This window comes from Cetorhinus maximus, chromosome 18 (genome assembly GCF_964194155.1).
Source record: "Cetorhinus maximus chromosome 18, sCetMax3.hap1.1, whole genome shotgun sequence".
In the NCBI taxonomy this organism is placed as follows: domain Eukaryota; kingdom Metazoa; phylum Chordata; class Chondrichthyes; order Lamniformes; family Cetorhinidae; genus Cetorhinus; species Cetorhinus maximus.
The window spans coordinates 2,721,526-2,865,704 of record NC_135896.1 but is presented as its reverse complement, the minus strand read 5'-3'; the positions used below and the strand labels follow the sequence as shown (position 1 = coordinate 2,865,704).

General features: G+C 47.4%; 2 protein-coding genes across 3 annotated transcripts; both read right to left on the bottom strand.

Annotated features, from left to right (window-relative positions):
• Positions 1 to 28,982: 28,982 nt before the first annotated feature.
• Positions 28,983 to 37,254, bottom strand: LOC144693527 (uncharacterized). Its single transcript, XM_078563371.1, has 2 exons — positions 36,827 to 37,254; positions 28,983 to 31,377 (listed from the first exon to the last, which is right to left on the bottom strand). Exon 2 carries the CDS (start codon positions 31,236 to 31,238, stop codon positions 28,983 to 28,985), a length of 2,256 nt encoding a protein of 751 aa, XP_078419497.1. The 5' UTR covers positions 31,239 to 31,377; positions 36,827 to 37,254.
• An 18,844-nt stretch (positions 37,255 to 56,098) lies between these two features.
• On the bottom strand, positions 56,099 to 136,725 carry mthfd1b (methylenetetrahydrofolate dehydrogenase (NADP+ dependent) 1b). Of its 2 annotated transcripts, none has more exons than XM_078561946.1 (28): positions 136,611 to 136,725; positions 121,276 to 121,360; positions 119,778 to 119,837; positions 118,074 to 118,127; positions 116,562 to 116,698; positions 115,177 to 115,277; positions 108,802 to 108,938; positions 107,331 to 107,442; positions 105,770 to 105,897; positions 103,917 to 104,014; positions 99,241 to 99,414; positions 98,995 to 99,131; positions 97,590 to 97,636; positions 96,674 to 96,781; positions 96,512 to 96,586; positions 95,802 to 95,904; positions 94,674 to 94,750; positions 91,759 to 91,899; positions 82,531 to 82,599; positions 80,668 to 80,779; positions 78,854 to 78,993; positions 76,505 to 76,546; positions 76,003 to 76,103; positions 75,462 to 75,639; positions 73,017 to 73,124; positions 72,300 to 72,452; positions 59,960 to 60,070; positions 56,099 to 56,385 (listed from the first exon to the last, which is right to left on the bottom strand). In XM_078561946.1, the coding sequence occupies exons 1-27, from the start codon at positions 136,646 to 136,648 to the stop codon at positions 59,981 to 59,983; spliced, it is 2,805 nt and encodes a 934-aa protein (XP_078418072.1). In that variant the 5' UTR covers positions 136,649 to 136,725; the 3' UTR covers positions 56,099 to 56,385; positions 59,960 to 59,980. The 2 variants fall into 2 exon arrangements, with proteins under 2 accessions (XP_078418072.1, XP_078418071.1); XM_078561945.1 differs by lacking the exon at positions 136,611 to 136,725 and adding an exon at positions 121,476 to 121,758.
• Between the last annotated feature and the right edge of the window lie 7,454 nt (positions 136,726 to 144,179).

Here is a 144,179-nt window from a genome sequence, read left to right as displayed (position 1 = left end):
TGGAGTTGACTCTTAAATGTCCTCCGAACAAAAGCAATTAGGGATGGACAATAAATGCTGGCCTTGTCAGTGACATCCATGAACAAATGATAAAAAAAGATTCCCTTGTTACTCAAGAATCTATCTACCTCTGCCTTAAAAATATTCAAGACTCTGACTCCACTCTGTGGAAGAGAGTTTCAAAAATTTCTTCTCATCTCTGTCTTAAGTGGGAGCCACTTATTTTTAAACTGTCCCCTAGTTCTAGTGTCTCCCAAAGGGGGAATCACCATTTCATCATCCACCCTGTCAAGTCCCCTCAGGATTTTATATATTTCAATAAGATCACCTCTCAATCTTCTAAACTCCAATGGAAACATTCCCAAACTGTCCAACCTTTCCTCGTGAGATAACCCCACACCCCCATCCCAGGAATCAGTTGAGTGAACCTTTTCTGAACTGCTCCTAATGCATTTATATCCTTCAATAAAGAGATCAAAACTGTACACAGTTCTCCAGATGTGGTATTGTGTGGCCCATAGCCATCAAGTGCCTGGGGTAGGACTAAAACCCAGAGTTTCTGGTTCAGAGGCAGGAACACTACCCACCGCACCACAAGAGCTCATAGAAAGGGAACTGGATGTATCCTCCCAACATCCTGGGAGTTACCATTGACCCAAAACTGAACTGGAGCAGCCATATAAATACTGTGGCTACATGATAGGGACAGAAGGTAGGAATCGTGCAGCGAGCAACTCACCTTCTGACTCCCCAAAGCTCGTTCACCATTTACAAGGCACAAGTCAGGAGTGTGATGGAATACTCCCCACTTGCCTGGATGAGTGCAACGCCAACAACACTCAAGAAGCTCAACGCCATCTAGGACAAAACAGCCCACTTGATTAGTACCACATCCACAAACATTCACTCCCTCCACCACCGACGCACAGTAGCAGCAGTGTGTGTACCGTCTACAAGATGCACTGCAGCAACTCATCAAGGTTCCTTAGACAGCACCTTCCAAACCCACGACCACTACCATCTAGAAGGACAAGGGCAGCAGATAGTTGGGAACACCACCAACTGGAAGTTCCCCTCCAAGTCACTCACCATCCTGACTTGGAAATATATCGCCGTTCCTTCACTGTCGCTGGGTCAAAATCCTGGAACTCCCTCCCTAACAGCACTGTGGGTGTACCTACACCACATGGACTGCAGCGGTTCAAGAAGGCAGCTCACCACCACCTTCTCAAGGGCAACTAGGGATGGACAATAAATGCTGGTCCAGCCAGTGACCCCCACACCCCGTGGCGGCCGGGCAGGGGGAGTGGGGCTGACTGGATCGCTCCACAGGGAGATAGCATGGACTCGATGGGCCGAATGTGTTCCTCCTGTACCACAGTGAGGGTCAGTGACGTCACGGGTGTGAGGGGGGGGTCTCCCGGTGACGTCACTGGGAGAGTGTTAGTTTCCCGGTGACGTCACCGCGCGCGGGAGGGGGGATCCCCGCTGACGTCACGGGGAGGACTCAGGTCCCGGGAATCGCGGCGGATCCGGTAAGAGGGCGGGATCCGCGATCGGAGATCCGGGGTGCGGGATCCGGGCTGGAGCCGGGGGCCGTTCCCAGGCCCCGCATCCCCGGCCCACAGACTCCGCCAGCCCGAGGCCCGGGCGCTGCAACCGCGGGGAAAGAGCAACATCGGCCCCGGGACCAGCGGAGCCCGCGGGAGGGGGAGGGGGGAGAGTCTGTGTCTCCCCGGGGGAGGGGGGAGAGTTTGTGTCCCCCAGGGGGAGGGGGAGGGGGAGGGGGGAGAGTCTGTGTCCCCGGGGGAGGGGGAGGGGGGAGAGTCTGTGTCCCCGGGGGAGGGGGAGGGGGGAGAGTCTGTGTCTCCCCGGGGGAGGGGGGAGAGTCTGTGTCCCCGGGGGAGGGGGAGGGGGGAGAGTCTGTGTCTCCCCGGGGGAGGGGGAGGGGGGAGAGTCTGTGTCCCCGGGGGGAGGGGGGAGAATCTGTGTCCCCGGGGGAGGGGGGAGAGTCTGTGTCCCCGGGGGAGGGGGGAGAGTCTGTGTCCCTGGGGGAGGGGGAGGGGGGAGAGTGTGTGTGTCCCCGGGGGAGGGGGGAGAGTCTGTGTCTCCCCGGGGGAGGGGGAGGGGGGAGAGTCTTTGTCTCCCCGGGGGAGGGGGGAGAGTCTGTGTGTCCCCCAGGGGGAGGGGGGAGAGTCTGTGTCCCCGGGGGAGGGGGGAGAGTCTGTGTCCCCGGGGGAGGGGGGAGAGTCTGTGTCCCCGGGGGAGGGGGGAGAGTGTGTGTGTCCCCGGGGTGAGTGGGAGAGGGTCTGTGCCTCTGGGAGTGAGGGGGAGTCTGTGTGGCTTTGCGGGTGGGAGTGGAGAGTGTCTGCGTGTCCTTGGGGGTGAGTGGGCGAGAGGATGTGTGTTTCCCTGGGGGTCAGGGGTAGAGAGGGTCTGTGCGTCCTTGGGACTGGGGGGGTGGTGAGGCTGTGTGTCCCTGCGGGGTAGGGGGAATGTGTCCTGGGTGTGTGGGGGAGTGGAGGGGGTGGAAAGGTGGGTTTTCTGTGTGTCCTGCGGGGTGGGGGTGGGAGGGAATTTGTTTAGTTGAATGGTAACGACCTGATAGTTGACTATTTCTTCATTTTTTGATCAAACTGCCAATAAGAACAAGGTGCATCTGTTCTCATTAATCAGAATGAGAGGAGTACAGAGATCTCAGTGGGTTGTGGGCTTGGAGGGGATCACAGAGATAGGGAGGGATAAGGCCATGGATGGAATTGAAAACAAGGATGAGAATTTCCAAATCGAGGTGGTGTTTCTTTGGGAGCAGGTACAGCTCAGCGAGCACCAGGCTGACAGCGGAACAGAACCTGTGTTTTTAATTTGTTCATGTGGGCATCGCTGGCTGGGCCAACATTTATATTGCCCATCCTTCGTTACCCTTGAGAAGGTGGTGGTGAGCTGCCTTCTTGAGCCGCAGCAGTCCATGTGGTGTAGGTACACCCACAGTGCTGTTAGGGAGGGAGTTCCAGGATTTTGACCCAGTGACAGTGAAGGAACGGCGATATATTTCCAAGTCAGGATGGTGAGTGGCTTGGAGGGGAACTTGCAGGTGGTGGTGTTCCCATGTGTCTGCTACCCTTGTCCTTCTAGATGGTAGTGGTTGTGGGTTTGGAAGGTGCTGTTTAAGGAGTCTTGGTGAATTCCTGCAGTGTATCTTGTAGATGGTACACACTGCTGCTACTGTGCGTTGGTGGTGAGGGGAGTGAATGTTTAATGTAGTGGATGGGATGCCAATCAAACAGGCAGCTTTGTCCTGGATGTTGTCAAGTTTCTTGATAAGGGGTTACCATTGACCAGAAACTGAACTGGACCAGCCAAATAAATACTGTAGCTACAAGAACAGGTCAGAGGCTAGGAATCCTGCAGCAAGTAACTCACCTCCTGACTCCCCAAACCCTGTCCAACTTCTACAAGGCACAAGTCAGGAGTGTGATGGAATATTCTCCACTTGCCTGGATGAGTGCAGCTCCCACAACACTCAAGAAGCTTGACACTGTCCAGGACAAAGCAGCCTGCTTGATTGACACCCCATCCACCCCAGTTCATTCATTAAATGTTCCCTCCCCTCCAGGCAGTGCAGAGTGTATTTTGGTGCAAGTTTGGCAGCAGAGTTTTGGATGACATCAAGTTTACAGAGGGTAGAATGTGGGCACTGGCCAGGAGAATGTTGAAATAGTCAAACTGAGAGGTAGCAAAGGCACGAGGTTATGGATTTCAGCAGCTGGTGAGCTGAGGCAGAGTTGGAGTCTTGTGATGTTATGGAAGTGGAAATAGGTGATCTTAGAGATGGAGGGTATGAGATCAAAAATTCCTCTCAGGGTTAAATGGGCAAGTGGGTGGCAAACCATAAGAACTTGTACTTGTTTTAACAATGTCAAAGCGAGTTTAAGACTGAGGATGGGGGAAGAGTTCCTGTAACAAAAACAGAATTACCTGGAAAAACTCAGCAGGTCTGGCAGCATCGGTGGAGAAGAAAAGAGTTGAAGGGTCATGTGGACTCGAAACGTCAACTCTTTTCTTCTCCACCGATGCTGCCAGACCTGCTGAGTTTTTCCAGGTAATTCTGTTTTTGTTTAGGATTTCCAGCATCCGCAGTAGTTTTTTGTTTTTACCGAAGAGTTCCTGTGTTGTGTTGTGCATTATGTTACAGCCACAGTCACAGGGCTCTGAACCGATGTGTGCTTAGCTGCTGCATTCATACACTTGTAATGTGGTTTCTCAGACCCCCAAGAAATGGGGCTTGTTCATCTCACCACACTGCCTAACATAACCGCAGCAACGACTGATGGAGATTCATGCGTTACAAGGCAGGTGCATTTTATTTTACCTGCAAGGCTGCAACCCTTTGCATGTTTTCCATCTCATGCTTTGAAACTTGTTACAGTGCACTGGTGAATTACAGAGACAGTTTGAGGCTTTTTACATACAGGCTGTGCAAAATATCACTTGAAGTTGAAGGGTCTGATGATGTAGATTTGAGTTTGTTGGCGCTCACTGTTTTCTGGTTTGGGCCCAGTTTATCTCTTTCATCTTAAGGCTTTATCACAAAATGTTCTCCTGTCTGAATGATCTGCAATTTGCACCAAACAGTTTTCCAAGTGGGTTAAACACAGGAGACTCTCATTCTGCTCCCCGTCCCATACAGAGACCAGGACTAACAATCTAGAGGGCATGAGTTCAAATCTCACTGTGGGCAGTTTGAGAATCCGAACTGAGTTTAAATATTCTGGAAATGATGATCTGGTCTCGGGAATAGTAACCACGAGGGCTGTCGGATTGTCGTAAAAATCCAACTCGTTCTTCCTGTCCTTTAGGGAAGGAAATCTGCCGTCCTTACCCGGCTTGGTCTACATGTGACTCCAGACCCACAGCCATGTGGCTGACTCCTAACTGCCCTCTGACATGGCCTGAGCAAGCCCCTCAGTTCAAGAGCACTTAGGGATGGGCAACAAATGCTGGGCTTCCCAGTGACACACTCATCCTGTGAAATAATTCAAAAAATAGAGTCGGAGAATTTAAGGAGATGGTTGTTTTTTTAACTGCCCTCTGAAATGACCCTAGCGAAACACTCAGTTGTATGAAATCGAGGGCAGAGGAGAGTGAACAGTTGATGCTGGTGTTGTTGGTGATGCCACAAGAATGAATTTTACAATATTCAGATTACTAAGTGATTCCTTCATGCCAAACCTCAACTCTTTCCACTGCTCCCCACCAACTTCCCACCTCATCTCTTCCCAAAGCACTGACACCCCCGTGTAGGTCTGACACCGGGGCTGCTGATCCTAGCCAGCTGTCACCCAGCCAGTGAGCCACTCAACAGAGGGACATTTCCCTCTTCCATTGGTTGCTGGCTTGAAAATGACTCCAACTAGGGGACAGAGTTTAAAAATAAGGGGCCTCCCATTTAAGACGGAGCTGAGAAGGATTTTCTTTCTCTGAGGGTCGTGAACCTTTGGAACTCTCTTCCTCAGAGAGCTGTGGAGGCAGGGTCATTGAATATTTTTAAGGCAGAGGGAGGTACGTTCTTGACGAACGAGGGGGGTGAAAGGCAGTGGTAGACGGGAATGTGGAGTTGAGGCTACAATCAGATCGGCCATGATCTTAGTGAATGGTGCAGCAGACTCGAGGGGCCGAATGGCCTAGTCTTGCTCCTGATTTGTACGTTCTTATGTGGGGGCCAGAATTGAACACACTATTCCTGTTCAGAACTTATCTGAGATTTGTAAAGATTTAGCTCGAATGGCCTACTCCTGCTCCTAATTCATATGTTGGTATGTGTGTACGTACGTAATTGTTTACGGGAGTAGGTCAGAACACAGCAATGTCACTCAGTCCGTAGATGTGATTGACTGACCCCATCACTCTGTTTCACCACTTCCTTTTCCTTAATATATGAAAGGCAGACTTGCATTTTTACAGCACCTTTCACAATCTCTGAACGTCTCAAAGCGCTCTCTACAGTCAATGAAGTGCAGTCACCTGATATTGACCAGATAATCAATTATGTTTTAGATTTTGACTGAGGGATAAATATTTACCCCAGGACATTGGGCAGGACACCCCTGCTCCTCTTCAAAGTAGCATATGCGGGATAGTCTCACCAGGATGTGTGCACTGCTGGCAATTCCAGGCCTTAATTGCCTGTCCCTGAGGGAGTTAAGGGTTAATCAGGTAGTGAGGGTGGACGGGAGTCACATGTTGGCCAGGTTGGGTAAGGACATTGATGGAGGTGATTGGCCATCCTCCCTGGTCATTTCTGTTGCTCCCTCACAAAGGATGAGATTTAATGACCTTGGTTTCACATGTTGCTGTGGTGGGATTTGAACCCAGTTGCTTGCCCAGTACCAGAGACACTAAGTTGCAGTATTTGTAAATGATGAGAGTGTTTCCAGTTTTCTGGGAGGGCAGGATGCTGTCACTGGCCTACTCCAGAGGCAGATTGTTCATCAACCTGTTTTATACCTTACAGGGCTGCATCATGGATGTAGCAAACCATGGCCTGGTGCTGCTGCAGCAGTTGAATATCCAGAGGGAGTTTGGTTTCCTGTGTGACTGTACGGTCGCTGTTGGGGACATTCACTTCAAAGCCCATCGAGCAGTGCTGGCTGCATTCTCTAACTACTTCAAAATGATCTTCATTCATCAGTCAAGGTAAGGGGTGTTCCCCCCTGCTCACTGCCCCCCCACTTAGCTGCCCCCCCACTTACCGGCCCCACTCTTCCCCTCCCCCGTTTCTCTCTCTAGTTTCAGTGGGGCTCAGATTTCGCGGGCTGCCTGCCTTGTCCTCACGGAGCCTGATAATCCACCATGGACCACGCGGTAGGTGTGTGGATTATGGATTAAATCATCTTCACAAACCGTGCGTTGCTTTCCCTCCCCCTCCCCCACTCCCCCTGCCCCTCCCCCAGCCCCTCCCCCACTCCCCCTCCCCTCCCCGCCAACCATCTAAACCTGGTGACTCTCACTGGGATACAGGTCCCCTCCTCTCTGATACTGCAGCTCTCCTACAGCACTGCCCGTCTGGTGGTGCAATGCTCCTTCATCCTGCTCCCCCCCACCACCCTGGCCCGCTCCCCCCGGCCCGCTCCCCCCAGCCCACACGCCCCTCCCCCCGGCCCCACTCCCCCCAGCCCGCTCCCCCTCCCCCCGGCCCGCGCGCCCCTCTCCCCGGCCCCACTCCCCCCAGCCCGCTCCCCCTCCCCCCGGCCCGCGCGCCCCTCCCCCCAGCCCTGTGCTGCGAGTGTTAATCCGTGTTATGCGCTCAAGTCCCTGGGGTGGGATTTGAACTCTCAGGTTTGTGGTTGAGGTGAGAGTGCGACCCACTTGACATCTCAGCTCGGGGCAGGTTGTGGGCCTGTCCAGTGAAATCCGATGGAGAAACGCTCTGTGGGAAGTTAATGCCTTGGCCTCTCTTCCTTCCGACAGTGACTACATCAAGGTGCAGCCAGTCGATATTCAGCCGGACATCTTCAGCTACCTGCTGCATCTCATGTACACGGGGAAGGGCCCGAAACAGCCTGTCGATCCAAACAGACTGGAGGAGGGCATCCGCTTCCTGCATGCCTACAACTTAGTCCATGACCCCGGTCACACTGGCCAGGTTTTTGTCCAGCATCCCGACGTGCTGCCTCTGCAGTCGCCCAACCTTTACGGGATCCAGATATCAGGCTCCCAGAAGCTGGGCATGCGGGACCTCCAGCCGTCTAGCGGTCGCAGTGGCTCGTCCAGCCAGGGCTCTGACCCGCTGTGCCAGGTGTCGGTCGGCGTGCCTTCCAACATTCCGGAGCATCGCTACGCCCGCGCCCCGGTGATGGCAGCGAGCGGCCAGGACTCGGCGGGGCAGCTGGTTTCGGAGGACTACAACTCGACCCTCCCGGCCGGCTCCCGCGGAGGCCCCTCGGGGGGTCTGCAGGTCCCCGGCCTCAACTTCAAACGGGGCAAGCACCACAAACTTTACTCGTGCCACTACTGCGGCGAGCGCTTCAGTGTGAGGAGCAGCTTACGAGATCACCTGTACTCCCACGCCAGTGGCACACTCCCCCACCCAGCTCCCTCGGAGAACAGGACCCTCGGAGACTCGCACGAGGCAGGTGAGGAGGCCGAGAAGCCTGAGGGGATCCAGGCAGCGGGCAGCGACCCCCTCCTCCCGCCCCTTGACCAACAGGATGGCAACAGCCTGGACGAGCAGCCCCCCGTTGGCCTAACGCTCACCATCGACGCCAGCGGGGACACGGTTGAGACCAGCAGCAACTTTGGCATTGCCAAGCGGAGGAAGTTTGCCTGCAGTGTTTGTGGCCGTGAGTTTCTGAAGCCCCAAAATGCTGGGATTTTGCGGGGGTGGTGGGGGAGGGGGGGGTGGTGTTTACTGTCACTGTTTGGGGCAGTTTTTGGGGGGGAGCAGGCTGTGGGGTGAGGTGGATTATTGCAAACTGCATCTGTTGGAATTCTATCTCCGTCCTTCTCCACCCAGGCCTCAGCTGTTCCACAACTCCACACCTCACAATGTTCTGCAGTTCCCAATCAGCCCAGCTCACTCTGCCCCTCCTACTCTGCTCTCTCCAATTTCTCTCTCCCTCCATCACCTCGCTCCTCCCTTCCTCTGTAATCTCCTCCAGCCCCTCCGAGATCTCTGCACTCCTCTAATTCTGGCCTCTTGAGCATCCCCGATTTTAATCTGTGATTAGTGCCTTTGATGTCGGTTGCCTAGGTCCCAAGGTCTGGATTTCCCTCCGTAAAGCACTCTGTCTCTCTTTCGCTTTTCCCCTTTAAGACACTCCTTACCTCTTTTGGCCAAGCTTTTTGCCCATCTGTCCTGGGGTGTCAAATTTGGCTTGATAAAGCTCCTGGGATGTTAAAGTGCTATTTTAATGCCTGTTGTCCTTGCTGTTGCCATTGTCTCTGAATGAGGGCAGTCCTTATTCCCAATATTCTCCTGTTTCAGGCCTGCAAATCTGCTGCTCTCCCCTCACCACCTCCATCCCCCCTTTCTGCACAGGCAGCCTTGATTGTTCCCTGGGTGGTCTGTCCCTCAATCGCAGGTTGAGATTTTTGTCAGTGCATCTTCGCTCCCTCCTTCAATCTCCCATTGCCCCTTTCTTCTCTCTTGCTTGAATTTGTTCTTTCTGCCCATCTCTCTTGGAACTCCACATTCGAACCTCTCCATAGAACCGTAGAAAAGTTACCACGCAGAAAGAGGCCATTCAGCCCATCGTGTTTGCGCCTGCCAAAAGAGGAAAAAGAAACTAGCCCCTCATTTTAATCCCACTTTCCAGCCCCTGGTCTGTAGCCTTGCAGGTTACAGCACTTCAGATACAGATCCAGGTAGTTTTTAAATGAGTTGAACATTTCAGCCTCAACCACCACCTTAGCCAGTGAATTACTGACACCCACCACCCTCTGGGTGAAAACATTTTTCCTCATGTCCCCTCTAATCCTTCTACCAATCACCTTAAATCTATGTCCCCTGCTAATTGACTCCTTAACCAAGGGGAAACAGGTCTTTCCTGTCCACCCCATCTAGGTCCCTCATAATTTTGTACACCTCGATTAGCATTCTAAGGAAATCAACCCCAGCCTGTCCAATCTCTCCTCATAGTTGCAATTATTAAGCCCTGGCATTTTTAAGCATTCTTGTAAATCCCCTCTGTACTCTCTCCAGAGTAATTATGTCCATCCTGTAATGCAGTGACCAGAACTGTACACAAAACTCCAGCTGTGGCCTAACCAGTGTTTTATACAGTTCCATCACTACATCCCTGCTTTTTTATTTAACACCTTGTCCAATAAAGGAAAGCATTCCATATGCTTTCTTTACCACCTTGTCAACCTGTCCTGTCACCTTCAGGAACCTGTGGACATGCACTCCAGGGCCTCTCACTTCCTCAACCCCTCTCAATAACTTCCTGTTTATAGAGTATTCCCTTACTTTGTTTGCCCTCCCCAAATGCATTACCTCACACTTTTCCATATTGATTTCCAATCGCCACTTCTGCCTCATCTCGGGGCCCAGACTATCCATGCCTACCTGTACTGTCGGCATGGCAGTTTTCCAAAGATCCACCCTTAGCCCTTTCTCCTTTCTTCCTTCGTAATAGTCTTGGGATCAGCTTCCACATGTACTCTGATCTTTCCCAACTCTGTAGCACCTTTCTCACCTCCTAGGCTGCCTGTCTGTCATCAAGTCGTACAGCATCCTCCACATCAACACTGCAGCCATTGTCTTTAGTTCCTGCCACAAACTCTGTTCTCTAGCCATCGACTCCATCCCCCTCCCTGGCAACTGTCTGAGGCTGAGCCAGACCGTTTGCAACTTTGGTGTCATATTCGATTTGGAGATGAGCTTTTGACTAAACTGACTATTTCCACCTCTGTAACATCACCCGACTGCACCCCTCTCAGCTCATCTGTTGAAACCCTCATTTGTGCCTTTGTTAACTATAGACTTGACTATTCCAGACTCCCCCGGTTGGACTCCCACCATCCACCATCCATAAACTTCAATTGTTCAAAACTCTGCTGCCTATGGCCTAACTCACGCCAAATCCCATCACCTCCTGTGCTCACTGACCTACACTGGCCCCTGATCTGACGACTCCTTGATTTTGGAAGTTCTCAACCTTGTTTTCAAATCCCTCCATGGTCTCACCCCTCCCTATCTCTGTAATCTCCTCCAGCCCCTCAAACCTCCAAGATATCTGCGCTCCTCTAATTCTGGCCTCTTGGGCATTTCCGATTTTAATGACTCCTCCATAGCAGCTATGCTGCAGCTACCTGGGCCCCAGGCTCAGTAATTCCCTCCCTAAACCTCTCCACTTACTTTAAGACGCTTCTTAAAACCTCCCACTCCCCTGTCCTCATATCTCTCCGTGTGGCTCGGTGTCAGATTTTGTTTGACAATTGCTCCTCAGAAACTCCTTGGGATGTTTTATGTTAAATTACAGAGTGTTTACTGCATGGCAACAGGCCATTCAGCCCCTCCGCTCCATGCCGGTGTTTATACTCCACATGAGCCTCCCCACCCCCTCTTCGCTTCACCCTATCAGAATATCCTTCTATTCCTTTCTCCCTCGTGTGTTTATTCAGCTTCCTCTTAAATGCATCAACATTATTCACCTCAACCACTCTTTTTGGTAGTGAGTTCCACGTTCTCACCTGACGAATGCTCTATGGAGGTTTAACAGACTGGCTACGCTTTTGAAACCTAATGGCGAATCCCAATGCTTTGTGGGGTTTTTTTATGGCTTTAACCTGTATTGCCATTTTTAATGATTTCTGAATGCTTATCCCTAAACCCCTTCCACCTCTTCCCCCATTGAAACTCTTATTTTCCAAAGATTACTGTGGCCTTGTTACTTCTCCCAAAATGTACCACCTTGTGTTCATCAGTTTAAAGCTGCAGTATTACCACAAGTTGTTATTGATTGATATTCCCTGTAGTGCACAGTGAGTCCCCCTGTTTGAAGTACTGTGATTTACAATCAAGTATAAAGCCTCCCCTTTTCATTCACACTCAGCTGCTTGGACAAACAGCAAACACACAAAATAACATCTCTTTATTTCAGCCAAGCAGGAGGCAAAGAAACTTGCACTTCCTGTAGTGCCATTTACAACTGCAGGATGTTCCAAATTACTTCACTGCCAATGAAGTACTCTTTGAAGTGTAGTCACTCTTGTGATGTAGGAAACGTGGCAGCCAATTTGCGCACAGCAAGCTCCCACAAACAGCAATGAGATAATGAGCAGATAATTTGTGTTCTGTGTTATTGTTTGAGGGATAAGTATTGGCTAGGACTCTGGGAAGAACCCCACCTGTTCTTTTTTGAGATAGTGGCTGTGTGGAATCTTTTATGCTCACCTGAGAGGGCAGACAGAGCCTCTGTTTAACACCACATCTGAAAGACAGCACCTCTAACAGTGCAGCATTCCCTCAGTACCACACTGGGCGTGTCAGACTAGATTATGAGTTCAAAACTCTGGAGTGGGACCTGAGCCCACAACTTTTTGCGAGAGTGTGACCCACTGAGACATTGAGGGACCATTTTACCAAGTGAGCATGGGTGTTATGATATGGCAGGTGGTAATTGCTGGGCTGACCAATTCCCAAAGGGAAACTTGGCCAAGACATCACAGCGACTTGAAATTTGTATTTTTATTTTGAGATATGTGCACTGAAGTCAGAAGTAAGGAGTTCACTACCATTTTTGGAGATTTTAAATATTAAATTAAAACATTTATTAACAAAAAAGAAAACTTAAACAAGCAAGATTACAGGTACACAGTTAAATTTAGTCTTATAACAATTCCCAAAATATTTCTACCTAGCTAGACTCCCAAATAAACACCCTTTTCCAGGCAACAGTCCAAATAGATTCTTAATCTATAAAACATTCAGTAATATTACCACAAGTCTCACACTGGCTATAAGGGAGTTATTTCACAGCTTCTCTCTTCTCACTCGACAATAGAAAGCCAAGGCTTGCAACAAAACCTTGCTTTCTGGAACAAACAAACACTTCTCTGGGGTGGCTAGAGGCTGCTTTTCACAGGCCTGTCTTCACACAGCCCACCTTTGATGATATCACATGACCACTCCCATACAGCTTTCAATCTTTCCTTGAATATATTTTCTCCTTATTGATCTTTAAACCCATTGTTTTAAACTTTCTTTGGAAGTTACTTTTCCCAGAATATAAAAATCTTTCGTGTTGTCATTATGGCCAGTGCTTTCAGGAAAAATAAACTTAATAACTTGCCTTATTTATTTACAATTTTGCCAGTTGTAAAACTTCCAGTCATGTCTCTTTGAAATTCAAACAACTAACACTTCACTCCCACTTATCTAATGTAAATTCCCATTCATACTGTATCTACTGGGATCTCAGCTTAACTCGCCCATCTGCATTTCAAAATGCCTGCTTTTACACCTAACCCCTTTGATGATTTAAACCTTGCAGTCTGACTGTCCTCAGTTTAATTAAATTAGTCACACACTCACAAACCGCCTCCACAAGCCTGCATCAGTATCCGACAATAATATTAGGAAAAAGATGAAATTCCATTTACATAGGGGATAGGGTGGGGGAACAGTGAAATCATTTTAACTTAAATTGTTAGAAAGGCAAGAATAAAAGAGTTTAGGAGAGACAGTGGTGTGGTGGTAATGCCACTGGACTAGTAATCCAGAGGCCCAGCCTAATGCTAAGGGAACATGGGTTCAAATCCCACCACAGCAACCAGTGGAACTTGAACTCAATTTAATAATCTGGAATTGAAAGCTATTCCCAATAATGGTGACCATGAAACTATCATTGATTGCTGTAAAAACCCATGTTGTTTACCTAATGTCCTTTAGGGAAGGAAATCTGCTGTCCTTATCTGGTCTGGCCTACATGTGAGTCCAGACCCACAGCAATGTGGTTGACTCTTAACTGTCCTCTGAAATGCCAAGTGAGACATTCAGTTCAAGGCCAATTAAGGATGGGCGACAAATGTTGGCCTTGCCAGCGACGCCCACCTCCCATGAAAGAATAGAAAAAATAATTAACCTTTAAAAACAAGAAGAAGAAAGCATCACTTATAAGGACTGGAAGCGCCAGCATCTGCGGAGAGCGAGACAGGTAATGTTTCTGGTCAATACCATATAACAGATTCTATGGCATTATCAGAGTAGCAGGTTCAATGGGTAGTGTGCCTGGGCCTCTGAGCCAGAATTCCGAGTTCAAGCCCCACTCCAGGACTTGTTGGTCACAGAGGGTAGGGTTTGTGATGTGGTTTAGTTTGATAATTGGCCTGCTAATCCTCCCAGCCCTTCCCCATTATTCCCCAAAGGGATAAGGAGTGTGAACAGAAACGAAACAAACATGATCGATCAGAGGAAGAGTGGGGAGGGTTCTTCCCGTGTCTTTGGGCCAATATTTCTCCCCCAATAATCACTGTGAAGAAGGGCCATAGGTTCACCCATTGAACCTGCTACTCTGATGAGGCCATGGGATCTGCTGTATGGCACTGACCAGAAACATTACCGGCCTGGCTCTCCGCAGACGGAGCTTCCTGGCCCGTATAAGTGATTCTTTTTAATAGAAAATAATTTATTTTTAACAATTCTTTCCTGGGAGGTGGGCGTCGCTGGCAAGGCCGACATTTGTTGCCCAACCCTAATTGTCCCGAGTGTCTGGTTTGGGCCATTTCAGAGACATGGACTCCCTCTCTGTCCACAGAGGCTGCCGGACCCCAGGGGGGGGGGGGGGGGGGGTGTTCCAGCTCTTTCTGTTTGTGTTTTGGGGGGGGGGGGGGAGAGGGGGTTCCAGAACTTTCTGTTTATGTTGGGGGTGGGTGGGTGGGTGGAGGGGGTTCCAGAACTTTCTGTTTGTGTGTGTGTGGAGGGGGGTTCCAGAACTTTCTGTTTGTGTTTGGGGGGGGGGGGGGGGGTCCAGAACTTTCTGTTTGTGTTGGGGGGGGGGGGGGGGGTTCCAGAACTTTCTGTTTATGTTTTGGGGGGGGGGGGGTTTCCAGAACTTTCTGTTTGTGTTGGGGGGGGGTTCCAGATCTTTCTGTTTATGTTGGGGGGGGGGGGGGGGGGTGTTCCAGATCTTTCTGTTTATGTTGGGGGGGGGGGGGGTGTTCCAGAACTTTCTGTTTATGTTGGGGGGGGGGGGGGGTCCAGATCTTTCTGTTTATGTTGGGGGGGGGGGGGGGTTCCAGATCTTTCTGTTTATGTTGGGGTGGGGGGGTTGTTCCAGAACTTTCTGTTTGTGTTTGGGGGGGGGGGGGGGGTTTCCAGAACTTTCTGTTTATGTGGGGGTGGGGGGGTTTCCAGAACTTTCTGTTTATGTGGGGGTGGGGGGGGGGGGGGGGGTGTTCCAGAACTTTCTGTTTGTGTTTTGGGGGGGGGGTCCAGATCTTTCTGTTTGTGTTTGGGGGGGGGGGGGGGGGGGGGGGTTCCAGATCTTTCTGTTTATGTTGGGTGGGGGGGGTGTTCCAGAACTTTCTGTTTGTGTTTGGGGGGGGGGGGGTGTTCCAGAACTTTCTGTTTGTGTTGGGGGGGGGGGGGTTCCAGAACTTTCTGTTTGTGTTTGGGGTGGGGGTGTTCCAGATCTTTCTGCTTGTGTTGGGGGGGGGGGGGGGTCCAGATCTTTCTGTTTATGTTGGGTGGGGGGGGTGGGGGTGTTCCAGAACTTTCTGTTTGTGTTGGGGGGGGGGGGGGGGGGGGTTCCAGAACTTTCTGTTTGTGTTTGGGGTGGGGTTCGAGAACTTTCTGTTTCTAACACCCACTGTCTTGTCTTGTCTCCTCCTCCAGATTCTCCGGACAGCGAACCCGCCAGCGCCTCGTCTCCGTCACCTTCGTCCTTACCGCCGGGGGTGGGGGTGGGGAGCGGCCCCCTCGCCGCCGCCGAGGACCGCGAGGGGGGCGGGGGCGTGGCCCGGGAGGTCGGGGGCGGGGCCCAGGGGGGCGTGGCCCGGGAGGCCCAGGGGGGCGGGGCCGCCGCGGCCGAGCTGGAGGCCGCCTTCCGCGAGGTCTTCGCCCAGTACGACGCGGCCCAGTCCCACGCCCACTACAAGTGCCGGCGGCTGGGCTGCGAGCGGGTGCGGCCCGACCCCCGGCGGGGGGACAAGTTCGTCCACAAGTGGCTGTCGGACCGGGACCTGACGTACTGCGAGCGGACCGGGGTCCACTGGCTGCTGTACGAGGAGGCCCAGGGCATGTTCTGCTACCTGTGCCGGCGGCACGACACCCACAACAAGCAGAACAAGACCAAGGTCTTCAACGGGACGCCGGCCGTGCGCTACAAGAAGTCGGCGCTGCAGGTGCACGCCGAGTCCCAGCAGCACGCGGCCGCCGTGCACGCCGAGCTGGCCGGGCGCCTGTCGGAGCGCGAGCTGGCCGAGCGCGAGCGCGAGGAGGGCGGGGCCCTGCGCGCGCTCTTCCTGGCCGCCTATTGGCTGGCGCGCGAGGAGCTGCCCCCCGCCAAGCTGCTGCCCGCCCTCCGCCTGCTGGCCCAGGCCGGCCTGCGCGGGGCCACCCGCTTCCGCCGCTCCGACACCCTGCGCGAGGTCTTCCTGTCGCTGGGCCAGGTGGTCCGCGGCCGCCTGCTGGCCCGGGTCCGCCAGGCCGGCTGCTACGGCCTGCTGGCCGACCGGGTGGCCCAGGCCTCGGGCTCGGGCTGGAGCTCGGCCCAGGAGCCGGCCCCCCTCATGGCCTTCGTCCAGTACGTCGACCCCAAGACGGCCGAGGTGCTGACCAACTTCCTCTTCGTCCAGGCCCCCCGGCCCCGCCCCGAGGCCGAGCTGCCCGAGGAGCTGTCCGGGCTCCTCAGCCGGACCCTGGCCGCGCTGGAGCTGCCGGCCCAGCGCCTGGCCTCGCTGGTGACCGACGGCGGCGAGGTCATGACGGCCGAGCGGGTCGGGGTGGCGGCCCGGCTCCGCCAGCTCAACCCGGCCCTCCTGGCCTTCCACTGCCTGGGCCACCGGCTGATGCTGGCCGGGGCCTCGGCCTGTCCCGGGTGCCGGGAGCTGCTGCGGGTCGAGGCCTACCTGGAGCAGCTGTGGGAGCTGCTGGAGCGGAGCCCGGGCCTGGCCGAGGCCTACCTGGCCGCCCGGCTGGACAGGCCCCTCGCCGCCGCCGGGAGCCGGCTAAGGGCCGAGCTGCTCCGCCGGCTGCGGAGGGCCTGCCGGCGGCGGCGGGGGTCGCTGGAGGCCTCGGTGGAGGGGGCCTACCGCGAGTACCCGGCCCTGCTGCGGGCCCTGGGCCGCCGGCGGGGGGAGGAGGGGGAGGCGGACGACGCCGCCGCCTGCGGCCTCCTGGCCCAGCTCCGCCGTCCCCGCTTCGCCGGGGCCCTGTACATCCTGCGGGAGGTGTCGCCCATCCTGACCGGGCTGGCCAAGGCCTTCCGCCAGGGGGCGGTCAACTACTTCACCCTCGAGCCCTCCATCAAGTACGCGGTCTACAAGCTGAACGAGGCCGCCGCCTCCCGCGAGGCCCTGGCCCGCCTCAGGGCCGACCTGCAGCCGGGGGGCCGCCTGGCCGAGGCCGGGGCCGACCCGCCGCCGCCGCCGGGCCCCGAGCTGGAGGCCGAGCTGGCCGCCCTGCTGGACGCCTACGTGGCCGCGGTCAAGGCCGACCTGCAGCGGCGCTTCGCCGGCTCCCTGCCCCTGGTCTCCGCCTTCTCCATCTTCAACCCGCTGCTGGTGCCGGCGCCCGAGTCGCCCGACTTCGCCGACTACGGCCGGCCCGAGATCCGCAGCCTGGCCGCCCACTTCTACGGCGAGGCCTCCGGGGGCGGGTCCGAGGCCCAGGCCCGGGCCGCCCAGCTCCAGGCCGAGTGGGCCAAGCTCAAGCTGGACCTGCACAGCTGGAAGGACAGCGTCCCGGACTCGGTGCTGACCGACACCCGGGTGACGGTGACCGAGTGGTGCCTGCGCCGCCTGCTCAGCCTCCGGACCGAGCTGCAGCGCTCCTGCTCCGCGCTGCTGCCGCTGGCCGAGGTCTCGCTCTCCATGCCCGTCACCAACGCCTGGCCCGAGCGGGCCCTGGGCTCCGTGCGGCGGCTGACGGCCCGGCTCCGGCCGCGGGGCTGGGGCTGGGGCGGGAGTCCCGCCGGGGGCGGCGGCGGCGGGAGTCCTGGCGGGGGCGGCGGGAGTCCCGCCGGCGGCGGCCTCCTCAACAGCCTCCTCCACATCCGGCTGAACGGCCCCGAGCTGGGGACGGCCGACTGCGGCCAGGTGGTGCAGGAAGCCGCCCTCCTCTTCCTGCAGCAGCGGCGGCGCAGCTTCGGCGCGGGGACGGCGCCCGCCGCCTCCTCCTCCGCCCAGGAGAAGCCGCCGCCGCCGCCGCCTCCCCCCCCGCCCTCCGGCCGCTGGGAGGAGGCGGCCGCCGCCGCCGACTGGGCTTCCCCCGAGCCCGGCGACACCCAGAGCGAGCAGGAGCTGGAGCAGGAGCTGGACGAGACGGTCAGCGCCCTCCAGCTCCCCGCCGACAGCGACTCGGACGACAGCCTCTGCGATTGGGTGTGAGCCCCGCGGCGGGTCTCCCGCCCGTCCCCCCCGTCCCCAAGGAGGGAATTTGGTGCCTCACTCGCTGCCAGCCTCGGCTCCCTGGGTCCCGGGTCCCTGTCCCTGTCCCACTCCGGAATGGGCGGAGGCTGCAGCTCAGGGCAGAGGCTTTGAGGACACAGTCGCTGGGGGTAATTCCTGAACCTTGTGTGGGTCGGATAGCAGAGGTTGCACCTCCCCACACCCCTTCTCCATTCCCCCCATCCCCCCCAATCTCCCCCCAATCCCCATCATCCCCACCCTCCCCATTCCTATCCCCATCCCTATCCCCTCATCCCCATCGCCCCCAATCCCTATCCCCATCCAATCATCATCCCCATCGCCCCATATCCCCATCGCCCCCCGATCATCATCCCCATCACCCCCCCATCCCCATATCCCCCCCCCCCATTCCCATCGCCCCCCCCAATCCCCATCCCCATCTCACCTGGTGCCATCGGCTTGACACAGCCATTCACCCAGAGCCTGGGATCTTCACCACTTATTCTCGATGCTATTTCTAACCTCCAGCCCCAGCTCCCTCTCCCATTGACACGGGGAGGGGACACATGTACATCCTCTCGGACAGAGGGGATGCAATGTGCGTGGGAACAGGAGGGGGATTCAGCTCTGAGCCATCCAATTCTGCAGTGCGATTCTCAAAAATGTAGCCGCACTGAGGGCAGGTTTTACCTTTAGAATGGTATAGATTAGTTAATCAAATTTTTAACTCTGTTTAGTATGAGCTTTTTTTTTACTGTAGATGAATTTTAAAAGTGAAAATAAATTAAACATAATTTTCAGTCTTTCTGCTGTTTTTAATTAATTTTATTTCAGCTTTCTATTCGGTAACCGAAACTGATTAATTATAGATGATCGTAAACACTATCACCCGTCTTTCATCGAGTTTGAAAATAGAGCTTTATTTCTGACCCCTCCCCCACCCCCTCCTGAAGGTGCTGACTCCCACTGGGGTACAGGTCCCCTCCTCTCCTGAAGGTGCTGACTCTCACTGGGATACAGGTCCCCTCCTCTCCTGAAGGTGCTGACTCTCACTGGGGTACAGGTCCCCCTCCTCTCCTGAAGGTGCTGACTCTCACTGGGATACAGGTCCCCTCCTCTCCTGAAGGTGCTGACTCTCACTGGGGTACAGGTCCCCCTCCTCTCCTGAAGGTGCTGACTCTCACTGGGGTAGGGGTCCCCTCCTCTCCTGAAGGTGCTGACGCTCACTGGGGTACAGGTCCCCCTCCTCTCCTGAAGGTGCTGACTCTCACTGGGGTAGGGGTCCCCCTCCTCTCCTGAAGGTGCTGACTCTCACTGGGGTACAGGTCCCCCTCCTCTCCTGAAGGTGCTGACTCTCACTGGGGTAGGGGTCCCCTCCTCTCCTGAAGGTGCTGACTCTCACTGGGGTACGGGTCCCCCTCCTCTCCTGAAGGTGCTGACTCTCACTGGGGTACAGGTCCCCTCCTCTCCTGAAGGTGCTGACTCTCACTGGGGTACAGGTCCCCTCCTCTCCTGACGGTGCTGAATCAGTGGGATACTGTGCCAGTAAGTTTTGCAACACTCTTCATGAGACATTAGCCAGGATTCCAGCTCACTGCTGGCCTTGAGTAAAACTGTCCACAAAGACCTACAATCTCTGGTGAAATTTCCCCTTTCCTGACGCCAGTGTCAATCTGGCACCAATCCTAAGGATTATCTTGGTGAGCAGCTGTGCTGATGTCAGCAAACAAGTGACCAGTCACATTGCAGTATTTATAGACAGCAATCCAGGAAGTTAAATTAATTTAACAGTCTTGATAGTGAGATAAATAGGTTAAAATAGAAGTCAAAATACAGATGAACAAACTTTTAAAAAATAATTTGTCGATTTTTTAAAAACCCTATCATAAATTGAAATTCCACAAAGCTAAACTTTGTTTTTCAGGGCCAGAGAGGCTGTTCAGAAGTAATTATGAACAGTACATTGTTGACCCGGTTACAACAAATTTAATGAGCTGCACTTAAAACAGAAAATGCTGGAAAAACTCAGCAGGCCCGGTAGCAGCAACTGTGGAGAGCGAAACAGAGTTTAACATTTTGAGTCCAATATGACTACTTCAGAACTCCAGGAAAAAGATCTGGCTCCAAGAAGAAGAGTTCTGAAGAGTCACATTGGACTCAAAATGTCAAATCTGTTACTCTCCACAGATGCTCCAAGACCTGTTGAGTTCTGCCAACGTTTTCTGTTTTCATTCCAGATTTCCAGCGTCTGCCGCATTTTGCTTTTGTTTTAATGAGGTGTAAAATTTTGAGTTTTTACGGTGAGACTAAGTGTTAATGACTGTGATGGAGATTGTAGAACCTCTACAGTGGTGGAGATTACACTCACTGACAGTAATTTCTCGATTTCCATGCTTTGCTAAGTATGTGCAGACTCCTGAAGTTGTCATTACCATCACAAAATGTGTGCCACTGTGTGCGATGGGTAATTGGGGATGGGTAATAAATGCTGGCTTAGCCAGTGATGCCCACATCCTATGAATGAATATTTTAAAAAGTGCATATCCGATTTAAAATCCCTCTGTGAAGAAATTTCTCCTTGCCCGTATAGTTCTTTTATTTTAAATCCATGATTGACAGTTACTGACTGACTTGCCAAAGGTAAAAGAGCAAGTAGAGAGAAACTATCAAACTCTTCAATGTTAAACACCTTTATTAAATCCCTCTTTCAACCTTCACATCCAAGAATGAAATGCAAGTTAAATGAGCTAAAGCAGGAGGCATAGCCAATGACTCAAGTAGCATCTGGAAGTCCAAAAGCATTAGCATGATGCTGAAAAAAATATCTAGTCCAGTCCCTAGTGTGGAGTATTAACACTGGATGTGAGAGTTGGACTCTATAGAAAGAGGAAGAGGACAGATTTTGAAATGTGGGCATGGTGGAGGGTGCTCAGAACCAGCTGGATGGACAGAAAGACAAATGAGTCGGTTAGATCAAGAGTAGGCATTCAAGAATCAAAATGGTTGTTAAGTGAAGGCAAAATACTGCGGATTTAAGAGTAAGGCGACTTGATTGAAACATATAAGATCCTGAGGGGTCTTGACAGGGTGAAAATGGAGAGGATATTTCATTTATTGTGAGGGAAATTGATTACAAAAGTAGGGAGGTTATGCTTCAGTTGTACAGGTACATTGGTGAGACCACATCTGGAGTATTGTGTACAGTTGTGGTCTCCTAATTTAAGGAAAGAAGAAAATGTGTTGGAAGCAGTTCAGAGAAGGTTTACTAGACTAATACCTGGAATTGGCAGGTTGTCTTATGAGGAAAGGTTGGACAGGTTAGGCTTGTATCCACTGGAATTTAGAAGAATAAGAGGTGACTTGATTGAAACCTTTAAGATCCTGAGGCGACTTGACAGGGTGGATGTGGAGAGGATGTTTCCTCTTGTGGGAGAATCTAGAACTTGGGGGTCACTTTTTAAAAATAAGGAGTCACCCATTTAGGACAGAGATGAGAATTTTTTTCTCTCAGAGGGTCATGAATATTTGGAACTCTTCATCAAAAGGTGGTGGAAGCAGGGTCTTTGAATATTTTAAAGACAGAGCTAGATAGATTCTTCATAAGCAAGGGGGTGAAAGGTTATCGGGGTAGGCAGGAATGTGGGGTTGAGGTTACAATCAGATCAGCCATGATCTTACTGAATGGTGGAGCAGGCTTGAGGGGCCGAGTGGCCTACTCCTGCTCCTAGTTCATATGTTCATAACCCATTCTTCGATCTCAATCCAATTGATCCACCTTCTCTGTGCTAGGAAGATCTTGCCTCATGGCTGTGTGTTAACTAAATCATGAAATTAGTGACAGGGTTTTCTACAACCGATATCTTTAGAAAAAATGGAGAAGTGTTGGGGTGGAAAATAAAGCTTTAAGCGGGTTTAAGCGTTTTACCAAAGTAGCATGTGTAATCCCACCCCTCAAACATCTCAGTCCCTCAGATTAGAATTCCCAACAGGGATTTGTTAAAGACACATTTGGTGCACCAGATTGAATATTTCTTTTTAAAAAGAATTGACTGATAGAGGAGAAGGCATCAGATGCCATGGATATTGACTTTTCTAAAGCCGTTTGACGTGGTGCCTCAAAGGAGGCTTGTTTAAAAAGTTACTTGGTGGAAAATGGAAGACTGAGCTTTTGGTCATCTGCCCTAATATCTCCTCATGTGGCCAGGTGTCAAGAGGAAAGATTTAAGAAGAGGAGAGCGGTGGAGAGATTTAGAGAGGGAATTCCAGAGCTTAGGGCCCAGGCAGCTGAAGGCACGGCCGCCAGTGGTCAAGTGATTAAAATTGGTGACGCTCACTAGGCCCGAATTAGAGGAGTGCAGAGATTTTGGAAGGTTGTGGGGCTGGAGGAGATTACAGAGATAGGGAGGAGCAAGGCCAGGGAGGGACTTGAAAACAAGGATGAGAATTTTAAACTTGCTTGACCAGGAGCCATTGTAGGTCAGTGAGCACATGGGTGAAAAGTGAACGAGACTTGGTGCGAGTAAAGACATGGGCAGCAGAGTTTTGAATCATCTCAAGTTTACAGAGGGTAGGATATGGGAGATCGGTCAGGAATGTGCTGGGATTATCAAGTTTAGAGGAAACAAAAACATAGATGAGGGTTTCAGCAGCTGATGAGCTGAGACAGGGTGGAGGCAGGCGATGTTATGGAGGTGAAAATAGATAGTTTTAACAAATATAAGGTCTTACACTCATATTGGGGTCAAAAATGATACCAAATTTTGAACAGATTGTTTTAATCTCAGACCAGGGAGAAGGATGTAGTCGTTGGCTGGGAAAGGGAGTTTGTGATGGAGACTACAAACAATGGCTTCAGTCTTCCCAATATTTCATTGGAGGAAATTTCCCCTCATCCATTACTAGATGCAGATAAGCAGCCTAATAATTTAGCCACAGTGGAGGAGTCGAGAGGGGTAGTGGTGAGGTAGAGCTGGGTATTGTCAGTGTACATGTGAAAGCTTACACTGCTTTCGCATGATGTTACCGAGGTTCAGCATGTAGATGGGAAATAGGAGGGGACCAAGGATAGATCCGTGGGGAATACCAGAGGTAACGGTTTGGGAGCAGGAAGAGAAGCCATGGCAAATGATTCTCTGGCTACAATTAGATAGATAAGAATGGAACCGGGTGAGAGCAGTACCACCCTGCTGGACCACAGCGGAGAGGCGTTGGAGGGGGATGGTGTGGCCAACCCTGTCAAAGGCTGCAGACAGGTCGAGGAGGGGAAGTTTACCTTTGTCACGGCCACATAGGATATCATTTGTGACTTTGACAAGAGTTGTTTCAGGACCGTGACAGCAGCGGAAACCTGATTGGAGAGATTCAAACATAGAGTTTGGGGAAAGGTAGGAACAGATTTGGGAGGCGAGAACAGGTTCAGGACTTTAGAGATGAAAGGCTGGTTGGAGATGGGACGATAATTTGCCAGGATGGTGGGGGTGAAGGGTTGGATTTTTGAGGAGAGGCTGATGATGGCAGACTTAAAGAGGAGAGAGGGGCAGTTGCATGATTAAAAAAGTAACGATGACTTTATACAAACTGTACATCAGGCCACGGGTCAAATGTTGTGGGCAGGAGAACATTAAGTCCAGAGAGCATGGAGTTTATTCGAGCTGTCAGTCATGTTGAGTGTGGGGAGAAATCTAACATCAAACATAAAGACACAATGGGTAAGTCCTGAACTCCTGGCCTTGCTCAGTGTTCCGACAGATGCTGAGAACTCTTATTGTCCTCTTTAGATTGAAATAAATCCATTCATTCCAGTGAATTTGATGAATCAGAGTTTATTAAGTGTTGAAAATGTAGCAGGAAGAATTGATTGTGGTTCATTATATCAGACACTGCCATTGGTGAGACTGGAACACTGTGCTAGCTACATTGCTGGAGTATAATAATGCTGAGGTAGCAAACCAGGCTTTCGAGCACTTTGGCTGGTTGCTTTCTCAATCTTGTGTTAGGTCTTGAGGGAGGAAGGATTATTGGCAATGAATTACTCTAAGAACGTAAGAAATAGAAGCAGGAATAGGAGAGACGGACCCTCGAGCTTGCTCCACTATCAATAAGATCATGGCTCATCTTCTACCTCAACTCCACTTTCCCACCTCATCCCCAGATTCCTTAATTCCCAAAAACTTATTAATCTCAGTTTTGAATATAATCAATGACCGAGCATCCACACCTCTCTGGGATAAACAATTCCAAAGATTCACCACCCTCTGAGTGAAGAAATTTCTCCTCACCTCAGTCCCAATGGCCGTCCCCTGAGACTGTGACCCTGTGTTTTTCACCTCCAGCCAGGGGGAACCAACCTCTCAGTATCAACCCTGTCAAATCCTCAAAAGAATGTTGTACATTTCAATGAGATTGCTGTTCATTCTGCTAAACTCTGGAGAATATAGGCCAATTCCAATCAATCTCTCCTGATTGGATAACGCTCTCGTCCCAGGAATCAGTCTGGTGAACCTTCGCTGCACCCCCCCTAAGGCAAGTATATCCTTCCTTAGGTACGGAGACCAAAACTGTACACAACACTCCAGGAGTGGTCTCAACAACGCTCTATACAATTCCAGCAAGACTTTTACTCTTAAACTCCATTCCCTTCATAATAAAGGCCAACATACCATTTGCTTTCTGAATTACATACTGTACCTACATGTTAAATTTCTGTAAGTTGTAGGAGTATAGGAGCAGGAGTAGGCCATCTGGCCCATCGAGCCTGCTCCGTCATTCAGTTAGATCATGGCTGATCACCTATCTCAGTGCCACTTTCCCCACTATCCTCCTATCCCTTGATGTCATTTGTCTCCAGAAATCTATCGATTTCTGTCTTGAACATACTCAAAGACTGAGCTTCCACAGCTCTCTGGGGTAGAGAATTCCAAAGATTCACCACTCTCTGAGTGAAGAAATTCCTTCTCATCCCAGCCTTAAATGGCCTGCCCCTTATTCTGAGACTGTGTCCTCTGGTTCTAGACTCCCCAGCCAGGGAAAACATCCTATCCACATCTACCCTGTCACGCCCTGTGAGAATTTTATAAGTTTCAATGAGATCACCTTTCATTCTTATAAACTCTAGCAAATACAGGCCCAGTCTCTTCAATCTCTCCTCACAAGACAATCGCGCCATCCCAGGAATTAGTCTGGTGAACTTGCGTTGCACTCCCTCTACGGCAAGTACACCCTTCCTTAGATAAGGAGACAAGATTACCAGGGCCCTCTGAAACCAACTGGTCTCTCACCATTTAAAAAGAATCTGCTGTTCCATTCTGAGGAAAGTGGGTGGTTTGATATTTCTCTACAATCGTGTTGTTTGAACACAGGTCAGTCAGGCTGAAGAAGCAGCAGTGCAGATGACAGTCAAATCATCTTCTGGAATGGACATGGGAATATGGAGTTAACAAAAGAATAAAACACACAAACTGCTGTCACCTTAGTGAATGTGTTTAAATGCCACTTATACTGCAACACCTGGGAAGGCTCAAATGTTGCCCATCTCTAATTGCCCTTGAATTGAGCTACTCACTGGGGCCATTTCAGGGGGGCAGTTAAGAGTCAACCACATTGCTGTGGGTCTGGAGTCACATGTAGGCCAGACTGGGTAAAGACAGCAGATTTCTTTTCCCAAAGGGCATTAGTGAACCAGGTGGCGTTTCAATGGCAATAGCTTCTGGTCACCATTACTGAGATTAGCTTTCAATTCCAGATTGGATTTAAATTCCACCAACTACCAGGGTGGGATTTGAACCTGTACCCCCAGAGCATCAGCCTGGGCCTCTGGATTACTAGTCCAGTGATATTACCACTATGCCACCATTGTGCCCTGGTATATATTAGTTATTGACTGAAGTCCAATGGGTGAAATTGCTAAGAAGCAGTATATAATTATTCCAATAGACAATATCTTCGTGGCTATCTTTCTGGGTTACTAATCCAGAGATTGGAAGGTTCACCATCTTATCAGGTCAGTTTGAGCATTTGAATTCAGCTTTTATAAAACCTGATCCCAGTAAAAGTGGCCACGAAGCTGTCAGACTGTTCGAAAAAACCCAACTGATTCACAAATGCTCTTTAGGGAAGGTCACCTGCTGTCCTTACCCAACCTGGGCCTGGATGTTGACTCTAAAGCAAGACATCCAGTTTGTATCAAAGCCGCTGCCCAGGAAGAGGACTCATCGCCACGTTCTCAAGGCTGTTAGAGATCAGCTTCCCAACAACACCCACATTTCCTTCCAAAAATACACAATGGTTTGTTTATTGTCACTGTGTGCTGCAACTCACTTAACATTCCTCAAGATAATTGGCTTAATTAATTAATTAAATAGGTTCCGCAATCATGTGAAGAATTGTAATTAAACATATTAAAACACAAAACAATTTTACAAACAGTGGTCCATGTATAACATAAGTTCACAAAATGACACAAAAATATTGAAAATACAACATTCCAGATTGGCTTGAGCGCATTATCCAGTTTGGAAGTTAGTGATGACGCACTGTGGGACCCGTTTAAAACCAATGCCCTGTACCGGGATGCAATGGGCCTTTGACTGTGTGATATAGGTTGTGGGCTGAGTTTCCGATTTTAGCTGCGTAGCTGAGTGAATTAAACTGGCTCGAGACGGGTCATTTTTGTGCTTCCTATTATTCAGTTCAAGGATCACCAACTCTCCCCACCGTAGATACCGCCGGTGAATGGGTGAATGAGAGGTACACGGAGTGGGGGGGGTTGTGGTAAGGGAAGAATGTTGTGGGGTGTTGGTTCTGGAAGGCCACTGGCCCTAATATCACTGTCAGTGGCCCAGGGTCAAATGTGACTTTCCAACACTCTTGTGAATCAACTTGGGACCTTTTATTACATTTCAGGTGCTCTATAAATACAGGTTGTTGTTATTGGCAGTCCTGATAGGAAAGGGGTCTCATTCTACACTACATCCCACTAGCAGTGGGATAAGATTTGTATTTTGAAATCGCCCTCAAATTATTTAAATTCTGTTTTACTGATCATGGGAACACCACCGCCTGGAAGTTCCCCTCCAAGTCACTCACCATCCTGACCTGGAAATATATCGCCGTTCCTTCACTGTCACTGGGTCAAAACCCTGGAACTCCCTCCCTAACAGCACTGTGGGTGTACCTACACCACATGGACTGCAGCGGCTCAAGAAGGCAGCTCACCACCACCTTCTCAAGGGATGGACGATAAATGCTGGTCCAACCACCGACGTCCACATCCTGAGAATATGTTTGGGAAGCAGCAACTACCATGGTAAACACTGTCAATGTTTTGTATATCTTTGATGTGTAACAGTGACACTGCAAGACTGATGGTATAATCCTTACACTCTAAACCTAGGGACATTGTGGAAGCAGCTGGTGTCAATTCTTACAAATGTCAATTGGACAGATTTCTTTCAGAGAGTAACATTTTGGGGTTCAGTATGTGAGTATTTTGAGACATGATGCGTGGTGACTCCAACTAGACTCAGGAGGAACAGGTGACTTTGGACCCATGGTTCCCAAAGCTGTCCATCATCACTGGGGGATTTCCCCCCCTCGTGTCTGGGTCTGTTATACACTCATTGGCAGAGATTGATCACTGTGATTGGTCAATAATTCCATTCTCATCGAATCATGTGATTATCAGGATGGTAGCAGGTGAATTAAATGGATCTTGGTCTTTTTCTCTCTTGCAAATTCCTCTGTTGCCATGGTTACCATTTTATAGACAGTGGGAACAGTCAGAGGATGGTGTCGGGTGAAAGGTCAGCGAGGGTCATTTTAACTTTGGTTTGTGGTGACAGTTAAAATCTATATGGATTTATATTAGGGGAGGTGGTGGCACAGTGGCATTGGTAATGGGCTAATATTCTACAGACCTAGGGTAATGCTTTGGGGACCTGGGTTTAAATCCTGCCATGGCAGATGGTGAAACTTAAATTCAATTAAAGTCTGATGGTAACCATGAAACTATTGCCGATTGTTGTAAAAACCCATCTAGTTCATGTTCCTTTAGGGAAGGAAATCTGCCGTCCTTACCTGGTCTGGCCTACATGTGACTCCAGACTCCACAGCAACATGGTTGACTACAATTAAAGCTGGGCTGGGCTGGCCTAACTCAGTGATGCCCACATCCCAAGAATTATTTTAAAACTTGGCTGTTCATTATATACCACACCCAGAGGTTATTTAAAAAAAAAAATCATTCATTGGACGTGGGCAGGCAGTAATTTTAATTACCCATCCCTCATTGCCCCTGTTTAATGCACATTAACGAACCCGCTGGGTTTTTACAACAACAGTTTCATAGCCATCGTCAGGCTTTCAATTCCAGATTTTTATTGAATTCAAATTCCACCTTCTGCCAGGATAGGATTCAAAGTATTATATTATATTATATATATTCGGAGTATTACCCTGGGTCTCTGGAACACCAGTCCGGTGACAACACCACCATGTCACCTCCTACCCTGTAAAGACTAAAGTTAAAACTATTCCCAATATTTCACTTTCACCCAGGTCTCTCACCATTTACTCCCAGGTATTAGTCATGTTACAGGGTGTAGGGGGGAGAGTGACACTGTGGTGCTCAGGGACCATCACTAATGTTGTTGGGAGAATCGGGGAGAGAGGCACCTCTGAGGTCATCTTGCTCAGCCTTGCAGAATGGGTCCCACAGAGACGAGAGGGAGCAGGCCTCCCAGGCCAGCTGATCTTTCTAGAGAGTAGGATAGTGACAGCACAAAGACAGTGCAATAGAGAAATGCAGTGCGGGAGCAGAAGCTGCAAAGTTAAAAACCAGAAGTTGAGTTTTGAGTTCCCTCTCCAATCTCATGCTTGCATTGTCTCCTGACTTGCAATTCCTGGTGCATCTACTCTGAGTCCAAAATCTCTGCTGTGGGAGGGTTTTCAGGAACATGCTTCATGGTTGTTTCCCCAGCCACCTGCTCCACAGCTGCCCTCATGGCTGACTGCACGATACAGGACGCTGTCTGAACCAACACTGCCTCCTGCATCTCTGGTCCTCCATAGAGGCCAGGCAACTGAAGGCCAGCGACAACATCACTCAGAGGGTCACCTTCCCACTCGCCATCACATTCACATCTCCTGTCTTCTGACAAGCGATTCCAATTCGCCCATTCACGGACTCGACATTCACAAGAAGCATCTTCCTCAGAGCAGCTTGACCGATGGGTGGAGAAACAGCTGGGATCTGGGGCAGCAGTGCTGTGGAGCTCAACATTCATTCTTTCTGATAAAGCTTCTTGTTCAATAATATCCAACATTGTCCCATTTGTGCTTTCTTGTGAACCTTGTGCTCGCTCAGTGTCGTGCTTTGGGTAGTAGCAGACAGGATTTGCATTCTTACTCTTTAATTCATTGGAACTATCATGTTTGCCTGGCTCCTGGGTTGGTGTCTCTTGAGGTTCCTCAATGGTCAATGGCTCTGGAAGTTTTTCTCCCTTTGGCAATTGGGTCGATTGCACCAAAACTGTGCTTGGTTTTTGCAAATCACCACTTCCCATTAGAGAGGGTTCAGGCTCCTCTGGATTTCCCTTTGCCAGCCCTAACCTCTCAGACTCAGTGATCACTGCTTGAATGAACCTTTTCTGTAGAGTCTCCGGGGTGTGAGATGGGTTCATCCTTTCTGTGCCAATGTCACACTGCTGTCCCTGTGGTGTTGTTTGAAGGGAAAGCATCAACTCTGATGGCATAAGTCCAAAGTCACATGAGTGCTGGTCACTCTCTTTCATGCCATTGACCCACATAGCTTGACCATTGTCCTCAGAAAGTCCCACCTGGTCCTGGAGTGTTGCTGGGAGAATTCCTCCAACGCCTGCTCTTTCTCCGGTCTTCGCATGGATCTCAGGCTGGCAACTTTTCGAGACACCTGGTGATTGAAGAGCTTGGTCTCTGTTCAGTGATGGACCCACGGTTTCTGGATGCAGGATTTCAGAATCTCTGAGAATGCGACTCCCTGGCTCTGCAGTTCTCTCCGGGCCTTTCCTTGGACTCTCAACTTCCTTCTTCTGGCCTCTGATCTGCTCTTTGAGAGGCAGTTTTGAGTTGGACAATGTAGTCACTTCTGATTCCTGGGAATCCTGCAGCATTCCCGTCTCTGCACTTTCACCCTGCTGGGACTGGCTACCTGAGAAATCCATGTTCCTCTCAGCGAAACTTCTCCACTCCTTTTTCGATTTCATTAGATACCTGAAGGATGCCCAGCCGGATGATTTCCTTCTCAGCTTTCCTCGACTGTCAGATCTGCAAACCTCAGGTTCTCCTTCCACGGTGGCTACACTGGACTCATTGGCATCCTCCTCTACCTGGGCACTGAGGCCAGAACTTCTGGACAATGAGAGGTTCCATCCAGGGCCTTCAGTCCTGTTCCCAGACCCAGCAGAGTCTTCACTCTGAGCCTCACTCACCGGAGCAGCAAGGCAGCCATGTCTCTGGCTTTCACCTTTAGTCTCTGGGTGACTCACTAAGCCATAATTTGGAGATCTTTCCTCTACCTCGTTCACTCTGTTTTTTCTGTTTTTTTTGACACAGATCAGAGATCCCCAAGTGACACTTGACCCCTTTGGCTCCTTCCGCTGCCTCTCACTTTTCTGTCTTGCTTCTTTCCTTGGTTTTATTTTGCGTTTCACAGGCACCTTGTTTGACAGGGAGCTTTGTCCTGTGGTCTCAGGCGGTGAGCCATTCAGATTTAGTGAAGAACGAGGCCGCATTTCTTCCTTTTCCTCACCGGCGTACCGACTGTCTCCACTGCCGCTCGCTGTGTTGTCTTCAAAGGCAGCCTCATCAATCCCTGGGGATGTAGCCCATGGTGAGCTACTGGGATTCTCCGAGTAGCTTCTCTTCTTCCAGCCTCCAGCAGCCGTTTCCTCATCTTCTTGAAGAACATCTGAGGCAGCAACTCCAGCCTGATACCTCAAACCTCTGCAACTTCCTGACTGTCTGACTTTGCTTCCCTTTGGATTACTCGCCTTCTTATTTTTCATGAGGAATAACTTGGAAGGACCTCCTTTGGTTAGTTTCCTCACTAAGCCAATTTTGCCCTTGCTCTTGGGGGGAGGGAACAGATCTCCCTCTTCAGTCGAAGCTGATGAGATAGTCACATCCATGGTTTGTATCTTCACCAATTGTACGATAGTTTGGGAGACAGTCACCTTGTTTAGCTTATGGCTACATGGTGGGTTCTGTTATCTTCCCCAGACAACCCAAGTTAACATCTCAATGATTGCTTGCCATTGAATCTAAGATCTGCAAAAAGAAAATGGCAAGTCATTACAAAATCAAGACAAAAACAAAATACTGTGGATGCTGGAAATCTGAAATAAGAGCAGAAAATGCTGGAAATACTCAGCAGGTCTGACAACGTCTGTGGAGAGAGAAACAGAGTCAACGTTTCAGGTTAATGGCCTTTTATCAGAATATCATTAAGACAGTTAGCAGTCTAGCTATATCAACCTATGATGTCATAGAATCTTACAGCACAGAAGGAGGCCGTTTGGCCCATCATGTTGTGCCAGCTCTTTGAAAGAGCTATTCAATTAGTCCCCATTCCCCCCCAGCTCTTCACCCAGACCCCTGCTAATTTCAGCCCTTTCAAGGATTAATTCAATTCCTTTTGAAAGTGATTATTCTGCTTCCTCTGCCCTATCAGGGTGTGGACTGGCATGTGCCACCTCGATGACCAGTGCCTGTAGTGGCTTTGGCAACAGACTCCAATACCAAAAACAACAATTCACAAGGATACTCGGTAGCTTCCTGTGTGGCGCTTGTGGAAGAACCTGCCTCTCGAGGATTGGCCTCTTCAGGCATCAGCAAAGGTGCACCATGTGAGGGCACCCCACCTGAAATGGATTGTTTGCTGCCTGTCCGTCATCTTTCATAGATGGATGTCAGTGATGATCCTTTCAGACAGCTTGTTCCTGATCATAAGAACTCACTGTGTAAAAAAACATTCTCACCTCAGCTCCAACTCAGTTGGTGACCATTGTCGCCCTGTGCACTCTGCTTAGTCCCTGCTGCTCCTAGAAACATTTTCCCCTTATTTTATCAAAACCCTTCATGATTTTCAGCAGCTTCTATTAAATATTTGAAGGCATTAAACTCAATTCTCTGATATTCTTCCCTCAACTCATTCCTTGCTCCCATTTCATACGAACATGTGAATTAAGATCAGGAGTAGGCCACTCGGCCCCTCTAGCCTGCTTCGCCATTCAATAAGATCATGGCTGATCTGAATGTAACCTCAACCCCACATTCCTGCCTAACCTCGATAACCTTTCACCCCCTTGTTAATCAAGAATCTATCTAGCTCTGCCTTAAAAAAAATTCAAAGACTCTGCTCCCACCGCCTTTTGAGGAAGAGAGTTCCAAAGACTCTCAACCCTCTGAGAGGAAAAATTCTCCTCATCTCGGTCTTAAATAGGCGACCCCTTATTTTTAAACTGTGACCCCTAGTTCTACCAACACTGCAGTGTCGCTCTCAATCATCAACTCCTGTTTTCATTAACATCATGTCTCTTATCCCTGTAAAGAGTCTGTACAAGCTGTTGGATTGCTGAAAAACCCATCTGGTTCACCAATGTCCTTTAGGGGAGGGAATCTGCCGTCCTTATCCAGCCTGAGTCTATCTTAGACTCCAGTCTGAGCCAATCTCTCAGCTGCATCAAATCGCTACCTCAGCATAATGAGGGATAGGCAATGGGTGTCAGTGATGTCCACACAGAGTCATTCCGGCACACAAGGAGGCTGTTCGGCCTATTGACTCCATGCTGGCTCTCTGTGGAGCAATCCAGTCAGTCCCATACCCCTGCTTGGTCCCTGTAGTTCTGCAAGTTATTTCACTCAAGTGCCCATCCAATTTCCTTTTGAAATCATTCATCATCTCCACTTCCACCCATCCCGTGGGCAGCGAGTTCCAGGTCATTACCAATCGATGTGTAAAAGATTCTTCCTCAAGTTCCTCTTGAATCTCTTACCCAAAATCTTAAATCTGTGTCTCCCAGTCCTTGTACCATCAGATCATTGAAACAGTTTTTCTTTATCTGCCTTATCTAAACCTGTCATCATCTTGTCCCCCTCGATCAAATCCCCCCTCATTCTCCTTTGTTCCAAGGAGAACAACCCCAGCTTCTCCAACCTAATCTTGTAACTAAAATCCCCCATCCCTGGAGCCAATCTGGTAAATCTCCTCCGCACCCTCTCAAGGACCCTCACATCCTTCCTAAAGTGTGGTGACCAGGACAGGACACAATACTCTAGTTGGGGCCTGACCAGAGCTTCAATCCTGAGAGTGAACAAAATAAAAGTTACAATAATCGTCTTTGCTGAGGTAACTAAACTTAACAATACCAGAGAGAATCAGAGAATTGTTACAGCACAGAAGGTGGCCATTTGGCCCACTGGGTCCATGCTGGCCCTCCTAAGGAGCGATTCACATATTGTCACTCCCCCACGCTCTCCCCACATCCCTGCACATTCCTCCTCTTCAGAAATTTCGAAAGTGCAGAAAAATATATGGCACAGGTGGAGGCCACTCTGCCCATAGTGTCTGCGCCAGTCGGAAAGCGAACCCCCAGCCTAATCCCATTTTCCAGCACTTGGTCTGTAGCCCTGGAAGTTGCCGGACTTCAGGTGAACATCCAGACACCTTTTAAGTGAGTTGAGGGTTTCCGCCTAGATCTACATCCAGCTTCAATGCTCCTGGGTTGCAGGCTTGAGGGGGGGGCTAAGACTGACTAAGGTTTTCCCCTCTCCTCACCGTCCAAGGGCCCAAACACTCCTTTCAAGTGAAGCAGCATTTCACTTGCATTTCCCCTAATTTAGTCTACTGCATTCGTTGCTCCCAATGCGGCCTCCTCTACATTGGAGAGACCAAACGCAAACTGGGTGATCGCTTTGCAGAACACCTGCGGTCTGTCCGCAAGAAAGACCCAAACCTCCCTGTCGCTTGCCATTTTAACACTCCACCCTGCTCTCTTGCCCACATGTCTGTCCTTGGCCTGCTGCATTGTTCCAGTGAAGCCCAACGCAAACTGGAGGAACAGCACCTCATCTTCTGACTAGGCATTTTGCAGCCTTCCGGACTGAATATTGAATTCAACAACTTTAGATCTTAAACTCCCTCCCCCCATCCCCACCCCCTTTCCGTTTCTTCCCCCTCCCTTTTGCTTTTTTCAATAATTTATATAGATTTTTCTTTTCCCACCTATTTCCATTATTTTAAAATCTACAACTAATACCTTGTCAGTCTTTCCACCCCACCCCCACTAGAGCTGTACCTTGAGTGTCCTGTCTTCCATTCTTAATTAGCACTTTTCTTAGATAATATCACCACCTTCAACACCTCTTTGATCCTTTTGTCTGTGACATCTTTTGATTATCTGCTCCTATCACTGCTTGCTTATCCCCACAACCACCCCACCCTCAACTTCTCGCTCCCCCCCGCACCTTAAACCAACTTATATTTCTCCCCTCTCCTAACTATACTCAGTTCTGTTGAAGGGTCATGTGGACCCGAAACGTCGACTCTTTTCTTCTCCGCCGATGCTGCCAGACCTGCTGAGTTTTTCCAGGTAATTCTGTTTTTGTTAAGGTTTTCCATTCCTGGTTGTGATGGCCCAACAGTCAAACAGCCTGTCAACATTTATGGCTCTTCCAGGAATAAAGACTAAATGGGTGAGGAGCTGGTGTCCATGGAGTTGAGGGGAGGGGTTTGAAGGAAGGAGTTTGTTCATGGTCATAGTTTTTGAGGTTTAGTCCTTGGCATCACGAACTGACCAGTAAGAGCGGGCGGAGAGCTGTGTCAATGCTGTGTGGTGTTGAAATCGAATTAATGGGACTGTGGAGATAGAGGGAGTTCAGGGCAGTCAATCAACTCAGTGACAGCCAATATCAGTGCTCATAGCCTACAACTGAAAAGAGCAAACTCCAAATACCACCAGGTTCACACAGGATTATACGGTACAGAACCAGGTCAGCCAGCCTATCCATCTCACACCGCTGTTTATGCTCTACTTGAGTTCCTTCCCATCTCTCATCTAAATCCATCATCATAACCCTCTCTGTTCTGATGAAAACTCACCTTGACCTGAAGTGTTAATGCTGCCTCTCTCCACAGACGCTGCCTGACCTGCTGAGTATTTCCAGCATTTTTTGTTTTTATTTCAGATTTCCAACATCTGCAGTATTTTGCTTTTGTATCATTCCACAATTTTCAGCACCATTCACAACTCCTCAGATACTGAAGCAGTTCATGTCCAAATGCAGCAAGACCTGGACAAAATCCAGGCTTTGGCTGACAAGTGGCAAGTAACATTCGTGCCACACAAATGCCGGACAATGACATTCTCCAACAAGAGAGAATCTAACCATCTCTCCTTGACATTCAATGGCATTACCATCGCTGAATCCCCCACTATCAACATCCTGGGGGTTACCATTGACCAGAAACTGAACTGGAATAGCCATATAAATACTGTGGCTACAAGAGCAGGTCAGAGGCTAGGAATCCTGCGGAGAGTAACTCACCTCCTGACTCCCCAAAGCCTGTCCACTATCTACAAGGCACAAGTCAGGAGTGTGATGAAATACTCCCCACTTGCCTGGATAAGTGCAGCTCCCACATCACTGAAGAAGCTCAACACCATCCAGGACAAAGCAGCCCACTTGATTGGCATCACATCCACAAACATTCACTTCCTCCACCACCGATGCACAGTAGCAGCAGTGTGTGTACCATCTACAAGATGCACTGCAGCAACTCACCAAGGCTCCTTAGACAGCACTTTCCAAACTCACAACCACTACCATCTAGAAGGACAAGGGCAGCAGATAGATGGGAACACCACCACCTGGAAGTTCCCCTCTAAGTCACTCACCACCCTGACTTGGAAATATATCGCCGTTCCTTCACTGTCGCTGGGTCAAAATCCTGGAACTCCCTCCCTAACAGCACTGTGGGTGTACCTACACCACATGGACTGCAGCGTTTCAAGAAGGCAGCTCACCACCACCTTCTCAAGGGCAACTAGGGATGTGTAAAAAAAATTGCTCGCCTAGCCAGTGACACCCACATCCCATGCAAGAATATAAACAATGGTAACCCGCCATTCCCTTCTCCCTCGTTTGCATGTCTAACTTCCCCTTGAATGCATCCCTACTGATTTATTTTATCGTTCACAGGATGTGGGCATCACTGACATTTGTTACCCATCCCTCATTGCCCTTGAGCTGAGTGGCTCGCTGGGGCCATGTCAGAGGGGCAGTTATGAGTCAACCACGTTGCTGTGAGTCTGGAGTCACATGTAGGTCAGACCGGGTAAGGACAGCAGATTTCCTTCCCCAAAGTGAACCAGATGGGTTTTTGTGACAATCGATGATAGTTTCATGGTCACTGTTACTGAGAACAGCTTTAAATTCCAGATTTGTTAATCAATTTTTAAAAATTAATTAATTGGATTGAAATTCTACCAGCTGCCTTCCTGGGATTTGAACCCGAGCCTCCAGGGCATTAGCCTGGAATTTACTAAAACAGAAACAAAGTGCTGGAAAAACGCAGTCAGTCTGTGGAGAGAGAAATAGATCTAACGGTTCGAGTCAAGTATGACTCTTCTTCAGAAACAGGTAGCTGTTTCTCTCCATTACTAGTAGTGTAACATTACCAAACTACATTACTCTGCACCCTCTCCCCACTATTCACCTCAACCACTCGCTGTGGTCGTGAGTTCCACATTCTCACCGCTCTCTGGGTGAAGAAGTTTCTTCCGAATTCCCCGTTGGATTTATCATATTGACGGCCTCTAGTTCTGCTCTTCCGCACCAGAGAAAACATTCTCTCTCTATCTGCTCTATCGAAACCTTTCGTCGTTTAAATACCTCTATTGGGTCCCCTCTTAGGCTTCTCTTTTTCAGGGGTGGAGAGACCAAGCCTGTTCAGCAGAAACAATATAAGCATTGACATCAACTGACCGGAAACACCAACACCTAGCAGGCACGGACACTAGCCTGGTATTAACATCTGGCCCATGCCTGGACAACGCACATCTTGTTGATAGCTTGTGCACGGACAATCTAGTTTACTACAAGCCCCGGCGGCCTCACGAGACAGTGGCTCTCTCTTAGCATCGGATCCTTATGACTCACGTAACAATTGCGACCTCTCTCCTTCCCTTAAGAGGCACCTGTGAGATCTTCAGGCACTTTGTGCCAATGCTGTCGGTTACCCCACTAGGTTAACCCACCCACAAACCCTCTGTAAAATGCTCGGAGCTATTGCGGAGGAGGAGGAGCTGCATGAATATGGATATTTGTCATTTGAGCCTGAATAAACAACTATTAAAACAGCCAAGGAGAAGTCAGAGGGATGGGTTTAAGATATGATGTGAGTCCAGCCTCCCCCTGCTGGTACACTTTGAATTCACTCCAGATACAGGAGCTCATAGCTCACCCCCAGAATCTCAATGTCATTCATTAATGCTGAGGTGCTTAAGTTGCTTTAAATCCATTAACACTGGTCACAGAAAAAGCTGAAATGTTGTCTCTTCCTCCCACTGGGCACTGAGAGTTAATTCAGGGCAACTTTGCAATTGGAATTTGGAAATATTTCTGAGATTTTTAATCGGAGAGGATTACTAAAACAGTCTTGTCCCTGGGTGAGAGACAAGTGAATAGAGCAACATTGACAATAAAAATAACACTAACAGAACAGTTAAGAGGGGGGTTACAATATTCTATTGTTGAATGATAGAGTACAGGAGGCCATTCAGCCCACTGTGCTAGTGCCTGCTGTTTGAAAGAGCGATCCAGTTAGTCCCACTCCTACTCCTTCCTCACAGCCCTGCAAATTTCTCCAATGCTCTTTCCCAATTATCTTACGATATTGTCACTCTGGTTACTGACCACCGCCCCCACTTCAGTGGTAACAATTTCCCTGAAGCAATTTCTGAGACAGTTATCTGGAAAGGAAGAATGTGCAGGGTTACGGGGAGAAGGTGGGTGGGGCGGGGGGAGGCGGAATGGCTTTATTGAAACATATAAGACTCAGAGGGGGCTTGACAGGGTAGATGCTAAAGGAGTTGCTCATTTGGACAGCCAGTACAGACATGATGGGCCAAATGAGCACCTCCTGCACCACACCAATTCTGTGATTTTTACAATCTAAACACTTCTTGATTTTTAAGCCTCTATCAAATCTCCCCTTAACTTTCTCTGCTCTAAGGTGAACAAGCCGGGTACTTACCCACCATGGCCCCCAACCCCAATTTGCTCCCTCTCTCACTGGGACACAGAGGCAAGTTATACTCCAGAATCTCACCTGTGGGACTGTGGATGAGGGTAGGCAGGGCATTCGACCAATGATGGCATCACAGTACGCACTGATCCTGGTACTTCTGTGGACATCCACTATAATCCCCACCCCATTATCCCTGAACACTGGGTGGACACCCACAAGAAATAGGAGCAGGAGTAGGCCATTCGGCCCCTCAAGCCTGCTCTGCCATTCAATAAGGTTATGGCTGATCAGATCGTGATCGCAACTCCACTTTGCCATCTGGCACCCCCTCCCCATAATCCTTGACCCCTTTTTCAATCAAAGATCTAACTCAGCCTTGAACATACTCAATGACCCAACTTCCATGGCTCTCTGTGGAAGAAAATTCCAAAGATTAACACTCTCTGAGGGAAAACATTCCTCATCTGCTTCTTAAATGGGAAACCCCTATTCTGAAACTGTGCCTCCCAGTTCTAGATCCCCCCCACCCCCCCCCAAGGGGAAACATCCTCTCAGCATCCACCCTGTCAAGCCCCCTCAGAATCTTACATGTTTCAATAAGGTCACCTCTCCAGAGGGATTCTTGCCTCTGATGGGATCAATGCCATTCCCAGCCACTCTCACCCTCCCTTAGGCTAACAACCTGGTCACAGAGAAATTAGTATTTGTTACAGAATGGACACAAGAGTATGATCATTCAAAAGTAGACAAAATGGTGTCACTAACGTCTAATGGTTGTTGTGGATGAGGGGGACCCCTGTATGAACTATACAACTAACCCAGTCCATCCAACTGGTCACATTCACACTCTCCTGTGCTTGACTGAGAACTTTCAAATACTCAGAAACTAACAGAATTAACACTGAACAACCCACCATCATAATGCTGATGTAGAGAGTGAGATAAAGACAGGCTGAGATAGTGAAAGGAGAGAGAGAGAGACAGAGAAAAGGTACAGCAAGAGACGAGAGAGAGAGAGAGATAGAAATGCATTTAAAGAGAAGAGACAAGGGTAGAGAAATTACAGCTAGAAATTAGTTATTAGAAATTGGAGTGTGAGAGAGACAAAACGCACATATTCACAGAGAATGAGAGATTACTATAGAGATAGAGACATAAAAAAGACTCAAAGTGACACACACCATTTACAGATAATGCAGATTTTCCATAAGTTACACTTATGTTTTAGTCTGACAGATATAAAAATACTACATATATAAATGTTAACACGAGACAATGTCTATAAGGAGGATGCATAGAAAAAGCATGTATATATCAATCTGTACACACAATGCATATGTTGAGAATTTATAGGCAGTGGATGAAAATACAGAACAAACACAGAAAGTGCACAAGAAATGTATACATAGACTATGTAGAGGTTATAGAGACACTGTATATAATTACCAGACTATGTAATCACATTACTGATTTAAATGAGATATTTGTTACCTTGTTATAACTCACCATCTGATCTGGTCCTCGCAGTGTGCAGCTTGTTCACACACTGATCTCAGTGTGGCTGTGACGGGCACTTTTGATGCCAAGTGGCTCATTTCAATAGAAACTAAACACCCGCCCCTCTCCCCCCTCCCCACCCCACAAACCCCCCACCACTCTGGCAGCGCACAGGCAGCTCAGTATCCTGTGGCAACCGCGTATGACAGACAGCAGCAAACAGCTCACTATCACACCAAAGTGGCTCGAATAATATTAATATTACATGCCCCAGAGTTGGTCGATTTACAATTCACTGATGAACAGCAACCTGTGCCTTCAGAACACAACTCTGACAAATCCACTGCAAATTATCTTGATGCACGTGTTGGCAATTTAGAATTAATAAGAAGCATGATCATGAATAAAAGTTCATTTAGATGTAATTCTGTGATGTAGATGCGTTCAGGACTGTCACGTTGGATTCAATTAATTACTAATTTGCTTTCATACTTTTAACAGGACATTCGTTCTTATGTTGTTCCTTCCCCTCCCTATTTTTTTTATTCATTCACAGGGTGTGGGCTTCGCTGGCTGGGTCAGCATTTATTGCCCATCCCTAGTTGCCCTTGAGAAGGTGGGGGTGAGCTGCCTTCTTGAACCGCTGCAGTCCATGTGGTGTAGGTACATCCACAGTGCTGTTAGGGAGGGAGTTCTAGGATTTTGACCCAGTGACAGTGAAGGAACGGCGATATATTTCCAAGTCAGGATGGTGAGTGGCTTGGAGGGGAACTTCCAGGTGGTGGTGTTCCCATGTGTCTGCTGCCCTTGTCCTTCTAGATGGTAGAGGTCGTGGGTTTGGAAGGTGCTGTCTAAGGAGCCTTGGTGAATCCCCTGAAGGTGCTGACTCTCTCTCTCCCCTGAAGGTGCTGACTCTCTCCCTCCCCTGAAGGTGCTCTCTCATCCCCTCCCCTGAAGGTGCTGACTCTCTCCCCCCTCCCCTGAAGGTGCTGACTCTCTCTCCCCCTCCCCTGAAGGTGCTGACTCTCTCTCCCCCTCCCCTGAAGGTGCTGACTCTCTCTCCCCCTCCCCTGAAGGTGCTGATTCTAACCCCCCCTCCTCTGAAGATGCTGCGATACAGTTCCACAGGCACTGACCAACCCAGGTGATACTTTCTTCAAGTGAATCCAGGCAGTCAATGGTATTGGAAATTCCACTGTGATAGGCATCACAAGCTGTTCTCCAGTTTGACACTGAATTTGGAGTGGGTGCACCAGCTATTACTTTAACCTGCAATTTCCCTGTGCACATTTTGCCGTGCAAATTGATACAAGTTAGGGATGAATCCTGGGACCCTCCTTGTTTCATACCTTGGTACACTGAAACTTACCCAAGCAGCCATTATTGAGAAGGCACTTTACACTCATGAAGTTGTCACTGCTGCAACATAGGAAACATGACAACCAATTTACTCACAGCAAGATCCCCCAAATAGAAATGTGATGTTGATTGAGGGATAAATATTGACCAGGACACCAAGGAAAACTCCCCTGTTCTCCTTCGAAATAGTCCAGCAGAGGTCCACAAGACAGCGCCTCTGACGTTGCAGCACTCCCTCAAGGCCGCACCGGAGAGTGTCAGCCTGCATTTTATTACATTCAAGTTTCTGGAGTAGGGTTTGAACCTACGAACCTCTTGACTCCAGCAGCTACCTACCAGCACTTGGTCAGAGGAGCTGCGCGAAAGCAGAAAGCTCGAGTGAGGTACAGATGTAGCTCTCAGGTCCAGGCCGAAAGGGGAAAAGACAAGTTTGCAAGATACCATCAATTAATTTTAATTTCCAGGAGGAGGAGCAGGGAGTATTAACACTCGGTGGTTAAGCTTTTGTTGTGCATGACACTGTGCCACAGACAGTTAAATAATCCGACTGCTGTTATGTTTGAGGCAGTTGGTCAGATCTTTGTGAGCGGACGGTCACATCTTCAGCAGAGAAGCTCACTTATCAACATTCTGTGAAATATCATCACTTTAACTGGAGCAAATCTGCAAATCCACACACAAATTAAAACCTGTTAATTATGCGCTGTGTAAGTCTTGAATATGGTGGCTGTGTTAAGTAACTTTGTGTTCTGTACCATCAATGTTTATTTAAAAAACAATTCTATTCAGATACTCTGCTGCAAGAAGTTCTTTCCAAAGCACTCAAGAACATCTTGCATTTATATAGGTTCTTACCACATCCCAGAGACAGCCTAAAGCCCCTCCTATACCCAATGAATCTGTCTGAAATTCAGGATCGCTGATGTGACAGCCATCTTCCTACACAGCAAGATCCCAGCGCTAAGATGAATGACCAGCTAATGTTCCTTATGAAGAAACGCAAAGGAAAGAGAGCAAGATAAACCGCACCAAGTCTGCCTCACTCAGTCAATGGAGCAGCAATGCACTCAAGGCCACTGACACAGCTTCTGGGAGAGATGGCAAAAGGTAACTGCACCCAGTTGGGGTAAACTCGGAGTTGGAGAGAGTATCTTGTAAGCTGATGCTGTAAACAGTTTCTCTCTCCTCTTGTACCCCCTCTCTATTTCATAGCTGCTTTCACCCATCCCATCCTCACCAAGCTCATTCTTGGTCCCTCCGTCCTTGCAAACTACCGCCCCCTTTTCTCCAAAGTTCTCAAACATGTTGTCACCTCCAAAGTTTCTTCCTGGATCCCCACGTCTGAATACTTCCAATCAGGTTTCCAGTCCTGTCACATTCTGTGTCAAAGTCACAAACTGAGACTGTTCTCCTTGGAGCAGAGAAGTTTAATGGGAGATTTGATGGAGGGTGTTCAAAATCGTAAAGGGTTTTGATTGAATAAATAGTGGCTAAAGGGTCGGTAACCAGATTAAACGTAATTGGCAGAAGACCCCAAGTGGAAATGAAAGCAAAGAAATTTTAACCCAGCGAGTTGTTGTGATCTGGAAGGCACTGCCTGAAAGGGCGGTGGAAGCAGATTCAACAGGAACTTTCAAAAGAGAATTGGATAAATACTTGAAAAGGGAACATTTACACTGCTTTGGGGAAAGAGCAGGGAGAGTGGGGTTAAATCCACAGCTCTTTCAAAGATCGAGCACAGGCACGATGGGCTGAAAGGCCTGCTACATTGCTGCATGTGTATGATTCTATGATTCACACAGAGGAGAATGGAAATCTGGAACTCTCTCCCTTAAAAAGTGTTGATACTGGAGGTCAATTGGAAATTTCAAAACCAAAGTTTGTTCAATTTTTGTAAGGTCACAATATTAACAGTTACATAACCAAGGCAGGTAAACAAAGTTAGATACAGGTTAACAGTAACAATTAAAAGGTAGAATGAGTCTGATGGACCAAATGGCCTACACCAATCCCTACGTTGCCAATGCTACAAGTTAAAGATGAAGGAGGATTGTTCAAGTGCCTTGGAACTGAATGAACCAGTTATAGAGCCAGGCATTCCGCATCTTAACTCTGCTCCTATGTTATGCTAAACCCCAGAAATCAACCAAAGAAAACTTCCTAATATGGTCTGGTCTGATCATTTAAAACTACAATCATGAGCACCTAAACAATAGCCTCAATTGCCTGGAACCATAGCACAGTAAAAGGTCACAGCGCACAGCCCAGTCTTACAGAGATATGGCCCATGTCTCCAAGGGCCACAGTGCCAATCATTGGACACACTCCTGGGACGCACATGGCCCATGTCTCCCCTCGCCTCAGACTCAGTCGATGATTGGATCAGGCCGTACCTGAGACTTAAGGACAACGCCGAGGCTGACACTCTCAGTGCAGTAGTGAGGGAGTGCGGCACTGTTGGAAGATCTATCTTAAACTGACATCGTGCCTGCCCTCCTGGGTGGACTGCACCATGTGAAAAGGGCAGGGGGGGGTCATTCCCCTTGTCTTAGTCCAATATTTATCCCTCAACCAAGATCACTAAAGCAGATTCTGTGCTCATTGTCATAAGGTTGTTTTTGGGATCTTGCTGTATACAAGTTGGCTGCTGTGTTTCCGAAAACAATGACTGCACTTCAGAGGTACATCAATGACTGAAAATCACCCTGAGACACATCGAGGTTGTGAAAGGCGCCATAGAAATGAAAATTCTCGCTGTTCTAGTCCAGGAACTGAAGCCATGGATTTTATCAAGTCCATTCTCCGGAACAGTCAGTGCTTCATTTTCACCCTCACAAGTTCACACCATCTTTAAATGTCATTAGCAGCCTAAGTGAAGATTACGTAACAAATCCTACACTTAATTAACCACTGTTAATTGGCAATTCGGTTGAGGTGGGGGGGGTAGTTCAGGAATTGGTTGTAGTTAAGTGTTTGATTCTTGCATGTCTCAGCTGTAGATGTTAATGGGCAGTTTTGTGTCGATGGAACAGAATCCAGTGAGTCCATAGACAATGAAATAATGCCGATTCCTGAAGGTGCTGACTCTCACTGGGGTACAGGTCCCCTCCTCTCCTGAAGGTGCTGACTCTCACTGGGGTACAGGTCCCCTCCTCTCCTGAAGGTGCTGACTCTCACTGGGGTACAGGGTCCCCCTCCTCTCCTGAAGGTGCTGACTCTCACTGGGCTACAGGTCCCCCTCCTCTCCTGAAGGTGCTGACTCTCACTGGGGTACAGGTCCCCTCCTCTCCTGAAGTTGTTGACTCACACTGGGGTACAGGTCCCCCTCCTCTCCTGAAGGTGCTGACTCTCACTGGGGTAGGGGTCCCCTCCTCTCCTGAAGGTGCTGACTCTCACTGGGGTACAGGTCCCCTCCTCTCCTGAAGGTGCTGACTCTCACTGGGGTACAGGTCCCCCTCCTCTCCTGAAGGTGCTGACTCTCACTGGGGTATGGTTTCACTGATGCTGGCTCCCCCACCAGATTGGCCATTCTTAATCTCTCTGGGTGGTGATTGTCAGCAACCTGGTTGACCAGGAAGGGCTTCAGATCTGAGTCCACTCCAGCCATTCACTTTGGAACTTTTCTGACAAAAATCAATGGGGAGTGGAAATGCTGGCTGATTTCCCTCAAAGTAGCAAAGGATTCTGAGGAAAATGCAGCAGCCTGACTGCTGTTCTACTTCAGGGATTAAACAAAACTGGCGCATTCTCATCTGCAGTGTACTAAAATCTGTAACGTACCAGCGAAATGTTAAAGGTACAATGGGCTGAATAGCCTTTTATGGTGTTCCATCATTTTATGATTCTATGAATCCTGAGTTAGAGGAAATTACACTCGCAACTCAGAGAGCAAATAAAACTATGTTGGCAGCTCTCTTCAATCTACAGAGTACACTGCCTATAACAATAACTAGACTTCAAACTTACTTAATTGCTGTAAAATGCCTTGGGATGGTGTAAGACATTATTGCAACGGGATCAAGACTTTACTCTGTATATTTTTTATAAAATATATATATAGATATTCTCATCGCTATTTCTAAAATTTTAAAAACTGGGCAAAGGTTTTTTAAAATGGCTGAAGCTATGTCTGCCTGTGACCCCTGAACAAAAGGAGCTATCATGGCAGTATTGAAGAAACTTGCACTCGTTATCTCTGAAGAGATACTATCGACTCCCCTGTGGGCTGCAGTGACCAAATTTAAAGAGAACTATACAAGGGCCATCTGCATTTCAGAACCCTGGTTGGCCAACCAGAGTCTACTAGTGTGATTGGGCAAAGGTTCCTGTAACATCCCCTTACAATTCTTAATATCTGGGACATTTAACCCTCTCGGGAACCCAGATGAGGGGTACACATCCCTTGCCAAAGACAATGTGGAGAAGTGGGAGTCGTGTGACATGGGCCTAGCTTGTAGAACCAGTAATATTGCCTTGTGGAGCGGCAAAGCTCAGTCTGATATTTTACCATCTACGTAGCAGCAGCACCAAGAAAGGGCTCTGTCCAGGTTTGAAAATCTGGCCCCATCTACATTGTTTCTACTGGAACTTCTGTATCCTTGCCTACAAGACTAATTCATCCCTGCGTGCCTATCGCATTGTGGAAGTCAACTCTACTGGAAAAGTGAGTTATACAGCATTAGTTTTCAGCCTGCTGACCTCTGTGAAGGAATACCTCATTGGATTTTGATTCTGGACACACGTGAAACAATAATTCTTTTCTCTGTGGTCTTTGCAGTGTAAATCTTTCTTTTCTGCATCCCTCTTTTACTGTATGAGTGCACAAGAGGCAACATGGTGATCCTCCTCCTGCATTTGAGTGTGTGAAAATAAACTAACCCTTTGAGTTCATCCTATCTTGAGTTTGCTGTGGGGTTATTAATAGAAATTGGATTACACCAAAACTGAGCAGTTGGGAAATATGCCACCGCTTATAAAGGGGGGAGCAAGTCAAAAACACCTTTCTGTTTACGGACTGGTGGCAAGAGGAGAAATCAGGGCTGTTTAAGTTAAAGCCCCTCCTGTCTGTAACACTACATAAAGGCAAATCTTTCTAAATACAGAAAAACTAGAAAATTGCTGAACAGAGACATGTTGCCAAATATTTTCATCTTGTACTCATCAGGACAAACACAAGAATTCCAAATTTCAAACAATCACAACAATTTGTACTGCAGGAGAAAAGGATGTCAATCGGTTGGCAAGTCGATGCTGACTGGCTAAGGAATTGCCATGGAGAAAGCAATGCAGAACTACAGGCCATGGGAATGCCTCAGCCAGTCAGAGTAGATTTGCCAACCTTTACTCCTGTAGTACAATACTGTGGTTGTTTGAAATTTGGCATTCTTGTGTTTGTCCTGATGAGTGCAAGACAAAAAACTTCGACAAAATGTCTCTCTTTTCAGTAATATTCAAGCGAATATTGTTTGTATAACAGATAAACTACTTTCACTGATAGGGGACTCTAGGATGAGGGTCCAAAGTCTTAAAATTAGAGCTGCCCTATTGAGGAGTGAAATTAGGAAACAGAAAGGGTAGGGCAAACCTGGAACTCACTCTCCAAAAGGCTGTGGATGTTGGGGGCAACTTGAATTTTCAGACAGGAATCAGTGATATGGAACACAGATCAATAATTAGAGTTGGGGTACAGATCAGCCATGATTCAGTAGAATGGTGGAACAGGTCCAATGGGCTGAATGGCCTCCTTCTGTTGCTATGGTTTTGAGGTACTGCGGAAATGTACATGTAAGATGAGAATTGAACAGAAAAAACAAAAAGGCTGCATATGGTGGAAAACAAACCATCTGTCGCTTTAACAATAGACAGCACACATCCACCACAAAACCTGTATTATATAACCCTTCTTAGGGTCAGAGCAACAGGAGTAGACCAAAGGCCGAAGATTAATTGCCAATAGTGAATGAAGCAAGTTTAAAATTCATGATCTCAGGTTATAACCCAACGTGTAGTTGAATGCTAAAACTTTAACAAAGAATGGCAGACGTTGCATGTCACAAAATGCATTTGGGAAAGTCTGAGTCCAAATAGGAGCAGAGTCTGAGCTCAGTCACTATCCTGGGTCAGTGGGGGAAGGGGGTGGAATGCCTCACCCTGGCAAGAAGACCCCCGATGTCAGGAGTCAGTAAGTAGGAGGTTATTCACTTTGGTAAGAATAGAAAAACAGAGGCCAGGATTTTACAGTGGGATATTACGGTCCTGCTGAACTTAATGGAGATTTAGATGGCTCGTCACATCTCCCCAGAGGGGGGAAGGGCGGGGGGGGGGAAGAGACATGCCGTGGCAGGACCATAAAAACCTGGCCAGAGTATTTTTTAAAAGACATGACGCTTCTAAATGTTGATGTTCAAAGAGACTTGGGCGTACCTGTAACAAGGAACACGGAAAGTTAACATGCAGGTACAGATAGGCACCTTGGCCTTTATTGTAAAGGGGACTGGAGTACAAGAACAAGGAAGTCTTGCTACAATTGTAAATGGCTTTGCTGAGACTGCCCCTGGATTACCGCACACAGCTCTGGTCTCCAAATCTAAGAAAGGATATGCTTGCATTGGAGGTGGGACAGCGTAGGTTCACTAGATTGGTCCCTGGGATAAGGGGTTTGTCCTATGATGAGAGGCTGAGTAAACTGGGTTTATATTCTCTGGAGTTTAGAAGAACAAGAGGTGATCTCATTGAAACCTACAAGATTCTGAAGGGGTTTGACAGGGTAGATACTGAGAGGCTGTTTCCCCCAGGCTGGGGAATCTCGAACACGGGGACACAGTCTCAGGATAAGGGGGCCGATCATTTAGGACCGAAATGAGGAGAAATTTCTTCACTCAAGAGGGTTGTGAATCTTTGGAATGATCTACCCCAGAGGACAGTGGACGTTCCATCGTTGGGTACATTTAAGGCTGGGATAGACAGGTTTTTGATCTCTCGGGGAATCAAGGGATGGGGGAGCGGACAGGAAAGTGGATTTGAGGCAGATGCGCCATGATCACATTGAATGGGGGGAGCAGGCATGAGTGAGCTACTGTCAACATCACTTTCAAGCGGCTAGATTGAGGCTCAGTGTAGAGAATAACTGCATTTAGATAGTTTAATGGGGGTTAAATGAAAGGCTTTGGTTACTTGGAACAATCAGAACCTGAGACAGCTGTGTTTTCTGGGTGTGACTTGGCAACATTTCACATGGATCCACATGGGAAGCAGGTGTTTAGTGTGAAATGCAAGTTAATGAGTCAGAATTTCCAGAAAACATAATCATTTAATATTTAAAAAGTTGCCACCAAGCAGCCGGTTTGTTAGAACCAAAAGAAAAACTTGTATTTAGAAAGCACCTTCCAGGAGTTCAGGACATCCCAAAGCACTTTTTGGTACTTGATGAAGTGCTGAAACATCAGAAACACAGCAGCCAATTTGCACACAAGGTCCCACAAATAGAAATGGAATAGTGGAATACCGAGGGAGGGCTGCAGCAACAACAACAACTTACATTTATATAGCACCTTTAACATAACAAAACGCCCCAGGGTGCTTCACAGGGGCATTATCAAACAAAATTTGACAGTGAGCCACATAAGGAAATATCATATCAGATGACCAAAAGCTTAGTCAAAGAGGTAGGTTTTAAGGAGTGTCTTAAAGGAAGAGAGTGAGGTAGAGAGGGGCAGAGGTTTAGGGAGGGAATTCCAGAGCCTGGGGCCCAGGCAGCTGAAGGCACGGCCGCCAACTATGGAGCGATTAAAATGGGGGATGTTCAAGAGATCAGAATGAGAGGAGTGCAGGGATCTCAGAGTGCTGTGGGGCTGGGGGTGATTGCAGAGATAGGGAGTGGGAGGGACAAGGCCACAGAGGGATTTGTAAACAAGGATGAGAATTTTAATATCAAGACATTGCTTTACCAAGAGCCAATTTAGGTCAGTGAGCACAGGGGTGTTGGGGAACGGGACTTGGTGTGAGTTAAGACACAGGCAGCAGAGTTTTGGATGACCTCAAGTTTATGGAGAGTAGAATGTGGGAGAGCAGCCAGGAGAGCGTTGGCAGGGTTGAGCCTGGAGGTAACAAGGCGTGAATGAGGGCTTCAGCAGCAGATGAGCTGAGACAGGATTAAAGTCGGGCAGTGTTACAGAGGTGGAAATAGTGAGCATGCGAATATGACGTTAGAAGCTCACTTTGGGGTTGTGTGTGACACCAGGGCTGCAAACAGACTGACTTAATCTCAGACTGTTGCCAGGGAGAAGGATGGAGTTGGCATCTAGGGAACGGAGTTTGGAGCAGGGACCGAAAACAATGGGCAGAATTTTACGAGTGTAAAATGACGCCTGGTGTCATTGGGCGGAACCCCCGACGTCATCCTGCCCCATTTAAATCTTCAGGAAGGCGAGGGTGCAGCAAAATCAGCTGTGGGCCCACCGACCTGTCACTGGCCAATTGAGGCCATTGACAGGATCATTGAAACAATTAAAGGACCTGCCCGTCCAACCTTAAGGTCAGCGGGTCGGCCAGGAGCCCCGGCGGCAACTAGAGAAAATATGAAACCTCATCCAGCGGCGGGATGAGGCTTCATGTAAGGATTTAAAAAATTTTAATAAAGATTTTGTAAAAATTATGGACATGTCCCAACTCATGTGAGGGGACACGTAAGGGAAATTTTTTTTTCTATTTTTAATATTTTTGAAAGTAAAGGCCATCTCCCTTAGCCTCAGGGAGATGAATGCACTCTTTCGTACGCATACGTGAAAGAGCGCACTCTCGATTTTAGGAATCCCCCCATCCCACCCGCACAGGGAGCGCATAGCACTTCTGTGCGGACGTCACGCTGGGCAGGCCTTAATTGGCCCGCCCATGTAAAATGGCGCCGCGCCTCCGATCGGGAGCGCGCCCGCCCATCAACTTCCCCCCCAACGGGGGGGAAATTCAGCCCAATGGCTTCAATCTTCCCAATACTTAACTGGAGGAGACTTCTGCTCATCCAGTACTAGATGCTGGAAAGGCTGTCTGGCAATTCAGCGAGAGTGGGAGTTGAGGGAGGTGGTGGAGAGGTAGCGCTGGGTGTCGTCGGAGTACATGTGAAAATGAAAGCTGTGCTTTTGGGCGATGTCACAGAGGGGCAGCTGCAGACAGGAAATAGGAGGATTCGTTGATAGATCCTTGGCGATACCAGAAATAATGGAGCAGGAAGAGAAGCCATTGCACTTTCTGAGTCGCTGCCTTTCAGATGAGACGTTAACCCATTTTCGTGGAATTAAAACTCTGCAGCACTATTTGAAAAAGAGCAGGAGGCTTCACCCTAGTGTCAGGACCTCATCCCTCAACCAACAGCACTTAAAAAAAAAACTGGCCATTATCTCACGGCTGTCTATGGGAGCTTTCTGTGTGCAAATTGGTTGCCACATTTCCTACATTACAATGCGGACTACAGAGTGACCAATTTGATTGACTAAATCACCTCAGAACTTTCTGAGGTTGTAAAAGGTGCTACAGAAATGCAAGTTTGTTTTTTTTATACAAAAATGCAGAGCATCGCAAACAATGTTCCCTCTATTTTGTTTTGGAGCGTGCTGACCATTTATTTCAGTGAACGGCCCTGTTCCATGTTTTTTGTTGCACTGCACATGTGGGTGAAGAGGCCGGCTTGTACATTGTTTGTGTGGGGGCTTCCGGGCTGCTGCACAGCCACACAGCTTAGAGGGAATATTGATCACGAGGCTATTTGGGAACCTCAACTGCACAGCTTTAGACGGAGTGGCTACAACAGCATGTGGTCAAGTATTGGATTTTATCTACGATGTGCAGTGAGGGAATCAAGGGTTATGGGGAAAAGGCAGGAAAGTGGAGTTGAGGATTATCAGATCAGCCATGATCTCATTGAATGGCAGAGCAGACTCGATGGGCCGAATGGCCTACTTCTGCTCCTAGATCTATGGCTTTATGGTTATGGTAACATCCAGCTGTATAACAGGAGGGGCAGTAGCTGTGGGGAAGGGGAGGTAGTTGCGGGGAAGGGGAGGTAGTTGCGGGGAAGGGGAGGTAGCTGTGGAGAAGGGGAGGTAGTTGCGGGGAAGGGGAGGTAGTTGCGGGGAAGGGGAGGTAGGTGCGGGGAAGGCGAGGTAGTTGCGGGGAAGGGGAGGTAGTTGCGGGGAAGAGGAGGTAGCTGTGGGGAAGGGGAGGTAGCTGCGGGGAAGGGGAGGTAGCTGCGGGGAAGGGGAGGTAGTTGTGGGGAAGGGGAGGTAGTTGCGGGGAAGGGGAGGTAGTTGCGGGGAAGGGGAGGTAGTTGCGGGGAAGGGGAGGTCTTTTTTGAATGTTTGTAAACAGCCTCAATCTGGGCACAGCTCTTTGCCAGAAGACACTCTGGCGAGGATCTGGATAAAGCAGACAATGGTGAGGGCTACGTAGCATTGGACCTTTCAATATCTATGACACGAAGATCCTGGAATGTCACAGACTGTTATTCCCCATATCTTTCCATTGTGTTGAAGACCACCATGAGGACTGTGGCAGCTAGAGTACACATTTAAGGATAAAGAGTGCGAAGGTTCTGAATGGTGGGATAGCTTTTGTTGAACTCTGGGATTGATTAGACAGATTAGTGATCTCTTCCAGCCTTGTACGATCCTGCATCCTGTTGTCATGGGCTCCTTTTGCACCTGTGTTAACCTGTGCTAGCAATTAGAGATGGGTAATAAATACTGGCCATGCCAGCAACACTCACTTCCTACGAACAAATATAAAAACAATTCTATACTTCTTCATTATCTACTCCCTTCATTCTCTTCACACCCAAAACGAGTGTTTCCTCAATGGGTGGGTTCAGCCCACTGAACAGAACCCACCCACCGGGAGGCAGGGAGGGATCGTTAGATAGGCCACAGTTGCTGGGAAGGGTCTAAGAGATACAAATTGCTATGGGAACACAGGAAAAGGAGGAGGCCATTCAGCCCTCAAGCCTATTCCTCCATAACTAGATCATGACTGATCTATATCTTAACTCCATCTACCCACCTTGATTCTGTTAGCCTTAATACCCTTGGCTAACAAAATCTATCAATCTCAGTTTTGAAATCCTCAATTAATCCCCGACCTCAACAGGATTTCTAGGGGAGAGTGTTCTGGATTTCCACTCCCCTTTGTGCTTCCTGACATCACCCCTGAACGGCCTGGCTCGAATTTTAAGACACTCCCCCCACCCAGTCTTGGATTCCTCCACCAGAGGAAAATAGTTTGTGTCGATTCCTCAAACCATCTTAAACACCTCATTTAAATCTAAAGTTGAGGGAATCCAGGCTCAGTCTACACAAACCGTTGTCATAATTCAACCCTTTTAGCCCCGGTTTCATTCTCGTGAATCTGCACTGCACCCTCTCCGTGACCTCTCTGTACTTCCTGAGATGCGGGGATCAGAATCGAACATATTTACTCTACACCACGATTGCCCAATCCTTTTGCTGGGGGGGTGGGAGGTGCACATTTCCATTAATTTCTCAACATAAGCAGATTTCACAAAGATAGATGGATTTCAAAAAAAGGTTGAGTATGAAGGAAAGAAACCCAATGTCAAAGCAACAGATAAAAATAGACTAATTAATAAAAATGACCATTAGAATGGAAGAAGGTGAGTGTGTGTGTGTCCGGTTCACTCCCAGTCACAGGGAGGTTACTCACTAATCCACAGGGACTGGGTGAGAGTGTGTATTGGTGTGTGGGTGAGAGTGTGTATTGGTGTGTGGGTGAGGGTGTGTATTGGTGTGTGGGTGAGGGTGTGTATTGGTGTGTGGGGGAGAGTGTGTATTGGTGTGTGGGGGAGAGTGTGTATTGGTGTGTGGGTGAGAGTGTGTATTGGTGTGTGGGGGAGAGTGTGTATTGGTGTGTGGGTGAGGGTGTGTATTGGTGTGTGGGTGAGGGTGTGTATTGGTGTGTGGGTGAGGGTGTGTATTGGTGTGTGGGTGAGAGTGTGTATTGGTGTGTGGGTGAGGGTGTGTATTGGTGTGTGGGTGAGAGTGTGTATTGGTGTGTGGGTGAGGGTGTGTATTGGTGTGTGGGTGAGGGTGTGTATTGGTGTGTGGGTGAGGGTGTGTATTGGTGTGTGGGTGAGCGTGTGTATTGGTGTGTGGGTGAGGGTGTGTATTGGTGTGTGGGTGAGTGTGTGTATTGGTGTGTGGGTGAGAGTGTGTATTGGTGTGTGGGTGAGGGTGTGTATTGGTGTGTGCGTGAGGGTGTGTATTGGTGTGTGGGTGAGGGTGTGTATTGGTGTGTGGGTGAGAGTGTGTATTGGTGTGTGGGTGAGGGTGTGTATTGGTGTGTGGGTGAGGGTGTGTATTGGTGTGTGGGTGAGAGTGTGTATTGGTGTGTGGGTGAGGGTGTGTATTGGTGTGTGGGTGAGGGTGTGTATTGGTGTGTGGGTGAGGGTGTGTATTGGTGTGTGGGTGAGGGTGTGTATTGGTGTGTGGGTGAGGGTGTGTATTGGTGTGTGGGTGAGAGTGTGTATTGGTGTGTGGGTGAGGGTGTGTATTGGTGTGTGGGTGAGAGTGTGTATTGGTGTGTGGGTGAGGGTGTGTATTGGTGTGTGGGTGAGAGTGTGTATTGGTGTGTGGGTGAGGGTGTGTATTGGTGTGTGGGTGAGAGTGTGTATTGGTGTGTGGGTGAGGGTGTGTATTGGTGTGTGGGTGAGGGTGTGTATTGGTGTGTGGGTGAGAGTGTGTATTGGTGTGTGGGTGAGGGTGTGTATTGGTGTGTGGGGGAGGGTGTGTATTGGTGTGTGGGGAGTGTGTGTATTGGTGTGTGGGTGAGGGTGTGTATTGGTGTGTGGGTGAGGGTGTGTATTGGTGTGTGGGTGAGGGTGTGTATTGGTGTGTGGGTGAGGGTGTGTATTGGTGTGTGGGTGAGAGTGTGTATTGGTGTGTGGGTGAGAGTGTGTATTGGTGTGTGGGTGAGGGTGTGTATTGGTGTGTGGGTGAGAGTGTGTATTGGTGTATGGGTGAGGGTGTGTATTGGTGTGTGGGTGAGGGTGTGTATTGGTGTGTGGGTGAGGGTGTGTATTGGTGTGTGGGTGAGGGTGTGTATTGGTGTGTGGGTGAGGGTGTGTATTGGTGTGTGGGTGAGGGTGTGTATTGGTGTGTGGGGGAGAGTGTGTATTGGTGTGTGGGGGAGAGTGTGTATTGGTGTGTGGGGGAGGGTGTGTATTGGTGTGTGGGGGAGAGTGTGTATTGGTGTGTGGGGGAGAGTGATTGAGAATCCCGAGACGGGGTGAACCAGAGACACACGACCCCGGTAGAGCTTTGCCTCCCATCGCCTGGGCCCCGCAGTGTCTCTCTCCTCGGTCCCCACAGCCTCTCTCTGCCCAAGTGACCCCCCCCACACAGCCCAAGTGCCCCCCCCGCAGCCCCTCTCTGCCCCAGTGACCCCCCCGCAGCCCCTCTCTGCCCCAATGCACCCCCCACCCCCTCTTTGCCCCAGTCCCCACAGCCTCTCTCTGCCCAAGTGACCCCCCCCCCACACAGCCCCAGTGCCCCCCCCGCAGCCTCTCTCTGTCCCAGTGCCCCCCCCCCCCCGCAGCCTCTCTCTGTCCCAGTGCCCCCCCCGCAGCCTCTCTCTGTCCCAGTGCCCCCCCCGCAGTCTCTCTCTGTCCCAGTGCCCCCCCCGCAGTCTCTCTCTGTCCCAGTGCCCCCCCCGCAGTCTCTCTCTGTCCCAGTGCCCCCCCCGCAGCCTCTCTCTGTCCCAGTGCCCCCCCCGCAGCCTCTCTCTGTCCCAGTGCCCCCCCCCGCAGTCTCTCTCTGTCCCAGTGCCCCCCCCGCAGCCTCTCTCTGTCCCAGTGCCCCCCCGCAGCCTCTCTGTCCCAGTGCCCCCCCCCTCCCCCGCAGTCTCTCTCTGTCCCAGTGCCCCCCCCACCACAGCCTCTCTCTGTCCCAGTGCCCCCCCCCGCAGCCTCTCTCTGTCCCAGTCCCCGCAGCCTCTCTGTCCCAGTGCCCCCCCCCGCAGCCTCTCTATGTCCCAGTGGCCCCCCCGCAGTCTCTCTCTGTCCCAGTGCGCCCCCCGCAGCCTCTCTCTGTCCCAGTGCCCCCCCCACCACAGCCTCTCTCTGTCCCAGTGCCCCCCCCTGCAGCCTCTCTCTGTCCCAGTGCCCCCCCCGCAGCCTCTCTATGTCCCAGTGCCCCCCCCGCAGCCCATCTCTCTGTCCCAGTCCCTGCAGCCTCTCTCTGTCCCAGTGCCCCCCCCGCAGCCCCTCTCTCTGTCCCAGTCCCTGCAGCCTCTCTCTGTCCCAGTGCCCCCCCCGCAGCCCCTCTCTCTGTCCCAGTCCCTGCAGCCTCTCTCTGTCCCAGTGCCCCCCCCGCAGCCTCTCTCTGTCCCAGTGCCCCCCCCGCAGCCTCTCTCTGTCCCAGTCCCTGCAGCCTCTCTCTGTCCCAGTGCCCCCCCCGCAGCCCCTCTCTCTGTCCCAGTCCCTGCAGCCTCTCTCTGTCCCAGTGCCCCCCCCGCAGCCTCTCTCTGTCCCAGTGCCCCCCCCGCGCAGCCTCTCTCTGTCCCAGTGCCCCCCCCCGCAGCCTCTCTCTGTCCCAGTGCCCCCCCACCGCAGCCTCTCTCTGTCCCAGTGCCCCCCCTGCAGCCCCCCTCTCTGTCCCAGTCCCCGCAGCACCTTCTCTCTCTCCTTTCCCCTCCGCCCCAGCCAACACCGAAACGCGTCCTCTCCCCCCCCCGAGCACACTTGTCGCCGTTGGTATTCGCTGCTTCAACTTCACTTACCAGTCTTACCGGCATTTTGGATAATTGCCCCAGGAGCCGCGGGTTGGATAAGCCTGCTCTAAACACTATCAGCTTTGAAACAAAAAACAAAACGCAATTATGGGTGGGGGGGTGGAGGCAATGAAACCAATTATTTATTTTGAGTTAGAAAAATTAGAACAGTAACATGAATTTTACTCGCAACATATTGATTGTCAATGTGAGATTTAAAATTTCTGTTCCTGACTCTGTGTAAGATCAGTCAGAAGCAACATGGTAAGGCAGAGAGTCAGGTACCATACGTCTTGTGCTGCAAATATGATCTCAATGCAGATATCTGTCAAAAAAATCACCTGCCCTCTGGTCTTGCTGCAGCCCTTCTCACCACTGGAGGATTATAAACCTTCTGGACACTGTGAGGTAGAGAAAGAGCATGAAAATTACTAGCTACAGCAACAGCTGGCCTATTGAGAGCTTCAGAGTTTCGCTATTTGATTTCTCTTTCATATTATGGAAGGGCCGACACTTAAAATAAAACAGTAGATTAACAAATTGCATTTGTACTCGGTCTCCTTAATATGAAGAAAGTTAAGAGGAGTCTGGATAAAAGGTGTTCAGAATCACAAAGGCCTTTTGTAACAGTAAATAAGGAGAAACTGTTTGCAGGAGCAGAAGGGTCAGTAGCCAGAGGACACAGGCTTAATGTATAAACAAAAGAGCCAGAGGCAGACAGAAGGGAGAGGCTTTTTCTCAAATATCAATTGGAGTTGTCATCTGGAAGTTGATTCAATCGTAACTTTTAAAAAGAATTGCATAAATCTTGAAAAGGTAAAAACTCAAGGGGGCTATGGGGAAAGAGCAGGGGAGTTGGATTAATGAGCTGTCTCTCCCAACAATCCTGTACAGGTACAATGGGCCTCTTTCTGTGCTGTATCATTCCATAAATCCCGGAGTCCCAGGACACTTCATAAACCAATGACTTATTTTTTGAAATGTGGCCTCAAGGTTTCTAGTGATGTTGGTTCAGGAATGAATGGTCGGATAGTGACATGGAATATTAGACATGCACTCCAATTACTGGACAGACAAGATGGGGCCTGAGCTAACGTATCATCTGAAAGACAGTGCCTCTGTCAGTGCAGTGCTCCCTTACCACTCTTCTGAAGTGTTCGCCCAGATGGCAAGTGCATGTCCTTGAGTGGGGCCTGAACCCACAACATTTCAACTGAGGCAAGCTGACCCTTATTGCAACATTCGATACTTAACCCAAAGGATTGGCTTGGTGGCAAAAGGCCCCTGATCAAAGGGCCAGCTGAGGGCATGATGGTCCAACAACTCCCTCCTGCACTGGACCATTCCATCACATGGCCCCAGGATTTCAATTCTCCCAGTCTCCCCATTCCGGCATCTCATTACTCCTCCAGTGAGCTCAGTTTACCAGACAACCGGTCTATAGCCTTCACAATACTTGAATCTGTGCCTTTGTGTTTAGTAGCCTTGTTGAACCTGAAACTATTGCCTTGCTTTCTCTACTATAGATTCCTTTTCAAAGGACAGTGGGGGCCCTGCTTTGGTTGGACTGATGTACGGTATTAGGGTAGGGTAGAGAAGGGGGATGTCTACAGGTTTAATTCCCCTCTCAACTGCACTGTTCCAATGAGGACCCCAGACAGAGGGAAAGAAAAAGTCAGTCAGTCATAATTGGGCATCATCTACAGGCTAACCTGGAAACAGCCTGTGCTATTGGCTGAGGAAGCTGCATATATTGGGGCAAGCAGAGAAGAATGCCAAGTATGGGGAAGGCAGCTCAGTGTGGTTATTAACACATTGCAGGGCACAATTAAGTTTGGTGGAGCCAGTGGCATTGTGGTAACGTCACTGGACTAGTAATCCAGAGGCCCAGGCTAATGCTCTAGGGACATTGGTTCAAATCCCACCATGTTGGAATTAAATTAAATTAATAAATCTGGAATATAAAGCTAGTCTCAGTTATGGTAACCATGTAACTATCATCAACTTGTTGTAAAAACTCATCTGGTTCACTAATGTCCTTTAGGGAAGGAAATCTGCCGTCCTTACCCGGTCAGGCCTACACTTGACTCCAGACCCACAGCTTCTTAACTGCCCTCTGAAACTGCCCAGCAATTAGGGATGGGCAACAAATGCTGGCCTTGCCAGCAACACCCATATCTAAAGAAAGAAGAAAAAGAAATGTTCCTGCTCTTAGTTGGGGAGGAACAGAAAGCAGTGGGTCTGTTGATTTCCCATTGACCTCATGAACTATTACCCTAGAGAGCACAAGACCATATCCCACAGTGACAGAGAGAATCAGAATTCCATTTTGATAAATCTGGAAATGATAAGCTGTTGTGTTGTTGTTAAAAAACCCAACTGGGTCACTACTGCACATCAGGGGAGGAAACTCACTGTCCTTAACCCCATCTGGTTCTCCAGACCCAACATCTGGTTCTCCAGGCCCAACACCATTCTCTACTAGCATTCCTAACCATCCTCAGAGGTGTCCCAGCAAACCACTCCATTTGCATCAAACCTGCTGCCAGTGGTTCAAGCAGGTGACTCACCACCACCTTCTTAATGGCAAGTAGGGATGGGCCAACCCTGACCAGTGACACCCACTTCCCAAAAAGAAAAACTAAAAATACAGGTTTGACAAGAAAGCCAGGAAGTCAAAGGTGGCAACTAAAATGATCTGATCTTAAACCAACCCACTATCACCCTTTTCCAGGTTAGCAGGGTCATTTCAAACTTCAGATAGGGTGGTCATCCCTGTCCACCTGTGAGTCACCCTCGGCCCAGGTAAGGGTCACCCTCGGCCCAGGTTAAGGGTCACCCTCGGCCCAGGTTAAGGGTCACCCTCGGCCCAGGTTAAGGGTCACCCTCGGCCCAGGTTAAGGGTCACCCTCGGCCCAGGTTAAGGGTCACACTCGGCCCAGGTTAAGGGTCACACTCGGCCCAGGTTAAGGGTCACACTCGGCCCAGGTTAAGGGTCACACTCGGCCCAGGTTAAGGGTCACACTCGGCCCAGGTTAAGGGTCACACTCGGCCCAGGTTAAGGGTCACACTCGGCCCAGGTTAAGGGTCACACTCGGTCCAGGTTAAGGGTCACACTCGGCCCAGGTTAAGGGTCACACTCGGCCCAGGTTAAGGGTCACACTCGGCCCAGGTTAAGGGTCACACTCGGCCCAGGTTAAGGGTCACACTCGGCCCAGGTTAAGGGTCACACTCGGCCCAGGTTAAGGGTCACACTCGGCCCAGGTTAAGGGTCACACTTGGCCCAGGTTAAGGGTCACACTCGGCCCAGGTTAAGGGTCACATTCGGCCCAGGTTAAGGGTCACGAGCTACGGCCAACAACAGAACCAGAGAATTTTTGAAGAGCGAGAATTTTGAGAGACAACAAATGTTTCCAGGTGGAGGATTTGTCAGGAAGGAGGCATAGAGACATATGATGTGTCTCCTTTAAGCATAGATAAGGAAACCACCTCGTATTCTTTCTGAGTCATGTCGCTCATTGAAGCTGGAAATGGAAGTTTCGTGTGAGGAACTGAAGAGGAAAAAGCAACGAGTGGAGGACTTGTGCTTGGGCAGATAAAATACCACAACTACCCCTTACACCCACTGGCCTCAATGCTCTCCACAGCATTGCTTCAATCAGATATCTGGATGGTTATCTCTGATATTCTCTGTGGTCACAGTGAAGAATTGCTGAGGAGGCCCCTACAACAGGACAAGTAGAGATTCTTTTGGATCAGGAGAGGTGAATGCAACCTTTATGTTGCCTGCTTGGTTTGGACTTTTGCTTCTGAAGTTTCATGATGTGCCTTTCAAGACCCATTTCAGGGCTTAAGTGAATACTCTTGACCCATGTTTCAGTGTGATTCTCAGGGAGTGCAACATTGTCAAAGGTGCCATCAGGAGCAGGGAGTGGGAGCGGGAGCGGGGGTGGGTTTCAAGGAGTTAACACTTACCTGTCATCGTGGTTTCAGTGGTTAGAAGAGTCCATTCACTTCTTCTGTTTCTGGGTCCAAATCAATGTCATAAAAGCAGGGTCTGGTTGGCAATCCTGGCATGGTGCTCATCTGCATCACACACACACACACTGACTTACTAAATAATTGGGTACAGACATAAAAAACTCAGTGGTTTATCAAAGGGAGGCGGAGGTGTAGTGGTGATGTCACTGGATGAGTAATCCAGAGACCCAGGCTAACGCCCTGGGGACATGGGTTCAAATCCCACTGCAGCTGGTGGAATTTAAAATCTGCTGAGCATGAAATGATCACCATTTGTTGCAAAAACCATCTGGTTCAGCTGCCATGTGACTCTAGATCCACAGCAATGTGGTTGATTTTTAACTGCCCTCTAAGAGTCTGGCAATGGCCTTGTTTAAAGGAGGTAGTTCACCATCGCCTTCTCAAGGGCAATTAGGGGTGGGCAACATGTGGGTGACACCCAAATCTCATGAAAGAATAAAAAACAAAACCCTGCACATACCATAATGGCTGGAGCATCATCACTAGATACTTCTTTACATGTGCTCCTCAACCAATAAGAGGTAACAAAACCAAACATTTTATATCGTCCTGCTTCTCTCCCCTCGTTCCCCTGCTTCTCTCCCCTTGTCCCCCCGCTCCTCTCCCCTCGTCCCCCCGCTCCTCTCCCCTCGTCCCCCCCAACTCCTCTCCCCTCGTCCCCCCCACTCCTCTCCCCTCGTCCCCCCCACTCCTCTCCCCTCGTCCCCCCCAATCCTCTCCCCTCGTCCCCCCCACTCCTCTCCCCTCGTCCCCCCGCTTCATTCCCCTCGTTCACCCCACTCCTCTCCCCTCGTCCCCCCGCTTCACTCCCCTCGTCCCCCCCACTCCTCTCCCCTTGTTCCCCCCACTCCCCCCTGCTTCGCTCCCCTCATGTCCCCCTGCTCCTCTCCCCTCGTTCCCCCCTGCTTCACTCCCCTCATCCCGCTCTGCTTCTCTCCCCTCGTTGCCCCGTTTCTCTCCCCTCGTTCCCCCCCGCTTCTCTCCCCTCGTTCCCCCGCTACTCTCCCCTCGTTCCCCCGTTTCTCTCCCCTTGTTCCCCTGCCTTCATGTATTTTTCTTGATGGAGGCAGAGGTGCTGATTTGACCCCATGTCGAAGTTGGGAGGCCAGAGGCACAGACCAAGGTAAAGGCAGGTAATCCGCCCAGTCAGTCAATACCAGCAGCCAGCAAATGGTGTTCATGTTCAACATTGTCTTGGGGTGATTCTCCCTCCCTTCTTACTGTGGGATTGAGGGGGAGGTACAGGTATAACTCTAGTCTCAATGTAACAAAGGCAGCAGTAAATAGGGAATCAAAAATCCAACGTACACCCCGCATCTTGTAATCTCCGCCTCACCTGTCAAATCATCACTTCAAGTGTTCCACACCTTTGGTTGCGTTGGTATGGGTTAGACACAGGAACAGAACTGGACATTGAAAAGCACTATGCTATGTAATAGAGACACAGCGAGGAGTCCATTATACAATTAGTTCTGCCCATGACTGATGAAAAATTAAAAGGTACAAAGACAGTTCTGAACAGTGGGTCCGGTTTCCCTGGGCTGAGCCTGGGATGAATAGGGAATCTCGTGTGGAATAAGTGGCATCAAGTTTAAGTTACACCTCCACTCTTAAACAGAGAGCATGACATTCCTGATCAAATTGTACGTAAGAGGACACCCAGACTCTAAATGATTTGTGTGGAAGACGTCACTGTCCAGGCAGCTGGCTCGCTCGCGACTCAACAATAGCCATCAATCGCTCGAGCAATGGAATCAGCAAAGTCTTTCAGCATCTCTGCTCGAGCCACTACCTGTCTGTCACTGTGAAACAGGAGCCTCAATTCAGATCTATTTGTGTGGCGACATTTATACTGCAACTTAACCCCATGTTTTGTGTCATTTAATTTGCAGCTCTCTCTCCACCACCTCCCACCCGCCCTGGGGGGTCAGCACTGTGCTAGCCCAATTAACAAGTTTCTGTTCTGTTTTGTGTTCATTATAAAAGTGATAGCCGTGCACAACTCAGCTCCCAAACCGCCCACTCCGATCAGGCTCCATTGAGTCAGCTCATCCCTCACAGTCACTGCTTTCAATAAAAACTCAGTACAACAACCTGCATTTATATAGCATTTTTAAAGGTGTTTCACAGGAGTGTAATTAGGAAATTACACTGAATAACGTAAAGAGATATTAGGACAGATTACCAAAAGATAATTTAAAGTTTTAAGGAGTGTCTTAAAGGAGGAAAGAAGTTTAAGGAAGGACACTAAACAGCTGAAGACATGGCCTCCGATGGGGAGGAGGTTACAAAGGTAGGGAGCAGTGCAGACTTGAAGGGATTCAAAAACAAGGATAAAAATTTTAAACAAAAACAAGAATAGCTGGAAAAACTCAGCAGGTCTGACAGTATCTGTGTAGAGGAAGACAGAGTTAACGTTTCGAGTCTGTATGACTCTTTATCAGAGTTCTGAGTTTTTCCAGCAATTTTTGTTTTTGTTTCAGATTTTCAGCATCCACAGTATTTTGCTTTTATCTAAGAATTTTAAAATTGAGGCATTGCTGGATCAGCAGCCAGTGTACACCAGCGAGCACAGAGGCGGTGGGTGAACAGGACTTGGTGCGAGTTAGAGCACAGACAGCAGAGTTTTGAATAAGCTGAAGTTTACGGAGAGTGGAAAATGGGAGACCATCCAGGAGAGCACTGGAATAGTCCAGTCTGGAGGTTACAAAGTTACGAAGAAGGGTTTGAACAGCAGATGAGTTGAAGCAGGGTTGGAGACAAATGGTATTGGGGATCTTGTAACATGGGTTTTGAAGCCTTAAAAGCAAGGAGAGTCCCACCTATGGTCTCTTGGATTGTACACAGTTTGGAGTAGTGTGGATAAGGAAGGAGAGGTGCAATATTTACAGGTTCTGGCCACCATCCTAACAGGACAGGTTGAGTTACTCTGCCTCCATCATCTATGGATCGAACAGCCAATTGAGCTTCATACCTGAAGCATAAGCCACTGACTTTAGGAGGATAGACAAAGGGGACAGGGCCGTGGGTGAGGGAAACAACCGGGAGAAATGAATAGAAGACAAATCAACTTAATCTGTCTTTCTGGGATCCACCAACAGCAGAGCAGGTGTACCACTCCCCAAGTACAGAGAAGAAAATACAGTTCCCAAGCTACAAGAGAAATGCTTATAAATTAGACTTGTGTGTCATGTACTCCACCAACCCAACAAACCCCACCCCAACCTTCCGGGTTTGGGGAGCTATGCACCAGCCCAAGTTTGCAACCACCCATCCAAATGCACAGAGCCATTGCGAGATCCCAGTGAGCCCCCTTCACAGTCAGGGAAACCCAATGGAACCACGTGTAGAAGGACAGAAACCTCGAAAAGCAAACGGACAAGGTACTCAGAGCGTGGTTCTTCCTAAAAGTTGTCATTATGGCCTCTGATATGCCACAAAAAGCCAAGATTCCATGAAATGGCAGCTCGCTGTTAAACGTAGGGAATCGGAGAACAATGAAACTTAAACAGGCTTCACATTAAAAAAAGACTCTGGGCAAACAATCTAAAAAATGCCCTCAAATAATAATTTCAAATATGAATCAAATTCAATTTAAAAAATGTGGCTCTGTGCACCCCCCTCGCTCAGCTAAACGGAGTTAGAATTTCTCCAGCCATCCTTCACTAATTCACACAAACAACTTTCGTTTTGAATTGGTTGTGGATGTCACTGGCAATGATTGCCCATCCCTTATTGGCATCCTCAGCCACTGCAGAGGGCAGCTAAGAGTCAACCGTGTTGCGGGGACTGGAGTCACATCTAGGCCCAGACTGGGTAGGGACAGCAGTTTCCTTACCAAAAGCACATTAACAAACCAGTTGGGGTTTTGTGATAATCCAGCAGCTTCATGGTCACTTTTACCGACAGCAGATTTCACCTCCAGATCTTCTTTCAAGGCAAATTCAAATTCTCAAATTTCCCACTGGGATTTGAGCTCACATTTTGGGGGATTATTAGTCTAGGAACGGAAACAGTGCACAACCGTATCCTTCACAGGCTATTCCCATGTGAACTGAGACAGCGATGATCAGCAGCATATTCCAACTGTGGGAGATAACATGACCACCAACCCAGAGTTCAGAGCGTTCAGGATCAGGGACTCTGCTCGATTCCCTCCCCACCGGGACAAAGGATTATTCCAACCTTTCCCCAGTACAGACGAGCTGAGATCCCAGTGGGGACCACCGCTCAAGTCTGAGGCCTTCCTGGTGTGCATGCGTCGATGTGTAATGCACATAACCGAGCCATCACGACATTAATTGGTCCCAGTTACTGTCAGTCGCAACTCACAGGAGTCTGTGCCTTCAAGGGGAGAGGGAAGGAATCACAGAACTGTTACAGTGCAGAAAGAGGCCATTCAGCCCATCATGCCTGCACCAGCTCTTCGAATGAATAATTCACCTATTGCCATTTCCCATCTTCTCCTGCACATTTTTCCTTTTCAGGTAACAGTCTAATTCTCTTTTGAATGCTTTGATTGAACTTGCCTCCACTACACTTCAGGCAGTGCATTCCAGGCTTTAACCACTCGCTGTGTGAATAAATTTCTCTTCAAATCACTTTTGCCAATTAATGTAAATCTGTCCCCTCTTGTTCTCGATCCTTTCACCAGTGGGAACAGCTTCTCCCTATCTACTCTGTCCAGACCCCTAATGATTTTGAATACTGTTATCAAATCTCCTCTCAGGGATAAGAAAATAAGTTTTTGGTTGTAGATACAGGGAGAATACCACAGGCTTCTATGTGTATTTGCATAAATCCTACTCATGGACATGCAAAACCTCTACAAAGGACAGTCCTCAGACATACCCATGCATTAAGCCGCAAAACTGCCAGGGACACATTAGAATTAAGAGGGCACTTGTTTGATCAGGTTTTTGTTTAACTCGTTCATGGGATGTGAACTTTGGTGGCAAGGCCAGCACTTGTTGCCTATCCTTAATTGCCCTTGAGAAGGTGGTGGCGAGCTGTGTGACTGCTTCCTCTGCACGCCCATCAGCTGCTATTTCTGACCTTGTGCCACCACATCCATTTTATACATAATTAACAGGAACACATAACAGGCTGCTTGTGTCTCCTTTTTACTCAGCTATCTAGATGTCGAGGACCGTGTTATCAATCAACACCATCAGTTGTCAGGTATTCTGTCTGAGTTGCATGTTTCTCTGCATCGAAAGATGACACAAAAACAAAAGGCCTACCCAGTATAACAACAGCATCTGCAATTCAGCAGCTACTTTTCTTAGACTGCACAGAGTTCAATGGGGTGGGCAGGAGGAGGGTTGTGGTGTGATGAAGAACAATGAGGTGTGTCATGACTGGGATGGGAGGAGTGCACCGTCTGTCTCTAGGTTCACTACTCCATGAATCACAACATATATTTAAGTTATTTTCCAGTTATACGGCCAAATATGTGCCTTACCTATTAATCTCAGAATGACCACTTAATGCCCAGGTTTCATCAATGAACAACTGTCAAGAAGATATAATAATGTGTTGGAAATTATTTTAAACTAGGGTTCTAGTGGGTCTGTGTGTGTGTCTTAACTGGATTAAAACCAGCTAGTCTGGGTGCTTTGATATAAAGTAGTTTTGAGATGTTAATTAGATAAATGTAAGGAGGGTAGAAGGTAAAGTGTAAATTTGCACTTGTTGAAACAAACCATTCAAGACTGCGGGTGAAATCTTACACCTAGCTAGAAGACACAAAGCAATGTGTTTATTTTTTTTCAGCTTACTAATAAATTGGTGGAATGAAAGGATGTTATTGTTAGAAGGGGTAAAGTTAAAAGCCGAGTGATACTATGGAAAATTTACCTTCAAAGAGAGAGGAATGTATAACGGAGAAAGGAGATTGGGTGTAAGGTGGAGGCATTTTAAGATCTAACAAGTGTGAGAAGCCTCCAGCCTGTTAAGCTTCAAGTCTGTCTGCAAGGGCCCAGAGCTGAAAGAAACTCATTTTGAATGTGACTGTCCAGGGTGTGCTTTGCCAGGTGTCTGTTTAAATCTATGGGTTTTACTGTTGCCTTAATGGGGGTAAGTGAAAGTCAGGTTAATTAGGGGATTTTTGTCGTTATTATAGTAGTAAATTTGTAGATGTATGTACGTGTTTACAATCTAGCTTGTATTAATACATGTTTAATTTAGTTTTATAAAAAGCCTCTCGGTGGTTACTACTGAATTCAAAACCCGCATCTCGAAACATTCAAATTTTAAAAATGGGTTATGACAGTTGTTTCAAGTTTCCTCTGGGATTTGAACAGCTCAGCCTTTACCATCAGCTGTGTCATAACACAACATTATTAGCTTATTATAAAGACAGACTTTGTCAAGTAGAAAGGCGAAGGCACCCACACACCCACCCACCCACACACATACCCTCCCACCCTCCACCCCCCCCCACACACACACACACACACCACCCCCACACCCACCCACCCCACACACACACCCACCCACCACCCCCACCCCCCCACACACACACCCCCACCACCCACCCACCCCCCCCCCCCTCCCCAAACACACACACACACACCCCCACCACCCCCACACACCCACCCACCACTCCCACCCACCCACCACCCCCACACACACACCCACCCACCCTACACCAGGGACAAGAGGTTTCCAGTTTCTTTAAAACCGCTTAATTACCTTTGTTTGTAAAATGCTGTCGTTTCCAGGAACAGCAGCAACCAGAGTCCTTGCATTAACCCTTTCAGGGACAGTGTCTCTTAATAAACAAATTCTTCCAGAATGTTCTTAGTCTTTGAAGATGAACCATTTTCCATGATTTAAACATTTATGACAGGTGGTAGAACAAACAAGAGCAGACTGAAGAGAGATGATGCGCTGCTGGTACTATACTCTGTTTCCTGGTACAGTGCATACATAAAGGAGTGAGAATCAGGAGCAGCAGTAGGCCACTCAGCCCCTCGAGGCCGCTTTGCCATTCAACGAGATCATGGCTGATCTTCTCCCTCTACTCCACCCATCTTCACATTCCCGTTTCCCTTAAAATCCCAAAATCTATCGATGCCAGTCTGGAATATTTTCGATGATCGAGCATCCACAGTTCTCTGGGGTGGAGAACTCTGAAGATTCTCACCCCTCTAGTGAAGAAATTTTTCCTCATCTCAGCCTAAATGGTCAACCCCTCATTTTATGACGATGACCACAGTCCAACACTCTCCAACTAGGGGCAACAGGGTAGATGTTAAGAATTTTATATGTTTTGATGAGATCACCTCATTCTTCAAAACTCCAGGAGAATATAGGTCCATTTCTATTCAATCTCTCCTCATAGCACAGCCCTCTCATCCCAAGAATCAATCTAGTGAACCTTTATTGTACCATTTCCAATCTTTCCTTGGGTCAGGAGACCAAAAGCTGTACACAGCATTCATAAGACATAGGAGCAGAAATTAGGCCAATCGGCCCATCAAGTCTGCTCCGCCATTCAATCATGGCTGATAAGTTTCTCAACCCCATTCTCCCGCCTTCTCCCCGTAACCTTTGATCCCCTTACCAATCAAAAACCTATCTATCTCCGTCTTAAATACACTCAATGACCTGGCCTCCACAGCCTTCTGTGGCAATGAATTCCATAGATTCACCACTCTCTGGCTAAAGAAGTTTCTCCTCATCTCTGTTCTAAAAGGTCTTCCCTTTACTCTGAGGCTGTGCCCTCGGGTCCTAGTCTCTCCTACTAATGGAAACATCTTCCCCACGTCCACTCTATCCAGGCCTTTCAGTATTCTGTAAGTTTCAATCAGATCCCCCCTCATCCTTCTAAACTCCATCGAGCAGAGACCCAGAGTCTTCAAACGTTCCTCATATGTTAAGCCTTTCATTCCTGGGATCGTTCTCGTGAACCTCCTCTGGACCCTCTCCAGGGCCAGCACATCCTTCCTAAGATACGGGGCCCAAAATTGCTCACAATATTCTAAATGTGGTCTGACCAGAGCCCTATAAAGCCTCAGCAGCACATCCCTGCTTTTATATTCTAGTCCTCTCGAAGTAAATGCCAACATTGCATTTGGCTTCCTAACTACCGACTCAACCTGCAAGTTAACCTTAAGAGAATCCTGGACTAGGACTCCTAAGTCCCTTTGCACTCCAGATTTCTGAATTCTCTCCCCATTTAGATAATAGTCCATGCCTCTATTCTTCCTACCAAAGTGCATGACCTCACACTTCCCCACATTGTATTCCATCTGCCACTTCTTTGCCCATTCTCCTAACCTGTCCAAATCCTTCTGCAGCCTCCCCGCCTCCTCAATACTACCTGTCCCTCCACCTATCTTTGTATCATCTGCAAACTTAGCCAGGATGCCCTCAGTTCCTTCATCTAGATCATTAATGTATAAAATGAAAAGTTGTGGTCCCAACACTGACCCCTGCATAACTCCACTAGTTACCGGCCGCCATCCCGAGAAGGACCCCCTTATCCCCACTCTCTGCCTCCTGCCAGACAGCCAATCTTCTATCCATGTTAGTACCTTGCCTCTAACACCATGGGCTCTTATCTTACTGAGCAGCCTCCTGTGCGGCACTTTGTCAAAGGCCTTCTGGAAGTCCAAGTAGATAACATCCATTGGCTCTCCTTTGTCTAACCTACTCGTTACCTCTTCAAAGAATTCTAACAGATTTGTCAGGCATGACCTCCCCTTGATGAAACCATGCTGACTTTGCCCGATTTTACCATGCACTTCCAAGTATTCTGAAATCTCATCCTTAATAATGGACTCTAAAATCTTACCAACGACCGAGGTCAGGCTAATCGGCCTGTAATTTCCTGTCTTTTGCCTCACTCCCTTCTTAAACAGGGGGGGTTACACTAGCGATTTTCCAGTCCTCTGGGACCCTCCCTGACTCCAGTGATTCCTGAAAGATCACCACTAACGCCTCCACTATCTCTTCAGCTATCTCCTTCAGAACTCTGGGGTGTAATCCATCTGGCCCAGGTGATTTATCCATCTTCAGACCTTTCAGTTTTCCTAGCACCTTCTCCTTGGTAATTGCCACCATGCTCACCTCTGCCCCCCGATTCTCTTGAACTTTGGGGATGTCACTCGTGTCTTCCACCGTGAAGACTGACGCAAAGTACCTATTCAGTTCCTCCGCCATTTCTTTGTTCCCCACTACTACTTCTCCAGCGTCATTTTCCAGCGGCCCAATGTCCACTTTTGCCTCTCTCTTACCTTTTATATATCTAAAAAAACTCTTGCAATCTTCTTATATATTACTGGCTAGTTTACCCTCATATTTAATCTTCTCCCTTTTTATTTATTTTTTAGTTGTCCTCTGTTGGCCTTTGTAGGCTTCCCAATCCCCTGGTTTCCCAATGCTCTTTGCCGCATTGTATGCTTTCTCTTTAGCTTTTATGCTGTCCCTGACTTCCCTTGTCAGCCATGGTTGCCTCGTCCTCCCTTTAGTATGCTTCTTCTTCCTAGGGATGAATTTTTGCTGTGTCTCCCAAATTACTCCCAGAAACTCCGGCCATTGCTGTTCCACTGTCTTTCCTGCTAGGCTCATCTCCCAGTCAATTCTGGCCAGCTCCTCCCTCATGCCTCTGTAGTTGCCTTTATTCAACTGTAGTACTGTTACATCTGATTCCAGCTTTTTCCTCTCAAATTGCAGGGTAAATTCTATCATATTATGGTCACTTCCTCCCAAGGGTTCTTTCACCTTAAGCTCCCTTATCAAATCTGCCTCATTACACATTACTAAATCTAGAATTGCCTGTTCCCTAGTGGGCTCCACCACAAGCTGCTCCAAAAAGCCATCTCGTAGACATTCCAGAAATTCCTTTTCTTGGGATCCACTACCAACCTGATTTTCCCAGTCTACCTGCATATTGAAATCCCCCATGATCACTGTAACCTTGCCTTTCTTACACGCCTTTTCTATCTCCTGGTGTATCTTGTGCCCCACATCCTGACTACTGTTCGGAGGCCTGTACATAACTCCCATTATGGTTTTTTTACTTTTGCGGTTCCTCAACTCTACCCACACAGATTCTATATCATCTGACCCTACATCATTTCTTGCTATCGATTTAATTTCATTTCTTACTAACAAAGCAATCCCACCCCCTCTGCCAACCTGCCTATCTTTTCGATAGGATGTATATCCTTGGATATTTAGCTCCCAGTCCTGATCCCCTTGCAACCATGTCTCCGTAATGCCCATCACATCATACCTGCCAATTTCAATCTGAGCCACAAGCTCATTTACCTTATTTCGTATACTGCGTGCATTCAGATACAACACCTTCAGTCCTGTATTTCCTGTCCCCTTTCTCATTGTCGACCCTTTATCTGATGTGCTTGAAGTTAGATTCCTAGCCCTTTCCAAACACTCTGTCCTATTTTGTGTTCTGGAGACTTTAATAGCCTCTCCTGGGCTCTCCTTTCTTTTCAGTTTTTTCATAATTTTCCATGAAGTTGAATCCACCCCCCACCACACGCTAACCTGCTGCTTTGTTTCCCATTAGTCATACTTCTTGGAGTTGCAGCAAGACCCATTTGTACTTGCAATAAAGACAAACATACTTTTTACTTTCCTAATTACTTGCTGTATCTACACATTAACTTCCTGCGATTCATGAACAACGACGCCTAAATCCTTCCGCATACCAACATTTACTGGTCTTTTACCTCTTATAGAATATTCTCCTTTTCTATTCTTCCTACCAAAATGAATAATTATGTATAAATTCATAATGATCAGCATACCATCACGCCTAGATATAACCCACATGAAAAATCTGCAGGGTTCCCCAGAACTGAGCAGCTCAGCTCATGGGAAAGATCTCTGTTCATGTCTGAAAGGTCGACAACCATTTATTTGATTTTATTAAGCTAGCTGCTCAAGGCTGTTGCTTTTCCCGGCCTCAACCATCTTCAGCTGCTTCATCAATGACGTGGGAAGCGGGGATGTTCGTTGATGATTGCACCAATCGCAACTCCTCAGATACTGAAGCAGCCCATGTCCAAATGCAGCAAGACCTGGACAATATCCAGGCTTAGGCTGACAAGTGGCAAGTAACACTCGTGCCACACAAGTGCCAGGCAATGGCCATCTCCAACAAGAGAGAATCTAACCATTGTGCCATGACATTCAATGGCATTACCATCACTGAATCCCCCACTATCAACATCCTGAGGGTTACCATTGACCAGAAACCCAACCATATAAATACTGTGGCTACAAGAGCAGGTTAGAGGCTGGGAATTCTGCAGTGAGTAACTCACCTCCTGACTCCCCACAGTCTGTCCACCATCTACAAAGCACAAGTCAGGAGTGTGATGGAATACTCTCCATTTGCAGCTCCCACAACACTGAAGAAGCTTGACACCATCCAGGACAAAGCAGCCCGTTTGATTGGCACCCCATCCACCATCTTCAACATATGAACATGTGAATTAGGAGCAGGAGTAGGCCATTTGGCCCCTCGAGCCTGCTCCGCCATTCAATAAGATCATGGCTGATCTGATTGTAACCTCAGCCCCACATTCCTGCCTACCCCCGATAACCTTTCACCCCCTTGTTAGTCAAGAATCCATCTAGCTCTGCCTTAAAAATAATCAAAGACTCTGCTTCCACCGCCTTTTGAGGCAGAGTGTTCCAAAGACTCTCAACCCTCAGAGAAAACATTTCTCCTCATCTCTGTCTTAAATGAGTGACCCTTTATTTTTAAACATTGGCCCCTAGTTCTAGATTCTTCCACAAGAGGAAACATCTTCTCCACATCTTCCTGTCAAGATCCCTCAGGAACTTAGATGTGTCAATCAAATCGCCTCTTATTCTTCTAGACTCCAGTGAATACGAGCCTAGTCTGTCCAACCTATTTTCATGAGACAACCCGCCCATTCCTGGTATTAGTCTAGTAAACCTTCTCTGAACAGCTTGTAATGTATTTACATTGTTCTTTAAATAAGGAGACTAGTACTGTACACAGTGTGCCAGATGGGGTCTCACCAGTACCCTGTACATTTTTTGCGGACAAAGTGTTTCCTGACATCTCGCTTGAACAGCCTGGCTCTATTTTTAAGGTTGTTCCCCCTGGTTTGAAATAATTCTGCTCTATCCACCCTGTCAAATCCCCTTGCACATTTTCAATATCCCAAATGGATCACCCCTCAAACTCTTAAACTTGAGGGAATAAAAGCCACACATCAGCCACCCGCCCTCATGATTTAACCCTTTAACCCCATTCCACACTCACCGTGCCCACTAGCGGGTACAGGAACCCTGCACCAACACTTGCACGGATGTCCCGGATCGGCAGAACGAATCCTGTTGGCGCTCCTTTCTTCTCTGGCATGTGAGATAAGGACAGATGAGTCTTGGCCATGCAGATCGGCAGATCAGCGAATCCCTGAGTGAGAAGGACAAAAGGCCAGTTAGCAGCAGGAGGGAGGTGGAATTGCTTTCATTCACTCACTCATTGCTGAACTAACTACACCATTTACACTATCCATGTTCACCACAGGCAGCCACCAATTAGGTAAATGGCACTAACCATTTGCCAGAACCATAGGATTCAATTACAACGGTGCCACTTGTAACACGTGAAGCACGTTAGCTATTTCAGGCAGTGTCCATGTCTGTGTTAAAAGAGATGTGCTGCCAATAAACTGCTTAATCGATCGAGCTGTAATCACAGGTGTTGAATTGGAAGCCATTTGGTCCATCCATATCCTTCGCTGTTTCCATTCCCTCCTGATAAACATTACACTGGCTTGGATCAGCTATGGGACAGACAGACTAGAATCAATCACTGGAGACGCAGAATGCTGCTAATTTAGCGCAGGGACTCTTTCCTGGGCTGTAAGGAAATTTCACCGACGGTTGGGTTCTGCAACTGGTCGCATGTTCGACCAGCCTATCACAGTCCGAGTGCGGCTGGTGGCTGTTGGCAATGCATGACCAGCTTTCTTACCTGTTTGGTATAAACCTCCAGTTTGTGCTGTGCCTCAGGGCTGAGCTCGACATCAGCTGCACCATAGATTTTCTGGGCAATGGTTCTGATTTTGTCCACAATGGGGAGCTATATAAAACAAAAGGATCACAGTCAAAGACCCTTTCGATAAAATATACAGATCTTAAAATACTCAAGAGAGACAGAGATGAGTGAACACCTCTGACAACTTCTTTTGCCAGGGTGCTGAACACAAAAACAACATTAAGGATCTATTTGTTGGGGCTGAAGAAACCGGCAGTGGGCCAATCTCTGCTCTCCCTGCTGCAAATCCACTGATCTTCCCCAGTAACTTAAACCGGCATTCCTTTACTTCTGACTGAAAAATTTCCCTATAACTTCGCGTCTTACTCCTAACTTCCTCATTTTAACAACAAACACAACTTTTAATGACGAGAAGCAAAGCCAACGCACTGGCCTTGTCAATATTTAGCGGGATGTTGTCTGAAGAAAGTGAAAATCCAGGCACTTTTTCTTGATCTTCAGCAGTATCGATACCATCACCCAATCCTACCCAGTCGATTTCTTGGAGTTTAACTGGAAAGATCGTGTTAAGAGGCTGGGTACTCTGTGATGAGTGGCCCATCTCCTGAGCGCCTCAAGGTCTCTCCACCCATCTGCAAGGCTCAGGTCAGGAATGCAATGGCACACTCACCTTTTTTTTTGTTTGGGAGAGGTTTGAATCGGGATTGAATCAGAAGAATCATGGATTTGAATCATCGAGGAAGGAGGAGATTATTTAGATGACCTTCCTGCTATTAGAGCTGTTCTGTTCCTTTTGGGCACTGCTGCCTGGTTTTATCACATCACGGATGGAATATTCAACAATTATCAGCATCTCTATTTTTCTTTATCTTCCCATATAATTTAAACTGGTTCTCTTGCTTAGATGGGTGTGGCTGCAACACTGAAGCAGCATAGCACCATCCCAGGCTGAATAGTTAGTACAAGTGCTGCCTCTAAGCTCCCTACTGTCTATATCCAGGGGACAAATAAACATAAAAATTGCTCTCATGCCCACATGTCCGTCCTTGGCTTGCCGCAATGTTCCAGTGAAGCTCAACGCAAACTGGAGGAACAGCACCTCATCTTCCGACTAGGCACTTTACAGACTTCCGGACTGAATATTGAGTTCAACAACTTCAGACCATGAACTCTCTCCTCCATCTCCACCCCTTTTCTGATCCCCCTTTTTCCAATAATATCATTTTTTTAAACAAATATATTTTTTCTTTTCCCACCTATTTTTAAATTTATTTCGATCTATTGTTTCATCTCCACCTTTTAGCCCATTTCAATCCCTTCCCCCCACCCCACCCCCACTAGGGCCATCTGCCACTAGCTTGTCCTGCTTGTTATCCTTAATGTTCCCATTAACACATCCTTTAGATTATATCACCACTGTCAACACCCCTTTGTCCTTTTGTCTATGACATCTTTGGCAGTCTCTTCTTGGCCTCCACCTATCACTGGCCCTCTATCCAGCTCTACCTGTCCCAGCCTCCTCTACCAGCTTATATTTCATCTCATTTCTATATGTTTTAGTTCTGACGAAGGGTCACACGGACTCGAAACGTCAACTGTATCCCTCTCCGCAGATGCTGTCAGACCTGCTGAGTTTTTCCAGGTATTTTTGTTTTTGTTCTAGATTTCCAGCATCCGCAGTATTTTGCTTTTAACATAAAAATAATCTTTCCATGATCAAATCCATGTTAATTGCATATTAATTGTGTTTAATAATCCGCAGGTGGTGGGAATTAACTGGGGATTCACTTGTGCTCTTATAAATATACACAAGCTGTGGTTGTTGGATTAGGAGGTGTGTGCTTGTAATGTGTAACTTCGTAAATAAATATCTATGAAAGTGTGTCAAGACTGGCTCCAGTTCTATCTTTTGCCAACTGGCTTTCTGGAATGGGACAATCAAGGCTAAATATCAACTAAAGGGTTAAGGGGTGATTTAACAGACATTTTTAAAGATGATTAAAGGAGTTGATAGAGAGAAACTACTTCTTCTGATGGGGATTCCAGAACAAGGAGCTTAAACTTAAAACTAGATCTAGGGGCAACCAGGGATGATGTCAGGAAGCACTTCTTCACACAAAGGGTAGTGGAAATCCGGAACTCATTCTCCATCCTCACCCCCACAAAAAAAATGCTTTTGAGGCTGGAGGGCACGGGTTGTGGTGGGGGGCGTCAAATGAAATTTCCAAACTGAGATTGACAGGGTTTGTTGGGTATTAAGAGTTGTAGAACCAAGGCAGGTAGATGCTACAGGCTCAAGGGACTGAATAGCCACTTCTTCCTATATTTGTATATTCCTATTAAAATTCTACCCGGATACTCTTAGTAGCAAGGTGACCTTTGCCCACATAGACAACAAGAGGCAGCAAAATGAATTCTTACCTCCAATGGGTAGAGGAACTTGAAGTCACTCTCCTGCTGAGAAGCTCTCTGTACAGCTTTGGCCAATTCAACAGCTCCCAGACCACCTTCAGCCCAGTGGGTGCACTTCACAGCATCGAACGCACCCATTTCCTTGGCTGTGCTGCACACCAGCTCGAGCTCAGCCTCTGTATCTGTTCTGTAGGACAGAAGGAACAGCTGGTAACACAGGCCAACTCAGGCGACTGAGAACTGGATACTCCAAATACACATCCGACAAGTCTCGTAGTAGCCAAGATACCAATGAACATGACCTACACAGAACAACAGTGCACCCCCCACCATAGTAGAAAACACACAGGTTCACTCCCCAGAGTTACGTACGAGTTCACTGCTCACAGCTTTAAGTTAAACTAGGACAAGCAGACAGGACCACGGTTTAACATATCATTTGAGGGATAGCGCCTCTAGATTACTGCTCAAGTTCTAGAGCAAGTCTCAAACACCCGCCCAATGCCTTGTCTGTGACGTGATATGTGCTGACTAAGGGGTGAGTGCTTACTTGAAGGCATTGACAGCTACCACCACTGCAACTCCGAACAAGTTTGCGTTCTCGATCTGTTTACGGAGGTTACTGCAACCCTTCCCCAACAAATCCAGGTTCTACAAATAAACAGAGGAGAGATCACAGTCTGGGTCAAGTATCAACAAACACACAGAGCAGGCAACTGTAAGGTGCAGCTTAGTCAACCAAAAACCAGCACAACACATTCATCAAGTAATTGTGTTGCTCAGAACATGATTGAGAGTGAATTTATCAGCAGTTCTGTGGCTGTTTGCAATCCTTGATTATTCCAGAGTCTGTTTAAGGTTCAACCCTCTCGTTTATCATAATACAATATACTGATAGTATAACCTCAAGAATGTTTAAACACCTAAACCCATTCCCACTTCAAACTGTCTCAATTCCCTTTGTCTAGCCCAAGAAACTCCAATAAATTCACCCCATCTGCAGAGACATATCAAACACATGACACAGGGAAATATAACCCATCAGAATTTACCTCTTCAATATATTCCTTCGGCAGGGGAACGCCTGCTGTCACCTACAATAAAATCGTGAAAAGGAAATGTTAAAACTTGTTTTGAAATACGGCCATGAAAGAAAGGCTTACATTTCTACTGGCCTTTCATCACCAAAACCCAAAACACCCCAGAGTACAGAGCAGGCAATGAAGAACTCTTTGAAATGTATTCGCTGCTGTAGGAAAAACAGCAGCCAATTTGAGCATTACCAGCTCCCGAAAACAGCAACGAGGCGGTAACCAGGTCACCCGGCTTTTGGTGATGTTCAGGGATAAACTTTGGCCAGAACACTGGCGAGCATTCCCACTGTTTCTTCTTTGAAATAGTGCTTTGGAATCTATGATGTCTCATCTGAAAGTCAGCACCTCTGACAGTACAGCATTCCCTCGGTACTGCACCGAAGCCTAGATTTTGTGCTCAAGTTTCTGGAGTGGAACTCGAACCTATGACTTCCTGACTCTGGGACAAGAGCGCTACCCACTTAGCTAAAACTGATGCCTTCTATAAGCTCCACTAAAATCGCCTATTGGAAAAAGAGGCATTTCAAAGTTATTAATTTTATACCTTCAGCACTGACCTCGCAGGCTGATCACAAGCCAAGTGTTCTATTAAATCCCAAACTGACTATCTGACCTCCATTACAAAGATCACCAACTTTCATCTCAATAATAATCACCTGTCATCTGCCTCTCCCCCAGCTCACCTCCACTGAAATCCTCATTCACATCTTTGTAACCAATGCTTTCCTGGCAACTCTCTCAACTTTAATCCCCCGGTCAACTTCAGTTCATCCAGAACTCTGCTACCCTGCACCATGCCCCACTTACCTATCATCCCAGTGCTCATTGCCCTACGGGCTGCTGGCCTGGCAATGCCTTGATTTTAAAATACTCAATCTCCAGTTTCAATCCCTCCATTGCCTCATCCCTTCCTTCCCCTGTGGACTCCTCCATCCAGCCCTACAATACCCCCAAATTCTCTACTCCTCTGACTTCTGCATCATGAACACCCCAGCATGCTCCCTTCAGCTCACCACTGGCAGCTGTGCCTGGCTCCACACACTGGCATTCCATCTCCTAGTCCCTTCAGCTCCCTTGCTCACTTTTTATTTAAAACACGCCCTCTGTGACCAGGCTTTGTGTGGTTGCCTTAGGTTGCACCCCTGATCTAGGGGTAAAGCCAGTAAACCTATAAAACTGCATGGCCCTGCTCCTGCTGCCGTGTTGAAATTTCTGAATTGGGCTGCTCAACTGTAAAAGGCATCGTGAGCTAGAGTAAGCAGGTTCACATTGCTACCTGGCTGATGTTACAGTGCTCTCAGGTAGAAGCATAGAAAAATAGAGGCAGAAATAGGTCATTCGGCCCTTCAAGCCTGTTCCACCATTCAATATGATCATGGCTAATCCTCTTATCTCGATGTCATACTCCTGCTCTCTCCCCATGCAACCATGATGCCTTTAGAGTCCAGAAATCTATTTCCTTCTTAAATATATCCAGTGACTTGGTCTCCACAGCACACTGTGGTAGAGAATTCCACAGGTTCACCACCCTCTGAGTGAAGAAGCTTCTCCTCATCTCAGTCCTAAATGGTCTACCCCACATCCCGAGACTGTGACCCCTTGTTCTAGACCCCCCCAGCCAGAGGAATCATCATCCCTGCATCCAGTCTGTCCATCCCTGTCAGAATTTTATATGTTTCAATGAGATCCCCTCTCTTCTAAACTCCAGTGAATAAAGGCCTAGTCAGCCCAATCTCCTCATACAACAATCCTGCCATCCCAGGAATTGGTCTGGTGAACCTTCTCTGCACTCCCTCTATGGCAAGTATATCCTTTCTTAGGCAAGGAGACCAAAACTGCACACACTACTCCAGGTGCGGTCTCACCAAGGCCCTGTACAGCTGCAGTAAGACATCCTTGCTCCTGTACTCCAGTCCTCTCACAATGAAGGCCAACATACCATTTGCCTCCTTAACTGCTTGCTGCACCTGCACGCTTGCTTTCAGTGATTGGTGTACAAGAATTATCCAGGCCCCTTTGTACAGCAACATTTCCCAATCTATCACCATTTAAATAATACTCTGCCATTCTGTTTTTCCTCCCAAAGTGAATAACTTCACACTTATCCACATTATACTGTATCTGCCATGTATTTGCCCACTTGTCTAAATTGTCTTGAAGCTGCCTGACAAAACTCTGCCCTGTAAGAGACTGAGCGTCATGGTCAGTATCTCCAGTATCACTGACCATTTCCCTTACACCTCGGTGAAGTTCATTATTCAAATGTTAAAAGGCGCTGCAAAAACGAGTCTCGTTTGTTGTTCTTACCGTGGGGCCACCGCCGTGCATTTTCAGAGCCCTCACAGTGGCAACCAGCACGACCACATGGGGACGCAGGCCTGAGTACCTGCACTTAATGTTGAAGAATTTCTCCATTCCGATGTCTGCTCCAAATCCTGCCTCCGTAACTACATTGAAAACAGGACAGAAAATAAAAGAGGTCCACGGACAGCGAGAAATACACCAAACTGAAACAGAAATGGGGAGGCACATTTGTGGACAGTAGCTCAGGTGTTTATAAACCAATATCATGTGTAAAAGGTTCCTTGTGCTAATTTCACAGGCCTGTGGGGCAGATGGCAATGCTGCAGTTACAGTTTCCTGCCAGCATGTGGAGCTGGTTGAGTGACGAGCTGAGGATTGGGAAATGCTAGTGATTGTGACCTGCAGAGTGAAACTGGCTGTAAAATACATGGGAACTGGCATTGACTGGTTTTCCCCTCTCTAACCCAGTGCCAAGGAGAGGAAAAGTGCAGGGGCCAACTGCTGCCACACTACAAAACTGAATGTTCTCCCCCCCGCCCCGCAGAGGTTTGCTAATCACAGAATCACACAGTGCAGAAGAGGCCCTTCGGCCCATCGAGTCTGCACTGACACGTGAGAAACACCTGACCTACCTACCTAACCCCATTTGCCAGCACTTGGCCCATAGCCTTGAATGTTATGATGTGCCAAGTGCTCATCCAGGTACTTTCTAAAGGATGTGAGGCAACCCGCCTCCACCACCCTCCCAGGCAGTGCATTCCAGACCCTCACCACCCTCTGGGTAAAAAAGTTTTCCCTCACATCCCCCCTAAACCTCCTGCCCCTCACCTTGAACTTATGTCCCCTCAAGACTGAACCTTCAACTAAGGGGAACAGCTGCTCCCTATCCACTCTATCCATGCCCCTCATAATCTTGTACACCTCGATCAGGTCGCCCCTCAGTCTTCTCTGCTCCAACGAAAATAACCCAAGTCTATCCAACCTCTCTTCATAACTTAAATGTTTCATCCCAGGCAACATCCTGGTGAATCTCCTCTGCACCCCCTCCAGTGCAATCACATCTTTCCTATAATGTGGCAACCAGAACTGCACACAGTACATAGGATTTTACAGCACAGAGCCATTCAGCCCATCTTTTCTTTCATGTGACGTGGGCATCACTGGCAAGGCCAGCATTTGTTGCCCAGCCCTAAGTGCCCTTGAACTGAGTGGCTTACTAGGTCATTTCAGAGGGCAGTTAAGAGTCAACCACAATGCTGTGGGTGTGAGATTTCTACATACTAAAAACATCAAGGGATATGGGGGTAGTGCAGGAAAATGGTGTTGAGGTAGATGATCAGCCATGGTCTCACTGAACGGTGGAGCAGGCTCGAAGGGCCAAATGGCCTACTCCTGCTCCTGTTTCTTATTGTCAGAAGCCCGAGGTAACTCAAGGAGAACTTGGTTATTGCAGGAAAAAAAGAGACGTGTCAAAGCTTTTCATCTTACACTCAACAGGACACTCGCTAGAAGACCAATATAAGGGGGAAAACAACAATTTATACTGCATGTGAAGAGAGTGCTGATTGGCTGGCAAGTGACATTGCCATGGTGAATGCATGGCTGATAGTGCCTGACAGTTAACAGCCAAGCACTGTTTGAAATTTAAACCAGGCAGCTTGACCCTGATTGGTCAAGGAGAGCCCTGATTGGTCAAGGAGAGCTCTCGCTGAAGCGTTTGTTCGTTTCGGCAGTCTTGGAGCATTCGACAGGGGACAGGTTTCAAATCAGTTTATAAAGAATCAAAACGTGAGTGCAAAAAATATCCCTTTACCCACCTACAAAACCACCAGGCCCAACAAGTTTTAAAGCTATTTCGTCTGCCAGGATGGAGGAGTTTCCATGCGCGATGTTGGCAAAAGGTCCAGCATGAACAAACACGGGGGTCCCCTGTGAATAACACACACAGACAAACACACAGAAGAAATCAGTCAGTGGTCATGTCTGGACTGAAAGCACAGATAGCCATGTCTACAACATACAAACCACTAGAGGACCAAATGGCCTATTTCTGTGCTATAAATTAGGTGACACATTACTGACCAGTTGAAGGGTTATTTCCACAATTAACCCAGAAATCCAGAACATCGACAACAAACACAGGCAGTGCTGTGAAATGAATGACAACTTATATTTATACATAATAAAATGTCCCAAGGTGCTTCACAGGAGAGTTTATAAAGCAAGGTAGGTCACTTAGCCATGTTAAGGAGATATTAGACAAGATAACCAAAAGCTTGGACAATGAGGAAGGTTTGAAGGAGTGTCTGAAGGGAGGAAAGCTAGGTAGAGAGAGAGATGGAGAGGTGTAGGTAGAGCTTAAAACCGAGGCTACTGAAGGCACGGAGCCACCAATGGTGAACTGATTAAAAATCGGGATGACAAGAGACCAGAAATAAAAGAACATAAAGGTCTTGGGAGGATTGTAGGGCTGGAGGAGGTTACAGAGATAGAGAGGGATGAGGCCATGGAGGGATTTGAAAACAAGAATGACAATTTTAAAATCAACTGGACCAAAACTAGTTAACAAACTACTCTCATCATTAGCAGCTTTTAATTGACCATTTCAAACAGCGATGCAATGAACTATGGAAATGACAGGAAAAGACCCTCTGGTCCATCTACCCTATCCATTAAAGATGCGATGCATGATTAACTTATACAGCGTGCCAAGGGGTTGTGGGTTCAAGTATCCCGGTATTACTTTATGCTCCTGGTGTGAACTGTGGCTCAGGGAGTAACACTCTAACCCGAGTTGGAAGGTTGAGAGTTGAAGTTTCACCGCAGAGACTTGAGCACTAATCTAGGCTGGCACTCCCCCTGCAGTACTGAGGGAGTGCTGCAAGAACAGAGGGGGTGTTAAACCGAGCTCTGTTTGACCTCTTCAGTGTAAGTAAAAGATCCTACAGCCACTATTTTGAAAAAGGGCAGGGGAGTCCCCCCCGATTAATATTTATCCCTCACCTGATCGTTTGCATTGCTGTTTGTGGGAGTTTGCTGTGTGCAATTGGCTGCCACGCTTCCTACATTACAACAGTGACTACACTTCAGAAGTAGTTCATTGGCTGTAAAGCACTTTGGGGCATTCTGAAGTTCTGACAGATAGTATAGAAATGTAGGTTCTTTCTTTTATTAGTAACATTAGTTCAGTCCTGGACCTCCGTCTCAACAAACAATCGTTAAAGGATTATTCCACATTGATCAAAGGTCCCATTTGCGTTTTCTATCCATTTGATATTCACTCTTTAAAAGCAGCTCCAAGCCACTCACCATCCTGACTTGGAAATATATCGCTGTTCCTTCACTGTCACTGGGTCAAAATCCTGAAACTCCCTCCCTAACAGCACTGTGGGTGTACCTACACCACACGGACTGCAGCGGTTCAAGAAGGCAGCTCACCCACCACCTTCTCAAGAGGCAATTAGGGGTGGGCAATAAAAATGCTGGTCCAGCCAGCGACACCCACATCCCCGTGAACAAATAAAAAAATGAGAAAAAAAAGAGAGCTACACTAACAGAGAAAGTCACACATAACTTGGAATATAATTAAATGTTACCCTCATCCTCTCCCCATCAACGTGAAGTTAGCAGGTTTAACAAGACATAAACGTGTTAGCGGATATGAATGAAACAGCACAAACCTCCAGTGTCTGCATGAGGTTGGGTTTAATGGCATCCTTCATCAGCACAGCTAAAGCTCCACTGATGCCCTAGAGAGAAAAACAACTGATCAGGATCTTCATTAGTACCAGACAGGTTCACAACAGGGAGGAAGGCAGTGTGACTAACTTCCACTGCTACTTAGAAAAAAAGATTTACTTCTTCATATGACGGGGCCTCCAATTCCCAAAGCTGTAAGGAACTAACAACAGCCAACTTAACAACTAGAGCCGCAGGTAATGCAAACACAAGCAGGCTGTTTAACTTGGATTGTGAGCGACGAGGTCAGAGTCGTGGTTACGGGGAACGGAAGCAGTCCATTCGCTGGATCAATGTCTCGTTAGGAACGGGATCCCGGGTTACAGGGACACGGACAGGCAGCGATGAACAAATATTTCACAGAAATCAGTACCTCCTGTCAGCACCATGGAAACATTACCCGTGACAGCTGTGACGAACAGGAGGTGGGAAACGTGCAGTTCAGTTTAACCATCTTTCAGGAGCTAGAGAATCCTCGAGCCTCCCCCCGTTTTGAAAACAATAGATTTTTATTAGACCAAAGTACAAATGGTTATGGAGCCAAGATGGGTGGATGGAGTTAAGCTACAGATCAGCCACATCCTCCTGAACGGCAGAACAGGCTCAAAGGAATGAATGGCTGCCTCCTCTCCCTAAACACATCCACCTGTGTAGTATAATGGGTAATAGTTACGGTAATGAGTGAGTGAGGTGAATCATGATGTAACAGTGACATCAGCAGTCATGTGCTCGAGACCCTATTGGGCAGGCAGGATAGTCTGTACCCAAGAGAGATGTGCCTACCTAGTAGCTCGTCATGTGTATAGTGTAAATAAAGTCATTTGAAGTAACCTACCCGAGTCAGGGCAGAGTTACTCAAGATAAGATAGGCCCCGCGACAATCATGTGAGTCATGGTAGCAGTGGCGGTGACACCAATCTAATGACAGGTTGGTGTCATCGACAGGAGACCCACGACGATGAAATGGAAGAAAACCTGCTACAAGCAAGAATTTGGTAACGTACCCAAGAGGGAGGCACACTGGAAAGTGGTGGCGATGTCAGCAGCAGGTGAGCAGTCTCTGCACCTTCCGCAGCTGTTTAACAGTCTCGAGGGCCCACAGAGGGGTCAGCATTGGGAGTTACAGAAGGAAACTTCCTAAGGTGTCGAGCAGCATCGACCAAAGAGCAGGAACACCAGGACAGTTCATCCCTCCAGGCAGTAGGGCCTATCGTTGACAAGGTCACCCTGAGACAGGGGGTAGAAGAGACCTTTGCAGACTTTGAAACTATCCTAAAAGTATTCGTGGCATATTTTAGTACAAGATGAAACCTTGTGGTCAAGCGAGCGCGATTCAGGAATCCTAAAGATCAGGAAAAGCCGTTGAATCTTTTCTTACTGACCTATACAGGTCTGGTCATTGTTGCGAGGATGTGACATTGAAAGACAAACTTATTCGCAACCACATTGACATCAGAGTCTGCGACAAAAAGCTGTCAGATTTTTTCTTTCTTTTATACACACACACAAAAGACAACCTCACACTCAATCCAACCCTTCAGTATACTAGAGGCTGGATAAACGTAGGGGGTGAAATTGGCCTCTAGTCCACAAGTCTGCTCGTCACTTAAGACCGAAGGCGGCAGCCCCGCCCACTCAAAAACCCACTCAAAACGGCCAAAAGAGTGGGAAACCCCACACCAGCCACCTTTGCTGTGGCCCCAAAAAGCAGCACAGATGGCAAGGTTGCCCAGCAGCGGGTGCCGAGTGTGTCCCATGCGGAAAGACAAAAGACTGCAAGCGGTTCTGTAAATTTAAAAATTCCATCAAAAGGGAAGAAAGCAACAGAATATCTATGACATACAGATCACTCAAAATATTGGGCGTAAGCAAAGAAATGACATCACAGGATCATGAACAAGACTTTTGGTCACTTTGGAAGTTAAATACTTTAAAACTGACAACTTGACACAGGAGCTGGTGTTACAATATTGGCTGACCAATTTGCATGGCTCAAAACAATTCTCATCCGGCCATCAAACTTAAACTCTAAGGTCCGGGTGGTACGAGTCTACAAGTGAAAGGGCAGATTACAGCCACCCTTCACCACAAGGGGCAATGAATTACAGAGACCCTCTATCTTTTGCACAATCAAAGCATTTCTTTACTGAACGGAACCGTGTGCAGGCCACTGGCATTCTGCAGAAAGTGGACAAAGTCCTACAACGAGGCAGCAGGAAAAAATTCTGCCAAGAGTTCCCACAGCTCTTTCAGGGGCTCGGTAAGCTCAGGCATGAATACCATTTGATGTTTCTTCAATATGCCAAGCCTGAATGTCTGTATACTCCCAGGAGGGTACCACATACACTGCTGCCAAAGGTTAAAGAGGAACTTGACAGAAAGTTACATAGGAGTTGCTATATCACCTTGTCATGGAACAAACTCAGTGTTTGGAGCTAGTAACAGTCCCCAAACCGAATGGCCAGCTCAGGCTTTGCATAGGCCTAATGCAATTAAACAAAGCAGTCCAGAGGGCAATCCATCCTATGGCTTCAGGTGGATGACAGCTTGGTTAAACTGGCCAACAGCGTCCTCTTCACTAAACTTGATGCAGGTTTTTGCCAAATACACCTCAACCAGGAGTCCAGGCTATTAACAACACTTATTATGCTGTTTGGACAGCTCAGTTTTAAAACCCTTCCCTTCGGGAGATATTCCAGCGAATCATGTCAAATATTCTCGAAGGCAAACAGGGAGTTATTTGTCAGATGGATGATGTGCTTATCCATGGAGCCACACGACAGGAGGATGATTACAGAGTTCGTGAAGTTCTCAAAACACAAGAGGCAGTTTCTCACTTCAGCGAGAAATGTGAGTTTTCCAAAAACTATCAAATTCTTGGGACACATCACACAAAGACAATGCTTAATGGCAAACCCTCAAAAAAACAGAAGGCATCAACAACTTTCCCACAACCGAAGTGTGTTACTGATGTCCAGAGATTCCTCGGAATGGTCAGTCAGGTTGGCAAATTTATCCCAAACTTAGCAACCATTACCGAATCTTCAAGAGATCTTTTACCAAACGGCCAGCAGTGGTTCTGGGGCATTGAGCAAATAAAGGACAAAGGCTCATCTTTTCTGATATGCTGGCACATTCCGATCCCTCACTACCCACAGTGGTGGCTGCCAATGCATCCTCAACAGGCCTTGGAGCTGTATTCAATCAGGTCCAGGAGAATGGCAACAGAAAATCTGCCTCCAGGGCGTTGACAGAAACAGAGCAATGCTACGCAACCATAGGAAAGGAAGCACTGACAGTGAATTGGGCAGCAGAGGGATTCTCAGATTACTTGATGGGTTTGCTTTTCCAAATTGACACTGACCATAGACCGCTGATCACCCTCTTGGATTCCCGAGAGATTGTATAAAATGCCCCAACGTATCCAACGATTCAGGCTTCGGTTGATGCGTTACCGGTATGCAGCTGTGTATGTGTCAGGAAAATTGCAGACCACAGCTGATGCCTTATCCAGAGCTATGGTGGATCAAGGCGTTACCCCAGAACTTCACACTTGTTTTCGAGGTGGAAGTATTCACATTAATCATAACGAGTTCCCCACCAGCCTCTGGCTGAAAGCTACAAGAGGTTCGGAAAGCACAGAAGAAAGATGTGCAGTGTACCCAGGTCAGGAAATTTTGCCAAGCAGGTTGGTCAAAATACAGTCCGACTGACCAGCTCCTGACAATAGTGGATGATCTTCTGGTCTTCAACAAGATGCACTGCAGGAATTCACCAAGGACTCTTCGACAGCACCTTCCAAACCCACGACCACTACCATCTAGGACAAGGGCAGCAGACAGATGGAAACACCACCACCTGGAAGTTCCCCTCCAAGCCACATCCACCCTGACTTTGAAATATATCACCGTTCCTTCACTGTCACTGGGTCAAAATCCTGGAACTCCCTCCCTAACAGCACTGTGGGTGTACCTACACCACATGGACTGCAGCGGTTCAAGCAGGCAGCTCACCACCACCTTCTCAAGGGCAACTAGGGATGGACAATAAATGCTGGCCCAGCCAGTGACATACATATCCCAAGAGTGGAAAAAAACATCACCTGGTCATACCCAAGACTATGAGAGAGGAGATTCTTCATAGAATCCATGCTGGTCACTTGGGAATAGCGAAGTGTAGAGCAAAAACAAAAAGCTAAAAGCTACTGCGGATGCTGGAAATCCAAAACAAAAACAGAATTACCTGGAAAAACTCAGCAAGTTTGGCAGCATCGGCGGAGAAGAAATCAGTTAACGTTTCGAGCCTTCATGGCCCTTCGCAGAACTGGAGCATAGTTAGAAGAAAGGAGAAATATAAACTGGTTTAAGGTGGGTGGGGGGGGGGGGGGTAGAGACACATTGAGGGTGTGGTGTGATGATTGTGGAGATGAGCAGATAATCAAAAGATGTCACAGACAAAAGGGTCAAAGAGGTGTTGAAGGTGGTGGTCTTTGTCTGAGAAAAGTGCTAATTAAGAATGGAAAACAGGATATTCAAAGTACAGCTCTAGTGGGGGTGGGGTGGAAAGACTAGAGGTTTTAGTTTTAGATTTAAAAATAATGGAAATATAGAAGAATCTATATAAATTATTGAAAAAAAAAGCGGGGGGGGGGAGAGAAACGGGGTGGGGATGGGGAGTTTAAGATCTAAAGTTGTTGAATTCAATATTCAGCCCGGAGGGCACTTTACAGCCCTCCGGGCTGAATATTGAATTCAACAACTTTAGATCTTAAACTCCCCATCCCCCCATCCCCACCCCGTTTCTTCCCCCCCACCCCCCGCTTTTTTTTCAATAATTTATATAGATTCTTCTTTCCCTACCTATTTCCATTATTTTTAAATCTAAAACTAAAACCTCTAGTCTTTCCACCCCACCCCCACTAGAGCTGTACTTTGAATATCCTGTCTTCCATTCTTAATTAGCACTTTTCTCAGACAAAGACCACCACCTTCAACACCTCTTTGACCCTTTTGTCTGTGACATCTTTTGATTATCTGCTCATCTCCACAATCATCACACCACACCCTCAATGTGTCTCTTCCCCGCCCCCCCCACCCACCTTAAACCAATTTATATTTCTCCTTTCTTCTAACTATGCTCCAGTTCTGCCGAAGGGCCATGAAGGCTCGAAACGTTAACTGATTTCTTCTCCGCCGATGCTGCCAGACTTGCTGAGTTTTTCCAGGTAATTCTGTTTTTGAAGTGTAGAACATGTGCACATCAATCTGTGTGGTGGCCAGGCATTTCAAACGCAATCCAAGATTTTATCTTGTCCTGCCACATTTGTGCAATCAATAACCAATCACCCACAGAGCCTTTATTATCATCCAGTTCCCAGGTAGACCTTGGAAATGGCTGGGACGAGATCGCTTCGACTTTCGCGGCAAAGCATACCTTATTACCGTTGGTTAGTATTCCAGGTGGAGCTAAGCTACCAGACTCCACATTACGATGGCTGAGGCTATGATATGGGCATTATGGAACATATTCTCCGTGCATGGGTTTCTGGACAAAATCATTTTGGATAATGGGCCACAATTCGTGAATGAACACTTCAAAAAAATTACAGACCACTGTGGGGTCACTCATGTTACTAGTTCTCCTCTCCACTCACAGGCGAATGAAGAGGCTGAAAGAGCTGAGAAAACCATTAAAATGTTAGTGACCATGAATTCTGACTGAGATTCAGCCCTGCTGAATTACAGAGCTGCACCATTAACTAATGGTTTCTCACCAGCAGAATTGCTCATGGGCTAATGGCTGGAGACACAAATTCCTTTGTTGTAACAGAACCTGCAACCCAACATTACAGCAGCCAACCATAAAAGAGTGATGAACTTAGAGAACAGCCTACATGAAAAGCAGAAGAACTGGTAATAACTCAAGGCATAGAGGCAAGACTCTCGCCCCCTTAATACCAGGACAGAAGGTCTGGATTCAAGATTGAAAATCTGAAGGCACAGTCCTTCAATGAGCAGAACAAGCATGTTCTTATCTCATCCAAACACCATTGCGCACTTTCAAAAGATTCAGGAAAGTCCTGATCTTCTTAGTGCCCACATGAAGACATGTGTTTGATTGCCATATGCTTTGGGATGAAGGTCTGAAGAATATATCAATCAACTCACAGAATGTTGACTCATCCAGTGAACCAGTACAAGATCATCACCAGCCATCCCACCTCCCCCCAATTGGGTCACAAGATCAGGGAGGGTTGTGAAGGCACCGTAAAAGCTTAACCTGTGAACTTTGTGGACTCTGGGGGGAGGTAATGGTGGTGCAAATGTAATGTAAATTGGTTTAAGAAATAGTTTTACATTGTTATTAAAGAAGTTGACATTATACTTGGGGAAAGGGTAGTATAATGGGTTAATAGTTATTGTAATGAGTTAGTGATGTGTATCATGATGTAACAGTGATATTGCAGTCATGTGCTAGAGACTCTGTAGAACAGATGAAATAGTCTGTACCTAAGTGAGATGTGCCTACCTTGCAGCTTATGTATATAGTGTATTGAGCTTAAATTAAGTAGTTTGAAATAACCTTCCTGAATCAGACCAGAGTTACTCAAGATGGGCCTTGTGACCAACATACAAAACCATCAAAAGTCCAGGTATGCAACCAGCTTCAATGTGGAGAAACCTATTCTCTACTTTCTCCTCTCATATCCTGTTGGTACACTCACGTGCCTCTCCTCATGGCCTAGTCTTCATGTGTGAACCAAGGACAGTAAACACAAAGTGGCTATTCCTTTGCCAGTGGCATCACAGCCCAGCTCTTATCCATTGGAGCCTTGGTGCCTGTGCAAACCATGAGGTCGGAGCATCTAAGAGGAAAGAAAGGTGGGTATGTGGGGCTCAGCATGACCACACTTTCAAAGAGCCAGCACGGTACAATGGATCGAATGGCCTCCTGTGCTGTAAGTTTCTAATATTTTATAGAAAAAAAATGTTGTAGGATAGAGTGGGGAGCATGGTGCAAAATTTCTGCCATTTCACAATCTATAGGTGCACATGCATATTTAGACAGATAGCTGAGTCAGTTATTTAGCAGCCTTTTTGCACGGGTCTTAGCTGCTGCTTTGTAATGAAGTTTCAACTCTACAAAAAATAAAAAGAACAATTTTCCAATTATATCAGAGAAAGAACCGTGTTAAAAGATATCACTGCATACTGAATACATCGGCTTTCAATTATGTTCACTTTCTGCTCACCGAGAGACGATGTAATTGATTTCCTAAAGCCTGCACAAACCTCACACATCAGTATGTGGCCCGAGATTACATTTTGTCAAAGATAATTGGTTTTGACTGTTTCCTTTCCTCTCTCAACACGAAAAGCTGCAAATGCACACGTCAAATCAGACAATTGAGATGCAGTAACCATATCAATTCTGCTATTGCAGAACAAGTTTGACTGTGTCTTAAATATCCACCCCATCAACAGCAGTGGGTGAACAGACCCGAGATCAAAATAGGGGACCTTAAACCCCACAGCTCCCAATCCCCACGTCCTTCAAATAAGATGCCAGGCAGACAGACCAGAGTTGATGATAATGTGCTATCATTTCTCTCAAAATGTTCCACGCAATCAATTACTCTGGAGTAATTCGCAGGCATAGAACGTCAGATCCTTCACAAAGAGGGTATAGGAGAGTGAATATTTTCAGGGAGGGTGAGAGCAATTGGGGGAGATGGACACAACGTTTGTGCCAATAACAGGCCATTCAACCCATCAATCCCTGTCAGTCTAGAATCTCTGTATTATCTTCTTGCCGTCCCTCTCCCTTCCCCCACATGATTCGCAACACTAACACCTACTCAAGTGACCAGGAGAAGGCAGGCAAGGGTCCTGCTTTCAACTCTTGCACCCCATTCAGCTCTGCTAAATATTAAAGGAAGGCTCAGCTTCCTTTGCTGGGAAGGAAGTGTAAGGCGTTCACACTTGGAGACAATTGCAGTAACATGGAATTAAATGGACCGTTTTAAAACAAGAAAAGAATGGAGTCTAAGGAATAGCTAATCAGCATTTTTTCCATGGTACAAAGCCCATGTGATTCAATTTGCCATGGAGGTGGACGTTGAGGGGAAGGGTTTCTAGGATATCCCTGAAATTCACAGGCACAGGCAATCTGTCAAGGTTCGAGAGAGAGGGAGCAGCTAGAGGCCAAACGTCTCCATGGTTCACCACACAGGATTGTGGGTAGGAGCTCATGCTTGGAGTGAAAAGACCAAATTTGCGAGGGTTTGACACATGGCTGGTAAATTCACCCAGCCTGCTCTAGAGGGATGATCTCCAGGAAGAAAACTCACTGTGAAAGACAGTTCTGGGGTTAAAAGTTACCAGGCTAGGAAAGGAAAGGAATGGAATGGAAGTAAATTCTTGAGAGCCAAGAATGACTTTGGACCAGTTTGGGGAAACCTGAATGTCTATTTAAGGGATAATGTAAAGTGTAACTGTGAATGGGTTTTTCAGTGATGTTAAAAGGGAAATGTTCTGCTTTGTAATTTAAAGTATAAATTACCGACAAAAATAGTATTTAGTCAAAAGTGCTTTTAGTCTGTTTGTTACAGTAAAAGTCTTAAAATGTGAAATCATGTCATGTTAACCTTTCAGTTATTAACTGGAAGTTCAAGTTTATTTTTCAACGTTATTGGTCCCCACAGGGGATTGTCACAGTGGAGATGAATTGGCAGCAACTGTTGGACCCCCATCTCATTTCCGATTTCTCTTCTGTCTTTCCCAAGGATGTGCTCCTCACAGGATGGGGGCTGCCCGGCTCTCCCGGAGCGTGGACTACGAGACTGATGCTTTAATGGAGGTACTGGCCTTTGGATGGGAGATTAATCCAAGATCTCACATCTGGAGGGACATTAAAACTTCCATGGTACTGCTTGAGGAGGACAAACCTCTTCCAGTGTCCTGGCTAACATTCTTCCCTCAACCAACAACTAAACCCGGTTAATTGATCATGTATTGTCTGGCTGTCTGTAATACCTTGTGTGTAAAATGACTTCCCTACATCACAGTTACTCTGCTTCAAAGTAATTTGTTGTATGTAAAATGCTGGAAGATTATTACAGGAGGATGGCCAGTTTCTGATCCAATGAATGGCATCAAGTGTCGACTTACTAAATCGTCCGTGGTGACTGGCTCTCCTTTCTTGTTGGAAGCAACCACCATCTTGCCCAGTCGCTCCCTCATGTCCTTCAAACTATTGGTCAATGCCAGCACCGCCATTATCTCACTGGCCACTGTGATGTCGAACTGTGTCTAAAATTAGCAATATAAATAAACCAATATTTCATTACACACAAGTTCCTTAGGCAGGACAAAAAAAACATTGCACAATAACTTTATCACAATAAGCCTACACCTCCTAATTTTCTTGGAGCAAATTTTTATTTTCAAGTGAACACTTTCTAATTTGTGTCAGGGTCAAGCACCCCCAGGACAGGTACAGCACGGGGTTAGATACAGAGTAAATCTCCCTCTACACCGTCCCCATCAAACACTCCCAGGACAGGTACAGCACGGGGTTAGATACAGAGTAAATCTCCCTCTACACTGTCCCCATCAAACACTCCCAGGGCAGGTACAGCACGGGGTTAGATACAGAGTAAATCTCCCTCTACACTGTCCCCATCAAACACTCCCAGGACAGGTACAGCATGGGGTTAGATACAGAGTAAAGCTCCCTCTACACTGTCCCCATCAAACACTCCCAGGGCAGGTACAGCACGGGGTTAGATACAGAGTAAAGCTCCCTCTACACTGTCCCCATCAAACACTCCCAGGACAGGTACAGCACGGGGTTAGATACAGAGTAAATCTCCCTCTACACTGTCCCCATCAAACACTCCCAGGACAGGTACAGCACGGGGTTAGATACAGAGTAAATCTCCCTCTACACTGTCCCCATCAAACACTCCCAGGGCAGGTACAGCACAGGGTTAGATACAGAGTAAATCTCCCTCTACACTGTCCCCATCAAACACTCCCAGGACAGGTACAGCACGGGGTTAGATACAGAGTAAATCTCCCTCTACACTGTCCCCATCAAACACTCCCAGAGCAGGTACAGCACGGGGTTAGATACAGAGTAAAGCTCCCTCTACACTGTCCCCATCAAACACTCCCAGGGCAGGTACAGCACGGGGTTAGATACAGAGTAAAGCTCCCTCTACACTGTCCCCATCAAACACTCCCAGGACAGGTACAGCACGGGGTTAGATACAGAGTAAAGCTCCCTCTACACCGTCCCATCAAACACTCCCAGGACAGGTACAGCACGGGGTTAGATACAGAGTAAAGCTCCCTCTACACTGTCCCCAACAAACACTCCCAGGACAGGTACAGCACGGGGTTAGATACAGAGTAAAGCTCCCTCTACACTGTCCCCATCAAACATTCCCTGGACAGGTACAGCACGGGGTTAGATTCAGAGTAAAGCTCCCTCTACACTGCCCCAATCAAATACTCCCAGGACAGGTACAGCACAGGGTTAGATACAGAGTAAATCTCCCTCTACACTGTCCCCATCAAACACTCCCAGGAAAGGTATAGCACGGGGTTAGAAACAGAGTAAAGCTCCCTCTACACTGCCCCCATCAAACACTCCCAGGACAGGTACAGGTTAGATACAGAATAAAGCTTCCTATACACTGTCCCAGTGCACCTCAATCCCATTTCTTGGTAAAGCATCATCAAAAGGTCATTTCCACTTTCTGACTGACCTTGTAAAAGCATGTGCTAACAAGATCAATTGCTTTTTTGAAACTAGATTTTTAAAAGGCATGAGGTAGGGATGGGTGCTACCCATGTACTGCAGCCACACTATAATACAACAGTGTTGGGCTACATTACAGGGTACATTCGTACAAGCATTGCTAGTGAGTGGCCAGAGACAATTACTAGTTAACTCCAAATCTGATGTGATGTAATAACCCAGGTATAAACCTAGAGACTAATTAAACCTAGTGGAAGTTCCAATGTTCTTTATCGCCCTCCTAAATGATGCCACAGGCAACTATGCAGATCTCCAACAGCCTGGGAGGGTGGCAGATACAGTTCTACATGGCGAAGGTTATTAGTGCATGTTCTCCTCTCATTATGTCACTTTCACCCATGCTACTGAGAGCTTATACCTTTCAGGGTCTGAACAGGGTGGGAGTTCCTTTCTCTAGGAAAAGGGGTGACCTGATAGCGACCTTTAAGATTATGAAAGGAGCTGATACGGTAGATTTGGAGGAAATATTTTCACTTTTGGAAGAAACCAAAACTAGGGGCCATAATTATAAGATTGTCACTAACAAAATCCAATTCCGAATTCAGGAGAAACTTCTTTACACAGAGAGTGGTGAGAATGTGGAACTCGCTACCACAGAATGTGGTTGAGGCAAATAGCACAAATGTATTTTTAAAAAAAAAATTCATTCCTGGGATGCAGCCTCCGCTGGCAGGGCCAGCATTTGTTGCGGAGAAGAGTTAATAGTTAAGCTGTGGGTCTGGAGTCACGTGTAGGCCACACAAGGCAAGGACGGCAGATTCCCTTCCCTATAGGACGTGACCCAGGTGGGTTTTGATGACAATCAGTTTTTTAAATGAAGTAATCGAATTGAAATTCCACCAGCTGCCATGGTGAGATTTGAACCTGGGCCCATGCATTACTGGTCCAGTGACATTGCCACAATATCACCATCTCCCCAGATTTGAGAGGAAGCTCGATAAACATGAGGGTGAAGGGAATAGAAGAATACTCTGATAGAGTAAGGTGAAGGGGGGGGGCTGCAGGAGGTTCACATGGAATATAAATGCTGACATGCAGCAGCTGGGCTGGATGACCAGACTCTGTGCTGAATGATGCGATTTATAATGGGACTTCACGAAATGCTCCATCCATAACTCAACCAGATAGAAATAAACAATTTGGGTGCCCTGCAGTTAGGGATAAGGCTGCTGACCCAAGGGACAGCTTAGTCTCCCGTCAGCCTGGCTCTAAGAGTGAGGAGGATAAGGAGAAAGAGGCAATGAAATAAAAGGCTTACTGTTCTGGTGTGTCCCTTTTCAGTGCTGGACTGGCCGATCGTTATCTTCCTCAGGAACCTGTCGTTTGTATCCATCACTTTAAAACATAAAATCTGCATGTGAGAGACGCTAACATGGTGAATAAACACGTCTCAGTTCTGACAACAGGTCACTGAACTGAAACATTAACTGTGCTTCTCTCACCACAGGCGCTGCTGGAGCTGATTATTTCCTCTTTTGTATTTGTAAATTAACACCCCTCACTGTCAGACAGAATCAGCAGCCGATTTGTAGCTAAACCAACGCTTAGGACAGCGAAGTCGCAATTTAGGTGGAAGCAGGATTATGTCGGGAACAGGGAAGGAAACTTTACGGGGGAGGGGGAGCGGTGGGTGCGGGCGCTTGCCCGGATCACAGCGGGAGAGTGCGAGGGGGTGGGGGGATCACAGCGGGAGGGGGGGTGGGGAATCACAGCGGGAGGGGTGGGGATCACAGTGGGTGGGGGGGCGCGCGTGAGGTTTACATGGTGCACACAGATTACAGAGCAAACGCACTGAGAACAAAATCCTGGTTAAATTTCTGTGATTAATTCCCAAATCTTAGCTCTGGCATCAACAACAACTTGTATTTTTTTATAGCGCTTTAAATTTAATAAAACATTGAGTCAGATGGCCAAAAGCTTGGTCAAAGAGCGTCTTCAAGGAGGAAAGTGAGGTGGGGAGGTTGAGGGAGGGAATTCCAGACTCGGGTCTAGAATGGTCAGAGCACAGGAGGTCATTTGGCCTGTCGAATCTGCACCCGCTCTCTGCAAGATCCATTTCACTAGTCCCACTTCCCTTACCACTACAGAAAAATAAAGTGATGGACTCTGAATGGGAGCCAAGATACAGGGAATGTTCAAGTTACACAGGCCGAGCGACATTAAAATAGAGAGGAGGCAATAGACAGGAGTGCAGAGTCACAGTCAGAACTCCCATGGCAAAGAGGCAGATAGGGTGGAGTCAGCATGGACTATTGTTAAAATACTGTCCACAGTTAAGGAAGGGTTCAGTAGAGGCTGCCTACCAGGCCATCATATTCATTGTAACATAAACCACATTCATAAGTTTGCACTTTAGCACACTGCAGATTAAAAGCGGTTTTGATACCTCGTTGCCACGTGATAGTATCAGCTTCAATATCCAGCCTCACAAAGTGACTTATTTCTTCATTGGTCAGTGCAGTGGGCTCAGTTTTATTAATTCCAAGTTTCTGGGGAGGAAAAAGAAATTGCAGATTTGAGAACCGCGAGTCATAGATAACCAGCTGAGCTGGACAGGCGGTGAATCTTAGCGAAGGTACAGTTCAAGAAGGGACAACTGCCCGAGCGCAGGAGGCTGTGTCTGGCAGTACCCTGTCTGACTGGACTGAGATGAGGAGAGATTTCTTCTTTGGCATTCTCTATCCCAGAGCTCAGTCAGCGAGAATATGAAGTCAGAGATTGATGTATTTTAGATTAGGGCATTAAGGAATCTGGGGGCACTGTGGGAAAGTGTAGCTGAGGTTGAAGATACAATGGCTGGGGAGTCTACGGCTAGGTCTAGCACGGAGTGACAAAACCGAAACGAAAGACAGGCCTTTCAGGAGTGAAATTAGGAAAAGGTTTTACACAAAAAGAATTGTACAAGTTTGGAACTTGATGCTAAGTCAATTTTTAATTTTAAATCTAAGGTTGATAGATTTTTGTTAAGCAAAAGGTATTAAGGGATATGGGACAAAGATATGCAGTTAGTTCACAGATCAGCCACGATCGCGTTCAATGGCAGAACAAGCTTGAGGGGCTGAATGGCCTCCTCCCGTTCCTCTGTTAGACGCGTACCTGCAATCTCCTCAGTTGAATCGCGCTGAACGTCCTGACTCCTTTATTGGCGGGAACCAGACGGTCAAACAGAGCCTGCAAGAAAAGAAAGGGAGATTGTCAGGCTATTCATTTCCAGCCGCACTGTGGACAGACAGACAGCATCTTCGAAGGCGACGATACCTTGTCAGATTGCGTGGCCTCGTGGAACATACGAGCTTCAATGGCGGCAGCGACCAGGTTGTTGGCTGCAGTGATGGCGTGGATGTCGCCCGTCAGGTGAAGGTTGAACTGCAAGAACAAGAGCACTGTCAGATAGCTTTGGCAGAAAGCGTACACGAGGCAGGGTCAACTCTCCACCCTCCCTCCCTTTAATGGTGTTCCTGATCTCAGTTATACTAGCTGCTGGGGGGGTGGGGGGGTGCAGTGAGCACGACTATTTGGAGTGTTCCTCAACCATAAACGTTTTCCAGCACTTGGCAAGTTAAAAAGCTGAATGCGAGTGGGGTGGGGGAGTGTTAAAAAAGCACAAAATTTGAAGGATGGGATAGCGAAGAGGGAAAACACGGAGACTAATAGCAAGGAGACCATATTTGGGGAGAAAATTCAATGGTGAGGATGAAGAGTCAGGTGACCCCCATAGCAGGGAAAATCAGGAGAGAGAGTTTGGAGGTTACTTCAGGACTGGCACCAGTTACAGGCTTGGGATTAACACAGCAACCTCACACTGGCCACAAGAGGTGCTCAATTCACATCCCCAACCCTCCCCAAAAAAATGAAGGAAGAACAATTCTCCCAGGGGTTATTCGGAGTAAGACCAGGACAACTCCTGCAACCAGGATCGATCATTAAATGTCTGCTGGACTCTGAAATGGGGGATGAAAAGCAAAAAGAAAAGGAGTTACAACTATGCGAGAAACACAGACACAAATTTCGAAAATATGGAGAACATAACAATCGAAAGTCTTTAAATAACAAAAACATTTGGAATAAAATATGAAATTGAATCACGAATTTTGCCAGTTCTAGGCAGGGTGGCTTTACGAGCACAAGATGAGGAAAAGCTCTGAGGCAGCAGCCTAGCACAGGGATATCGTACCTCTTCCATCGGGATAACCTGGGAATAGCCACCACCTGCTGCTCCACCTGTAACATAGCAACAGACAGACTGTAGTCACTGCAAATGGAACCGGGGCTTCGTAGCCCTGAGAATATTAGATTAAAAGGAAAGGATTCGTATTTATAAGATCATAAGAAATGGGAACAGGATGAGACCATACAGCTCTTCTGAGCCTGCTCTGCCATTTAATAACACCATGGCTCATGCATCACAACACCACTATCCCACCCTATACATTAACTCCCTTAGTATACAAAAATATATCATCTATCTTTAATATAATGACTGAGCAGCCATAGCTCTTTGGGGTAGGGAATTTCAAAGATTCACAACCCTGTGAGTGACTCACTTTTTCCTCATCCCAGTCCTAAATGGATGATCCCATATCCTTATTAGATGCAGATTAACCACAAACTCACTGAATGGTGATGCAGACTTGAGGGGCTGTATGGGCTACTCCTGTTCCTATGATCTTGCAGATCCTCTGGAATCCCCTCGTGGGCTGCCTAGGGTTTAGGTGGATCTCCATTTGATAACGTTTGCCAAGTGGAACTTTCCCAGTTAAAACAATGCTGGTCTGAAAGGTCATGTCAAGCACGGAGATTCCGCCCCCACCTCACCCCACCCCCACGCAAACTCTGTAACAATTTCTGTTGAGCCTTTATGGTAGAAAAACATCCCAAAGCGGTTCTCAGAGGTGTAATGAAAACTGGCTCAAAGGGTGAGTGCAAGGCTTGAGTGAGTTTGCAAGTTTTCTTCTTTTAGAATGTCCCAAGACTGGGTCAGGAATCCAGAAGCTGCTTCTGATCACGTTAGCCATTAACAATGTAAGTTACGGGAGTAACACGCACTGCGCTTGGAATAATCTGACAGACGCTCAGCACATTCACATTTAATCGCTGGTCAGAATTGGATTGGAAGCTGAAGAAGCTCCCGTCGGGCAGGACACGTCGTTCGTATGCCTGAGACCAGACTCCTGAAGCAGCTGCTCTACTCCCTAAACCTGGTCGGAGGCTCCCAGGAGGACAATGGAAATACCTTACGGATTTCCCTCAAAGCGTCCCCTGAAGATATCCCCACTGACTCTTGGGAGACCCTGGCTTGTGACTGACCAACATGGGGAATGCTCATTCGGGAAGGCACAAACACAGCGAGAGGCTTTGGCAGGAACGTGCAGAGGTGAAGTCGAGGCAACAGAGGGAGCGCGCAAACCTCCAAAAGACCCATCTACCCCCGGCAGAGTCTGCAGGTCGAGCACTGAACTTAGCAGCCATCTCAGAACCCACTGAAGCACAGTGAAGCCTGTCACCCTCGAACCTGAGGGGCTGCTGAAGAAGAGGAAGAGGAGGAGGAGGTGGTTGAGGAAGATAACAATGGCGGTTACCTTTGATCCCAAAGGTTGGGCCCTGTGATGGCTGCCGAACGCAAGCAAAAACATTGATGTCCAGGTGAGCGCCAATGGCCTGCGCCAGGCCGATCGTGGTGGTGCTTTTGCCTTCACCAAGCGGCGTGGGGGTGATGCTGCAATATAAACCGTTGTTTTAGAAAGGCACTCAACATCTTTCCTCCCCCACCCCACCCTCCACAACAAAGGTTTGACTCAGGGGGATTTTAAGAAAGCTCGGCATACCCTGTGACCACGACATATTTCCCATCCGGTTGGTCCTTCAGCCGTTCGAGTGTGGACAGAAGCACCTTTGCCTTTGACTTGCCGTAGAGTTCCACTTCATCCGATAACAAACCCACCTCCTTAGCCATTCGGCTGATGTGCTTCGGTGTGCAAGACCGGGAAATCGCTATGTCACTGGTGGGAAATAATGTACTTTAGAATTAGAATAAACCCAAACATCTAGTACACAAGGTACCCAGCACCACTGCATTAACCTCCTTCTCAAAACCCTGACATGTGCTGATGTCTGTCCTCCAGCTTATCACCCAAGTGATAGAATTTATAACTAACCACGGTTCAGTGGGTAGCACTCTCCCGCCTCCGAGTCAGAAGGCCATTAAAGACCCACTCTAAAGACTGACACCCCCAGGGCAGTGCTGCTCTGTTGGAGGTGCCAGCTTTCGGGTGAGACGTTAAACCGAGGCTCTGCCTTCCCTCTCAGGTAGACACAAAAGATTCCATGGCTGCTATTGGAAGAGGATGAAAGCTCTCTCTGGTTTCCTGGCCAATAGTTATCTCCATTAACCTCCTTTTAGGAATGTTTATCTGGCAAATATCACACTGCTGTTGTGGGATCTTGCTTTGCACATATCGACTGTCATTTCCCTCATTGTAACAGTGACTTAAATGGCTGTAAAGTGCTTTGGGATATCCTGGGGCTGTGAAAGGAGCAATGTAAGCTTTAAACAGCAAGGCTCATTAGATGGGTCAAACACCCACAGGAGCAGAAGGCCTTTCAGCCCTCTGGGATGGTTCTGCATTCAATGAAATCATGGCTGATTGGCAGACATGCCCACATTTCAGCAGAGGCCTGTATAATTATCAGGAACGAGAACACTAACCTGGAGGTGTAGCTAACTCAGCAGAAATGATGAACCGTACCCAGAATCTGCCATCATCAGTGTGAGTATCACACTGAATGGTGCAGTTATCAAGCACACCATTCAAAAAGCTAGAATAGATGACTGAGTGCCTCTCTTAGACAAATAGAAACAGTGGGCCTTGCATTACTGGGATTTTTTAAATATTCGTTCTTGGGATGTGGGTGTCACTGGCTAGACCTAATTGCCCTTACTTAGAGGGCATTTAAGAGTCAGCCACATTGCTGTGGGTCTGAAATCACATGTAGACCAGACCAGATTTCCTTCCCTAAAGGACATTAGTGAACCAGATGGGTTTTTACGACAATGGCAATGGTTTCATGGTCATCGTCAGACCTTTAATTCCGGATTTAAAATTTTTTTTTAACAATTCAAATTCCACCATCTGCCCTGGTGGGATTGGAACCCAGGTCCCCAGAGTATTACCCTGGGTCTCTGGAATACCAACCCAGTGACAATACCAGTATGCCACCGCCTCCCCATAATGAAGGTCGCTGTAGTCCCAAAGGACCATTGGCTGCTCCTTCATTAGCGAGAGATGACTGGTGGTGAGATTAACCTGAGGGTCACCACATCTCGGGCGAGGGGCGAGGTTGAGGAGGCTGGGCCTTCATGGGTGACCTCAGCTGGTGCGGGAATTGAACCCGTGCCGTTGGCATCACAAACCAGCCGTCCAGTCAACTGAGCTAACCTAACCTAAAATCCACAAACAGGACTGTCCCTGCAATCCGATCATGTCAGCCTGTTCCTGCCCCACGGAACTCATTTCTTGCTATCTTGACTCCGTTTTCTCTCCCCTTGTCCAGTCTCTTCCCACCTACATCTGCGATTCCTCTGACATCCTACATCATATCAACAATTTCCAGTTCCCTGGCCCCAACCGCCTCCTCTTCACCATGGACGTCCAATCCCTCTACACCTCCATCCCCCACCGGGATGGTCTGAGGGCCCTTAGCTTCTTCTTTGAACAGAGGCCCGAACAATCCCCATCCACCACTACTCTCCTCCGTCTGGCTGAACTTGTTCTCTCACTGAACAATTTCTCCTTAAACTCCTCTCACTTCCTCCAAATAAAAGGTGTGGCTATGGGTACCCGCATGGGCCCCAGTTATGCCTGTCTCTTTATGGGGTATGAGGAACATTCCTTGTTCCAGTCCTACTCAGGCCCCCTCCCACAACCCTTTCTCCGGTACATCGATGATTGCTTCGGTGCTGCTTCATGATCTCGTCTGGATTTGGAAAAATTTATTAATTTTGCTTCCAATTTCCACCCCTCCATCATTTTCACATGGTCCATCTCTGACACTTCCCTTCCCTTCCTTGACCTCTCTGTCTCAATTTCTGGTGATAGACTGTCCACCAATATCCATTACAAGCCTACCAACTCCCACAGCTACCTTGACTACAGCTCCTCACACCCCGCTTCCTGTAAGGAATCCATCCCATTCTCTCAGTTCCTTCGCCTCCGTCGCATCTGTTCTGATGATGCCACTTTCAAAAACAGTTCCTCTGACATGTCCTCCTTCTTCCTTAACTGAGGTTTTCCACCCACGGTGGTTGACAGGGCCCTCAACCGTGTCCGGCCCATCTCCCGTGCATCTGCCCTCACACCTTCTTCTCCCTCCCAGAAACATGATAGGGTCCCCCTTGTCCTCACTTGTCACCCAACCAGTCTCCGCATTCAAAGGATCATCCTCCGCCATTTCCGCCAACTCCAGCATGATGCCACCACCAAACACATCCTCCCTTCACCCCTCCGGCGGCATTCCGTAGGAATCGTTCAAAAGATGCAACATCTGCCCCTTTACTTCCCCTCTCCTCACCGTCCAAGAGCCCAAACACTCCTTTCAAGTGAAGCAGCATTTCACTTGCACTTCCCTCAACTTAGTCTACTGCATTCGCTGCTCCCAATGCGGTTTCCTCTACATTGGAGAGGCCAAACGCAGACTGGGTGACCGCTTTGCGGAACACCTTCGGTCTGTCCGCAAGCATGACCCAGACCTCCCTGTCACTTGCTATTTCATCACTCCACCCTGCTCTCGTGCCCACATGTCCGTCCTTGGCCTGCTGCAATGTTCCAGTGAAGCTCAACGCAAACTGGAGGAACAGCACCTCATCTTCTGACTAGGCACTTTACAGCCTTCCGGACTTAATGTTGAGTTCAACAATTTCAGATCTTGAACTCCCTCCTCCATCCCCACCCCCTTTCCGATCCCCCCTTTTCCAACAATTTATAATTTTATACAAATATATTTTTCTTTTCCCTCCTATTTTTAAATTTATTTCGATCTATTGTTTCATCTCCACCTTTTGGCCCATTTCAATCCCTTCCCCCCACCCCACCCCTACTAGGGCCATCTGCCACTAGCTTGCTTCCCTTAATGTCCCCATTAGCACATCCTTTAGATAATATCATCACCGTCAACACCTGTTTGTCCTTTTGTCTATGACATCTGTGGCAGTCTCTTCTTGGCCTCCACATATCACTGGCCCTCTATCCAGCTCTCCTGTGCCACCCACCCCCCTCTACCAGCTTATATTTCATCTCATTTCTATATGTCTTAGTTCTGATGAAGAGTCATACAGACTCGAAACGTCAACTGTATCCCTCTCCGCAGATGCTGTCAGACCTGCTGAATTTTTCCAGGTATTTTTGTTTTTGAGCTAACCAATCTCCTGATAACATTAGAGTGTCACCGCACGTCACACTGATAACACCTGATAACAGTGTCACTGCACGTCACACTGATAACACCTGATAACAGTGTCACTGCACGTCACACTGATAACACCTGATAACAGTGTCACTGCACGTCACACTGATAACACCTGATAACATCAGAGTGTCACTGCACATCACACTGATAACACCTGATAACATCAGAGTGTCACTGCACGTCACACTGGGAGTGGGAAAGCAGGAAAGAGTTCTACACAAAATATCTGCTTCAATCATGCCTCTAACCAAGGATTCCACATGGATCATAGAATAGTTACAGCACAGAGAGGGGCCACTTGGCAAATCATATCCACCCCAGCTCTCTGTAAGGGCAGTTTAGTTAATTCCACTCCCCGGCCCTTTCCTCATAGCCCTGCAAATGTTTTCTTTTCTGGTGCTTATCCAATTGCCTTTTGAAAGACTCAATTGAATCTGCCTCCACCACACTCTCAGGCTGTGCATTCCAGATCCTAGCCACTTGCTGCGTGAAAAAGTATTTCCTCAAGTCGCCTTCGGTCATTTTGCCAATTACTTTAAATTGGTGTCTTCTGGTCCTTAATCCTTCTGCCAAGGGGAACAGTTTCTCCCTATCTACTCTGTCTAGATCCCTCACTGTTCCAGGAGAGGGAGCACATGCGACTCACTAGTAAATATATAGATTTCTTTGCTTGTACAGAATTCATTGCTTCCACTTTAATTTTGATCAGACATGTAGACCTGCATCATCTAGAAGGACAAGGGCAGCAGACACATGGGATTACCATCACCTGGAAGTTCCCCTCCAAGTCACTCACCATCCTGACTTGGAAATATATCACCGTTCCTTCACTGTCGCTGGGTCAAAACCCTGGAACTCCCTTCCTAACAACACTGTGGGTATACCTACACCACATAGACTGCAGCGGTTCAAGAAGGCAGCTCACAACCACCTTCTCAAGGGCAATTAGGGATGGGCAATAAATGCAAGCATAGCCAGCGACACTCACATCGCATGGAAAAATAAAATAAATAAGAATGCAGAGAGCTCACACACTTACCTGGGGACAGGATGCACACGGTTAAGCTTGGTGTAGTGAATAGGCCACTTGCCAGGCTTGCTGCTCTCCAAATAGCGTTTTGCAGCTTTCACAGTGTTCTGTCACAGAGAATGATAAAAGTTAAGAATCACATTTCCATCAGCACTTTGGTCTTTTCTTTTGTTAAGGTCTCTACACTTTACAACCTTCCTCTTCTAATGGTGTCAACTGGTTCCACAGGAAACAGCAGCCTTCCCCATACCTCACCCCGAAGCCCATTCATCTGGTGAGCCAGACACATTATAGAGACACAGCTTACAATGGGGTTCACTGGATATCATCAGGAGAAGACACGCTATCTGATTTCTCGTCACCACCTCCCTCCGCAGGCTCAACTATCAGCTGCACACTAGGGATCATTTATGGGACTATCCTACACTATAGGCTCAAAACTGCAACAAGCAGTGTGCTCAACCACACAATGAACAGAGCAGGTACAAGCACTTCTCTTTAACTGGAGTCTTGGATTTGCCGAAGGGAACTTATTTCTTCCTGCCAATTTACAGGATAGGGATTTCCACTGGCAGGAGAGTCGACAGTCAGAGGGCAGAGGGATAAGGTAACTGCCAAAAGGCCAGAGAGAAAAATGCCGTGACGTTTAGAAAGAATGCAGCAAGTTATTACGATCTGGCACAGGCTGCCTGAAAGGGCAGTGGGAGCAGATTCAATAGTAATTTCCAAATGAGAACTGGATAAACATTTGAAAAGAAAAAATATGCAGGATTCTGGGGAAAGAGCAGGGAGTGAGTCTGATTGAATACTCTTTCAAAGAGCTGGCACAGGCACGACAGGCTGAATCAGCTATGAATATTCCCCTATCGTCCTCCTCAGCTATTGCACCTTGTTCCTGGATGTATTCAAAAGGTGCCCTGTGCACTCTGGTACCTAATCCAAATAGACAACTACATAGCTAGCTCTAGCCAGAATGATTCAAGTCACCGGACTCACAGGCAGTTAGTAGGTATGGACAGTATTGGTAGCGCACAGCTGTTCTAGGCTGGGGAAGGAGAGAGAGAGAGAGAGAGGGAGGACCGAATGGGGAAGAGAAACAATAAACATCTTGAACTGTGTCAGCACGCTTGTATTTGCACTGGCGCTGTCCACTGACAATAGCGATCGAATTTCTGTGCCAGGCAGGTACGTGTTTAGCCCTCCGCAGGGCAGTGGCGATTTCTGCACCACAGGAGAGGGAACAGAGTTAGCCGGAAAGTCACGGGGAATCAGCGGCTCGTGGGATGGTGCCCTGGGTTGTTACAGCACAAATACTGGATACTCTAGAGAATAGTGGAGTAATCAGAAGATGTCCTGCAGGATAATGTTTAGAATAGGTATGACTTTACTTGGGACAAACTGTTGCAGGGTACGGGGAACTTCACCTGCATGGGTTTTATTGACTTTCATTAAATGTACAGCACCAAAACAGATCACTTGGCCCAACTGGTCTATGAGTGTTTATGCTCCTCATGAGAACCCTCCCCCTGCAATCTATTTGATTCATCTAACCCTTAGAGCAGAATCTTCTATTCCTTTCTGCCTCATGTGTTTATCCAGCTTCGCCTTAAATGTATCCATGCTATTTGCTCCCTGTGGTAGCGAGTTTCACATTCTCACCGTTCTCTGGGTAAAGTTTTTAATCTGTGTCTCGTATTGTCACCGTGAAGGAGCTAGAGTCTACGCGGTTACATGAGTAAACCATGAATTTCATTCTGGATGTGCACTCCAGCTCAAAGGTCCTCGCAAAGATGGGCAATTCTCTCACAGAACCAATCTCTCCCAAAAGAGGAGTTACAGTTTACTAAGATAAGCAAGCTCACCGACATAAGCATACAGACAGTCATTGGTCCCACTCCACCAGGCACAGGGGTGATGTACGAAGCTACCTGCTTGGCCTCACTGTAAGCCACATCGCCAACCACACGCTTTCCACTTGCCTTTGTGTCGTCTGAAACAGAAGAGGGCAAAATTACAGCAACACAAACATTTGCTATTAGTGAGACAGAAGATACCCAGGACTTGCAGGATTCATATAAAGAATAACTGACACTCAACCTGTATGGAGGTCTTGTGGTGCAATGGATAGCGTCCCTGTCTCCAAACCAGAAGCTCCAGGTTCAAGACCCACCCCAAGACTTGATGGCCATTCATAACGTGGCCAAAAAGGGTGAGTATCACCCTGCAAATCCTTCCGACACACGCCAATGGCAGGCAACAAGAGCTGAGAGACATTTAAGGGGAAGCTTAATAAATAGATGAGGGGGAAAGAATAGGAACTGTTGATGGTGAGGAATGGGAGGAAGCTCATGTGGAGCATAAACACCAGCATGGGCTAGATGGGCCTAATGGCCTGTTTCTGTGTAATTCTATTTAACATTGACATGTATTTATATGGTGCCATTAACTTAGTAAAACTTTCCAAGGTGCTTCATGGGAGTGACTATCAAACAGAATTTCAGGGAAGTTATTGGGTCAGATGACCAAAAGCTCAGCCAAAGAGGTTGTAAGCAGTGTCTAAAAGGTGGACAGTGAGGTAGAGAGACTTAGGGAGGGTATTCCAGAGTTTAGGGCCAGGCAGCAGAAGGCATGGCCACCAAATGTGGAGTGATTAAAATCAGGGATGTTTGAGAGGCAGATATCTCAGAAGACTATCAGGCTGGAGGAGATTATAGAGGTGATGGAATGGAGGGATTTGAGAACAAAGATGCAAATTTTAAATGAGGTGTTGCTGGACCGGAAGCCAGTGCTGGTCAGTGAACACAGAATGATGGGTGAATGGGACTTGCTGCAACTTAGGACATAGGCAGCTGAGATGAGCTCAAACATAGAGATAACAAATGCATGGATGAGGGTTACATGGATGCAAGAGTTTCCATGGCCACTATTTGTGAAGAGCAGGGGTTATCCTCCCAGTATCCTGGCCAGTTTCTCAATTAACATCACTAAAACAGATTATGTGGTCATTACTTAACTGTTGTTAGTGGGAGCTTTCTATGTACCAATCGGCTGCTGTGCTTTCTACGTTACAACACATGCTCAATTGGCTGGAAAGCACTTTGAGGTGCCCTGTTTCTATTATAGATATGTAGGCTCGATCTTTCTGAGAGTGCTATGAAGAGAGGGGTTGAGGTAGTTTAGAGACAGAGCTCACTGACCCTGGGAGGGGGAACAGAACCCTGGCTTGAGAACCCCCTTTCTCAGAGCAACTCTTGTCCTCTCTGCCCAAAGACCTGCAGCTCCAGGACTGGCCTGCTGGGTCACCTGAGAACACACACATCATGAACCTCAGCAGACATCATCCTCGTTTCGAGGGACTGATGATGACGATGACCAAAGGGACGAAGCAAAGAGAAAAAAAAAGAAATTGCAGTTTCCCCTCACCGGGAATGTGGTTTATTCCACAGTCGATGACGACAGCTCCAGGTTTGATCCAATTTCCTTTTACCATCTCAGCTTTGCCAGCTCCAACCACCAGAATGTCGGCCCTCCCAACCTAAAGACAAAGAAAGCGCCTTGAGATTGACATCAGCATTGAAGCATGAGATTTAAAAACCCACAGCTGAAGCTCAGCTCTTGCAGTTAAGAGAAGGCTGAAAGGTGAGCCAAGGGCGGCCTTTAACATTGTGAAGGCGTTCATTAGGGTAAACATGGAAAAGGTGTTTCCACTTGCAGAGGAGAACTAGGTGCCATAAATATAAGATAGTCATTTAAAAATCCAGTAGGGAATTCAGAAGGAATTTCTTTCCCCTGAGAGTGGGGAGAATGTGGAACTCATAGCTGAGGTGAATAGTATATTGGTGCATTTAAGAAGCCTTATGGGGATGGGAGGCTATGTTGATGGATGAGAAAGAGCTCTGGTTGGGTGAATGGAAATTCTATGCCTGTGCCCAGCAATCAGAGACAGGATGCTGCTGTCAATGGACACTGCACCAAGTTTGAAAAACAAAACACAACGTTACACCCACACAAACGGCAAAGAAATCCCGGTTTTCGGAATCACAGAACTGTTACAGTGCAAGAGGGGGCATTCTAATTGGCTGGCAGCTCTTGGGGATGGAATGGCATTCCAGTCCCTGTGGTCCTGAATCCCGGGGGAAGGCCTGACACTGGCTAGCTAAGTGTCTGATAGGCACTTAATCTGGTCGGACCTTCCCCTCTCAAGCAACACGGGGTTCCCACCGGTTTTCCAGGCTGTGAAAGGATTGAGAACGAGAGGGCACATATTTAAAGTAATTGGTAAAAGAAGCAAAAAAGTGATTCAGGAAGAAACTTTTTTTTTTAAACACAGCGAGTGGTTGGGATTTGGAATGCACTACCTGAGGGTGTGGTGGGGGCAGGTTCAATTGAAGCATTCAAAAAGGAATTAGACTGTAATCTGAAAAGGAAGAATGTGCAAGGTTACTGGAAAAAGGCAGGAGAATGGCAAAAAGTTGTAATGCTCATTTGGAGAGCTGGTGCAGACATGTGGGCCAAATGGCCTCCTTCTGTGCTGTAATGATTGTGATTCTATGACGTTAAATTTCACTGCAAATTTCTCTACAGAACAGTTTATGGTGAAACACCATTACTGCAAAGATAGGAGTGGATCAAGAAAGCAGATCGCCGCCTCCTCAGGTCGACCAGCAATGGGCGAGAGATACGGCCTGCATCATCCACAACCTTTCTCGCTTTGAAACACTTAGCCCAACAAGCCCATCAGTGTCAGTGACCACCTCAGCAGCTCATCCAAGGCAAGACTCTTCAAGTGGCACTCCGTCTCCCTCCCCAAGCCCCCTCAGCTAAGAATGGGAATATTTTGTCCAAGCAAGTTTAATCGGTTCCGGTTAGCACCGATGGCAGCAGACGCCCTTACCTCTCCCTGGAGGTCAGCCGTCTTCGAATGGCACGTGGTCACGGTGGCATTGTTGGACACCAGGAGGTCCCGCATGGGAGCACCAACGATCTTGCTCCTCCCGATAACGACAGCCCGAGAGCCGGCCAGCGTCACACCTGCAGCAAAAAAGCGTTCAGCGCTAAAAAAAACAGCCGCCTTAAATTCCTACTGCGTTTTGGAATCAAAGTCTAAACGTTTAGAATCATACAGCACAGGAGACAGTCATTCAGCCTAGTGTGCCTGGGACAGCTTTTTGAAAGCGATATCCAAATAATCCCACTTCCCTGAAAATGTTTCCTTTTTAAACATTTATCCAATACCCCTTTGAAAGTTGAATCTGCTTCCATCAAAAAAGTGCATTCCAGATCACAACTTGCTGCATAAAAGCATTTCTCCTCATCTCTCTCTGCGTTTTTTTTTCCAATGATCTTAAATCTGTGTCCTCTCACTACCAATCCCTCTCCTGCCAGTGGGAACAGTTCCTCTCTATCTATTCCAGAAAAAAAACCTTTCATGTCATTGCCATTAAATTTCCCCCTAATCTAGTTATTCCAGCATATATAAAACCAAAAACAATGCCGGAAATATTCAGCATCAGGAGCATCTGTGGAGAGAGAAACAGAGTTAACGTTTCAGGTCGATGATCTTCCATCAGAACTGAGGAAAGATAGGGGTGTAAGGGTTTTTAAGCCAGCGGGAGGGGGATGGGATCACGAAGAACAAAAGGGAAGCGGATAGGGTAGAGGGTAGGAGAGATCAAACAAAGGATTTCATTATGCAGCAGCCAGAGAGAATGGTAATGAGTGTAGTAAAGAGACAAAGGTTATTCCAGCCCCACTCTCATCTCTGTCACCCACTGACAGAGAGGCACTTAAGCAAATGAGGCTTGCCCTCTCAAAAAAATGGGAAACAGACGGTGAGACACTCCAAGTAAACCTGAAATCCCACTGGAGGCCATAGTTGAATGGCTTTGATCACACACTGCTTAGTCCTGTAAGGCTGCCCAAGTTTAAGAATATAAAGACCGGATTTACAAAGAGGTGGTCAGAGGCTGGGTACACTGCAGCAAGTGATTCCCCAAAGTTTCTCCAACATTTTCAAGGCACAGTTCAGGAATGTGCTGGACGAATGAAGGGTCGCTGTCTAAGACCTTTCTGCCACAGTGCACCGAGGGACTGGGAACTGTTTAAATCCCCTCGGGCTGTACAGCTCAAAATGAAAGGCTGTAAACGATTGTAATATTGTTTGTACTGATGCACCTGGTGATACATTTTGTAAAAGTTGAACCGGATTGTACCCTTGAAATGGTGTTTTTGGAATGGTTTGGAATGTGATTGAAGATATTTTACGAATAAAGTATATTTTTGCAAAAAAAGAAAGACGAATGCAGGTCCGACAATACTCAAGCAGCTCAACACCATCCAGGGCAAAGCAGTCCACTTAATCCCTATGCATTCACCACCTTAAACACTCACACTGGTGCACCGTGTGTACTATCCACAGGATGCACTGCACAAACTTGCCAAGGATTTTTTTTTGGCAGTATCTCCCAAACCTGCAACTCCCACTAGCTAGGAGGACAAAGTCACTAGGTGCAAGTCACACAACATCCTTACTTGGAAATGTAATGACTATGTCCCTTCATTGTTGCTGAGTCAAAATCCTGGAACTTCCTCTCTGTGGGTGTGCCTGCACCACATGGACTGCAGCGGTTCAAGAAGGCAGCTCACCACCAGCTTCTGAACACGCAGCTAGGGATGAGCATTAAGTACTTGCCTTACCAGTGATTTTTAAAAAAATTCATTCATGGGATGTGGGCGTCTCTGGCTAGGCCAGCATTTATTGCCCATCCCTAACGGTGCTGTTAGGGAGGAAGTTCCAGGATTTTGACCCAGCAACGATGAAGGGACAGCCATTACATTTCCAAGTCAGGACGGTGAGTGACTTGGAGGGGAACTTCCAGGTGGTGGTGTTCCCATCTATCTGCTGCCATTGTCCTTCTAGATGGCAGTGGTCATGGGTTTGGAAGGTGCTGTCGAAGGAGCCTTGGTGAGTTCCTGCAGTGCATCTTTTAGATGGTACACATCATGGAGTTCTGTGATTCACATACAAAAAGTTGGGATGACAGCTCCTATTAACTTGCATACATCTCAGGCTACCAATACTTACAAACCATAGTCTGATAATACCAATAAAACAATCCAAACTTTTCCAGGTATATGCCCGTGATTTTACAAGTTGAGTAATGCTGAAAAAAAGAGATATATCTAAGCTACTATGCAGTGGCAACACAAGTGGCATTCACCACTCACAGATGCTGCTGTCAAACTTAAAAGACACAAATGAGTAATGTGGTATATGAATTTCAGTGCCAGTGTGATGCTGGGTATGTAGGCCGTACATCCCAAAGACTGGTGGATCGTATCAAACAGCATGTCCCAGCCACTGTCCGCAATGGGCAGGGTACAGGCTGTACCCAACCAGCCCGGGCTTGCAAAACGCAAAACACAGTGTCCAACATTAGATGTGATTCCGCAATTGGATAACACTTACTAAATAATCCTCAGTGTGCTAAGAATTACGCTGGCAACCAATTTAAGATTGTCAGTCAGGCTCGGAGTGTGGCGCATTTGCGTGTACTGGAAGCTAAGGGGTTGGTTAGCTCAGTTGGCTGGATGGCTGGTTTGTGATGCAGTGATGCCAACTGCACGGGTTCAATTCCCGCACCGGCTGAGGTCATCCACCAAGGCCCCACCTTCTCATCCTCGCCCCTCGTCTGAGGTGTGGTGACGCCCAGGCTAAATTCACCATCAGTCATCTCTCCCTAATGAGGGAGCAGCCTATGGTCCTCTGGCAACTTTCATTTTATTTTTTTCACTGGAAACAGGGCCCTGTTCTTTGCAAGCAGAAAGAACATGTACACACATTGCGCCTGTGTCAGCTAAACAAAATACGTGACAGCCATTCACTGACTCATTCCTCAGGGCCTTAGCCAATCAGGGTCAAGCTGCCTGGTTTAAATTTCAAACAATGGTTGACAGTTAACTGTCAGTCACCATCAGTCACTAGGCATTCTCCATGGCAACACCACTTACCAACCAATCAGCACTCTCTTCACATACAGTATAAATTGTTGTTTTCCCCTTATATTGGTATTCTTGCGAAGTGTCCTGATGCGTGCCAGACAAAAAGCTTACACACGTCTCTTTTTTCAGCAATATTCAAGTTCTGTACTACCAAACGACTGTTTTACAAGTGACTGCCAGACCAACATCACCGAGCTTAGTCTCAGCATCGAAGCTGTTTCAAATAGTTTCAATAATCCTTATGTAAATCTTGAGACACAGCTATCAGAGCTCTAACTGGACATTACTGGCTCGGGCAAACAGCATTGATGCCAAGTAAAAACATGGAGCTTTGAGGTAAAGCAATTTAAAATATTCTCAGGCGTCGCCTTGTGCGCAATGGATCTTATATAAATGTGATGAGTTGTGTGCCACAGGGATCAGTGCTGGGGCCTCAACCTTTTACAATTTATATACATGATTCGGATGAAGGGGTCGAAGGTATGGTTGCTAAATTTGCTGATGACACAAAGATAGGTAGGAAAGTAAGTCTGATGCCTCCTTATGTCCTCTTCACAAGGGATTTAGACAGGTTATGTGAGTGGGCAAAGATGTGGCAAATGAAGTATAATGTGGGCAAATGTGAAATTGTCCATTTTGGCAGGAAGAATAAAAAAAAAGAAGCATATTATCTAAATGCTGAGATATTGCAAAGCTCTGAGGTGCAGAGGAATCTGGGTGTCCTAGTGCATGAATCGCAAAAGGTTAGTATGCAGGTACAAAAAGTAATTAGGAAAGCTAATAGAATGTTATTGTTTATTGTGAGGGGAATTGAATACAGAAGTAGAGAGGTTATGCTTCAGTTATACTGGGCGTGGAGTACTCTATACAGTTTGGTCTTCTTATTTAATGAAGGGTTTTTTTTATTTGCTCATGGGATGTGGGTGTCACTGGCCAGGCCAGCTTTTGTTGCTCAACACTAATTGCCCTTATTTAGAGGGCATTTAAGAGTCAACCACAGTGGTTTGAGCCTGGAGTTGCATGTAGGCCAGACCAGGTGAGGACAGCATATTTCTTTCCCTAAAGGACATTAGTGAACCAGATGGGTGTAAAGCAGTTCAGAGAAGGTTTACTAGACTAATACCTGGAATGGGCGGGTTGTCTTATGAGGAAAGGTTGGACAGGTTAGGCTTATATCCACTGGAGTTTAGAAGAGTAAGAGGTGACTTGAGTGAAACCTCGAAGATCCTGAGGGTTCTTGACAGGGTGGATGTGGAGAGGATGTTTCCTCTTGTGGGAGAATCTAGAACTAGGGGTCACTGTTTAAAAATAAGGGGTCGCCTATTCAAGACAGAGATGAGGAGAATATTTTCCTCTCAGAGTTGAGTGTCTTTGGAACTCTCTTCCTCAAAAGGCGGTGGAAGCAGAAACTTTGAATATTTTTTAAGGCAGAGCTAGACAGATTCTTGATAAGCAAGGGGTGAAATGTTATCAGGGGTAGGCAGGAATGTGGGGTTGAAGTTGCAATCAGATCGGCCACGATCTTATTGAGTGATGGAGCAGGCTTGAGGGGCCGAGTGGCCCACTCCTGTTCCTAATTCTTAAGTTTACAGGTTTAGCAGTTTTTTTTACCAGTTTATTAGGAAAGTGATTTTCCAGTAAATGTGACATGTCCTTTGTTTAACCTTAAGATTATAACAGTGACTGCTCTTTATAATGTATTTCATTGGGTGCAAGATACTTCCAAGTTGTTCTTTTTTAATTTTGTCTCATGTGTTTGGAATTGTACTCTTGTCAACATTAAACATTTACCTGTATTATTTTAGGCTCAGATTTAATGAGGGTTGAGGAAGTGTAATAACAAACTACAGTCACCACTGTCCCATCTCCTCCGCTGCAAAGTACCCACGTGGGCAACAGGCAAGGTTAGGACTGGGCTAGAGTGATTAGTCAGCCCGAGGGTCTGTTCTGCCATTTGAATTAGATCATGGCTGATCTGTATCCGAATTCCAGACCCACCTTGTCACCCTTAAGACTCTCGATGAACAGAAAATTTATCAATGTAAGTTTGAAAAATTGTAATTGACTCTCAGTTTCAACAGCTCTTTTGGGAGAGATCTCCATCACTTTTTGTATGAATACTGCTGTTTGTGGGAGCTTTCTGTGAGGAGTTTGATAAGGTAGATGCTGAGAGGATGTTTCCCCTCGTTGGGGAGTCCAAAACTAGGGGGCACAGTTTCAAAATAAGAGGTCTCCCATTTAAGATGGATGAGGAAGAGTCTCTTCTCTCAAAGGGTCATTAATCTCTGGAATTCTCTTCCCCAGAGAGCAGTGGAGACTGGGTCATCGAAAACATTCAAGGCTGAGTTAGACAGATTTTTGATCGACAAGGGAGTCAAGGGTTTTAGAGGAAGGCAGAAAAGTGGAGCTGAGGCCATGAAAAGATTTGAGAGATCATTAACCTGAAGCAATATGCCTTTTCTTAATAAATAATGAGATGACACTGAATTGTCCCAATCTCATTAAATTAAAGTTCCCTGTGAGTACTTCAGGTTTCCTTATTATAAAAAGGATACATAGGCACCAGGGAAGGCATAAAAAAAAATAATTAAAGGACGATACCAGAACAGAGAAGTAATACCTATCAGTAAAAGGGTGAACAGGATGGGTTCTTATCTCTCGAAATTATGAAAGGGTTTGATAGGGCAGACTTAGAGATGTTTCCACAGGTGAGGGAGTTAAAAACTAGGAGTCATCAATATAAGATAGTCACTAATAAATCCAATTGGGATTTCAGGACGAACCTGTTTACACAGAGTGGTTAGAATATGGAACAAGCTGCCACACAGAGTAATTGAAGCAAATTGCAAAGATGCATTTAAGGGGAGAAGGAAATAGAGGGTTATGTTGATCAAGTTAATGAGGTAGGATGGGACAAAGCTCGTGTGGAGCATAAACACCAACATGAAGAGTCTGGAATAGGGGATGACAGTCCCTCAATGGCTGACTCTTTATCCTGAGACTGAGATAAGGAGAAATTTCTTCACTCTGTTTCAAATCTCTGAAATTGTTCATTCCAGAGTGCAGTAGCTCCTCGGTTGTTGAAAATATTCAAGACTGAGGTCGACAATTTTTGGAGACTTAGGAATCAAGGGATCTGGGGATTGGGTGGGAAAGTGGGGGTTGATGTGGAAATTCAGCCACCATCTTAGTGGATGTCACAGCAGGCTCGATGAGAAGGGAGGCCCGCTCCTGCTCCCGTTTCTCATGTAGCAAACACTGTTCCTACCTGTATGTTTAATCAGCTCCAAGCAGCCATTGGGAGTACAGGGTATGAAGCAATCATTCAGGTCTCCTCGAGCTAGTTTCCCTGCATTAATGCTGGTTAATCTGAAAAGAACCAGAACACTGGTTAATACAGTGTTGAAAATCAACAACTACATCTATGAATCCAGTCCATTAGGGCCACCTTAAAAACACCCCACAAAACACCTGTTGTACAAGGACACTCACAACATGTGGCACCTAACCCTGTTGAGAGGGTCTAAAGTGCTCAGTAATGCACTTGGGTGCCTGATAACAATTCAGGCACACGCGCTATCTTCTCTCTTTTTCCAAACATATTATGCTGTGTAGAGGACCGATTCCCAATACCACTTCTTGGGGCAACTAGGGGATAGCCAATAAATGCCAACCTCGCCTCAGGCATTCGTATACTGAGAATGAATTTAAGCCAGTCAGCTCATCAGAAACATTCAATCAATCAGGAAATGTTCTGATGAAGAGTCATACGGACTTGAAACATTAACTCTGTCTTCCTCTCCACAGATGCTGTCAGACCTGCTGAGCTTTTCCAGCTATTTTTGTTTCAAATTTCCAGCATCCGCAGTATTTTGCTTTTATCTTAGGAAATGCCCTGCCTCTGCTCTTTTAAGCAATAGTAACCACAACTTTAATCGGGTCTGAGAGCTGATTCAGATTGAAAGCACTCTGCCAAAAATTTCAACTCGGACTACAGTCATGGACTTGTTGCTCAGGTGGGCAGAAGTGATCTCATCCTGATTTAGACTAACATTTATCCCTCAATCGATATCACTAAAAAAAAACCAAGCCAGATAATCTGGTCATTATGACATTGTAGTCTGTGGAAACTTGCTGTGTGCAAATTGGCCGTTGTGCTTTCCACATTATAACAGTGACTACATTTCAAATGGGCTGTCTAGCGCTTCTGGGCATCCTCTGACCATGAAAGGCTGCAGAGAAATACATACCTTTCTTTTCTCTGTTATAATGGAGCAGCCTAGCACTGAAGGTTTTAAAAGAAAAAAAAAAACCTGGATTCTTGCAAGTTTTCTCTAAGAATCGGGAGCTTTTTGTACCAGAAATGGTTTCCCAACCACAACTTCGCACCCACAAACTAGGATTTCGCTTCCTCTTTATCGATGAGCTCGGACAACAACTGCACCATCCAGCCTAGCGCACAGCCAGAGAGGAAAGAGAGATCTTGGTTCAATCCCCAGTTTCGCTCAAGTTGACTGACCCGGGTCACTGAGGAACAACAGCTGGCCCTGGGCTCAGGGAGTCCACTGCTGGGTCACTGTTCACTGACCCCTGCTGGAAAGCTCACAAGCTAGAGTGAACCCAATGGCTGACACAAAACCATTCAATCCTTACCCATCAACGTCCTTCTCGGGGGCAACTGCATTTGTTACTTTTTCAATGTCAATTGGGTTAATGGAGTCCAGTGGGAGTTGAACAATGAGTCCATGCAGAGTGGGATCCTCATTAATGTGGGTGATGTTACTCAGCACCTGTACATGTCAAGAACAGGCCAATTAATAAGATGACCCAAATCTAGGCAACACAGCAAAACATCTGGTAAACACTCCCAACAGCATCACTGACCCAAAGGATTCTCAAACACACTCCGAACAGGATCACCGGCCCCATAGGATTACCCCAACATTCCCCAAAGTGCCTACACCCTGTAAAAAGTGGCTAAATGCTTAATAAAAGCACAGTCCCCACTATCAACATCCTGGGGGGTGGGGGGAGAGAATGTGTGGTTGCCATTGACCAGAAACTGAACTGGACGAGCCACATAAATACTGTGGCTACAAGAGCAGGTCAGAGGCTGGGAATCCTGCAGCGAGTAACTCACCGCCTGACTCCCCAATGCCTGTCCACCATCTACAAGTCAGGAGTGTGATGGAACACTCTCCATTTCTCTGGATGAGTGCAGCTCCAACAACACTCAAGAAGCTCGACACCAGCCTGGACAAAGCAGCCCGTTTGATCAGCATCCCATCCACCACCCCAAACATTCACTCCCTCCACCACAGGCACACAGTGGCAGCAGTGTGCATCATATACAAGCAGCATTGCAGCAACTTGCCAAGGCTCCTTCAGCAGCACTTTCCAACCTTCTGACCTCTACCATCTAGAAGGACAAGGGCAGCAGATAGATGGGAACACCACCACCTGGAAGGTCCCCTCCAAGTCACTCACCATCTTGGAAATATATCCGTTCCTTCACTGTCGCTGGGTCAAAGTCCTGGAACTCCCTCCCTAACAGCACTGTGGGTGTGCCTACACCACATGGACTGCAGTGGTTCAAGAAGGCAGCTCACCACCACCTTCTCAAGGGCAATTAGGGATGGGCAACAAATGCTGACCCAGCCAGCGTCGCCCATGTCCCATGAACGAATAAAAAGGAGTCCCACAATTGGCTGGAGCAGACAATTCACCCACTTACTGCCTGAGTTGAGGAAGACAAAGTGAAACCCTTTGGTGGTGTGACCTTGGAGTGACTTTTGTGCAGAACCACCTTTTTAGTTTTGGAAAAAAAAAGGTTCCACAGTTTGTATCGAGTTAGCTGATCTTCACTGGGGTGCAAAATTTTTTGTGGCCTCCTGGATTAGGGAGAAGTTAAACCAGACCTAGGTCCTGCCGCTGTTTGATAATCTATTGTTGGAGAGTGAGGATGGAACCAGGCTTCCCAGGTTAAATATTCTGCTGATGCTCAATAACTGAATTCACACATGAAAAGGGAACACTCATAAAACATGCTGTGGAGGGACAGGGAAGTGGTCAAGGCTGGGTGCCCCTACCCCAGCAAAAGTCAGTGCCTTCGGGGTGTGGAGAGAAACATTTATTGGGGAGAAAGATAGCAGGAGTTATACTTGCCTCGTCTTCGGTGGCAGTTTTTGGCAGCTTTACGCAGTTGGCATTCATCCCAATCTACAGGGAGAAATAAGCATCAGCGCCAGAACAAACAGTAAGACAGATCAGTGAAACGTTACTGATAATAAAACTCAAACGCTGCACGGTGCCTTTACGACCATCTCAACACACAGCATCACACAACAGCAGAGCCTGGGTTTTGCACTCAAGGTCTCCCAGGTGGCCATCACCCAACCTCAGCACTTGGATAAACACTGAGTAGAGGCTGGGGGAGGGGGAAACGGACAGGCAGTCACTGGCTGGGATTCTGTCACACACCTCCAACTATGTCAGCTGAGTAGTAGCATTCGGAGATTACATCAAATCTCCAGCACAGAAGGTCATTCTGCTCAACTGGACTATGCCAGTGTTTAAGCTCCACAAAAGCCTGAGCTCCCCCCTAACCCTGACCTTCCATTTGCTCCACCTGTTCCACCCCCTCAAACAGTATAAAATCCATCACATTTCTAAAACAAAAATAAAAATACCTGGAAAAACTCAGCAGGTCTGACAGAGAGGAGCACACTTAACGTTTAGAGTCCGTATGACTCTTCAACAGAACATTTCTACTTCTCTTTAGCTCTGAAGAAGAATCATACGGACTCGAAACATTAACTCTGCTTCTCCACAGATGCTGCCAGACCTGCTGAGTTTTTCCAGCATTTTCTGTTTTTATTCCTCTTCCCATCCTACTTCATCTCACCCTGTCAATGTAACCATCCATTCCCTTCTCCCTTATGTACTTATCTACCCTCCCCTTAAATGCATCTATGCTATTGACCTCATTTTTTCCCCTTTATTCTTTCATGGGACGTGGGCATTGCTGGCAAGACCAGCATTTATTTCCATCCCTAACTGCCCTTGAACTGAGCGTCTTGATAGGCCATTTCAGAGGGCAGTTAAGAGGCAATCACATGATTGTGGGTCTGGAGTCACATGTAGGCCAGACCAGGTAAGAATGGCACATTTCGTTCTCTAAAGACATTATTGAACCAGATGGGCTTTTACAACAATGAATGACAGGTTCACGGCCACCATTACCGAGACTAGCTTTATATTCCAGATGTATTAATTTAATTCAAATTCTATCAGTTGCTGTGACAGGGTTTGAACCCATGTCCCCAGACCATTAGTCCCGGTCTCTCGATTATTAGTCCAGTGACATTGCCACCTTCTCCCTCAAATACTCGAGGTCGCGAATTTCACATTCTAATCATTCTGGGTGTCCCCTTCTACGTCTACACTATCAAACTCAGTCTTAGTTGGAAAGACCTCTATTCAGCCCCAGCCTGTCTGCTCTTTCCTGATATGTATAACTCTCAGCTCTGGTATCATTTATGTTTTCGAACTTTCTCCAGTACCTCTATATCCTTTTCATAATCTGGCGACCAGTGCTCTTAAGTGTGGTCTAACCAAGATTGTACAAAAGTTTAATATTACATCTCTGCTTTTTAACTTAGATTTACAGGAGGGGGAATTGGATTATGTGGCAGCAGGATCCAGAAAGGTAGGGAAAAAAAAAATGGGGATTCATACATGCAGAGGAAGCTTATTGGCACTGGAATACATATTTCATATCAGTTGCTTTTGCTTTAATTAAACAGCAAACACACTAATTAAAGATGGTTTATGTGTAGCATGTGTAACAGCGTTAATACAGGTTCCTACCTCTGCTGCAGCTTTAAGCTTCATACTGATGTATAGATTAGAATCATCTCTGTCTCCAACCTAGAAAGGGAAGAAGAGAGAATGCAGTGGGTGAGGGTAAGAGAGGCCGAAAGTGGGGAAGGAGGGGTGGGGGGGCGGAGGGAGAGATGAGAAGGAAGGAATTGAAAGGAAGAGAGATATTAATCAGAATCTGAAAAAAGACAACCTTTAAAGAGCATGGTGATGGGACTCAAAGGTGCCACTGGCTCTTCACCATCAGAACCTGGGTTCAAATCAAGGGCGTGTTGATAGGATAAAAGTTCCCATGTCTGTTACGTCCTATGTGAGAGGAGATTTGGAGTCTCAAGCTGGTTTTCAAGCAGGTTTTTCCCCCACAGCATCCAACCGTACTGCATCTGAACGGGAACAGTCTGGCGCTGCGAGTGGGTGCCCCTGGATCGGCACCTCCACAGTTCACAAATTAAAATCTCAGCAAATGTTTAAACGCTGCATCCCAAGAGGCAAACCCACTGATTCTGCTGCCCATCCACAAGCAGTCAACACGGCAAAGGCAGGTTCAACCTGACCAGCCTGGGCCGAGCTCGGGCCAAGGCACCTGCACCAGGACAGAAAACGCTGCAAACTCTCAGGATCCAGGCAGAGATTTGGTGCCAATACTTCAAAGCAGGCCCTTCCTGCAGGTACCTACTAATCGTATTTACCGCAGCGATAGAGAGGGTGAGTGGTTACGGTTTCTAAAGCAGCTCACTGCCAGCTCCTATGGTGTACTTGACAACGCCATCCACACCACCACCACCACCCACCCCCTCCACCACCTCAAAGATCAAAAGAAGGATGATAGCTGCTTGTTCATCTCATTGCAATGTTGCTAGCATTTTACCCACATAGCAACAACGATGGCACAACGTCATTTATTGTGTGATGTACTCTGGGGTGCTCGAGGCACGTTATCAATACAAATCCTTCTTTCCTTCACCCGGAACCATGGAACCAATGGAAACGAGACCTAGCAGATCTCCCACTGATCACTACTTTAATTCAAAATAGGGCTGCATCATATTAATGCTGGAGTGCAACATCAAAACTGTGAAGAATGAAGTGATCAGAATTGTGATCAGAATATTGGCGTGTGGCAGCTCAGTTCACTGCACGGATTGGGAGCTCAGTTTCAGTATTACAGTAACATATCCTGTCCCAGCCAGACACGCTGATTCTCTCTTTGCAGTTGGCTCCCTCTCCTTCTAACACGCTCCTCGTCCAGAAGCTTTGCTCCTTTTCCAAAGATCCCTTTTCCTCCGGTTAAACCTTTTGACAGTTTTACTGACAAAATGACATGTTAGCAGCTGTCTTGAGTTTCACAGTGCAGCTTTCAAAGCTGATTGGCACACCCGCTGTACTCTGCAAAACCAATTCGACACACATCTGGCATACTGAAACGGACAAGAATAAAACTGTTCCCCCCACCCGCCCCCCCAAGTAATTGAGATTCGATACTCACCTGCAGAATAGCCAGCCCGGGCCGGAAGCCAGGAACCTGTTCCTTCATCTGACCCACTTCATTCTTCAATCGTTCCCTGACTTGTCTGTGGAGAGGAAAATGATGATCACTCACTTGCTCACTGGAGGTTTAAACGCTGAACCTTTTTAGACAGGACTCAAAGCAAAATAAAACACTTGTATGAACATTGCAGTCCTTACGCTGAACTTTTAGCTCCGGACACAACGCTCGCTACTGTCCTCACTGTATTCAAACTCTTCAACGGGTTCACTGGGTAGGGAAGCACGTCAACCCGCCTGGGGTGCCGGCAAAGGTGGGCAGCAAGAGAGAACGAGCGAGTTCCCCTCTGCATTTCAAAAGGAAATGGCAGAGAATGACAGCGGGAGTAGGACGGTGAAATGTGCCAATATTCAGCTCGAAGGCCAGAGTGTACTGGCCTGGGGAGCTTGTTGGAACAGCGACAGCATTACTTGTTTGCTTGGTCATTGCCTGTGAATTCAGTAACAATTTTCAGATGTGTCCCTCTCTTCCATGCCCCCACTGCCCTCCCACCTAAATCCTTCAGCAGCCTATCGCACCATTGATTAGAGCACAAGGAATACTTCAGTGTAAGTCAAAAGCCTGTACATTTCAGGATTACTTTATGTCTTTTAATGAAGTTTTGCACAGTCAAGGCCACCCAACCAGCATTAGGTCCAAATTCCACTATTACAACTGCACTTATGGGTTGAACTTTAACAGACTAGCAATAAAACAGACATCTCCATTCAGAGACATTTTAGATGGAAGAGAGGAAAAGGGGGAGAATTTCACGACCCTTCCTCTGTAGGGAACGGGAAAGATAATCTGTCTAGTGTGCGTCAGCCATGGCTCAGTTGGGCAACACTCTCGCCTCTGAATCACAAGGCTCTGGGTTCAAATCCCACTCCAGGGTTTGAGTGCAAAAATCTACACTGACACTCCAGTGCAGTACTGAGGGAGTGCCGCACTGCTGCATCTTTCAGATGAGACATTTAACCATGGCCCCATCTGCCTTCTTGAGTGGACAGAAAACATCTTATGGCACCATTCGGGGGGCGGTGGTGGTGTTATCCCCGGTGCTTTGGCCAATCGTGACTTCTCAACCAACACCACAAAAAAAGGTTTCCTACATTACAACGGTGACTGCGCTACAAAAAGTACTTCACTGGTTGTTTTGGGATGTCCCAAATGCAAGTCTTTCTTTTTACTGAATAAACAATACAAGCCCATCTCTTTCAATTCACCTGTCTGGTGGCAATCAGCTCATGCAAGTTGCAGAGGTTTGATTACTGTCAGTGTCAGTGCCACGCACTGATCTCAGGCAGGGGCTGCTCTGTCTGCACTCTCACGTGCATGGTCACACATGAGTGAAAAGACACAGCAAGAGTCAATCTCTTCAGGAGGAATAGGGAGAAAACTAGAGATGGGACAAGGCTGTGTGGTGTCCACAGTCTTTGAAGGAGGGGAACAGACAAAGGATTTTAAAATTTAGGAATTTTAAATGCTATCAAATGAAGCGGTAAGTTAATAAAACACGACTAGACTGGTGATCTGAAAATTACAAATTTATAATTATATTTGCTGATGTAATTTTAGAAGCATCATGTGACTTATTTTATAATTAAATTTCAGGAAAACAAGGAGTGGACTGTCTGTGTTGAGAATTGCTGATTTAATTCAGAAATCTGGAGTGCAAAGGGACTTGGGAGTCCTAGTCATGGATTCTCTTAAGGTTAACTTGCAGGTTGAGTCGGTAGTTAGGAAGGCAAATGCAATGTTGGCATTTATTTCGAGAGGACTAGAATATAAAAGCAGGGATGTGCTGCTGAGGCTTTATAAGGCTCTGGTCAGACCACATTTAGAATATTGTGAGCAATTTTGGGCCCCGTATCTCAGGAAGGATGTGCTGGCCTGGAGAGGGTCCAGAGGAGGTTCACGAGAATGATCCCAGGAATGAAAGGCTTAACATATGAGGAGCGTTTGAGGACTCTGAGTCTATACTCGATGGAGTTTAGAAGGTTGAGGGGGGATCTGATTGAAACTTACAGAATACTGAAAGGCCTGGACAGAGTGGACGTGGGGAAGATGTTTCCATTAGTAGGAGAGACTAGGACCCGAGGGCACAGCCTCAGAGTAAAGGGAAGACCTTTAGAACAAAGATGAGGAGAAACTTCTTTAGCCAGAGAGTGGTGAATCTATGGAATTCATTGCCACAGAAGGCTGTGGAGGCCAGGTCATTGAGTGTATTTAAGACCGAGAAAGATAGGTTCTTGATTGGTAAGGGGATCAAAGGTTACGGGGAGAAGGCGGGAGAATGGGGTTGAGAAACTTATCAGCTATGATTGAATGGCGGAGCAGACTCAATGGGCCAATTGGCCTAATTTCTGCTCCTGTGTCTTATGTTCTAATGCACCCCTGCCCCCTAAAGAGGCAATACATTGTCTCTCGAGGTCTCTCTGAACTCTAGCCTACTCATGACTGCTCCCAATCTCCTTTGCACCACTGACCAACTCAAAGTCATCCTTTAAAAATTCCCTGTGACCTGTGATATAATCCCAGAGTGCAGCAATTCTGCAAGGCCAATGCTCCAGGGCAGCATTTACTGGGCAATGTTATTCACCTGCATTCATCCCAAAGCCAAGCGCCCATTGCACTAACATGACGTGTACAAACTTCAAACAAAGAACCACCATGATGCTTCCAGGCACCTCCCACATTCTGTCAAAACAAGAGATTGACACTGTAGTCTTACTGTAACCAACACACCGGCAAACACAGACGCACATGCACACACACAATGCTTGAATGAGTTAATTCCCTGTCTGCAGCAGAGTTGGGACTTTTGACAGACAAAGTAAAGTCACACCATACTCACTTGATCATAAATCAGGTGAGCTTAAACAAGCTGTTAAGAAATAACCATGTCCTCAAGTCATGAGAAAGATCTTAACTACTGAATAACTTGTTGCTCAATAAAAGTCCTGCTGTCTGGCTTCTCCCAACTTAAAGACATCTCTTGGAGGACTGACTCTACACAAACTAACAGTGAATAGAGAGTCTTGGCATTCAAATCTGTATGGCCCCTGATTGGTACTGACCTGAGCACTGTTAACACATTATAACGATAATATAACCCCACTGCCTCCCGCTCACCCCATCTTAAAACACAACCCCACGTTGCATCCAAATCCCATACTGACAGCAAGGGGCAATGAGCATCATTTTCCAATCTTCTCTGGCTCCAGGTGTGGGGTTGGAGGACTGCTAACATTGTACCTCTGTTTAAAAAGGGAGGAAGGAATAGATGAAGTAATTACAGATCAGTCAGCCGAGTCTCGGTGAGCAAATCATTGGAGAACATCTAAGGGACAGGAAAAGCAGTCATTCAGTAAAGCACGGGTTAATCAAGATAATCAAATCCATATGGATTTGTTAAAGGAAGATCATGTCTGACTAACTTGATTGAACAACGATGGTCAATGAGGGTAGCGTGTTTGATGTAGTCTACGTGGAATTTAGCAAGGCTTTTGACAATGACCCACATGGTCGACTGATCGGAAAGTAAAAGCCTCTGGGATCCAAGGAAGATTGACAAGTTGGGTCCAAAAATCAGCTCAGGAGCAGGAAACAAAGAGTAATGCTCACCATTTACTCTCATTTCTGATTGTTTCCATTCTTATCAACTTTTTAGCCACCCTTTGGTGGTTTCTACATCACTCCCAGTGCTCAGACTTACTACTATTCTTTGCCACATTAAAAACATCTTCTTTTAATCTAATACTATCCTTAACTTCCCGAGTGAGCTATGGATGCATCTCTCTTGCTGAGCTGTTAGTTTGTTAATGGCATGTATTTTGGTTGAACATTTGGAATTGTTTCTCGAGTTTGCTGCAGGTATGGCATGTCACCTGCCCTGGTGTGTCTGTTTAAACTTCCTTATTTAATTAGTTACTAACTTAGTAATCGCCAGTTACAGTCTCCTCACTTAGGGACAAAAGAAAAACACTCAACCAGCTACTGGAGGTAAAACAAAAAGAATAAGCAACATCCCCCATCCCCCCCCATTAGCACCAAATTCCAACTTTAGCACTCAATTAAACAAAGCAGCCAGATCCTGATCAGTCTGTGCTCTGCCCACTCCCATTGAGAAAAGCCATTTCGGTACTGCGGCAGGGAAGAAACCTGATTGGAGGGAGTCAAACATGGAATTCCAGGAAAGATAGGCACAGATTTGGGAGGTGATGACATGTTCAAGAAGAGGAAAGGGCAGGTTGGAGAGGAGATGATAGTTTGCAAAGTGGGTGGAGGTCAAGATTAGATTTATTTCAGGAGAGGGATGATAATAGCAGATTTAAAAACGAGAGAGGGACAACGCCTGAAAAGAGAGAACCGTGAACAATATCGGCTAACATGAGGACCAGGAGGGGAAATTGGGTGGTCAGCAGTTTAGTGGGGAGTAGGATCGCAAGAACAGGAGGTGAGTCTGATGGACAAGATGAGCTCAGGAGGGGTATGAGGGGAGATAGGAGAGAAACTAGAGAAAGATGAGAGTTCAGGGCTCGGGCAGGGCATTTAGAGGAAGTTTGGTTTGGTGGGCTAGAGGAATTGAGGAAAATGACAGAGGGCTGACTGAATGGTCATGATCTTGGTGACAAAGAAGTCCTGGAGAGCATAACAAGAACTCATAACTGTCATCATTTATGTCAGGCAAAACATTCAACTGTGAACACTATCACTGAAAACACATCAGGAGCCTGCAACTAATACAATTTCATGAGGAGTTAATTCTGTCCTACTGATGGTGGAGTCCACCTACAGAGCAGGTTCATCCTTACTCGGCACTATGGGGAAGCTGTGCCTCCATCATTAAAATTTGCAAAACATTCTACAGTTAAAAAAATCAGGATCAAGCTGCCTGGTTTAAATTTCAAACAATGGTTGGCAGTTAACTGTCAGTCATGATCTCTGGTGCATTCTCCATGGCAATGCCGCTACCAATCAGAGTCCACTTGCCAACCAATCAGCACTCTCTTCACATGCAGTATAAATTGTTGTTTTCTCCTTATATGGGCATTTTTGCAAAGTGTCCTGATGAATGCAAGACAAAAAGCTTCAACAGGTCTCTTTTTCAGCAATGCTCAAGTTATGTACTACTAAATGACTATTCTCCATCCTATTTAGATCCCACATTTTGGAATTCTATCCCTAAATCCAATGGCTACTGCAACTCTGTCCACATCTTTCAGACTTCCCTTAAGCTGTGAGCATTTTTCAGCATTCATCTACCTTACACTCCTTTCTCAACTCATCCATTACCATTCAGCTGGTCAAAATAATCACAAATTAACCACATGGCAATCCTGCTGCTTCCCTGTTCTCCTCACTAGTCCATACTCCAACATCCCACCACACATATCTTTTGTTCCAGATATTGTTAGGAAATAGAGATAGTTTAAGTAAGTTATATTGGTATTTGTAGATGTTAGGAATGAGGTTTAGCTTTAATGTCTAAGTTTGATTTGAATTTCTGTATCTGTGTGTTAAGGAAGGTCAAATTGAGTTTTAGTTTCACTTTAAAAAGGTGCCTGTATTTCTAATGAGAGTTTTACGACCGTGCCAGCAAACAAGAGTAGAGAAACTGGGCTGTTGCCTAGCAAGAGTCCAGAGAGGCAGGTCCCTCCCACAGACACACACAAAAAAACTAAAGAAACAGCAGTTTTGAGTTCAGTTTGAAGCCAGGACTCCAGAGAGACTGGACACTGGGAGAGGGAACTGCAGAATGAGAGATTTCCCAAAAGAACCAGAAAGGTCCACGGCCAAAGGAATGAGACAGAAACAGGGGAAAGTCCCATGCAGACCTTCTAGTGAAGGAAGGACAGGAACCAGGAAAAAGGTCCTGTTAAGTGAAGTTAAGAGCGAGGGGCAGAAAGGCTCCAAGCTTCAGATTTAAAGAGACAAAAGCTACAGAAAAGAGATTTAAAGTGAGAACAGCTTGCAAGAGGCAAGAAGGTCTAAAGAGACATCTAAGGTCTGTGATTCTTTGGTATGGGCATGTGAAGCAGTGGTGTACTATTGACAACTGAGTCAGTGAGAGAGTGTGTGTGGAAGACAGCTTGAATGCATGTGGTGACCCAGGGAAGAGGAACATTGGAAGGAGAGTTCGAAACCCTGGAGGTGAATCCTTGCGGAAGGCATCTGAGAGAAAACGTCAGTTAGGGAGAAGATTCCAAGGCGAGTTCTCAGAAAGTGGAGTTTGGAGGGAGGGGCGGGCGGGGGGGGGGGGGGGGAGTTGATGAGAGATCCATTGCATCTAGTTGAGGTGGCATCTGTCACTCGATTTCAGAATGTGGTGTGTATGACCACGGGGTGCCTATTGGTTTACAATCTGTAAAGGTATAATTGTGGGTGAAGTAGTATTGTAATATAGTTCATCTCTTCTTGTTCAATAAATGTTTTATTCTTTTGTTAAAAGTTCATCAGCTGACTCCTGTGACTCTGCTCAGTAGCTACTCTCCACATTGCTAAACAAACAAATTAAAAGTTAGAAAACAAAGATAAAAATACCTGGAAAAACTCAGTAGGACTGACAGCATCTGCGGAGAGGAACACAGTTAACGTTTCGAGTCCGAATGACTCTTCAACAGAAGGGACTCGAAACGTTAACTGTGTTCCTCTCCGCAGATGCTGTCAGACCTACTGAGTTTTTCCAGGTATTTTTATCTTTGTTTTCTAACTTTTAATTTGTTAATCTGTTTATTAATCTGCTAATTTGTTAATTTGTTTAATCTGCGGAGAGGAACACAGTTAACGTTTCGAGTCCGAATGACTCTTCAACAGAAGGGACTCGAAACGTTAACTGTGTTCCTCTCCGCAGATGCTGTCAGACCTGCTGAGTTTTTCCCAGGTATTTTTATTTTTGTTTTGGATTTCCAGCATCCGCAGTTTTTTTGCTTTTAAATTAAAAGTTAGGATCCATCAAGCTGGGTTCCATTCTGGAATCAGGCTTGACGGGGGTAACGTCAGCTGGGATTATAACAATATATTATTTTTTCTTTATTCTTTCATGGGATGTGAGTGCCACCGGCAAGGCCAACATTTATTGCCCATCCCTAATCGCCCTTGAATGGAGTGGCTTGCTAGGCCATTGCAGAGGGCAGTTAAGTATCAACCACATTGCTGTGGATCTGGAGTCCACATGTAGGCCAGACCAGGTAAGGACGGGAGATTTCCTTCCCTGAACGACGTTAGGGAACCAGGTGGGTTTTTACAACAATGTTAGTTTCACCATTGCCGAGACTAGTTTTATATTCCAGATTTCTTAACGGAATCCAAATTCGACCAGCTGCTGTGGTGGGATTTAAACCCGGGTCCCTAGAGCATTAGCCTGGGCCTCTGGATTACTAGTCCAGTGACAATACCACTACACCACCATCTCCCCTAGTTTAATGAACACTAATCCAGCTTTCTGACAATACATCAGTCTGAGGCCCCGTGTGTCCTCTTGGGATCTTTTACACCCGCCCATGGCTAATGTACCAGAGAAGAGTTATCCCCCACGTCTGGGTCAATATTTATACCTTAATCCACATCACAAAAACACACTGGTCACGATCACATTTCTGTTTGTGGGATCTTGCTGTGTGCAAATTGGCAGCCACGTTTCCTACATTACAACAGCGAGCGCACTTCAAAAAGCGCTTCATTGGCTGTAAAGTGCTTTGCGACATCCCGAGGTTGTCAAAGGCGCCATGTGCAAATTCTCTTTCTTTTGTTATTGTCCCCTATATTTTCTACACTCTTCTTGTTCCCTCTTTGCAGTTCATCAGCTTTTTGGGATCCTGTGCTTAATGAAACATGATTGGACCAGTCAAACGTGGCGTTTGTGGGTTTGCATGATGGTAGTTTTGAAAAATTAAATCTGCCAGGTTCCAGGAGCATAACCAGGCTGAGTGAAGTATTTCTGACAGACATGGGACCCTCTGCTCTTGCTGCTTTTTTCCCCTAGGTGGGCGAACGGACCCATATGTGAAAGGCAACTTCAGTAAACAGCGAGATAGAGGTAAAAGATCAACTCTGTAAACTTACAAAAACATTATCCCAAGCTGTTTAAAAGACACATTATGGACTAAGCAGGGAAAAATTAACACTAGTACCAGGTAAAGAAAAGAAAAATAACTTCAAAGTTCATTCTCCATAAAACATTTCAGTTCCATGAAGGCAGTTTTGGAATTGTTCACATGAAGTTTCCTCCCCTCCTCACTGACAGAGTTGGACTTTTTGCTGGATTATGGCTCTGTAGCACCTCAACCCGGAGCTCACTCTTCACGTGTCACGGCTCGATCCAGCGCGCTGGATACGTGTGGAAACAAAGAGCCACCTCAGAGTCCTCCTCATCTACACTGATTCAGCCAAATCAGCTCAGACCAACTCGGTATGAAAGAGTATTTCGACAGCACCTTTCATGGCTTTAGGACGTCCCAAAGCACTTTACAGTCAGTGAATTACTTTTGGAATGCCGTCATTGTTCTAATGTAGGAAATGCTGCAGCCAATTTGCGCACAGCAAGATCCCGCAAACAGCAATGTGATACATTTGTTTTAGTGGTCTTGGTAGAGGTACAAATATTAGCCAGGGCACAAGAAAAACTTTGTAGTTCTTCAAAATAGTGCCATGAAATCTTTTACATCCTCCCAAGAGGTTGGATGGGGTTGAACATCTCATCTGAGAGATGGTACCTCTGACAGGTCAGCACTCCATCAGTGTCACACTGGAAGCGTCAGCCTGGATTATGTAATCAAGTCTCTGGGATGAGGCCAGAATCCACGCTTTCTGATCTGGGGCTGAAAGAGTGTTACCTTTAACCCATTGCAGCATTGCCCTCCTGCAAGGATTCACCCCAGTGTCACAAAACCAGGAAGGCCTGAAGTTTAACCAGGATTCTATCCTTCTGTCTGCTCTGTATCCACGGAGGGGGACATTCTGTCACTTGGGGTAAACTTGCTGTATTTGTTGCTGTCTCAGTAGGTTGTGGATTCAAAAATCAATTCCAGGCACGTAACCTGGGCTGGGGGTGCTGGGTTATTGAGGTATAGTTCCCAGTACATATAGCAGGAGCGTTGGTCATAGAGGTCTACAGCACAGAAAAAGGCCCTTCGGCTCATCGACTCTGCGCCGGACAAACAAGTACCTAACTATTCTAATTCCATTTTCCAGCACTAGCCCCATAGCCTTGTGTGCCATGGCATCGCAAGTGCACATCCAAATACTTCTTAAATGTTATGAGGGTTTCTGCCTCTACCCCTTTCATGCAGCGAGTTCCAGATTCCCACCACCCTCTGGGTGAAAAAATTCTTCCTCACATCCCCTCTAAACCTCCTGCCCCTTACCTTAAATCTATGCCCCCTGGTTATTGATCCCTCCACCAAGGGGAAAAGTTCCTTCCTGTCTACCCTATCTATGCCCCTCATAATTTTATACACCTCAATCATGTCCCCCCTCAATCTCCTCTGCTCCAAGGAAAATAACCCCAGTCTATCCAATCTCTCCTCATAACTAAAACTCTCCAGCCCAGGCAATATCCTGGTAAATCTCCTCTGCCCTCTCTCTAGTGCAATCACATCCTTCCTGTAATGTGGATTCCAAAACTGCATGCAATACTCTAGCTATGGCCTAACCAGTGTTTTATACAGTTCCAGCATAACCTTCCTGCTCTTATATTCTATGCCTCGGCTAATAAAGGCAAGTATCCCATTTGCCTTCTTAACCACCTTATCTACCTGTCCTGCTATCTTAAGGGACTGGTGGACATGCATACCAAGGTCCCACTGATCATCGGTACTTCCCAGGGTCCTACCATTCATCGTGTATTCCCGTCCTTGTTTGTCCTGCCCAAGTGCATCACCTCACACTTATATGGATTAAATTCCATTTGCCACTGATCAGCCCATCTGACCAGCCCATCGATATCCTCCTGTAACCTAAGGCTATCCTCCTCACTATTTACCACCCCACCAATTTCCGTGTCATCCGTTATATTAACATCCGTTGGTGTTAAAGTTGCCCGCTTTCTATAGTGAACCCTGTACCCGATATGCTTTGTAGGAGTAATCTGCTCCCTCTAAAGTGGTGTGAAAGAATTGGGCTGGCTGGGTTCTTCACTGACTAATTTCTTAATTGATCAATCCTCAGCAAAAATACTATTTTTCTGGGAAGGAACGGTTTGATATTTGTTGGGCTAATAGTTCTCGGTTCACAATCCAAGGCATCGGCAAGCTTGGATTTTGAGTTTATTTTTAACCACGTTACTAACTAGTGTCTTAATTTCACTCAACGGAATTACATTAAAATAATCCAACGAACCCTGCCCTTGCTAATTTCTAAGTTTCTGAACTGCAAACAGTGCTGCAGGGTACACAGTAACACCCACAGGAAGATGGAGGGTTACTCTGAACTGCCTGAGAGAGCTGATACGTTTAACATGGTTTAAGCAGCTCCTTTGTAATCGATCCCAATGGTACAGTAATAGCAAAACCTCTGTGTCACTTGCCCAATATAGACACAGTGCAACTGGTGGAGACTGCACCGTCTTTCAGAGGAGAAGTTAATCAGAGGTCTATCGAACTGAATGTTAAAGATCCCAGAGTACTAAAGAGCAGCAGAGTTCTTCCCGGTGTCATTCATCACATTGCTCATCACGTTTTTATAGAAACGCAGGAAAATACCCTCCGCATTTCACAGAGGCATCGAGAAAACACCAGAGATTAGGAACGGGTGACTTGGAAAATCGGAACAGAAGGAGGTTATTTAGCTTTTTAAGCCTTTTCCACCAGTGAGATTGTGACTGATTTGCCACCTAACTCCATCCACCAACCTCTGGGTAACAAAAATCTATCAATCTCAGATTCAGAATTAACAATTAATAGAGCATCAATTCCCATTTGCAGAAGTTAAACTTCTCACAGCCTTTGTGTGAAGAGATGTTTCCTAATTTCACTCCTGAAATGTATGGCTCTCATTTTTAAGACTCTGTCCCCTAGTCCCAGACTCCACAATCAACGGAAATAGGGTCGATAGAGAGAAACTATCTGTTCCCCTTAATGTTGTGAAAATTTTGACCAAATCACCCCATAACCTTCGAAATTCCAGGGAATACAGCCCTAGTTTGTGTAAGTGCTCCTCGTAATTTGACTTCATCTTGGTTTAAGGAGTGCCTGTATTGCAGAGAGCAAGGTGTAAGACATTTCAGAGAATGAGGCTGACACATCTCAAGGTGATGGCGTTGACTGCCTGCTGGAGGAAGACACATCAGATATGCACTGTGGAGTCTCCTGTAAAACCCTGGATTACAAAATGGCTCCTACGCTGACAGTTCCCTGGTGAGATCCTTTTCAATCAGTTGCCCTCTCTCCCCCAAGTCTCATCCCTTTCAGCCTTTTCGGTTTACCTGGCTTAAATAGTGAGTGCATTTTATCCTGAACGACAGGTTCAAGCTGCGGGTTTTGTTACTTGAGCCCACTGCCCTGCTGTCAGCCACACCTGCTCTCTGCTCCAATCAGTGAGCACAGAATCCCTGTTCAAATTTGACTTTGAAATTCCTAAACTTCTCTGGACTTCAGGACTGTTTCTCCACAGAACTAAACTGGTAAACTCAGTTGCCTGGGCCCTAAACTCTGGAATTCTCTCCCTAAATCTCACTGCTTCTCTTTCCTCTTTTAAGATGCTCGTAAAATCTACCTCTTTGACTGATCCTTTGGCCATCTCCCCTAATATCTCCTCATGAGGCTCAGTGAATGAGTGTTTGATAATCGTTCCTGTGAAATACCTCGTAATGTTTTACTCAAGGGCTATATAAATGCAAGTCATTGTTGCTGTGACTCTGACTTTGTCTACCCTATTGCTGTTATCTGCTAACCGTGTGACTATCCTCTTGGATTTTATGCTTCACCTAGAGTCTGGTTCCCACTCTGGGCCATAACCTGTTTCTCCATCACTCTGGGAATTTACGGTAACCTACTTCGCAACCACTGCTCGTCTCCCCAACCGAGCCTGTCCGGCTCCTTGCTCTCCATTCTATTGGGCGTATGCCCAGCAGTGCGTTTCTAATAGCTTCTAGACTCACTCGCCTTCCACTCCTGCCTCTAAACTTGCACATCAGCCCATGAGTGTTCCAAGCCGACTCAACTTTGCTTATGTCAAGTGTATCCCACCACTGCCTCGCTCCTCATGGTTTCCCTCCATCTCCTGTTTATTACCAGGGCATTGCTATCCTTATCTCGCTATGTAATCAGGTTGATGTAACCGGATCGACCACTCACGAGCACTTTTTTGACTGCTGCTCCAGATCTTGAGCCCATCGCTTCTATGGCCTTTTCTAGAACCCCCTCTCCTGTCATCATGTCTCCTTTTATATTGCTCCTCAGGTTCTCTGACCTCAAACTGGATTCTGAGCAGTAATAAATTATTCTACCGGAGAAGAAATCAGTTAACGTTTCGAGCCCTCATGGCCCTTCGGCAGAACTGCAGCATAGTTTCAGCAAGGGAGAAATATAAATTGGTTTAAGGTGGGTTGGGGGGGGGGAGGGGGGGAGAAGAGACACATTGAGGGTGTGGTGTGAGCAGATAATCAAAGGATGTCACAGACAAAAGGGTCAAAGAGGTGTTGAAGGTGGTGGTCTTTGTCTGAGAAAAGTGCTAATTAAGAATGGAAAACAGGATATTCAAAGTACAGCTCTAGTGGGGGTGGGGTGGAAAGACTAAAGGTTTTAGTTTTAGATTTAAAAATAATGGAAATAGGTGGGGAAAGAAGAATCTATATAAATTATTGAAAAAAATGCGGGTGGGGGGGGGAAAAGAAACGGGGTGGGGATGGGGGGAGGGGGAGTTTAAGATCTAAAGTTGTTGAATTCAATATTCAGCCCAGAGGGCTGTAAAGTGCCTAGTCGGAAGATGAGGTGCTGTTCCTCCAGTTTGCGTTGGGCTTCACTGGAACAATGCAGCAAGCCAAGGACAGACATGTTGGCAAGAGAGCAGGGTGGAGTGTTAAAATGGCAAGCAACAGGGAGGTTTGGGTCTTTCTTGCGGACAGACCGCAGGTGTTCCGCAAAACGGTCGCCCAGTTTGCGTTTGGTCTCTCCAATGTAGAGGAGACAGCATTGGGAGCAACGAATGCAGTAGACTAAGTTAGGGGAAATGCAAGTGAAATGCTGCATCACTTGAAAGGAGTGTTTGGGCCCTTGGACGGTGAGGAGAGAGCAAGTGAAGGGGCAGGTGTTGCATCTTCTGCGTGGGCATGGGGAGGTGCCATAAGTGGGGGTTGAGGAGTAGGGGGTGATGGAGGAGTGGACCAGGATGTCCCGGAGGGAACAATCCCTACGGAATGCCGTCAAGGGGGGTGAAGGGAAGATGTGTTTGGTGGTGGCATCATGCTGGAGTTGGCGGAAATGGCGGCAACTCCAGCATGATGCCACCACCAAACACATCTTCCCTTCACCCCCCTTGACGGCATTCCGTAGGGATCGTTCCCTCCGGGACACCCTGGTCCACTCCTCCATCACCCCCTACTCCTCAACCCCCACTTATGGCACCTCCCCATGCCCACGCAGAAGATGCAACACCTGCCCCTTCACTTCCTCTCTCCTCACCGTCCAAGGGCCCAAACACTCCTTTCAAGTGAAGCAGCATTTCACTTGCATTTCCCCTAACTTAGTCTACTGCATTCGTTGCTCCCAATGCGGCCTCCTCTACATTGGAGAGACCAAACGCAAACTGGGCGACCGTTTTGCGGAACACCTGCGGTCTGTCCGCAAGAAAGACCCAAACCTCCCTGTCGCTTGCCATTTTAACACTCCACCCTGTTCTCTTGCCAACATGTCTGTCCTTGGCTTGCTGCATTGTTCCAGTGAAGCCCAACGCAAACTGGAGGAACAGCACCTCATCTTCCGACTAGGCACTTTACAGCCCTCTGGGCTGAATATTGAATTCAACAACTTTAGATCTTAAACTCCCCCTCCCCCCATCCCATTTCTTTTTCCCCCCCCACCCGCATTTTTTTCAATAATTTATATAGATTCTTCTTTCCCCACCTATTTCCATTATTTTTAAATCTAAAACTAAAACCTTTAGTCTTTCCACCCCACCCCCACTAGAGCTGTACTTTGAATATCCTGTTTTCCATTCTTAATTAGCACTTTTCTCAAAGACCACCACCTTCAACACCTCTTTGACCCTTTTGTCTGTGACATCCTTTGATTATCTGCTCACACCACACCCTCAATGTGTCTCTTCACCCCCCCCCACCCCCACCCACCTTAAACCAATTTATATTTCTCCCTTGTTGAAACTATGCTGCAGTTCTGCCGAAGGGCCATGAGGGCTCGAAACGTTAACTGATTTCTTCTCCGCTGATGCTGCCAGACTTGCTGAGTTTTTCCAGGTAATTCTGTTTTTGTTTTGTTTTGGATTTCCAGCATCCGCAGTAGCTTTTAGCTTTTTGTTTTTATAAATAAATTATTCTATCCCTTTCTACCAATACTTATGGGGGGAATGCTTGCACTGTCGCCAAGTTCAAGCTGCAACCATTCCTAGGATGTGTCAGCTGGATTCAGCAGTTACTCACCCAGCTTTGCACCCAAACACAGTGAGGGATAAACCCTACTCCAGAATCCAGGCTGGCTTCTTTGCTGCAGTAGAGAGGAGGGTGCTGCAGTGCCAGGAGCACCTTCAGGTCTGCGCGGACAGTGGGATGCAAAGGTTTCACCACATCCCCCAGGACAACATTCCACCCGCAGCCCCCCCCACCACCTCCTCAACCAACACCAGGTCAACTCAACTCATTTGCTGTTTGTGGGATCTTGCTCTGCACAATTTGGCTGGTTGGAACAAAAAAGTGGCAGCATCTCAAATGCAATTTATTAGATACCGTAAAGCGCTTTACGACGTTCTGGGGATGTGAAAGGCGCAATCTAAATGCACCCGGGCTGATGCGCATGTCCAGGGGCAAGGGGGCGGAGCCGGACAGAAGGGGGCAGGGCCTCATGCCAGGGGGCGGGGTCAGTGCCAGGTGGTGGCGGGGTCGGAGCGCGAACTCCTGTCAGCCGGTCACGTGCCGACGGCGCGAGACCCCGCAAAGCGCCCCATGGCGGCGGGGAGGAGGCAATTAAATTGTAGTAGTTTAGAGCGGAGCACCTGCACGACCTGGACTTTCCGCTGCGGTAAAACTCTACATTCATTACAGTGAAAGTAATGGGGGAGGGGGCAGACCAGACTGATTTAAACCCTCGACCCCGATTACTCCCCCTGCTCCAGTCCACACTTACGCAGCCAGTTCCTTGCCCCTCAATACTGTCGCTGCCATCTCGGATTGCGCTGCCGCCGGGACTGAGCGCCAACCGGAGCGAGTCAAAGAACCAAGGCTGCCCGCGCGCAGCCAGACCCCACCCACTCAGCTCTCCACCAATCACCACGCAGAGGAGCCAACCGCCGCCCCTTCGGCTGCGTCCAATCACTGACCAGCGCGCCCGAGAAGACCCAACCGCGCCCCCTGGTGTAGGCCCCGCCCCCACTAGGCCCCGCCCCTCTCAGTAATGTCCTCATGGCCCTTTTCCAGATGTTGACCCTTTTTATTTCCCAATCACTCCCCAGGAGTTTTTGCAGCATCACAGGCAGGTCCTGCAGTCAAAGCTGGAGAATCACTGCCCACCCTGGGCTTGGTTTGATATAACTGAGTTCTGATGAAAGGTCACCTGGCCCTGAAGCATTAGCTCTCTCTCCCCCTCTCTCCCTCCATCCCTCTCTCTCTCCCTCCATCCCTCTCCCTCCATCCCTCTCTCTCTCCCTCCCCCTCCCCCTCCCTCTCCCCCCTCTTATCTCCCCCTCTCTCATCTCCCTCTCTCTCTCCCTCTCTCTCATCTCCCTCCCTCTCATCTCCCCCTCTCTCATCTCCCTCTCTCTCATCTCCCTCTCTCTCATCTCCCTCCCTCTCATCTCCCTCTCTCTCATCTCCCCCTCTCTCATCTCCCTCCCCCTTTCTCTCCCTCTCTCTCATCTCCCTCCCTCTCATCTCCCTCTCTCTCATCTCCCTCTCTCTCATCTCCCTCCCTCTCATCTCCCCCTCTCTCATCTCCCTCTCTCTCATCTCCCTCTCTCTCATCTCCCTCCCTCTCATCTCCCTCTCTCTCATCTCCCCCTCTCTCATCTCCCTCCCCCTTTCTCTCCCTCTCTCTCATCTCCCTCTCTCTCATCTCCCTCTCTCTCATCTCCCTCTCTCTCATCTCCCCCTCTCTCATCTCCCCCTCTCTCATCTCCCCCTCCCCTTTTCTCTCCCCCTCTCTCATCTCCCTCTCTCTCATCTCCCCCTCTCTCATCTCCCCCTCTCTCATCTCCCTCCCTCTCATCTCCCTCTCTCTCATCTCCCCCTCTCTCATCTCCCTCTCTCTCATCTCCCTCTCTCTCATCTCCCCCTCTCTCATCTCCCCCTCTCTCATCTCCCTCTCTCTCATCTCCCCCTCTCTCATCTCCCCCTCTCTCATCTCCCTCTCTCTCATCTCCCCCTCTCTCATCTCCCCCTCTCTCATCTCCCTCCCTCCCTCCCTGCCTCTCTCTCTCCCTCTCCCTCTCTCCACAGATGCTGCCTGTCCTGCTGAGCATTTCCAGCATTTTTTCGTTCTTATCTCAGATTTGGAACATCTGCATTATTTTGCCTTTGCGTCGTTTTGGTATAACTGGGGGCTTTCATATGGCAGGTTTGGAGGAGGGATGGGTTGTCGAGGTCCCATTGGGGCAGACAGCATGCAAACTCCATGCTGTGTCCTTGTCTCAGTGTGGAACAGGTTGCACACTCAAAAGGCAAAACATGCATGACACAAGTGCTGAGTCCCCGGGTGTGAGGGGCCTGCAGCAAAGCTGGGAGAATGAGCAGTTTGTGTGCTAGCTCACTGGAGAGTGAGTTTGCACACAGAGTCTGCTGCAGGGCACTGCATTGAGATAAGGACTTGGATGGGGCAGCCTACAGGAAAAGCTTGTTGGGACATGAAAACCAACGTGCTTGGTCTGACCTGCCAGACAATCTGTTGTAATAAAAGTAACATACTGCGGATGCTGGAAATCTGAAATAAAAACAGGAAATGCTGGAAAAACTCAGCAGGTCTGGTCTGGCAGCATTTGTGGAGTGAGAAACAAGAGCTAACGTTTCAAGTCCGTAGGACCCTTCGGAGTTCTGTTATCGCTGTCATGGAGGAATCTTGGCTGTGGATTTCATGCAGATCTTGGAGAGCAGCCTTTCCAGTATAGAATGGTGGCCAATCTGACAGCGCTTGCAGAGCCGCTCGTGCTGGAGAGTCTTGTGGACGTCTCGGCTTCCATTGCAGTACAGACAGAATCCTCCCAGTGTCAGAGTGCTGCACAGACAGGGCATGAGATCTATGCTCGCTGCCTGATTAGCTCTTCCTATAAACTCTGTAAATCCACCACCCTACATGGTTCTGGCAATCCCATGACCTGTCAGTCCCGGTGTGCCACACCCTTCTGGCTGCCATTATTTCACTTTGGGTTTTCTGTGACACTGGTGCTGCCGGTGCTATGGAGTCCAATTCCTCAGCCATATTCTGAGTGGCAATGATCATAAAACTAAAAGACTTGCTTGTAAAATACATGAGCTAGGCTGGATACCAGGAAGCAGGTACGCGTTACAGAGGGTTATCAACTGTTGAATGGTGGTCATGGTAAGTGAGGGATAAAGCATAAGACCATCAGACATAGGAGCAGAAATTAGGCCATTTGGCCCATCGAGTCTGCTCCGCCATTCAATCATGGCTGATAAGTTTCTCAACCCCAGTTGAGAAACTTATCAGCCATAGTTACAAAAGGAAGGAGGAACCTGCATTTATATAGTACCTTTCATGAGCCCAGGATGTCCCAAAGCGCTTTACAGCCAATGACGTACTTTTAAATTGTAGTCAAGAGCAAGAGCAGGAGTAGGCCATTCAACTCCTCAAGCCTGCTCCATCATTCGATCAGATCATGACTGATCTGACTGTGGTCTCAACTCCACTATTCTGTCCCCTCCCCCTTAACCTCCACTCCCATGTTAATCAAAAATCTAACTCAGCCTTAAATATATTCAATGACCCAGCTTCCACTGCTCTCTGGGGAAGAGAATGTCACAGACTAGCAGTCACTGTTGCAATACAGGAAATGCAACAGCCTACTTGTGCACAGCAAGCTCCCACAAACAGTGATGAGATATTGGCCAGATAATCTGCCTGACCTGCTGAGTATTTCCAGCATTTTTATTTCAGATTTCTGCAGTATTTTGCTTTTGTATACAAACTCCCCTACTCTTCTTTCAAATAGTGCTTTGGGATTTTTTATGTTCACGTGAGAGGGCATTCGGGGCTTCGGTTTAACATCACATCTTAAAGGCTACAGGTCTTCAAGAAGGGTCTGAGCAAATTGCTGAGAGAGATAGACAATGGGGTGCAGGGGTCTGTGTGGGCATCATACGACTACACTAAGGCTTATTGTTTACAGCACTGCTGCTAGTTGTTGTAGTGGCCAGTCTCCAGAATTGTGCAACTCCTTGTGTAAAGAATCAACTACATCTCCTTTCATTCCAACGAGTGAAGCAAACACAACCCAACTGGACTTTGGGTAAATTGAACTGAAGCAGCCTGTGTCCATATGAAGCAAGACCTGGACAATATCCAGGCTTGGGCTGACAAGTGGCAAGTAACATTTGTGCCACACAAGTGCCAGGTAATGACCATCCCCAACAAGAGAGATCTAATCATCACCTCTTGACGTTCAATGGCATTACATAAGAACTAGGAGCAGGAGTGGGCAATTCAGCCCCTCGAGCCTCCCCCGCCATTCAATACGAACATGGCTGATCTCATTTTGGCCTCAACTCCAATTTCCCGTCCTCTCCCCATAACCTTCCAACCCGTTACTAATTAAAAATCTGTCTATCTCCTCCTTAAATTTATTCAGCATCCCGGCATCCACTGCACTCTGAGGTAGTGAATTCCACAGATTCACGGCCCTTTGATAAAAGTAATTCCTCCTCATCTCTGATTTAAATCTACCACCCCTTAGCCTAAAACTATGGCCTCTCGTTCTAGAATGCCCCACAAGGGGAAACATCCGCTTCACGTCAATTTTGTCTATTCCCTTTAGCATCTTATATACCTCAATTAGATTTCCTCTCATCCTTCTAAACTCTAGTGAGTAAAGGCCTAAACTGCTCAATCTCTCCTCATAAGACAAGCCCCGCATCTCTGGATCAATCTAGTGAACCTCCTCTGAACCACCTCCAGTGCAACTACATCCTTCCTCAAGTAAGGGGACCAAAACTGTGCACAGTGCTGCAGGTGCAGTCTCACCAATGCCTTGTACAGTTGCAACAACACTTCCCTATTTTTATACTCTATTCGTTTAGCGATTAATGCCAAAATTCCATTTGCCTTCCTTATTACCTGCTGTACCTGCATACTAGCTTTCAGCAATTCATGCACGAGGACACCCAGATCCCTCTGCACTGAAGCATTCTGAAGTTTCTCTCCATTTAAATAATAAATCATCTTTTTATTCTTCCAGCCAAAATGGATAACCTCACACTTATCCAAGTTAAACTCCACCTGCTAAATTTTGGCCCATTCACCTAACCTGTCCATATCCATTTGTAAATTTCTTATTTCTTCATTGCAACTTACTTTCCCACCTATTTTGGTGTCATCTGTAAATTTAGCTATTGTATCTTCTATCCCAGAATCCAAGTCATTAATATAGATGTAAATAGTTGGGGCCCAAGGACTGAACCCTGTGGCAGTCCACTAGTTACAGTGTGCCATCCAGAAAAAGACTATTGCTGAATCCCCCACTATCAACATTCAGGGGGTTACCATTGACCAGAAACTGAACTGGACCAGCCATATAAATACTGTGGCTACAAGAGCAGGTCAGAGGCTGGGAATTCTGTAACAAAAACAAAAAGTGCTGGAAAAACTCAGCAGGTCTGACGGCATCTGTGGAGAGAAAGACAGACAGACAAAGACAGAGAAAGACTCCTTCCAATTTCCACCCCTCCATCATTTTCACATGGTCCATCACTGACTTCCCTTCCCTTCTTTGACCTCTCTGTCTCAATTTCTGGTGATAGACTGTCCACCAATATCCATTACAAGCCTACCGACTCCCACAGCTACCTCGACTACAGCTCCTCACACCCCGCTTCCTGTAAGGACTCCATCCCATTCTCTCAGTTCCTTCGCCTCCGTCGCATCTATTCCAATGATGCCACTTTCAAAAACAGTTCCTCTGACATGTCTTTCTTCTTCCTTAACCGAGGTTTTCCATCCACGGTGGTTGACAGGGCCCTCAACTGTGTCCGACCCATCTCCTGTGCCTCTGCCCTCACACCTTCTCCTCCCTCCCAGAACCATGTCAGTGTTGTCCTTTGTCCTCACTTATCACCCCATCAGCCTCCGCATTCAAAGGATCATCCTCCGCCATTTCCGCCAACTCCAGCATGATGCCACCACCAAACACATCTTCCCTTCACCCCCCCGGCGGCATTCCGCAGGAATCGTTCCCTCTGGGACACCCTGGTCCACTCCTCCATCACCCCCAACACCCTCTCCCACGGCACCTTCCCATGCAACCTCAGAAGGTGTAACACCTGCCCCTTCACTTCCCCTCTCCTCACCGTCCAAGGGCCCAAACATTCCTTTCAAGTGAAGCAGCATTTCACTTGCACGTCCCTCAATTTAGTCTACTGCATTCACTGCTCCCAATGCGGTTTCCTCTACATTGGAAAGACCAAACGCAGACTGGGTGACCGCTTTGCGGAACATTACCCAGATTACGAAGCATTACCCAGACCTCTCTGTCGCTTGCCATTTCAACACTCCACCCTGCTCTCATGCCCACATGTCCGTCCTTGGCCTGTTGCAATGTTCTAGTGAAGCTCAACGCAAACTGGAGGAACAGCACCTCATCTTCCGACTAGGCACTTTACAGCCTTCCGGGCTGAATATTGAGTTCAACAACTTCAGATTGTGAACTCTCCTCCATCCCCACCCCTTTTTGGTCCCCTTTATTCAAATATTTATTTTTTAATTTTTATATATATATTTATTCCCACCTATTATTATTATTATTTTAAAAAATTTATTTCCATTTTTATTCATTGTTTTATCCCCACCTTTTAACCTATTTCGATCTTTTCTCCCACACCGTCCCCTCCCCCCACCCCACCCCCACTAAGGCCATCTGTCACTTGCTCATCCTGCTTTCTACTCTTAATGTCACCATTAGCACCTCCTTTAGCCAGTATCACCACCATCAACACCCCTTTGACCTTTTGTTTATGACATCTTTTGCAATCTCTCCTTTGCCTCCACCTATCACTGGCCCTCTATCCAGCTCCACCTGTCCCACCCCCTTAAACGGTATATATTTCACCACATTTTTACTTCTCTTTAGTTCTGAAGAAGAGTCATACGGACTCGAACCGTTAACTCTGTCTTTCCCTCCTCCGATGCTGTCAGACCTGCTGAGATTTTCCAGTACTTTTTGTTTTTGTTTCAGATTTCCAGCATCCGCAGTATTTTGCCTTTAGCTGGGAATTCTGCAGTGAGTAACTCATCTCCTGTCTCCCCATATCCTGTCCTCCATCAGCAAGGCTCAGGTCAGGAGTGTGATGGAATACTCCCCACTTGCCTGGATGAGTGCAGCTCCCACAACACTCAAGAAGTTTGACACCATCCAGGACAAAGCAGCCCCGCTTGATTGGCACCACATCCACAAACATTCACTCCCTCCACCACCGATGCACAATAGCAGCAGTGTGTGTACCAGCTACAAGATGCACTGCAGAAACTCACTAAGGCTCCCAAACCCATGATCACTACCATCTAGAAGGACAAGGGCAGTAGATACATGGAACACCATCACTTGTAAGTTCCCCTCCAAGTCACTCACCATCCTGACTTGGAACTACAGGTATTGGACCCCGTGTAGGGAAGCTTGGGACCCGACATGTACCGGATTAAAGGATTTTCCGGATTTTGGGTCCTGCGGCCTAAGACAACCTTTCCTACATTTTTCTGTTTTTATTTCTTATTAAAATACATGTTTTCTCATAATCACCAGTTCTGCTGAAGGTTACATCTGAAATGTCATGACCTGTTTTACTCCCTGAGCAGATGTTGACTGATCTATGTCCTTCAAAAAAGGTCGTTGTAATTTCCAGGGCAGGACCCCATTTTCGGGTCCTACAGGTTATGGGACACTGGATAAGGGGTCTGGTACCTGTATATCACCGTTCCTTCACTGTCGCTGGGTCAAAGGATAAAAAAAAATGACCTTAGTTCTGACAATACACTGGCAGATGTTTTTTTTTGATTCACATGTTACAGTTCGATGTCGAGATTAACAGGTGACATTGTGTGAATGGTTGAGATGCCACCAGGAATGGATTTCTCAAGACAGGAGTTCAGTATTTGGCTGATAATCTGACTTGAATGGCCACAGTCACAATCTGAGCTGTTCCTCGTGTTTCGCTTGTGGAGAAAGTGGCCATATTTTCCCTGGCTGGCCCTCAAGTGGCTGAGGCGTCCTGTGGAAGATTAAAACCTGGAACTTCAGTACTCGGATCAGTTACCAGGTTGCAGTTAGTTATGTTTGCAGTCATCCAGAGGTTTTCCATCAAGAGGTGGGGTTGTGGTCAGTATGTAGGGTGCAGAGTGTGTTACAGTATAGGCTACGGGTTTCAGGCAAGCACATGGGCTTTTCTTTTTGAGGTTCTGAGTCAATGAAAGTGCTTCGTTAGCTGACAGCCAGTGGTGATCTTTGAGGAGGATGTTTTCCCTGCGGGCATCAGGAGGTTC

Coding starts and splice junctions, on each gene's coding strand:
- LOC144693527 (XM_078563371.1), bottom strand. CDS start 31,238: ATGGATGTGACTATCTCATCAGCTTCGACTGAAGAGGGAGATCTGTTC.
- mthfd1b (XM_078561945.1), bottom strand. CDS start 121,627: ATGCAGAGGGGAACTCGCTCGTTCTCTCTTGCTGCCCACCTTTGCCGG. Junction 118,128..119,777: donor AGCTTAAAGCTGCAGCAGAG/GTAGGAACCTGT, acceptor TTCTCCCTGTAG/ATTGGGATGAATGCCAACTG. Junction 78,994..80,667: donor TGGGCCTGGTGGTTTTGTAG/GTGGGTAAAGGG, acceptor TTTTCAATGTAG/TTACGGAGGCAGGATTTGGA.